At 36.2% G+C, this 144,179-nt stretch overlaps 3 protein-coding genes across 3 annotated transcripts in view; 1 reads left to right on the top strand and 2 right to left on the bottom strand.

Annotated features, from left to right (window-relative positions):
* The window catches only part of LOC140145983 (tetratricopeptide repeat protein 4-like), a 24,389-nt gene extending 14,659 nt beyond the window's left edge, over positions 1-9,730 (bottom strand). The window contains exons 1-6 of the mRNA XM_072167717.1: positions 9,528-9,730; positions 6,829-6,946; positions 3,498-3,659; positions 2,357-2,502; positions 1,356-1,412; positions 718-804 (exon numbers count right to left, since the gene is read on the bottom strand). Of these exons, the coding sequence (XP_072023818.1) occupies positions 718-804; positions 1,356-1,412; positions 2,357-2,502; positions 3,498-3,659; positions 6,829-6,946; positions 9,528-9,659 (702 nt within the window). The 5' untranslated portion in view covers positions 9,660-9,730. The remainder of the gene's footprint in view (positions 1-717; positions 805-1,355; positions 1,413-2,356; positions 2,503-3,497; positions 3,660-6,828; positions 6,947-9,527) is intronic.
* A 214-nt stretch (positions 9,731-9,944) lies between these two features.
* Positions 9,945-21,111, top strand: LOC140135608 (peroxiredoxin-like 2C). The gene is made up of 8 exons (XM_072157158.1): positions 9,945-10,068; positions 12,691-12,893; positions 14,202-14,238; positions 14,556-14,587; positions 16,263-16,316; positions 17,506-17,608; positions 18,700-18,822; positions 20,744-21,111. Exons 2-8 carry the CDS (start codon positions 12,708-12,710, stop codon positions 20,869-20,871), a joined length of 663 nt encoding a protein of 220 aa, XP_072013259.1. The 5' UTR covers positions 9,945-10,068; positions 12,691-12,707; the 3' UTR covers positions 20,872-21,111.
* A 16,294-nt stretch (positions 21,112-37,405) lies between these two features.
* On the bottom strand, positions 37,406-117,052 carry LOC140138961 (uncharacterized). Its single transcript, XM_072160744.1, has 58 exons — positions 116,754-117,052; positions 106,751-107,035; positions 104,854-105,141; positions 104,349-104,468; positions 103,567-103,683; positions 102,966-103,088; positions 101,143-101,259; positions 100,109-100,222; positions 98,779-98,892; positions 96,878-97,000; positions 94,443-94,559; positions 93,998-94,111; positions 90,860-90,973; positions 89,807-89,920; positions 89,309-89,416; positions 87,772-87,891; positions 86,763-86,888; positions 86,009-86,128; positions 84,274-84,396; positions 83,765-83,887; positions 83,341-83,463; positions 81,361-81,486; positions 78,839-78,952; positions 77,199-77,312; positions 76,883-76,996; positions 76,335-76,448; positions 75,750-75,863; positions 73,225-73,338; positions 72,632-72,745; positions 72,026-72,148; positions 69,744-69,863; positions 69,196-69,318; positions 68,495-68,614; positions 67,225-67,338; positions 66,855-66,968; positions 65,797-65,910; positions 65,339-65,449; positions 61,950-62,063; positions 61,641-61,775; positions 61,139-61,282; positions 58,887-59,036; positions 57,983-58,273; positions 57,329-57,432; positions 55,818-56,040; positions 55,273-55,378; positions 54,432-54,584; positions 53,802-53,997; positions 53,288-53,342; positions 52,685-52,875; positions 50,945-51,284; positions 49,205-49,330; positions 47,830-47,999; positions 47,367-47,483; positions 42,100-42,170; positions 41,491-41,531; positions 40,393-40,489; positions 39,560-39,659; positions 37,406-39,184 (listed from the first exon to the last, which is right to left on the bottom strand). The coding sequence occupies exons 1-58, from the start codon at positions 116,827-116,829 to the stop codon at positions 39,122-39,124; spliced, it is 7,629 nt and encodes a 2,542-aa protein (XP_072016845.1). The 5' UTR covers positions 116,830-117,052; the 3' UTR covers positions 37,406-39,121.
* Positions 117,053-144,179: the final 27,127 nt, after the last annotated feature.

The following is a 144,179-nucleotide window of genomic DNA, read 5'->3' as shown; positions in this document are numbered from 1 at the left end:
TACAAATCTGTCCAACAATTAAATACACCAACGTTCAGTAGTCTTTGTGAGACAGTTCCTCATAACTGATCTGAATAGAGATAAAATGGATGTTTTTTATGATATGGTAAATTGGGCACTCATGTTTTGAACAATTTTAGTTTCTCCTCCAAAATTCACAGCAGCAGTGCCAAATCAGTACTGATTTAGAACCACAGCACACTGCATACCTCCCACATGATGGAATGATGCAATCACCTAAAGTACGGGCCAGCGACATACCAGTGACTACTGGTAGGCGATGCACTGTATGACATATGAGAGGTCGAAACACGGGCGTACCAAACAACTTCTTTTTTGTTCATCTCCTCTGCTTTTTCATTTCATTCTTTCTTTTCCAATAGCCAAAAACAACTTGGAGGGTTAGGGTTAAGGTGGCAAAAATTTCTTCAGAAAATATGACTGAACGTCACAAATTTTTGCTTTTGCACAAAAGAGGAGAATTCTCTGTGATTCTAAATCAAAAATGCATCAAAAATATTAATACTACACACATTGATTTGGGAGGCAATTATTTGAATCGGTCTGCCACCAAAATTAAAGGCAGTATCTGATAGCATCAAACAGAGCAGATCCTGTGCAGATATGGTTTAACCATGGTTTGAGCCATATTAATCCCAGTTTAAACCAGGTTAACCCTTGTTTTTTTACTTGGGAGGGCAGACATATGTAAATTACCTTTATAGCCATCATAATCTTCTCCAGTCTGGCGAGTTCTTTCTTCTCAGAAGCTTTCTTTTTCCTTCGGTCTTTCTCCAACGTTTTCTGTGTGATGAAAGAGAAAGACATAAAGAGACAAAGAAATCAGATTTTAAAATAATTTAGGTTCAACATGGATGGGATGATGATCATAATAATGATGATGTCACTAATCATATTGATACAAGGGTTCTAGGCTTTATAATGTAGCAGGGTGTTTTAACTCACTTCTGGTTCAAACAAAATTGACCTCAACCAGACTAACTGAGTAAACACCAAGTATTTCTACCTCAGCTTCGCTACATGCAGATGTCTCTTTACAGACTTGGAACTTTTGCTGTGTTATGTCTGACAGCATTATATTTCAAGGCCTATGGCCTTATTTTGCGATATGTCTCCAAATCAGTGGAAGAAACTCTATTCGAAACCTTACTAATTTAACTTTTCATGCCAACAATGCATAGCTAGCCCCCTCTACTTTACTGGATCTAACCTTGCCATTTACTCTTGCATTGTTAATGATAATGATACTAATGATAATGATGATGATGACATTGACAATGACTATTATGACAATGATGATGAGTTTACTATTGGAGACAGCTGCTAATACCAACCTTTTCTTTGACTGCTTGTGCTCTGACATCCAGGAACTTCTTATCATTGGAATCTATGTGTCAGGCATTAAGGAAAAACAAAATTTACAAAACAGACTAGCAATTGAATTCTGTACACCCCTCTATGGAAGACATGACCTTAATCTTCTACACACAGAATGTGAATTTCAAATAGCTTACCTGAATGGGGCGACTTCATTTGAAATCAACACCCCCTGTGTGGTAGATTAAGGTTGTATGTCTTCTATAGAAGGTGTATGGATTTCAACTGGAACAGCCAAATATGTCTTTATCAACTTAATATTAATTTATGCTTCAGTGTAAATACTGTACAGTGTAACATTTTACCAATATTAGGGCAATCAGGTTTTGTCTTAGGAAACTAGCATATAGCTTTTAAATCTTGCCTTTCGTGTTCACACAAAAGTGACCCAAAATAAAACAAGGAGGTTGTCAATCAATAGTCTCACCTGCTTTTATGACCACTTGCTTTTGATAACAGAAGTAAAACAAAGGGGATTCTCTAACTACAAAGCTGCACCCTGGGGCTTTGAGACACAAATTCAAACTTACCCCCATGCAAAAGAAAATCTGATAAGGTCGAGAACCTCTGGGTGTGCTACTCCCAACCAAGTTATGTCACTGTAACCCAGTACTGATCTCCAGGTAATCTGTTCACAAGGTTATTTTCCTTGATATACATAATTATGCAAATAACCTACTTAATTATCATATTTGGCACTCAAAATCTAAATAACCTCTGGTAATGCTACCCCCCACCAAGTTTTCTTCCCATAGCCCTTACAATTCTCAAGATACCTTGTTCACAAGTTTTCAACACAAACACCCTGGACACACAACTCAGTATAGATGGACACCCTATTTGAACATATAGTTCAGGTGATACATAACTCTGCATTTTGCTTCACCATTTTCGAATTTATAATAAGGTGAAAGGAAGTGTATGAATCAACTGACTACACATACAAGTAAAAGGATATTTGCAAGCCTTTATCACACCATTGTATACATTGTGTGTATTCCTGTAGCTTCAGACAGCATTGTGCAGCACGTAATAAAGCCTTCACGTGAGATGGTTTGAGTTGTATAGCTTCTGTTGCATCATTTAAAGAAGACCGATGATTGCCTGCAGAGAAAAACAAGATGGTATGAAATTAAGTTTGTTATTTTTCCCCTATTTAAAGTATTTAATTGTCCAATTGTCAGAGTTCCAAATATGATCACCAGATCATCGGGCATGTACAAATTCTCTGCCCATTAAACTTGCTCGATCATCAATGGGTCACCCGTCTTGTTGATAATTTTTGAGTAAAACAAGTGTTATTCTGTATTAAGCACTGGACCATTCCAATTTAAATCTACACCCCAATGGAAGATGTGACGAAGACATGACCTTAATCTTCCACACATGGAGTGTGAATTTCAAATGGGTTTACCTGAATGGATGACTCCATTTGAAATCTACACCTCCTGTGTGGGAGATTAAGATCATGTCTTCCATTTAGGGTGTATGGATCTCAACTGACTTGTTTCATTCGCCACAAGGGATAGTACTTTTTAAATAGAAAATTTCTTCTCTACTTTTCTGACATTACAGTACATCATGCAGTCAAGCAAAGTGTGTATTATACAGTGCATAAATACATTGTAAACAGTGTATACATAAAAAATAAATGAAAAAAAAACACATTCTATGGGCTGCGGATCTTACAAGTAAGATCGGTCAGGCATTTTTTTTTCTGGAGGCTAAATTACCCAAAATATCACCAAAAATCTGAAAAAAGATTTTTTGTAAACATATTTTCTAGAAATATTCAGCCAAAAATAATAAAACGGGGGATTCTGGATCAGCCGGGCCCGTAGAATAGGCTATTTTTTGACGGCTTATAGACAGTTGTCACTTGAAAAATTCTGCATGGGTTGCATCATGCCATGAAAAAATTAGGTGAAAACAAAAAAATAAGCTCATTCTCAGGAAATCTGGAGGGAAATTTTACTTCTCTTATTAATATAGAAATATGTAAGAAATGTTGGAAATTTAAATTGTTTCCGTTGCAGGAAAATATTTAATAGGGATACTGATGCTGTACCCATATTTCTGTGCATAATGTCTCAACTTACCTAAGTGAAAGTTTGCTGCAGCCCTATTTGTATACAACACTGTGTTAAGATCCACATTGTCACATTTCTGTTGTAAACCCTCTGTGTAGGCCATGATTGCTCTCTTGTAGAGTTTTCTTTTGAAGTGTGCATTACCATCATCCTTGTGGGATGAGGCGAGTTCTGAAGATGAAGTTGCAAAGCAGTGCAAAATTAAATGTTAAAGATTATTTTGCAAAAATAATTACTGGTTGGTTTGTGAAGGTTGTCATTCATCCAGGTATAATCAAATATAAAATTAAACTTGTTAAATCTATTCAACTGGACTCACGGTTTTGAGAGGCAACGGTTTCACACCTTATCCTAGGTGCAACTTCAGGCCGTCTGTTGGTCTGTCGGCAATTGGTCACTGACCAGTGGCGAGATGGTGTTGCCAGAGGTCGTAGATTTAGAGCCAAACTTCTTGGGAATGTTCTTGATAACGGAATTGTAGGCCCCCGCCAAGTTGTGACGCAGGCCGCCTCCCCTGTTGAGTGAAGGCTGTTCTTTCTTGACATAGATCGCTTCTTTTACTCCTCTTTCGTACCACCTGCGCTCCCTGTCTAAGATTACAACGTCCTTGTTGTCAAAGGAGTGATTCGTGCTGTCCAAATGCGTATATACTGCAGAATCCCCACAACTGGTGCTGGCACGTCTGTGTTGGTACATACGCTTAGCCAAGGTCCGTTTTGTTTCACCGATGTACAAGTCCTGGCAATTGTTGACCTTGCATTCAATAGCATAGACAATATTGCTCTGTTTGTCTTTGGGTGGCTTGTCTTTTGGGTGAACCAGCTTTTGTCTCAAAGTGTTTGTAGGTTTGAAAGAGACGGGGATCTGATGTTTGCTGAAGATCCTACGAAGTTTCTCCGATAGATCTGACACGTATGGGATGGTAATGTTCTTGCGCTGAACCGGCGTGTCGTCGTTTGGCGTGTCGCGAGTGTCAGCGTCATTGGAAGCACGTTTCTTAGTGGGAAGCGCTTTGTGAAAAGTCCATTGGCGATATCCACACACACCCAAGGCTGATTTACGGTGTTTATGCTCCTCCTCTTTCACGATTTCATTAGAAGAGATGGTATCGGCTCTATGGAACAGAGTTCTGATGACCCCAAGCTTGTGTATTAAGGGGTGATGTGAATCGAACAGTAAATATTGGTCAGTGTGTGTGTCCTTGCGATATACTGACATTTCGCAATCCAAAAAAGCAAGTTTTCCTTCCTTGATGGGCTCTTGGGTGAATTTGATGTGTTCATTCACTTGGTTAATGTGATCAAAGAAGGGGGACAGCTGGTCTTTGTTTAACTTCACCCAGGTATCGTCAACGTAACGATACCAGTGCGTCGGTGGCGTACCGGTGAATGAATCTAAGGCTGTGCGTTCAAATTGTTCCATAAACAGATTCACCACGATTGGAGATACTGGCGAACCCATCGCGCAACCATCGCGCTGTCTATAAAATTTGCCATCATAGACAAAATAGGTAGTGTTCAAGCACAGTTCCAGTAATCCGCACACTTGCGATGCACTAAGTTCAGTCCTATCCTTCCAGGTGTTATCCTTCGTTAACCGATCGCGTACTACGTCTACCGCTTCCTTAGGTGGTACACAGGTGCCGACACATCATATGAAGTTATAGTTTCCTCGTCATTTAACTGTATGTCCTGAATTTTATTGACAAAATCCTGCAAATTGATGATATGATGCTCAGACTTCCCAACCAGAGGGCCGATTACATAGGCGACATGTTTGGCTACATTATATGTAACAGAATCCACACTACTAACAATCGGTCTCAGTGGAGCATGTACTAGTTGTGGGGATTCTGCAGTATATACGCATTTGGACAGCACGAATCACTCCTTTGACAACAAGGACGTTGTAATCTTAGACAGGGAGCGCAGGTGGTACGAAAGAGGAGTAAAAGAAGCGATCTATGTCAAGAAAGAACAGCCTTCACTCAACAGGGGAGGCGGCCTGCGTCACACCTTGGCGGGGGCCTACAATTCTGTTATCAAGAACATTCCCAAGAAGTTTGGCTCTAAATCTACGACCTCTGGCAACACCATCTCGCCACTGGTCAGTGACCAATTGCCGACAGACCAACAGACGGCCTGAAGATGCACCTAGGATAAGGTGTGAAACCGTTGCCTCTCAAAACCGTGAGTCGAGTTGAATAGATTTAACAAGTTTAATTTTAAATTACTGGTTGGCTAATTTCTGTAGAAATATCTTTTGGTCTGTCATCATCTGCATCTATATCTGTTGAGAGCCTAAACAGCTTGGAAATCTGATGTCATTGACGGTTATGTTTAGGAGATAGTGTTACCAAGACAAGATTATGCATGCCTTGCCATTTGAGGGCGAGCGATCACTCTCGCTCGCCACTGGCCCAAATTCAATTTCTAGCGAGCGATTTTCCACTCGCCATATACACTAAATATCACTCCCTGGGAATCGCCCAAAATTGAATCCAATAATAGTTTACGAACAAGTTTCAGCACTTTCAATGTAGGCCTATTCGATGTAGGGCCTACATGTATAGTAATAAATTATTCTTGATCCCTGAATACGAAAAAGAGGGTGTCAACAGTGTGTAATTGTTTCATCTTGGTATGAATGATCTTTCAGACCTATAGAGATTGATTCGATTGTAAAAAATCTGGAAGTTACTCAGAGACAATTCAAACAACGACTGGGGTTAAGAGGCCCACACCTTAATTTAAATTAAGCTTGGGGGATGGGAATTGTGTTTGTGAAGGTTAGGACAATATATTTTTTTTGAAAAAATATAATTTTGTTGTTTTTGTTTTTATTTTGTTTTAGGAAAATGTTTTGTATTGTATCACTTGGAACCAGAAGTAAGTCTAATTATAATGGCAAAATAAAGCTCTGAGAATTAGGAGTGAGCTTTATGTGTGTGTCAAAAATGCATTTTTGGTTGTTCCTCTAAATTGTTAACAGTTTTTTTCTGTTCCACTTGACCTATCTCAACATGAAATGACAAAATTTTTGGATATAGACAGAACAAAAAAGTGTGCAGCGCCCTCAAGCATCACCATACTTTATCTAGTGAATTGAATGAATTATGGTGCACTTGAGGGCGCTGCACACTTTTTTGTTGGGTCTATATCCAAATATTCTGTCATTTCATGGTGAGATTGGCCAAATGGAATACAAAAAAACTGTTAACAGAGCAAAACTAAATTAGACGCCTGCAATGTATATATATAGCTCACTCCTAATGTAATGAAATTGAAAACTGAATTTTGATTTTGATCGCAATCAGATACTTGATTGCGTATATGCCTACCTTCTGGTGTGTCATCTTCTGCAAACTTGAGAGCTTGTAGAGCTTGAAGATCTGGTGATGCTGCAATGTCTTCTTCTGTTGGAGGTTTGGTCATAAAAATTGGGATCTTCTCTATCTCCTGTAAAATATTTTAAAAAATATGTAATTCAAAATTTTGTGATGAAACAAAAATTGTGATCCATTCCAACAAAACCTGGAACAAGTTGCCAGACATGTTTTTGAGTTGAAGGACTCTAAAGATGACATTCAAATAAAAAAATTTCAAATTTCTAAATTTGTAATTTCATGGTACTTTAACTGTGGGACTAAGTGACATTTTAATCCTTGAAAGTAATTATTGAAAAGTGGATTATATTTCATCAATAGTTGAATTAGGATAATCCCTAATGATTCAATCTTGTGTAAAGTGGAAAACTAACTGGCACATTTCTCATTCCCATAGCAGTAAAGGCAAGGTATCAAATTATCCATATCTTGAAATTTTCTGACTTTCAATGCTTATAATTTTCCCCATAGAGCTGAAAATTGAAATCTAGGCTTACTCTAAAGTTGTCATATTTTCAGAATCTAATGTCAAATTTGAGCTAGTTATCTCCTTTAGGCCAAAAAAAAAAATTGTTGTGTTGCCCTCAACCGTCCTACCCTAAATCCTGAAAAATCAGGGTCGCAATTTTTTTTTTTTTTTTTTTTTTGAATGATGATTTTTACAGATTTGTTCAAAAACTCAATGTTTTTCACTTAAAATTAATATTTTATCATAAGACTAGTCTTTAATTGTTGTCTAACAGGTATCCAGAAGTCAAAATTGACAAATGTCCCCTAATTGAACAAGCATTATAATATTTGAGGGGATTTTTAAAAACTGAAGGTTTAAAAATAATAATAATAATAATCCGACCGTCCTACCCAAATTTCCCATTTTTCCACTTGAGGGCAACACAACAATTTTTTTTTTTTGCCTTACGGTTAATGCTATGGGCACCCAAATTAGCTGTTTTGTTCAACCGAACCAGGTTTCAATTGTCAACACAGTGAGTCACTCATGAGATGGAGAAAATATCAGAAAATATCACTGTCACGACTCGTGATTGTCAAAGAGGGGGGCCCAGGGGTCACGGTCCATTTCTCGGAAACAACGTGGAGTATAAGGCTAGTTTTTTTAAGCATACTGCTTGCCGTCCAGCACATATTATTTTGCACAATGTAGGTATGCCAGGCAAACCTTTGTTAACAGGGGACCAAACACAATACATATTTACATAGAAATTTAATTTTTTTTCAAGAACAGGTCGGTCAAGGAAACCTACATAAATATGTTTTCTATACTTCACTTTTTTTTTACCCAAATATATGATTTTTTATGGTGATGAGACACTCACATATGGAATTTTAGAGGGATTTTGATAGCAGTTCCATTAAAAAAAGGTGCTATCATCATGAGACTAAGATCTAGAAACACCCCCGTAATGCTGTTTTGGGGGAATTTTACTAGCAGAATCTTTTTGATGAAAGTCGATCTTTGATAAGATGTAACTTTGCCACGGAAAGTGCTACATGTATGACAAAAAGGTTTTCAGTTTTGACTTTCTTTACTCAAGGGCTTTAATTTGATATATAAAATGATGCAGTTTGATGGCAAATTTAAATTCACCTGGCATACCTAGTACAAGGAACTTATACGATGTCCTCATTCACAAACTGATACTATCTGTCCATCGTATAAGACTGATTACCTTACGGCAGCGTGCTGAAGGAATATTACACAGTCAAGAATAAGCTCCATCATTTTTTTGTTCGGATCCCTCACAGTCTCCCAAAACATCAAAAGCGTTGCATGTATAGGCCTACTTACTTAAGACTGTTCTTTTAAACATAATGCAGACAAAGTAGGGCCAACTTGTAAGTAGATCTAGGCTTTCACGACGGGATTCCATAACAATTGATTTTTATTATTCGGGTGCGCCGTCGGATATCACATTACCGGTGCAGCCGGTCAATGTGTGAAAACTACATACTGGTGCAACCAGTAGGCCTACTGTAGTTTCACACAGTGACTGGTTGCACCAGTACTGTAGTTTTCACACATTGACCGGCTGCACCGGTAATGTGATATCCGACGGCGCACCCGAATAATAAAAATCAATTGTTAGGGCCAACTTGTCTAGAAATGGTCAAAATTTGGCAAGAAATATCTCAGTGTGTATCCTATGTAAGTCATCACATCGTAATATCGGTGATCATGGTTTTTTTTCTGAAGTTTGGCTGGTACCCACCACACAGAATAATTGACGGGAAATCGGGGATCATTAAAACGTCAACAAATTTCAAAACATAGAAATCAGTCAACTTAATGGCGAGCGGTCCGAATTTTGAGCCATACAAGTTTATGTGGTGAACTTAACTATGGCATACCTACAGTACAAACAATGCAATGTCCAATGCACATGCTTGACGTCGCGCGCAGGATAATACGCGATGGTTAACGCCGCCAAAGGGACCTTGGAAAAAATTATATGAACATTGGCTGGAGGACAACCCACCAACCAATTCATGAGTTTGTTGATTGTGGCAACATCATCAGATTCATGACATGGGCAAGTGCAAGCCAAGGCTGCTGAATTTTGTTCCCATGCAATGTAAGCTTACATTACGAAGAAAATCACTTCCAATTACAATGCGAAGATGCAGACACCACCTACCTCTCTCCAATTATCAGGATCTAGACCACCTTTGTACGGTTTCCTTGGTAACGAGTCAATATGTTTATCTATCTTTTCGTCCAGTTCCTTCGCAAGGTCCGAAACATCTTTCTCGATTTGCCGTTCTGCCATTTTCGGGGATGCCCATGTGGATTTGGTTGTTTGCACATGTAGCCAAAAACTCCAGTAAGGGATTTCCCATGTTAAATTGTAAACAATCATCAAAAGTATCAAGTTTTCTCGAATTTTATGTGTGATACATTGCTTTTTCTAGTTGAGTATGCCCTTAGTACAAAAAAATATTATAATACTATCATAATGATCATAATTATATTTAAAGTTTTTGACATTATGATGATCCAATCAATTATAAATGACCTTTGACCCAGCATCAACAACAAACAAAGTCTCTGCAGTGCACTGATCTGATGATGGCTACTCATGTCGTTTCAAGAAAGTGATTCATGATTTGCCATTTCAACAGTATTTACATGTATAGTGAACTTAAAGTTGAAGTAGTAATTGGTGATTGAGTGTAAAGGTAAATAATTATTATTACAGAGTCAGTGTAACAATAAAATTTATACAATTGCATTTTAACTTCTCAGGAAAAAACTAAAAGACTGAGGGGTGGTGCAATAATTATGTGTACCCCTGGGGGTGAATTTTCAAAATGGTCTGCCAAAACGCGCTTGCCCAGCAAAAAATTTTTGCCCCCCCTTTCGGCGTGCCAAAAAACCTTTGCCCCCCCTTGCCCCCCCCCCCTTATACATGCAAGATTTTTGGGAACCCAAATATAAAACCTTAAATTGTCTTATCATATAATGCGAGAGCAACGAGCAGGAAATTTTGCATATTTGAAGGTGTTCCTAACGTTTTTCTACGCCTTTTTAGGGCGTAATATAAAACAGTACCCAAAATATCTGTGCCAAAAATTGCTTGCCCCCCCTTTCGACCTGCCAAAAATCGCTTGACCCCCCCTTTTGACCTGCCAAAAAATGCTTGCCCCCCCTTCTGGCCTGCCAAAAAATCTTTGCCCCCCCCTATAATTCACCCCCGGGGTACACATAATTATTGCACCACCCCTGAAGAGTTATGTCACAAATGTTATGCAATTACAATCAGTAGTTTAGTTGTTTTCTTTACCAGCTTGGGTTCCAAAGGAAATTTCCTATTAATTAAAGAAAACGTGTTGCAGTTGGGCCACTTTTGCCATGTTTTCGCATATCAAGTTTGAACCGCGTAGATATGTTTATCGTGCATTACATGTAAACATCAAAGAACTGACACAAAAAGTGGTGTTCTTCTTATATTTAACATAAACTTCATAATAATTATGATATTTCTTTCAATTAATCTTATAAATAAAGTTATTTCTCATAACCCTGAGATATCATTGGTAAAACTGAGAACAGTTTTGCATCCATAATAAGTACAAAACAATAACATTTTAAACTTAGTTCTGCTGGGCTAGCTTCTGGCTGTTCTAGGGCGACCACTATTGCCAGCATTTCTGTTAATAAATTCTACATACTTCTCATAGTTATATGTAATTGTATGTCTTGATGGAAGACGTAAGACGTTTGGAAAATGAGCTTTAAACAATCGCATGGTTTCTGGTTGACTCCACATGCTACGGAATGTCACAACCATAAAAATACGCTCTTCCAACTTGAATTGGGGTTGAAGTTGTTGAGCTGCAGCCACAATTTCTAGTAAATGAGGTTGTTATGTCAGTATAGTTGTGACTTTCAAAAACTGAAAGAGATATTCTATAATGTAATCATTTCTACCACTTCGAATACCCCATTGTTTAAAACTACATATAAGAGCACTGTCCAACTGGTCCATGGTTCAACTCTATTCAGTCACTTTTGTAACACTTAGACAAAAGTGGCCCAAGCGATTTTAAGACTAGGTTACCGGTACATAATTGGCCATATCTTCACAATCACATGTATTCCATCGATTTTATTGGAACAAAGCTAATATCTGATGGCCAAAAAAATTATCTTGATAGACATGATAGATATGTAAATATCAAACCAAAACATAAGCGGCATACTTGTGTCATTCTATTTTCAAAATTTTATACATTTTATTGTTACACCCTGTACATGTATAACTTCCAAAAATTCTGGTAAAAATTAAAAATGTCTAGTTTACTCACTGCAATAAATGATATTGGAATAATATCATCATGCTTGTGCTTAAGGCTGCGATCACATAGAAGGATACGGCAGGTATTCGCTATACGAAATACGCTCATGCGATCAGGCTGAGTTCACAAGTATACTACGACATGTGTGAACTCAGCCTGATCGAATGAGCGTATTTCGTATCTAGCGAATAGTCCGAATACCTAATACCGTATACTTCTATGTGATCGCAGCCTTAGGCAGCACAGTTTTAACTTGACAACAAATTTCGAACGTTTGAGGACTTTTTCTCAAGTTGTAAAACCTCACCTCCGGGACAGTGTCTCCCGGGGTCCATTAAAAAACTTTTAACCGTTCGTATAAACTCAAGTGTTTGTATGAAAAGTTACGAATACCCCGACAAATAGGCCTACCCAATACTAGATGTACCTTTACGAATGATTCCTGTGTATATATAGTACCGGTAAATCCTTATTTTTATATTAACAAATTTATAAAAGAAATTTGTTTTAAAAACTGTAGCATAATATTACATTACTTTAACATATAAAGCATGTTTAGAGCAATTTTTGAATGTTTTGAGTTCCTAAATATCTTTACAATTATGTATTAGGAGGGGTTCATTCATATATTTTCATGACTAAATTAGGGGTTCATTCATATAATACATTACTAAATGGTTGTTTATGCTTGAGGGGCTGCTTGCGGCCCGAAGGGATAAACAACCGTTTTTTTCATTATGAATGAACTCCGTTCATACATACCAGAACATTTTGTGATTCTTATTTCCCTACTCTGCGATCTCACATTTGGGACTCCGGGCATAAACGCTGCTGCTGGTTACGACCTACCGACCCTCCAAATTTCTGTCTTGGAAGAGCAACCAAACTATTAATTTTTTTGGCCAAAAGTAAACTTTGAGATTTTGATTTGTATGAGCTGAAAGGTTTAAAATGCAATCGAGACACTCTATAATATTAAATCATCATTTTATTTTTTTGCAGTAATACATACTTGCCTGATGGCATCAATGGACAGAGGTCTGCATGGACCACTTGAACCTCAACCAGATGTTTACATTCCTAGTCCAGACCAAGGCTTTGATTTTGATGCAGTCAAAGATCTTGTAATATGGGATCAATTTGGTAACAGGAAAAGGTTTCACACTTTATATCAAGAAACTAAGACAATCATTATATTTGTTAGGGTGAGTTTGTATGTTTTGTCAGTAAAATTCCTCATCTTGACTACAGTGAAACCTCCTTCAGAGATGAAATGGTGGTGTATTCTTCTCAAAAAGCTGGTCCCACAAAAAAAAATTAGAGTAAAAAAACTCTAGGAAAAAAACAACTGGTTTCCGCATTAGGTTTTTAATTGGGAAAGAGCTTTGAGAGAAACTATTAAATTAAGATGGCCGTTTTTAGCAATTATTATTAGCCTTAAATTAGCAGTGAATTTTAACCTGTATTTACCAGTCAAAATAAGCTTATAAATTATCATTACTTAACCTGAAAAAAAAAAAAACAGCCCAAAAGATAACCATTCATTATTATTAAACTGTTAAAAATTAATTAAAGTTTATAGCCTTTGTCACATGGATGCAATTTTGAAACGTGCACTTTGGTCTAGATAATATGCTCTCGCAAAGAATGTAAGTTTGTCAACAATTAACTTTTTGATTTATTTGAAACTTTGAACATGTGAACCCTTTACATGCTGTATCAAAATGACTAATTGGTACTATAGTTTATGACTTGTTAATGTTATACAATAAATCTACAGATTGTTTGGATCTTATGTTAATTCTATTAATTCTGTCAGACTCATCCATTTTCAATGAAAACTGATGGGTACCGGGGGTACTCAAGTTTGGTTTTGATAGGGGTGTGCCGCTGAGAATTTTAAAGTGGACCGATAACTATACCAAAATTTTTCAAGAAATTTGGACCCATTGATATACCAAAAGTCAACATTTTTGGCCAAATTTAACCAAAATTGTCTTAGTTTATACAAATTTTCCCAAAAATTTCAAAAATGTTGGCTAGATTGAGGCAAAATTGGGCTATTTTCTGAAAAAAAATTGAGAAAATTTGAAAAAGGACCCATTCATATACCAAAATTGGCCTAGAAAAAGGGGTCATTGATATACCAAAAGGCTGAAAATGCTACCCATATTTGCGTGCGTCCCTGTATGGTCGTTTGCACTGAGTCCCCCCCCCCCCTGGGTGGGTACCAATCATTTTGATACAGCTTGTATGATCTGAGGCATTTCAAATTGAATGTTTTTTCCTTCCTGGGCATGGTTCTTTGAAGTTTTTGTTTGAGGTAGAGTCAGATGGATCTAATTTTTAACCTTACCAAATGTGATCTAGATGTGCTATGATAGGCCAGCTAGTACTCATAATTTTTATTGCTTTGATATCAAAGTCTTAAAATATTTCTCATTTTTGGCATTGATCAGTCTCCATTTTGGTCATCAATAACAGTGAGTTTTTATCTTCATTTTTATCCACAGCATTTTCTGTGCTATGTCTGCAAGGAATATGTTGAAGGTATAAGATGCATTTTGTTTATTTTGTCAGCAACTTGTGTCCCTGGAGCACAGTACACTACTATGTAATCCAATTGTTTTTTGGTGTTTTTCTTCCCTAAATACTCAGTGCAATTATCAAGAGAGTGCTTGCATTTTGCAAGTTTGCTATCAAAGAACTAGCTATTAAAGAGGGCACTGTAATTGTTCATACTATGATACTTATCAAGAGAGGACTCTCTTTACATGTATGTTACTGTAAGATTTTTAAAAGTTGTGGCAATGCTTCCCAATGTAAATTTTAATAGTTCAACCTTTTCCTCCTAATTTTCCCCTCAGATCTTGCCAAGATACCTAGAGATTACCTCCAGGTAAGCTAGCTGCATTGGATCCCTGGGGGCCACTCATGTATAAAATTTGTAAGCATCCACATGAATTGACTTTAAAAAATGACCCTAAGCGAGGATGTCAAAATTTTGTCAACCTAAACGAGGATTTACTCAAATAAAAAAACACCCTACGTGAGGAATTGGCTTGAAATTTGTCCCTAAACAAGGATAGACATTGCGTGTGTCGGTATGAGTGTCATTCAGTGATGATGATCGGCTATTCAAGGTGCTGTTAAAGTCGGCTCCGAATTGTTTTAAATCGTTTGGAAACCACACTTTTGTGCTGAATAACTTGATAAATATGTCACCACTAATGGCCGTTAATTGAGTAATTAAAAAAAATACCCTAAGTGAGGGTCGTTCTTTAATAAAACACCCCTTCTTCCAATAAAATGAGTGTTTTGAGACCCTAATCGCGGATCCGTGTGGATCCTCGTTTTGCTTTTCAAAACCACCCTAAATCCATGTTTTCTTTCACGCGGATGCTTACCAGTATAATTCTGAGTGGCTCCCCCGGGCAATGGAGTGTTCCATTTGATATACACACTCCCTATGTGGAAGAACTAGCTTTTAGCTTATAAGGAATTTTCAACATTTCACATATGTGATGCGATCAAGCCAAATCAGTTGAGAACTTGGAAATATTGATTTTGAGATATAGCCAAACAAAGGAAGTATTTCTTTTTGTTTCCTCTTGTTTTGGAAACTCTTTAATTGCTCATATCTTTAGAACTGGTTTTTCAATTTCAATACAGATTTTTGCAAAATCCAGCTTTGTAAATGCTTTTTACTATCCTATAAGAAACTGAACATTTTATATAACCGAGTTCCGACTGATTTTGCTTGATCACATCACATATATTAGGGAGGGAGGGGCCCAGCAAAAACAAAAACGTTTTAAAAACGTTTATAATAAGTTATATTTTGGCTTTTTGTTTACATAAAAACGTTTTAGTAACATTAAAATGTCGGGTTATAGAAAGGTCATGAAAACGTTTTAAAACGTTTTGTATGAAAACACACTACAACAATATTTTTAAATGTTTTCAAAAATGTTATTATAAACTATTTTTGCAAACATTTTTTGCTAAATATATTGTCAACACTTTTAACATTATGTTAAAATATTTGCACCCAGCAAACACAGAAATGTTCTTAAAATGTTTTTGTTTTTTTCAAAACGTTTTAAGGTCATGAAAACGTTTTTAAAACGTTATTGCAAATATTTTGGGCAAACATTTTTCGCAAAATATTTTTTCAACCCAAAAATAACATTCTGTTTAGTATCAAGTTTTCAAAAATGTTTTTGGAATGCTATTAAAACGTTTTTATACCCTTTATATAGCCCGACATTTAAACGTTTTTTTTGTAAAACATTTTTTTGTTTGCTGAGCAGTAGATTATCAAAAAATGATTTTTAATGTTATGAAAACGTTTTATACCCTTAATATACCCTTTATTTAACTTCGACATTTAAACGTTTTCTGACAACCTTTTATAACCTTTTGCGAATGATGTCAAAAACGTTTTGTGTTTGCTGGGGGAGGTTAGCCTCTTACATTTATAGGATGTCATTGAAAGTTTGCATTGCTCCCCTTTGCAACATGAATGATCTAAAATGTGTTTATGGTATCTATGTCATTTATCTCCTTGACAGGAAGCAAAGGTCAGACTAGTAGTTATTGGATGTGCACCACACACATACATCAGAGTAAGTTTGGTACCAGATGTCTAATGCTGGTTTCATTTGATTCTTTACTACCGCTTTCCGCTTTGCCGCTCTGACAACGATTTTGCTTCACTCTTGAGTCGCACCAGGATATATCAATCACTCCACTGTTTTGCCTAAAGCGGTTAACCGCTTGGAGTTAACTCGAGAGCTTTGCTTTGACGTATGAGAACAGGATATGATTTTTGGCCAATGAGCATGTAGAGCAGTGCTGGTGAGCGGCAACATTGGTTTTCAGAGTCATGCCGCTGTTGCTCAGCGATGTTGCATGATGAAGCATCACTCCACTCAATGGCAAGCGGCAGAAAGTATGAAACCAGCATAAGACTAAATATTAATGTGCCTAATACAAAATGTGCATGAGGAATGTTGATCGATGCAAATTATCATCATTGTTGTATACTCATCATCATGTTTGTTGCAACCATACTGGCTGGCACTCTTTAATATGATGATGATAGTATGATGATATATGATGTTAATGATGATGATGATAATGACATCAACAATGACAATGATTATTTAAATGACAATGACATTATATCTGTGATGATAACAACTATATTGATGCTACATGTATATTGACAGTGGTAATTATATTGCTGATATTGACAATGATGAGTTTGATATAGGTGATGATAACAGTGATATTGATTATAACAGTGATGATGATGACAGTGGCGGTGGTGATGATGACGTGATGATAACGGTTGGGTTGAATGGAAATACCTCAATAGGTTAAGGTCTGGTGTAGGAAGATGTAAAGTCAACCTCAGCAAATGGGGATATCAAAAGAATACAGATGTATCCTGCGATTGTGGAACAGAACCACAAACAATGGATCACCTGCTGTGTTACCCTCAACTGGAACAAACATGCACAACTGCTAACTTGGCAGTTTACAAAATATGAGAATGCCGAAAAGTGTGTTCAGCACTGGCTGAAACACATTTAATCTTGTGCCATGGACACGCTATAAGAAGAATATATTGAGGCTTTTGATGCTGCTGATTTTGACGATGATGATAATGATGGTGGTGGTGGTAGTGGTAACTTTAAAGATGATGATGATGACAAGGACAACAACATTGATACCGGTGATGATGAGAATTATTTACTTAATTTAATGATAATAACATCAAGCATAATATCTCTTTATTTCCTTTGGCAGGAATTTCGTCAAGAAACCTGCTTTCCTCATGAATTTTATTGTGATCCAGACAGGGATTTGCATAAAGCACTTGGTCTAAGGTTGGACGGAACACATGGGAAAGGTTAGTGTAATGATTGTGTAACCCTATCAGTGGCACACAATAATCACTCCCAGAACCATATTAAGGGGGTACTACACCCCTGGCCAATTTTATGCATATTTTTGCATTTTTCTCAAAAATTATAGCACATTGGTGACAAATGAGATATGTATATCATAGGGGCAAGGACTACAACTACTGTACTGAAAATTCAGCAACTCAAGGCAAGTAGTTATTGATTTATTGATCAAATAGTGGTTTTCCCTCATTTTTGACTGTAACCCCACAACTGTTGTCTGTGCTGAAATAAAATTTACAGTGCAGTAGTTGTAGTCCTTGCCCCTATAATATACCTATCTTACTTGTCCCCAATATATTATCATTTTTAATGAAAAATGCAAAAAAAGGCACAAATTTGGGCAGGGGTGTAGTACCCCCTTTTAAAATATACTGTCATAATCATGTTCTGGGTCTGAACCGGTTTGCTTTGAAAACTTGATGGCAAACTGGGAAAAAGAAGCACATGTTAACACTACACACAGCTTTTTAGTCCCTTGTTCGTGCTGCGTGAATCATTGTATTGTGGACCATCCTTCTGATACTTGAGTGTTTGGACAACTGGAACACTTACAGTTTTGACAGGTCTTTTGTCTACCTCTCTGTCTTTAAACAGACAAGGATGACAAAATTGTAATCTTTGCAAAATATGAAAGTACCAGGGACTGTAAACCCACTAGCATGCATATTGCCTCTTGGATAAAAAGGAACATCTATAAAACCAAAATTCACCTTGATTATGGGCCAAAATAGCACTTTATTGAATGGGTCCACTTTCAAATTATCAGTGCCAAATCTCTACCCAAACCAAATGTATGAGTAACCCCTGGGCCCAAGCCATCCACAACTAAGGGCCCATATACCTATTTATGTACCAGTGCGTAGCCTTCCCCAGCCAAGCTTCAACACACTGCTGTCACAATGCTCACATTGCCAAGCTGGGAAAAGCTAGTCTGCGCATCAGTTTTTAGGTATGGGTCTTTTTTTAAACAAGTTTTGCCTGTGTTATGTATCTTCTAATAATGCTTTTGAATTTTGTCTTCTGGATTTTACAGCCAGCCCACATGTGAAGTCATCCGTTATATCTGGTGTGTTACAAAGCACATGGCGAGCTGTTAAAAGTATGCATTATCAAGGCGATATGATGCAGCAAGGAGGACAGTTTATTGTAGGCCCAGGTAAGATGATGTAGACTCTATAGTTACATGTCTTTGGTCAGGTCAGTATGATACAGACTATAACATGGCATGCCCTTAAAATTAGTATACATTACCAAGGCAATATGGTGCAACAAGGAGGACAGTTTATTGTAGGCCCATGTAATAAGCTATATAACTGAAGAGGTTCATCGATCGGGTCTGTTGATTAATCAGTTAAAGTTCTTTGTCAAGACCAAAGGAATGACTTATGATTTCTGCTAATAGTTTTGTCTGAAACCTCTGGCTTTCTCAAAGTGATTGATGTTGTTATTGATCCATCTGCTTGAATTGAGGATTCGAGGAAGAAAACCGCCTGGCAAGATGGGTCAAGGAATCAGTATGGATTCGCAAGACAGGAGTCAACACCATAAACAGAAACAAGGGGACAGTCTGTCTAAATCACATCCTCTACTCAAGAACAAAGTTGGAGATAGGATTACTTCTGATAAAACAATAACATTTGGTCAGGATTCAATCCCTTTCAAAGTAGATGGATGAATAGAGAGTTTTGGGTTACCCGCCATCTTGGAGGGAAACCTAAACTCCGTTTACAATTTTCAGAATACCAACACTCGCGCAATAATTAGCAAATGTTATTTTGTAGAATGTAGCACCAATAGGGTCATTGACCAAATCAAAGGAATGAGGAATACGGCGGTTCGAATCACGTTATAAACACTATTGTAGTCCGTTCCGCTTGAAAACACGGGAACTCTCTATAACAATATTACTTGCTTTGAGAAAGCCAGAATGTTTCTGGCGAAACAGTCAGCAGAAAATCTTTGGTCTTGACAATAAATATAGCTAAGCTACATGTAGGTCCTTGGTCAGGTCAGTATGATATACAGATTATAGCATTGTGTGCTGTATTCATTACCAAGGCGATATGATGCAAAAAAAGAGGACAGTTTATTTGCTTTTATTGAAAGCCCAATGAAGGAAAGATGGTATAGACTGTCATAATATGTAGCCTCTTGGTCATGTTAGTGTAATACAGACTATAGCTGGGGTCCCTTTATGGTAATAACTAATATATAGCTAGATCCTTGCTCATGTCTGTGGGTTGCACACTATATAGGCTGGTAGCATTCACAGTGTTTTTGTTCCACACAGGTTTTCAAAAGCACATTTTGGAACTATTTTTCGTTCTCTGAGGTCTTTATAAGGAACTACAATTTAGCTTGAGAATTGATCCCCTTAAAAAACTGATGCATGTTTTAAGGTTAATAAATGTGTATCACTTCTAAGGGGGACCATCCCCGGTTCTGATATCTGCAATCAATTCTAGGTTCCAGGATCGTGCATAGGTAAAAAACTGTGCACGTTAAGCCTGTGCGACAATACTCAATTTGAGGTATGCACGTATATAGGAAGAAGAAGAAGAAGAAGAAGAGTGAAATTGTAGAAAATAATGCACACATGCTGAGATGTTGATGCGTCTAATGCATGAACCCCACATCTAATGTATGTGTTCTGAAAGGGGGAGTGCATTAAACGCATCAACATCTTGATAGAAGTGCATTACTTGGGGCAATATCTCGAGCAACAAGTGATATGCATTTATTAACCTAATTCATACACAAGAAAAAAAACATGATTTTTGCTGTTTTTGTAACAAAATTATCACTAAAAATGTTGAAAAATAGAACCAAATATAAATGCAGCAACCGGCCCCAACAAGAAATCCTCAGTGTTTCCCATAGTAGGTGTTTAGAATTTTTTACACTGTAGAAGCTACATGTAATGCACCACCCAGTGCATTCAAAATTACAAATTGCAACTGGTGGTGTAATTGCACATGTTTTTTATGCCAATAGCCCATATCTATGAGTTGGGGACTGAAGTATGAAGTATCTATCCGTGCATGTTCTTTATTACTCTTTCTATATATTGATTTCAGGTAAGAAACTCCACTATGCATGGAGGGATAGAAATAGTCAGGACCATACCTCAGTCAATCAGCTGCTAGCAGAAGCTGGTGTTCAACAGATTAATCTTCCAAATGATCCCAGGATTATCCAAGTATGATGTTCCTAATGTGATGAAAGGGGTTCTATAAGAGACTTTATTTTGCATGGAGAGATGGGAAAAGTCAGGGCCACACATCAGTCAACCACTGAGTTGCTAGCAGAAGGTGGTGTCCAACAGATTAATCTACCAAGTCGCATATCCCAGGATTATCCAAGTATGATCAGGGCCTTGACAGCCGCTTCAGAAGTACTTTACAGCGTGGCAAGCGGTCATTGATCCTGTCATTGAGTATCCCGGAACTACCGATCACATACGGCGCGAGAATGTGCACTAGCTATATATCGGCGCTGCTAACCGTGTAATACGCTAGTGCAGGCCACAAGTTACCAGCGTCTGTTAGCACCCCATTAGTACCCCATGGCAATGCCCATACATGTGTCAAATTTGTGATTTGCTGCACTTTATTGTCAGACTCCGTAGCGTTCAAATTTGGCTGGTCCAACCCATATCAAAAAAATAAGGTAGCGGGTGCCTACCCGGTGCTGATCCGCAAGGTATCCGATACCTTGTGGATGTCATTTTTAAAGACATCCAATGGCACCCGCTAGCGGATTAGTTTTCGGATGCCTCAAAGTCAGAGTTGGGAGCTACCGGGTCATGCGGGTAGGTATCCGGTGCCTTAACAAGTTATCCAAAAAGGCACCCGCTAACTTAGTCAATAAAAGGGAGGCATCCGAAAGGGCACCCGCTAACTTAGTCAAGAAAAGGAGGCATCCGAAGGTATCCACTAACTTAGTCAATAAAAGGAGGCATCCAAAAGGTATCCACTAACTTAGTCAATAAAAGGAGGCATCCAAAAGGTATCCACTAAGGTCACATGATCACCAACTGCCATTTCAAATTTGCTGTTGGATTCATGCAACAAGCTGTTCTCTTGATGGTGGTGTTTTGGTCTCTTCACACAAATCATTCATTCTTTATGGAGAATTTTATACTGCAGATGACTACAATGACTATATATATGCACATGTAGATGCACAGGTAAATTAAAGATTTGCAGAGTTGCATTTCAAGCAGTAAATGTTATAAGCTTATCAACTGCATGTACATAATGTGTGCAAAGGCTGCTGAATTTTGCAGTATGCACTTGCAAGTATCCAAAATTAGTTTTCTGTGATAACCTTGCTTCTAGCCACTGCAAATTGGATTTATATCATTGGCTATTACTGATACATGTCTAAAAGGTTGGAGATCGGAGGTATTATTGTACAATGCCGCAAAGTATAGCATGTGGTGTACCCGGGGGGTAGACTATGCCATAGTCGATTTTTGATAAATAAAAATACGTTATTAATCATGATGAACGCATTCAGTTGAACTTGAATTTATACTGATATTTATTACATCAAAATACTAGTATAAAATGGTTATGAAAAAGTTTATATAATTATATTTGTGACAGTAAAAGTAAAGTATCGTGAGGCTTATATTATTGAATGCAACATATCATAATGGCATAACTGTAATGGCACTCCAATACTGAACAATTCTAATTTTAGAATCTGCCAGTTTATTACGATTTAAAATCGACTATGGACTTTCACTTTTAAGCAGTTCTTTACCCGGGACTCACACACTGTCAATCTTACTTGTTTATCAATAAAATCTAACCACAAGACTAAGCATGGTGGTACAATACGCGCTAGATGCATACGTTCATCCACCAGCACAAAAGCGCCGCTTTCCCTAGATAGTTGTGTACCATGTATAGTTATAATGGTACCCGTACGCGTCGGGAGGATTTAAACAATAACGAGATCTGGGCGACCAATCACAAGCCAGATTCATTTTAAAGATGCATTACATCATCACCAATTTTAGTTAGGCCAGAAATTGGCCTAACTCTCAAGGCAAAGTCAGTAGTCCACTTGGGAAGCTAACATACAGAGGGAGTACGGTGACTGAAAAGATGATCAGTTGTGAAAATCTATCAATTGTGCACAAATTATTTAAATCGGAGTTTTAAGCTTAAATGCAATATCCAAAGTATGCACATTCATGACAATGGGCAAGTGGACTACGGAGTAGTCTACCGGGGGCACATCAAAAATTTTGGTGGGTATGCTCCCCGAATTTTGAGGTGGTGGGTCTTTGGGAGCTGACGGCGTGCACCGGTAAAAGGGGTCTTCGAGCTGCGAACCGGGCTGTGAACAAGTAAAATGGGGTCTTTTGGAGCTGCGAAAAGTCAAAATCAAGGGTATTTCTTGGCTTTTTGGTTGAAAATCGCTTGAAAAAACAAGAAATATGAGGAATAAGCAAGGGTCTTTCAGAGCTTTATTTTGGTCAAATAACTGGGTCTTTCGAGCTGCTGAAACCCAAAAAGGGGGGGGTCTTTCCGGGGGAGCATACCCATATGGTCATTTGTGTTGAGTGCCCCCCCCCCCCCGGGTGGTGTACCTCTGGGCCCGGGTTGGCACTTATAGGAGTCTGAAACCTTTAAAAGAAAATTGTCCAGCCTAATTGGATTTTAGTTTTGCATTTTACTTTGTGTTATCATGTCATTATGTAGGCCTCTAAATGCTTGGGACTCAAAATCATTTAGTGTTCAGGAATTCATTGTGTTTTACAGATTTTGTGTTAAAGTAAATTCCAATGTACCGTCGTATTACAGTAAAAACTGCACATGATAATAAAGCTCACATGTTCGCCGGTTTGTTGTATCCATGTTATACTCAATCAATGTATTGCCTCATTTACATGAACTTCCACAAGAATGTTGCCTAAGGGGCTGTGCAAAATTGTGGGGGCCAAGAAATTTTTAGCGAGCGAAGGGGGGGACAAGCAATTTTTGCCATCCGGGAGGGGGGAAAAGCGATTTTGGCACACATTCACGGGCACCTTTTAAAGAAAACGCTCTAAAACGGCTTAGGAAAACAGTACAGAAACGCTTAAATATGCAAATTTTCCTGCTCGCAGTGCTCGCAACATGTATCTAGACCATTTAAGGTTTGTAAATTGGGATCACAAAATTTGGTATGCACGGGGCAACTGAATATTTAGTGGACCGAGAGGGGGGGCAAGCGATTTTTGGCGAGCCGTTCGGGGCTCATAATTATTGCACAGCCCTAAATATATGCCGACCAAGTGCGGTTTGTTGAAAACCATTGATGCCAATTGAAATGTGCCAAATGACATCGGGTACTTATCCGGTGGTCTCCAAAAAGCCATCGGATAGTTATCCGATAAGCGTACACTAACGGTTCTCAAAAGTTTTCCACAAAAGGCACCCGAAAGGCACCCGGTACTGACTCCTTAGTGGACCGAGAGGGGGGGGAAGCGATTTTTGGCGAGCCGTTCGGGGCTCATAATTATTGCACAGCCCCTAAATATATGCCGACCAAGTGCGGTTTGTTGAAAACCATTGATGCCAATTGAAATGTGCCAAATGACATCGGGTACTTATCCGGTGGTCTCCAAAAAAGCCATCGGATAGTTATCCGGTAAGCGTACACTAACGGTTCTCAAAAGTTTTCCACAAAAGGCACCGAAAGGCACCGGTACTTATCCCATTGCTATTCACAATACCATGGAGGCACCCGATAGGCACCGGTACTTATCCGGTACTTACCAGATGGCTATTCACAATACCATGTAGGCACCCGATAGGCACCGATACTTATCTGGTACTTACCCGATGGCTATCCACAAGTGACCAGATACCATGGAGGCATCCACTAAAAGGTATCGGTGCTTACCAGGTATCTACCTAATTTGCATGTCATTTCAGCGGTGCTTACCGGTGAGTAGCGGATAGGTATCCGCAAAGTTGTGTTTTTTCGATATGGGAAGTTTTACAGTGGGGGGGGGGGGGGAGCTGGTATGATGTGCATATTATGGTGAAAGGGTGGATCTATTCCACATTATGCATGCAGAGATAGTAATAGTCAAGACAAAGTTCACCTGTATTGAAATACTGTAGAGAGTCCACAGTGTTTATCTCCCAAGCAAGGAATTTTGCGTACACGCAATCAAAATTGCAAAAGGGCTTATTGTAATACCAAAATATAGTTTGATGGCAATCTTGCAGAGACTAAAATGTAATATGTGCAATATTTTATTATGCGGTTTGTAATAATAGGTGATCAGGTGCAAAATTATCTTAGTTACAAAGTTTAATATAATTTTGTTTATGAAACCCAATGTGCCTATTTCGTAAGTGCCTTAAATATTCTATGAACCATTGAAATGGATTCAATGCCTCTATGCACTTTTTTGATAAAATCTGACCATCTACTTTTACACCCGACCATGCATGTAAAGCATTGTATAGACTTTACAGCACACTTGTTGCATGATAAGAGTAATCCTTCAAGAAGCACCTCAGCTATTTTTTGGAGGGGGGGGGGGAGCTTGGCGAAGCTGAGCAGCGAGGCCAAAGGCTGATTCACTTCGGCTCACTATATAGAGTTTAATCTCAGCCGAGAGTCATTCTTGAAGGACTAGATAAGAGCTATGTATTCATTTTTCTAACTGTAAGATACTGAATATTTTAATATATCATTATTTAAAAGCTTTGTGTAAAACTTATACAGGCCCTGTTTTATGTACTTTTGCACTGTGAAACTTCTGTAATGGCATATGCCATCAATCATTACTTACTCTACACTAGAGAACAATATTTTTGGGGCAAAAAAAAATTGGTTTCATAATTTTGACCCGGTATTAACGGTGGAATACATATGATTTTTTTTCACAGAATTAGAGAAGGAAAACGGGGACTCGACCGCCATCCTGATAGAGCAAAAATTGGGGGTATTTGGTTTCCCTTGGAATGCGCTTGAGGCAATCGTAATTCTCACGCAAGTGCGACATGGCCGGATGATGGGTGCATTTGAGACACACACTTGATGCGTCTTAAAGATGACACGCAGAATTGTTTTCGTTCATCTCCGTGCACCATTGGCAAGGACCTGAATACCTCCAATTTTCTCCCCATAGCTGAGACAACAGCGCAATTGTATGTGGCGGTATAGGGAATCCCGGTTCTTCTTCTCTAATTCTGTGGGTGTTTTTAGAGAGATTGTATAATGTAAAGTATTTGAGCTTCCAGAAAAGAGCTTTATTGGGACAATGTATGCATGTAGCACACACAAGCATTTTATATTTTACAATATTTTGGCTCATGATCGGGGTTGATTTTGGTGGCAAACAGGCTCTTTAGCCCTTTTCTTTTCCTTTGCCTTCCTTATTTTCTCTTTAATTTTTTGTTAGGGGATACTTTTCTCTTTCATTTTTTGCAGGGGGAAAGGGGCACTCTCTCAGGCCAGACATGTGTTGCAAATCTTGGCAATAAGGCCTAAAAAAATTGTTTTATTGGCGTAACCCAACTTACCCTAAAATAAAGCCCAACCCTAGACTTTTTATTGCAAAAAAAAAAAAAATAAATAAAAAATAAAAATTTAAAATTAAATTTAAAAAAAAAAGAATTTACAGCTTTAAAAGTTAAAAAATCCCTACCTACCTACCTACCTAATTTTTTAATGTTACACCAATCAAACAAAGATTTTTAGGCCTAATTAGAAACTGTCTTTTTAAAGCCTGAAAAGCTTGAAAGGGTCGCTTAAAGTTGCCAAATGCACGGTCATCTCAAAAGCCTTCTGGCGCATTGCTGGAAAAGCGTGAGAAATAAAAATGCACTTTTTACACATGCATTTGCAGGGAGAACCTCGTTTTGGTAGCAAGATGGCGAATCCGACTAGGTCGAATTCTGTAAATGAGTATTAATACCTGTGTATAGTATGCCTAGATGTTATTGATCTATGCAAAAGGAACCAGTGCAGTATTCAGAATAAATTATTCATGTATTGTTTTGATAAGGGGTTTGCTGTACATAGAAAGTCAATAATTATTTACAGTGATGAACCAATGGCTATATTTATAATTAACATTAAAGGAAGTCTCAGTGGTTTGCTAAAATAGAAAAATCCAAAAGATCATCATAATTTTATTATTTTAATTGTCTTATAAAGAATAATGATAACAATGTGCAAATTAGTAATAAGGTCAAAAGAGACTTAAATTTGACATTTTAGATGATAATTGTAAAAATGCCAAAAAATCCCAAACAACTTTATTTTTAAAATTTGGAGTTGTATCCTCCCAAATAAAAATGCCAAAAAAAAAAGTTTTTGAAAAGTGTTTTGAAAAGTTCTTTGTTCAAACTGAAAACTTCCTAAATTCTTTGTATGATTTGGTATATACAATCATCATTTGATGCCTTGAGCTACCAGTTGAAGATAAGTCTACTTTAGTAGACCCTTTCTGTAGGTGTTTTTAGAGATCGAGATTGTATAATGTAAAGTAAACACCTCAAAAGAAATAAGTCCCCCTCTGAACATGTCGTCATAACATCGTAAGGTTTCGTTTTGTACCAACAAAACTAACTTTGAAATAGTTATATGACTGTTTACTAAGTGCTGTGTGAAAATGAGAGATTTCCATGACTTCAGGGCTGAATGAGCCTAAATTAAAGACAAAAAGTGCCCTTTCCAAAAGTCACAAAGTAGGCCTATGCTTGTTAACTGCAAGGCGTATTGGGACAAGGAATGGAACTGCGCCATCATGTTGGTTCCCTTCCCAGGTGGATGGGCTTAGTTTAGGTTTTGGGCTACGAGCTCAGTTTACCACTTCATTCTTCCTTGCCAACTCATGGCTGTTATCATACAATAAATGTGTTTCACTTATCGACATAAGCTCAGTGTTTGGTTGTTATCCTTCTTCCTTAGTGGCGTGGCGGCATCGTTGAGAAACGATTCCATAGTCATAACTCTGTTCTACAAGTACAGTGCAGTGCTATAACTTTGCTTGCCTTTAAGCTTACTGTAGGTAAGCTTATAAACACATGCTACAAGAACACTCACATTCAATTTGTGGACAACCAGCCAGCTAGTACAGAGCTGTTTAATGACACTGACTTATAGTTTCTCGTGAGTGTAAACCTGACATCATGGCTACAACAAATCGTGCGCCAAAGCAATGGTGCCTTAGCAAGACTGAAACTGTGAATTCATTTGAAAACTGGAAGCAAAACTTGCAATACACCCTTTCACTAGACCAAAACTTTGCTCCCTTCTTAGTAGAAGGTTACGAGTGGGGCAAAAAGTCCAAGACATCTCCTCAACGTGGATTGACAAATGACGGTGCAGACGTTCCAGAAGCCAAAAGACTGACTGCCATCCAGAAGAGCACTATGCTCGACCTGATGCTAGGACAAATTGCAAATTATTGTCCCATTATTTCACGTAGCACCATCGTCAAAACCTCAAAGTCCCTGAACGATATTTGGCAGACTATCAGACTCCACTACGGATTTCAAAGTACTGGGCGTCACTTCATTGACTTTGCCAACATACACCTCAACCCAGATGAGCGCCCGGAAGACCTATACCAACGATTAATGGCGTTCGTAGAGGACAACCTGTTGGTTCAGGGTGGAGGAATCACACACCATGGTCAAGCAGTCACAGAAGACGAAGAACTCTCCCCTTCCCTAGAGAACTTTGTAGTCCTCACCTGGTTACGCTTGCTTCATTCTGATCTACCCCGACTCGTCAAACAACGTTATGGAACAGAGCTCCGGTCGCGAACACTCACTTCCATCAAGCCAGAAATATCACAGGCGCTGGACTCGCTTCTGGATGAACTACAGTCATCAGAAAATGCACGTTCCATGCGAACCACTATGCCCCAAGCACAACAGTATCACCGCCAAGCCCCACCAGCCGGTAAGCCTCGCATGACCCTAGCAAGATCCAAACCCGCCAAATCATGTCCCTTATGCAAACAAGTCGGTCGCACAGACTTCCACCACTTTCTCAGTGAGTGTACATTTCTTCCAGATAGGGACAGAAAGTACATATTACGCAGCACGCCAAGTTGCAAACATTTTTGATGAGCAAGAGGAGCCTGATCCTGATGACATGACATGCGCATTTGTGGAACAGTTTCCAGATGACCAACAACATACAGATGCACCAGCCACACATCGCGTTCAAACCCGCCAGTCTCCGTGCTTTGGCGCATTTTACAATCACCATACTACTAGGATCACGATAGACAGTGGAGCCGAAGGCAACTTAATTCGCGAAAGCGCTGCCAAGTCCATGAACGCCGTTATTCACAAAAGTTCACAGTCGGCCCATCAAGCAGATGGTTCCTCTCCATTAACTGTGACTGGTGAGACAACCCTCACATTCACTCGTCAGGGAAAATCCTTCCTGTTTGAAGGTTTAGTTGTTCAAAACTTGGACGTTGACGTCCTTGCAGGAATCCCATTCATGGAGGTGAATGATATCACCATCCGACCTGCAAAGCGCCAGATCAGTCTCAGTGATGGAACCGTGTTCTTCTATGGAAGTAAACCCTCACGTTCCAATCACCACACTGTGCGACGTGCCCATGTTTTACGCGCACCCACCCGCACAACAACCATCTGGCCTGATGAATTTATCGAGATTGACCTCCTCCAGATATTTCAGAAACACGACTGTACCTTTGCTCTTGAACCCCGCACGGATGCCTGCATTGCCAAGACCCTCAGTCCAAGCCAGTTGTGGCCTCAGCCAAGTCTTGTGCACAGCGTGGCTGGTAAGATCCGTATCCCCAACCTTACTCATGACCCATTGATCCTGAAACGCCATGAACAATTTGGCCAAATACGTGCTATTTTCATACCCCAGACTATGAATACAAGCCCAGTAACACAACATGCCCCCGCAAATGTGCACCCATCAACCACATTCTCTGCCTCTGTTTCCATTGATCAAGGCAATACGCTTTGTCCTGATGATCAGTCAAAGTTCCGCAGTCTCCTCGAAGAATACTGACGAAGTGTTTGATCCAACCTTTCCTGGCTACAATGGTGCCGCAGGCCCGTTTGAGGCAGTTGTCAATATGGGTCCCGTACAGCCACCGCAACGTAAGGGGCGTCTTCCCCAATATGCTCATGATAAACTTCAGGATCTGCAACAAAAGTTCGATGAACTTGAAGCACAAGGCGTATTCGCTCGCCCTGAAGATCTTGGACTTACAGTTGAGTATTTGAATCCATCCTTTTTGATCAAGAAACCAAAGGGTGGTTTCCGCCTTGTTACAGCATTTGCTGATGTTGGCAGATATAGCAAACCACAACCATCACTCATGCCAGATGTTGATTCAACCCTCCGTACCATCGCTAAATGGAAGCATCTCATTGCCACAGACCTTACAAGTGCCTTTTACCAGATCCCACTGTCCCGTAAATCCATGAAATATTGTGGTGTTGCAACTCCTTTTCCTGGAGTCCGCGTCTACACAAGATCAGCCATGGGCATGCCTGGCTCTGAGACTGCCTTGGAGGAGCTCATGTGTCGCGTTCTGGGTGACCTCCTGGAAAAAGGTGTTGTCGCTAAGATCGCTGATGATCTTTACTGTGGTGGAAACACAGTGCAAGAACTTCTCCATAATTGGAGATTAGTTCTTCAAGCCCTATACAAATGTAAACTACGTCTCTCTGCATCTAAGACTGTAATATGTCCAAAGAGCGCCATGATCTTAGGATGGATCTGGTCTGATGGAACTCTTCAGGCAAGTCCACATCGGGTGGCCACCCTCAGCACATGTTCTCCCCCAGAGAAGGTTCGTGGCCTAAGATCATTCATTGGTGCATTCAAGTTCCTAGCCCGGGTTATTCCCAATTGTGCCAAGCTGCTCAGCCCGCTAGATGAAGCAGTTGCTGGACTCCAGTCAAAAGACAAGATAGCATGGTCTGATGACCTTCGCTCAGACTTCCAAACTGCTCAAGCAGCACTCGCTTCCCCACATACCATCACTCTTCCACAACCAAATGACCAATTGTGGATTGTCACTGATGGCTCTGTCAAGAAGCACAGTATTGGTTCCACCCTCTATATTACTCGTGATGGTAAACCACATCTGGCTGGATTTTTAGTGCCAAATTACGGGCTCGACAAACCCACATGGCTACCCTGTGAGGTCGAAGCTCTGTCCATTGCTGCCTCGACAAAACATTTTAGTCCATACATTATCCAGTCACGTCATCATGCCTGTATTCTGACGGACAGCAAACCCTCGCGTTCAAGCATTTGAGAAACTTTGTCGCGGAGAGTTCTCGGCTAGTCCTCGTGTATCTACATTTCTCTCTACAGTCAGCCGTTATCAAGCCTCTGTCCGCCACCTTGCTGGTTCCGCTAATATTCCCTCTGACTTTGCCAGCCGCAATGCCCCAGACTGCACTGATTCAACTTGCCAAATCTGCAGCTTTGTGAAACGGGAGGAAGAAGCTACAGTTCTCCGCATATCAGCCCATGACATTCTGTCCGGCAATGCAAAACTCCCGTTCACCAGCAGAACAGCTTGGTCCTCTATCCAGCAAGAATGCTCTGACTTGAGGCGAAGCCATGCCCACCTAATCCAAGGCACACGCCCTTCCAAGAAAGCAACTAATGTCAAAGAGACATCAAGCGGTACCTTCATGTTGCTGTAATCGCCAAAGATGGACTTCTTGTTGTCCATCGTGACCAACCGCTGTCTCCCACACGCGAGTGCATCATTGTGCCCGCCAAGTTCTTAATGGTCTTCTGACGGCACTTCACATCCAATTAGACCATCCATCCCGTCATCAACTTGCTTCTGTTATGCAGCGTTACTTCTATGCATTAGACATGGACAAAGCCATAGACCAAGTTACGTCTGGATGCCACCAGTGCGCTTCTCTTCGTGCCGCTCCCCATACCCTCCTGACCCAATCCACAGGCGACCCCCCAGAAGCAGTAGGCATATCGTTTGCTGCAGATGTCATCAGACGCAATCGCCAGTTCATTCTTGTTCTACGCGAAACCACCACTTCCTACACGTCTTCATGCATTATTGATAATGAGCGCCATGATACCCTTCAGCGATGCATTGATCCGCTTATGTATTGAGCTTCATTCCGCTAGATGGTCCACCGCAGTTATCCGCACTGACCCTGCCCCGGGCTTTGCATGCCTTGCCCAGGATAAGCTTCTCAAGTACCATCGCCTGACTATTGAAATAGGTCGCATCAAGAACATTAATATAATAAGAACCCAGTTGCAGAGAAAGCAGTTCGTGAGCTAGAAGATGAACTTGTTCGTCTCGACCCAATAGGAGGTCCTGCAACACAACTGTCGCTCTCACTCGCCACAGCCAACTTGAACTCTCGCATTAGGTCACGTGGGCTGTCAGCACGAGAAATGTGGTTCCAGCGTGATCAGTTCACCAATAAACAGATTCCAATCCACGACCAACAGATGATCCAGTCGCAGCACAAGCTTCGCAAATCCAACCACCCTTCTAGTGAGCACTCAAAGGTACCATCTGGACAGTTAGCCCCCATGACACAAGTTGACATTGGCGATTTAGTGTACCTTTACTCAGATCGCGACAAGTCGCATGCCAGAAACCGGTATTTGATTACGTCTGTCGACGACAAGTGGTGCAACGTTCGCAAGTTTGTGGGATCCCAATTAAGAAATGCTTCCTATCGCATTAAGAGGTCCGAGTGCTACAAGGTCCCAACTCAGCAGCGTACTCCGCATGAGACTAGATTTAGACCAACTGTAGACTACGCAAGCGACGAAGACACGGCCATAGAGCGGTTACCAGAACCACCTGTCCCACCCCTCATCCCACTGGAACTGTCAACCCCAGCTATAGACTCAGCCAATGATAGCTCTGATCTTCACAGTGATGGTGCAAGTGACATTAACTTTGTACACCCTCCTCCGAATGAGGCTCCATGCACCTCCCCAATCACCAACCCCGTTGGTCCAACTACCAGTGGCATTGAGGACGGTTCTGACCCATCTCCAATCCCATGTACCCCTAGACGCTCAGGGCGCCAACGCAACATACCATCTCATCTTAAGGATTTTGTGATGGAGTTCTAGTCCATCAAATAACTTTTGTATACTCTTGTTGGACAGAAAACCCCGCTAATTTGCGGTGGTAAATCAGTGTTTTTGTAAATATGTTTGCATGCAGCGTAAGTTGGATTGTCGCGACTGTTTTGCCGAAAGTTCAGTCGGCTTTTCAACCCAGGACTCAAGCCAATAAGTACTGTTTTGAACTTTCTTCCCACGTTTGAACTTATAAGATCAAGAAAGAGAAAAAAAAGTGGTTACGCCATCATGTTGGTTCCCTTCCCAGGTGGATGGGCTTAGTTTAGGTTTTGGGCTACGAGCTCAGTTTACCACTTCATTCTTCCTTGCCAACTCATGGCTGTTATCATACAATAAATGTGTTTCACTTATCGACATAAGCTCAGTGTTTGGTTGTTATCCTTCTTCCTTAGTGGCGCTGACCATCTTACAACTCACTGTGCTGAACTCTGCACCAAGGGGATTTGCATGGCTGAATGATCAAGAATCGATACACATTACAGTAAATGTTCACTTGGTGAGGATTTTAAACTGCACTCAAACACATGGAGTTTTCCATTAGTAACAAGCCATGAATCAACTTTTGTGACAAGCATAGGCCTACTTTGTGACTTTTGAAAAGGGCAGTTTTTGCCTTCAATTTAGGCTCATTCAGCCCTAAAGTCATGGAAATCTCTCATTTTCACACAGCACTTAGTAAACAGTCATATAATTATTTCAAAGTTAGTTTTGTTAGTACAAAATGAAACCTTACGATGTTATGACGACATGTTCAGAGGGGGACTTATTTCTTTTGAGGTGTTTATTTGAGCTTCCAGAAAAGAGCTTCATTGGGACAATGTATGCATGTAGCACACACAAGCATTTTAAATTTTACAATATTTTGGCTCATGATCGGGGTTAATTTTGGTGGCAAACAGGCTCTTCAGCCCTTTTCTTTTCCTTTGCCTTCCTGATTTTCTCTTTAATTTTTTGTTAGGGGGATACTTTTCTCTTTCATTTTTGCAGGGGGGCACTCTCTCAGGCCAAATCTTGGCAATAAGGCCTAAAAAATTGTTTTATTGGCGTAACCCGACTTACCCTAAAATAAAGCCCAACCCTAGACTTTTTTTGCAAAAAAAAATAAATAAATAAAAAACTAAATAAAAAATTAAAGTAAAAAAAAGAAGAATTTACAGCTTTAAAAGTAAAAAAAAAAATCCCTACTTACCTAATGTTACGCCAGTCAAACACAATTTTTTAGGCCTAATTAGAAACTGTCTTTTTAAAGCCTGAAAAGCTTAGAAGGGGCGCTCGGCTTAAATTTGCCAAATGCACGGTCATCTCAAAACGAAGTTCTACACACAAAGTGCATGTTGCGTGTACTTACTTATGTCAAATGCATGCTTTAACTGCTGCATATGCTTTGCAAAAGCCTTCTGGCGCATTGCTGGAAAAGCGTGAGAAACAAAAATGCACTTTTTACACATGCATTTGCGGGGAGAACCTCGTTTTGGTAGCAAGATGGCGAATCCGACAAGGTCGAATTCTATAAATGAGTATTAATACCTGTGTATAGTATGTCTAGATGTTATTGATCTATGCAAAAGGAACCAGTGCAGTATTCAGAATAAATTATTCATGTATTGTTTTGATAATGAACTACCAAAACAAGCTAAAATACAATGAATTTGAATTGAAATTAGTCAAGAAATTTGTTATTACTGTAGAATGGGAATATAACTAAGATTTACTTAATTTCCTAGCTTTACTCATAAAGTATGACCATCCTTTGCAATGGAGCAAACACCATCATACAAATCACAGGGTGCTGTTTGCGGTGGGAGGGGTGGAATGTCATGTTTTCACAGTAACACATACTCATTTTTCATGTTCATAAAGTTAACAGTGTATACATGCAAAAACATCTGACAATGGGGGGGGGGGGGTGGTCTCAGCAGTGACAGATTTCTGAATGTTTCCTCAAGTTCATTTTAGCAAATAGCAGTCATAAGTTGCTCATTGGGATATTCCAAGTGAAATCCATACACCCCCCTATGGAAGACACAACCTTAATCTCCCACACAGGGGGTGTAAATTTCAAATGGAGTCACCCATTCAGGTGACCACCATTTGTAATTCATTCTCTCAGTGTGGAAGAGTAAAGTCATATCTGTCAGGGGGTGTGTGGATTTCAACTGGAACAACCAATTGTTATAGTTGTATTCAACCATGTACAAACAAGCAAGAAACATCAGTACCAACTATTATCATTGCTGCAATATATTTCTTTATTAAATCTGCATAAAAATGAAATTCATATAATTGGTTATAATAAACCATGCCTGCATGGTATTTCAGTTGTATATGATGAAAGACAATAAAATGTATAAAATCAAAGCAGTTTGCTGTACATAGAAAGTCAATAATTATTTACAGTGATGAACCAATGGATATATTTATAATTAACATTAAAGGAAGTCTCAGTGGTTTGCTAAAATAGAACAAATCCAAAAGATCATCATAATTTTAATATTTTAATTGTCTTATAAAGAATAATGATAATAATGTGCAAATTAGTAATAAGGTCAAAAGAGGCTTAAATTTGACATTTTAGATGATAATTGTAAAAATGCCAAAAAATCCCAAACAACTTTATTTTCAAAATTTGGAGTTGTACCCATATCCTCCCAAATAAAAATGCCCAAAAATAAGTTCTATTTTGAAAAGTTCTTTGTTCAAACTGAAAGCTTCCTAAATTCTTTGTATGATTTGGTATATACAATCATCATTTGATGCCTTGAAAATTAGTCTACTTTAGTAGACCCTTCTTAATTTATCATCAATATTGTCTGGCGTTTCCTCTCTGTCCATAGGAAACGGAATCTAACCTATTCTGATCCAACAGCTATTAATCTTCAACATTGGTGGCCCACTCTGAAAATTGCTTCCCGCCAAGTGAGCCATCAACGTTGATGATTTAGCTGTTGGATCAGAACAGGATAGATGGCACTTTCATAGTTTCCATGGTCAGAGGGGAAAGGTCAGATAACAGTGATGATAAATAAGGTCTACTAGAGTAGTCTATGTAGTGCACCCCTATGGAAGGCATGACATTAATCTTCCACAAAGGGAGTATGAATTTAAAACTTCCACACCCTGTGTGGGAGATTAAGCTTGTGTCTTCCATAGCGGGGGTATGGATTTCAACTGGAATAGCACATAACTGCACCTTTATCATTATTTTTTAGTGTGATCACCTGAACTAACTTTAGCATGATTTAAGTCAAAAAAAGACCCTTTTTTTTAAATAATTGATGATTTGGACACCCTTAACATGAATAAAGTACACTATACATTTGTACTGTGTATACTGTGTGTGAAATCTAAGTACCCTATACATTGTACAGTGCTAAAAAGTTATTTGGCTGTCCTTGACCGACCGGCCCTAATCTTGGAAATCTGCGAAAAAGTTTTGCTGTACAAAGGAATACCCAACTTTTCGAAAATTTCTCATCCTGAAAACATTTTGTTTCTTTACACTTCTAAATTGTTTTAAAACATGAATGAAGTGATGATACATGCAGTGATGAATTAATTTAGTCTTACGTATAAAATAGGCCTACATGTTTTGGTTATGACCTAATTTTAAAAAATGTCACCAACTGACCTGCCTTCTACAGGGTGGTCGAGGACAACCAGTTTGGGGTGTTTTTTTTCCTTAATAATCATCATCCACAATCAAATCTAAAACACTAAAATAAAATCTTTCAAATTAATTTCTTCAAAAATTTTTTCTGTACAAACTTCCATTTTGAAGTTTTCAGAACAACATTTTCCGGAAAAAAACAAATTTTTAAAGATTTTAATTTAGTGTTTTGGATTTTATTTATAACCACAGTAAATCCATCACTTTTTTTTCTTTTCACAGGTTTTGAACTTTTCAAACTGTTCAAATGTATGTGAAATTTATGCAACCAAATTTTGTGTAACTTTAGGGGGGATATTTTTACACAGGGTAGAGATAGTGAGCATGATAAAATCACCATCTATAATGAGTAATACAAAAGCAGTACCGGCAGCGTAGCAAAAACTCTTTCATAGGAAGGGGGTAAAGGTGTATTTTCGGAATTGGATGATGACTATTCCAGGGACTTAAACCCCGCTAAAGGTTCGATACCACATGCAAGCCCTCCTCCACCTGTCCAAGGACCAGATGGATTTTTAGGAAATGGCTATGTTGTTGCCCACCCTTGCCATATACATCCCTGCACCACTGAACAAAAGGAATGGTTTATACCTGGGGCTCATCATGAGAATAGAAAAAAAGTGACAACATGTATTACCCATTTCATTTGAATTTAAGATACATGTATGTACAAAATATTATAGTACTCTTTAATATCATGATATTCAATAATATTTAACATCTATAATTAAACAATATTGCATTCAAGATTTCTGCAGCTCAAAAAATTAGAAACATCAACTGAATTTATTTCTTACTTGCTATTATATATCAAGCAAACCCAAAAATGCTATCTTACAAGTTATAAATATGTTTAAAATTTGTTTTAGGCAAAAGGTTTTAATGACGGAAATGTTGGGTTATATAGATAAGTTGTAAAAACATTTATTAAAACATTTTTATAAAAAAAGACACTGTAACAACATTTTAAAAATGTCAAAATGTTATTGTAAAATATTTTTAGCAATGCATTTATGCAAAATATTTTGTCAACATTATTGATAACATTATGTTATTTTCCATCATGTTTTCAAAGATGATTTCTCAATGTTAAAATGTTTTATACCCTTTGAAGAACCTGACATTTAAACTATTTCTGTAAAAGTTTTTTTTTTTTGCTGGCGAGGAGTATATGTATGACCAACCCAGCAAACACACATTTTACAGAAATAATGTTAATGTGGTGGTGTTGCAAAACCTTCCCACAAAATGTTGTATAGCTGTTGAAAATATTTTACAATCATGTTTTAAAAACGTATTCATGACCTTTATATAACCAGACATGTAAATTTTATTAAAACATTTTAAGAACATTTTTGTGTTTCATAGGAATCAGCTGCCTTGTTTTTACTGTTTTGAGAAGATCTGCCCATTTCATGGGTCAAATCCTCATCACTTGTCTGTAGCATTGGAGTGATGTCTATTTCTGTGGTGCCGTAATCAACTATGTATAAGATTCAAGATTCAACCTTTTTTATAGGGTTGTAAAACTTTAAAAGGTCATGTCTTCCGTAGGGTGTGTATGGATTTCAATGTTACCTTTATAATGAGTGTGCACAAGTTTGCAATTTTTATGATAAGATGGCTCAGGGGAACTTGCTGCACTGCCTGGACATTCGATCCAAAATGTTTGGTTACCCCCATTAAAAACTACATGGAAAATAGGTTATTCCAATTGAAATCCATATGCCTCCTGGAAGACATGACCTTAATCATGTTAATCTCACACACAGGGGTGTTGATCTCAAATGGCATCACCAATTAGGTAACCTCATTTGAGATTCACACTCCCTGTGTGAAAGATTAAGGACATGTACAAATGTATACAAGAAAATATTAACATCTCTGGAGTAATAAAAAATATTTTTCTTAGGTATAGCTACATGTTTATAACATGAGTTATAATAAAATACATAAAAATGTGTCTCTAAAAAAGCACCATTTTGTGGTGGTGAATCCTCTTAAAGATATGTTACAAGAAAAGCTTTTAAAATGGTAATCCCCCACACACACTTAGTTGCCCCGCCACCTAATGCTCAAAGCGAAAAATCATGAAAAAGTGTGTATGTGGTGGGGTGAGGAGTAATTGTTACACATGCACTCCCAGTCAAAATAATAATCTTTAGGTACAAGTCAGTTTTAGGCAAAATGTCAGCCGATTCACTATACAGCCATTCCTGGTGCTATTCAGGTTGATATCCATATACCCCCTATGAAAGATAGAGATCTCAATAACCCCATTTAAGACTTGCACTTCCTGTGTGGAAGATTAAAGTCATATCTTCCAGGGGGTGTATGTATTTTAATGTAATGGCCCAATTCTAATTTACAGCATCTGTATTTTGTCATTTTAAGCTTGAAGGGTTCAGATGCAAGAAAAGATATATACATTTTCTCTTATTTCAGATGTTGGTAAATATAACTGGTTAAATATGAAGAAAATTATGTGCTACTTTTGATCATATTTTCAAAAAATATTAATTTAAGGTATAAAGCCAGCATTATAGGGCACAAGTTGGTGGCAATATCCCAATTCTGTTAAAAGTGCACATATCTTTTTTTTTTTGCATCTGAATTAGTCTTCACTTGTACTACCAAGTTTAGTTCTTGATGATTCCATTTATTCTAGCTCAACGATTGGTTCAAAGGTGAATCCCACGTTTGGTATTGTGCTCAGGTATGTCTGTAGAATTAAAGAATGAAGAAAATATTGGTTACAAAAACTTACTGTGATTTACAGCTATTTTTCACTATAATACTCTGACTGTAATTGACAGGAGTTATATGAGTTAATGTTTTTTTGCTGTTTCAGTATGCACTCATCATTGATGGTTTGGTGAACTGTCATGTAACATGGATGCAAAGCGTGATCCTAAAAATGCCTTTCACGGTGACCCAAACTAATTACAAGACCTCTTCTACATTGAGGCTGGCTTTCTATTTAAATTTTATTCACTATTATACTCTGACTATAACAGTTTGGTCAATTTTGAGTGATCTTATATTTTCCCCATGTGAGATAGGGCTTCCTGAACTCTTCCTCAGTGAATAGACTTACTTCTTCATCCTCTAGCATTCTGTAGAGCTTGGGAGTGAGTTCATCAAATGGCGGTCTCTCTTCAGGGTCTTTATGCCAGCACTGTGTCATGATTGCATACCTGGGAAATACAAGAAATAGAAGCATTATTTTATAGATGAAACAAAAATACATCCTGGCAAACACAAAACGTTTTTATAACATTTTTGATTGTTTAGATTTTTAAAATTACTATTTTGATTGTTTAAATTATTTATGATGGGTTATGCAAGCCACAAATGCCACCATAATATTAAGAAACTAGTAAATAGACAATTTAGTAAATGCACGCCATCTATATCCAGGTTATTATGTGAAATCGGAAGGTTTTTGTACATTCTGTATTCATTGTATTCAGATCTCAGTAATCAAATGTCTAATGGATATGTACATTGGACATCATCTACCCAGGAAACACAAAAATGTTTTTAAAACCATGTTTTAAACACGTTTTGGTCAGAACATTTTAATTTTTTTTCTTTGACTTTCAATGTTGGATTATATAAAGGTCATGATAACGTTTTTAACACATTTCATTCGGACAGACATCCTGTATCCAGATATCAGTAATGGAATTATGTCAGGCATTTGACTTAGATATCCTGTATCCTGATCTCAGTAATGGAACCATGGGTGTAGCCGGGAGGAATACCCCACATTTTTTCAGGGAGAAAATGAGGACAGCAAAGAGTAGTGTGTCCTTAAAATGACTAAAACTTGGACAAAAAAAATAATGGGACGAACATTTTGCTTTGCCCCTCACACTAATATCCTGGCTACGCTACAGAATGGGATCATGTCTATTGCATACTTACATTTCATTTAGACAGTTGTTTGGCTTAGACATCCTGTATCCAGATCTCAGTAATGGAATCATGTACTTCGGGTCTTCATTCGGATATGGAGTACCACCTATTAAATAGGACCCATTGATAAGATTAATAACCACAAGATTAAAAGGGCGTTTTGTGATCCACAGCATCATCCCCCCCACTTTTCTTTAAAAAAGTTGAGATTTTTATATCACTGGAAACCTCTGGCTACATAATGTTTAAATGTACAAAAAATTTCTGCAGATTAATTCGTTCAGCAAAGATATTGTGAAATTTGAATCAGAACGAAATTACAACACATTGTCTATGGAGCAGTGTAATACACATAATCATGCATAACCCGCAAACGCAAAATCGGAATCAACTGAAATTTTGGGAATAAGCTTTTTTGTGGATATCTACTGAAAAATGTCATAAAAAGCCTGAACACTTACATCACTGTATTGGTATAACTTGGAAAATAAAGTGGCATCGTGCCAAGTTAGGTATCACTTGCACAATATGCAGAACAAAATTCTGCATCATTGACTAATTCTTTTTTGTAAATTAGGTCAGTGTCTTTAAGATATTGCTTTTGTTTATTTTTGTGCACAGTATAGTGACTTTAAACATGTTAAAACTGGACTGTTCTGTCCTCTCGATCTCCTCCTTGTAGTCCTCTTTATTCTCCTCCACCACTACTTCTTTTTGTTCTGCTTCTCTTCTTCTACCTTTGCATCTTCTTACTCTCATACTCTGCCTCCTCTTCTTTTTCTTCAACAATTTGTGTCCATCTGTCAGGGCACAGGTTTTTTTTTTTGTCTTTCATTTTCTTCTTGTTCTTTTCTTTCGAGTTCTTGTTCTTCTTGTTCTTTTTCTTCATCTCCACAATTTTTGCCTATAACTCAGGGTAGTTCTTTACCCTTAATGTTTGTACATTCACATAACAAAAGTTTGATATGTCAGGTTCAAAAATTCATACTCAGGGCTCAATCTACAGAATTGCACAACTTGAGGTCAAAGTTTGAAATATGATTGTCAAGTGAAGGTCAATGAATTGTTCCATTGGAGATGAGATTTTGTTTGGCTCATAATACTTACCCAGTGTGGCTATTTCCCACAACAAGATACCAAAAGACCATCTATACAAGAAGGAAACAAGACTGGTGTTATTTGAGCTTAGAATAGGCTATTATTTGAAATCCTTACACCCCTGTGGCTTGGCTTTGAAAATATTTGGGACCACTGCATGTCATCATGCTGACAATAAAAGGGGTGATAATAGGGCCTATATCCAGAAGAATTTTCATTATTGACAATCGTCAAATCTCAAGATCCGACGTCTGCAAGTTATCAACAAAGCAATACATCAATAAGGTCCACGCCCGGGGTCCACATATTAAGTTCAGAGACCACGTTATGGGTCGTTTATTACTGTCAATTACATATTATCATATTGGTAACTTTAATACCATTACAAAATGAAGTTATATTAATCCACCCTATCATTGTTATCTTGTGCTCAATTATTGCTTCTTCTTTTTTTATTTCATGGTAAATAATTGTGATCTTAAGTTTATCTCTAATATTTTTAATGACTAGCCTTTGTCGACAATTAGTCCATGTTTATTGAAAAGTTGCTTTGTCAACAATGTTGTCCCAAGATGATAATGGAATCGTATATGATGATAAATTTGAAATATTTCTTACACGTCAGATTTTGTAGTGTAGACTTTCCGTTCCAATGATTCTGGGGCCATCCATCGAACTGGAACCCGCGCCTGCAAGAAATTAAGAAATTTTATATCAGGCGGCCACTGTCCTTCAACTACAATAAGTGTGTATGAACTAGCTTCTTATGACTGAATGAATAAACTTCATTGACCACAAATTCAGGTCAACTTTTGGCTGTGTCATTGTCAATTTAGGTGTATTCTTAATACATTTGGGTATGTTTCAAATACATTTCGGTGTATTCCTAATACATTTGGGTGTATTCCTAATACATTTTGGTGTATTCCTAATACATTTGGGTGTATTCCTAATACATTTGGGTGTATTTGTAATTAAGTTTTTGTGTATTCCTAATGCATCTGAGTATTGGTAATACATGTGGGTCATTGGGTGTATTCCCATTACATTTGGACGTATTCCTAATAACTCATGTGGATGTATTCCCATTACATTACCAATACATTTGCAGGTAGTAAATAAGGCTATTGTCATATTGGTCCACCTTTATTGACACTTTTGTTATTTAATATGTTGCTCCTACGATAAGCAATAAGTTCCTCGTACTACTGTTTTATTACGAATTTCTTGGCCAACCTGGAACACTTCTATTGCGTCCATGTAGCGTACTAAGCGTCTATACACTGTACGGCGCAGTGACCTCGATCATTGATGACCTTAACCCTGCCGTTATGTGATTGGTTAGTTGACAGAGGTCATCACGTACATCGCCGTACTTTAAAATACAGGCCGATATACGGCTGGCGTACAGTACAGAGACATGTGGAAGATGTAAATAATTTTACCGCGATGTTGGCGAAATTTAATGGATCATTTACAATATTTGCACCAATTCATGGATCATATTATATGTTTCTGCTTCTATGAGCACTCGATGATGATTGGGATTACTATCATAACGTGTATGTGCTATGATATGCTGTAAAATCCGAGAAAACGAAGCAGTTGACCGGATCTGAGTGAGTGAGCTAGCTCAAGAATCATGAGAATGCAGTTCAAACATGCCTCGTCGAGTTGATTTTTTGTTTGTTGTTTACTTCGTGACTTGCAAGTGTCACTCGCGTATTTACGCGAGTGACACTTGCAAGTCACAAAGTAAACAACAAACTGATTTGATAAACCTTGGATCGATTGCATATTGTGTATTTGTGAGCAGCTCAACTTGCACTTGCAGTGCAGAAGAAATGACTGCTTTTTGCAGGTAGGATTATTTATGCGACACGTACTCGACTGGTCAGCAGGTCGAGGATTTGCACTATTCAAAATCAATGAAGTAAATCATGAAAAACATTGTGTACAAGCGCACTACCCTATGATGATCATGTGCATGCATGTTGAATTTCATGTAATTGTAAGGACAATTTGTAAATTATAATCTGACTTACCTGTTTACACTTCACTCAAACTCCAAGCGGGGAACTCTGGTGCACTGGCATAGGCATCGTCATCTTCAGAGTCCGAGTCGGACTCTTCGCTGCTGCTATCGTCGACTTCAATTTGGAATCTGAAGCTGTTCAATTGGTCCTCCGGTAGTGTTGTGTCAATTCTGACTTCATTATTGTACATTTCTTCTTCAAGTTTGATGACATGCTGCTCGGCTTTAGCCCAATTTTCAGGCGTTACATTTGCTAGTGCATTTTCAAGGTGCTTTTTAACGTCTACCATCTTGAACGTTGAGTTTTTTGTTGCAACGTCACCTTTGACTTGCCCCCAAATCAGTTCGATAGGATTCAACTCACAATGGTAAGGGGGCAGTCGCAGAATATAGTGACCATGGGATCTTGCCAGTTCGTCAATGACCATCTTCGTACACCTTGGTTTGTGCATCTGAATAAGTGCATAAAGCTGCACCTTGATCATGGTTGGACACCAATCTACATTTTGAGCTGTTAGCCACTCTTGCATTTCGGCTTTCTTTGTGTTCATCGTCGGTATTCGTTCCTCCTGAACTGAATGATAAGGTGCATTGTCCATGACGATGACAGTGTGTTGGGGTATATTTGGCAGAAATTGATGGGTAAACCATTCCAGAAAAACGTTGCCATTCATTTCATCGTGGTAATCACTAGATCCCGTCTTGGATTGAAATGAAAGGAGAGCATCTTCAACAAATCCTTCTTTTGACCCAGCGTGCAAAATAATTAACCTGCTTCCCTTTCCGGTTGGAATAAGAAATCCTCCTGATCCAGCAATTACCCAGCATTTGGACTTTGTATGATTCTGGTGGAGGAATGTTTCGTCTAAATACACGACAGGGCAGTTGGTAAGCTGTCTAATTTGTTTCATTTTACTCAGGTAGTCGTGTCTTTTGGCAACAATGTCTGGCCTTTCTTTAACAAGTCTTTCCGGCCTCTTGCTATATTTGTAGCCCATGTCTTTTAAAATTGTTCTTAGTGATGACTTGCTACCTTGGAAGTTGATTGCAATCTTGACCTCATCATATATTGAGTTAATTGTTGGCCACTTCTTCTCTATGTACATATTGCTAATTAGCCGCCTGATAACACCTCGATCAAAATCATCTACGCTGTCGACTATCCGCTTCCTTTTGGGTCCTCTTTTCACTGGAGATTTAGGTCCATGTTTTCTAATCTTGTAGAGGGTTGACCTAGATTTAATCCCGGTTGCTTCCATAGTGTTCTGGATAGCACTCTTATCTTTCGGAAGTCCAAAGCTTCGCTGCTCCGTTTCCTTTGTTAAGAAATAATCCCATACATTGGATATGATTTGCTGTGCTTGCTTGCACAGTGATGCACTTGTGCCGACTGACATTTTTGGGTTGATTAATCCAAGATAAATCCTTTATTAATTGACTGAATGACTGTAAATAAAAGATGACACCATCCGTAACCAGGGGCAGTCAATGTGAATTAAATAGGGTTTTTCATAAGGCATGGGGCAGTAGGGGTCTGTTCCAGTGGGGTCTTTAAATTTAATAAATTTCATGGGGCAAGGTGAACTTGACTCATTGTGATGATTGAAAATGTGACAACAACAAAATATTAAGGGAAATTCCTTGTGTTTGGGGTCTGGGGTTTCATTTGAGGGGGTCAGAGTCATTTGATTGCCTGAATATGGGGGAATTGAACCTCCCACCCCCATTAAACCAAAGTGGTTTGACCTTGACCTTGTTACCACATTTGTTCAAATATACTGGTCAAAAAAGGAAAACACACAGAAAAATATGATACAAACGCAAAGTATGTTTTATTACATTTTAATACACTAGTTATTTACTAAACCATGTCTTTGTATGTTTAAAATGGTCGTTACGTCATCGTTTGGGCAGCAGACGACGTCTGTTTATTTGTTTATATTTGACGGCATGCTGCAACTTTTTCTGGTGAATGAAATGCATTGCTTATCGAAGCTGCGCAACGCGAGGCACATGACATTTGCTAGCCTGAGTCTCGGTCCCGCTCTCGAAACTAGAAAACATGGCCGAAAAAAATATCCATGCGTATCTGTGAAATAGGTAGTGAACTTAATCTAACCGTGCATGCACAGATTTAATGTACATGCACACGATCGAGGTCAAATTCGCTTGTCGATAGCGATGTACGCTCGCGTGTTTTCGTGAAGCTACAAGCGTTGCTCAGTGTTCCACCATGGCCAAGAAATACGTAATAAAATTATAGTCAATATACATTGAATTTTATGTATTTGGAATACACCCACAATGTATCAGGAAATACACTCAAATGTATTAGGAATACACCCAAATGTAATAAGCATACACCCAGATGTATTAGGAATGCACCCAAATGTAATAAGCATACACCCAGATGTATTAGGAATACACCCAAATGTAATAAGCATACACCCAGATGTATTAGGAATGCACCCAAATGTAATAAGCATACACCCAGATGTATTAGGAATGCACCCAAATGTAATAAGCATACACCCAGATGTATTAGGAATGCACCCAAATGTAATAAGCATACACCCAGATGTATTAGGAATGCACCCAAATGTAATAAGCATACACCCAGATGTATTAGGAATACACCCAAATGTAATAAGCATACACCCAGATGTATTAGGAATGCACCCAAATGTAATAAGCATACACCCAGATGTATTAGGAATGCACCCAAATGTAATAAGCATACACCCAGATGTATTAGGAATGCACCCAAATGTAATAAGCATACACCCAGATGTATTAGGAATACACCCAAATGTAATAAGCATACACCCAGATGTATTAGGAATACACCCAAATGTAATAAGCATACACCCAGATGTATTAGGAATGCACCCAAATGTAATAAGCATACACCCAGATGTATTAGGAATGCACCCAAATGTAATAAGCATACACCCAGATGTATTAGGAATACACCCAAATGTAATAAGCATACACCCAGATGTATTAGGAATACACCCAAATGTAATAAGCATACACCCAGATGTATTAGGAATACACCCAAATGTAATAAGCATACACCCAGATGTATTAGGAATACACCCAAATGTAATAAGCATACACCCAGATGTATTAGGAATACACCCAAATGTAATAAGCATACACCCAGATGTATTAGGAATACACCCAAATGTAATAAGCATACACCCAGATGTATTAGGAATACACCCAAATGTAATAAGCATACACCCAGATGTATTAGGAATACACCCAAATGTAATAAGCATACACCCAGATGTATTAGGAATACACCCAAATGTAATAAGCATACACCCAGATGTATTAGGAATACACCCAAATGTAATAAGCATACACCCAGATGTATTAGGAATACACCCAAATGTAATAAGCATACACCCAGATGTATTAGGAATACACGTCTATTAAGACTAATAATAATAATAAAATGACACTTATTAGGCGCCTTATCAAACAAGCGCCTTATCAAGCAGACTACATCCAAAACACACCCAAAATGTATTAGGAATACACCAAAATGTATTAAGCATACACCAAAATGTATTAGGAATACACCCAAATTGTATGAGGAATACACCCAAATATATTGGGAATATATCCAAATGTATTTAGAAATACACCCATATGTATTAGAAATATTGTTCTATTGATTCACTGCATATACTTTTCCATGGGGCCTCAAACAGAACAGGTGATACATTGTGTTTTTAACTGATTTAGTTTTCCAGGTTAAAGAAGAAATAAAATAAACAAACAGACTCTATTATTCCCTTCAACAAACTCTTATCTTCTTACATATCAATGGTGCTCTTACCTTTGATGTCTTCACGTAAGTATCCTCACCCTCCTTCGCCATACCAAAATCTGATATTTTAGCCCTCAATGCTTCATTTAATAAGATGTTCCTGGCTGCTAAGTCCCGGTGAATAATCTAGCAAAAGATGAACGGATTGCAGAAATTCTTTACTAATTTCCCCTGTAATATACGTTTTTTTGAAGTATTTAATATAATTAAATAGAAAAACCCAAATTAAAAAAGTGAATATAATGACCCATTTTCGGTCTATATACTTCACTAGAATACTGCAAAACCAATACCATTTCTATGTAAATTATGTTTAAGTTTTAACCACTTTATGGCTATGCAAAATGACAAAATCATTGCATATAAGGTTTCGTTATTGGACATTTTTTCCTACATAGGTTTCTTTCTTCCCAGTGACTATAGGAATAAAATCTTAGATTATAGGAATAAAAACTTTGCCACAATCCCTCACCCCTTTGCTCGCTAGATGCTCCATCCCTGCAGCTATATCTGTTGCGAATCGAAACAGTTGCTGAGATGGAATAGTAGACGAGTTCTGACCATTAAGTGAACGACGACTCTTACGTAGAAACGCCCGTAAGTTGCCATTGGCGGCTAGTTCGGTGGCTACATACATGAATCCTGAAAGTATGAAATGTTTGAAAATATTAAATAGTTTCTTTATAAAAAAATATTACAACCTCTGCTATTAAAGTTAAAAACAGGGAAAATATGACACAACATCCAATGGGGGAGTAACATAAGACATATAAACAAAATTAAAAACCCGACGTTTCGAAAAGACAAAACTTTTCTTTCTCAAAGGGATAAAATAAGAGACCTGCTCTCAGTATAGTGGAGACCAGCTCTGATCAAAAATGAAGATAAAAAGCTGCATTGATTATAACAGCAGAAAATAAAATACATCTGAATAACAGTGGAGTCTTAAGTGGGTTGGGACAGGTGTGAAAGGCCATAACAGCAGGCAATGTATGGAGAGCCAAATGTGAAAAAAGACTGGAGAAAGGCACAAAAAATATATGGTTGGCCAAGCAGGTCACAAAAAGGGGAAATCGACAAGGGTAGGGAAAATTGAAAATGACCAACATCTAATGAAAAGGGGGACCACTGACCCCACAACCCAGCACATGGAACAACATAGCTCGCCTAGGTGGGACAGCCATGCGGTACCAACGTCTATGTGCGTTGGCCCCCGCTCCCACCGAGGTGGTCCGATTTTGAACAAAAAGTGATGAGAAAAAGGTATGGGACAGTGACCTGCATGACCAAACCATAGGAAAGGAGGGGGGATTATTGATGACCCTTGATGTTGATGCTTTTCGGTGTGGTAGTCTGCAGTGTCTTAATCCATTTGGCTTCCAAAGCCAAACGATGGTAGTAGTTCTTGCTGTTAGGTCTGTCAATGGCCATGATGGTGATGTCGTCAGTGCTGTGACCTGCTGGATCGAAGTGTCTGGCAACTGGCTTGTCTCAGTTGTGTTTAGTGTCCCCACAGTGTTCAAGTAACCGGGACTTCAGGGCTCTCTTAGTTTCACCAATGTATTGTTGACCACATTTCTTACAGGTGATGAGGTAGATGACATTTGTAGACTAGCAGTTGAATGAGGCCATTTTTGAAGCTTGATGACTTTACACAATAAAAAGTGTATATGTATGTATCCCAGGTCAAATACCGGGTCAAAATGATGCAACTGGCATTTTTTCGCACCCAAAACCCCCGCACCCACCCACCAAGAAAGCTGGCTACGCCCTGATAAACAAGTCTTAAGCATTAAAAATCTTGGGTCATACTTAAATCAAATACATACAATAAATATGTGACATACCGTCATGATTGCATGTTCCGACTAGTCCTATAATATTTGGATGATAGCCTATTTTCTTCATGACTTCAAATTCTGCAATGAAGTCCTTCCTCATTGCTGCTAATGGAGCTGTATCAGCTTCAGAAACTGCAAAATATAAGAAAATAACTAAGTTTTAATTTAATGACATTGATAGCTAATACACAACTTATTGACCTTTCTTGATATCTGTGGACAAAATAAGTCTTCTTGCAAGGTAAATTGAAATAAGTCTTCTTGCCAGGTATATTGATCTTATATTTATATATGAAATAAAATTTTATCAAATATATATTGATCTTTCTGGATATTGAGGACAAAACAAACATTTGCTTTATGGACATTTATTGATCTTTCTGGATATTAAAAGACAAAACATTAGTTTTATGGACATTTATTGATCTTTCTGGACATTAAAAGACAAAACATTAGTTTTGTGGACATTTATTGACCTTTCTGGACATTAAAAGACAAAACATTTGCTTTATGGACATTTATTGATCTTTCTGGACATTAAAAGACAAAACATTAGTTTTATGGACATTTATTGACCTTTCTGGATATTAAGGACAAAACATTAGTTTTATGGACATTTATTGATCTTTCTGGATATTAAGGACAAAACATTAGTTTTATGGACATTTATTGATCTTTCTGGACATTAAAAGACAAAACATTAGTTTTATGGACATTTATTGATCTTTCTGGATATTAAGGACAAAACATTAGTTTTATGGACATTTATTGATCTTTCTGGATATTAAAGGAACAAACATTAGTTTTATAGACATTTATTGATTTTTCTGGATACTAAGGACAAAACATTTGTAGGATTTAATTTGATTAAAATTTCTAATACTTGTAATACTTTCTTTATTTCTAATAAAGAAAGTTTTAATTTAATGACATTGCTAGCTAATACACAAATTATTGACCTTTCTTGATACCTGTGGACAAAATAAGTCTTCTTGCAAGGTGAATTGAAATAAGTCTTCTTGCCAGATATACTGATCTTATATTTATATATGAAATAAAATTTTATCAAATATCTATTGATCTTTTTTGGATATTGAGGACAAAACAAACATTTGCTTTATGGACATTTATTGATCTTTCTGGATATTAAAAGACAAAACATTAGTTTTATGGACATTTATTGATCTTTCTGGATATTAAGGATAAAACATTAGTTTTATGGACATTTATTGACCTTTATGGACATTTAAGGACAAAACATTATTTTTATAGACATTTATTGATCTTTCTGGACATTAAAAGACAAAACATTAGTTTTATGGACATTTATTGATCTTTCTGGATATTAAGGATAAAACATTAGTTTTATGGACATTTATTGACCTTTATGGACATTTAAGGACAAAACATTATTTTTATAGACATTTATTGATCTTTCTGGACATTAAAAGACAAAACATTAGTTTTATGGACATTATTGATCTTAAAAAAGATATTAAAGAAAAAAGATATTAAGGACAAAACATTAGTTTTATAGACATTTATTGATCTTTCTGGACATTAAAAGACAAAACATTAGTTTTATGGACATTTTGATCTTTCTGGATATTAAGGACAATATATGCACTCCAGCAGCTAAAAACAATACCCTCATTCTCTAAATGCATTTCCATCATGGGAGTGTTACACTTGTAATTCATCACAACGGTGAATGTTGTTCTACAAAACACTTTCAAATCAACTTACTCTTCCATTTTCTCACAGCAACTTTCGACGTGTCTTTATTTTTCTTAAAGACAACTCCTTGAATAACATCACCAAACACACCAGTGCCCAACACAGTCTGGCCTAGCATAAGCTGATCCCACATGATCCGATAGTCCGTCGCTTCATCAGTAATATAAGTGTAATCCTGATCTGGATTGAATCCTTCATTAATGGTTTCCATGTGGACATCAGGTTGATATCGTACACTAGATTGAGAAATCTGACTTTGTATGCTTTGTAAACTTGCTGCTGATCTTCGTTTCTCACTGTCTTCCACACTATGTATTAATTTTGATTTGCTGCCAGTCCTGCGAATATGCTGTGTATGGAGATTTGGACAAAACAAGGACTGTGTCAGACTTTATGAAGTGGGGACCTGTGGCTTTGTCAGTCTGATTTGTGTGGGTCACTTCTTTTTCATAATAGCAGGCTCATTACGCCAACATTTAAGAGCAATATATTATACCCAGATTATTTTAAAGGGGATGATTGGAATGTCATCTTTTCCAGGGAAAGATCAGCCAGCAGGCCAGACCGTGGCCAGGCGGTAATATGAGTAGGTTTATTTTACCTTGAAGGCATGGATAGTCTTGCAAATATGGGCTAACTTTCCTTAGGCCCCCCATTATGCTACAACTAGTAGGACTACAACTGGTATCTGGTATCTACTGCTTAGTTTATACTATTATTTCCACATCTGTTTTTTATGGCGTGGCTGTAAAGCAGATGTTGAAACGAGAGTATAAACTGACTATACCAGTTCAAAAAGTTCATGGCATATTGGATGGCCTGGGAAAGTTAGCCCATATTTGCAAGAATATCCATGCCTTCATGTTAAAATAAACCTACTCATGTTACCGTCTGGCCATGGTCTGGCCTGCTCTCTGATATTTCCAAGGGGCACAGTATCAGGAAATCTTTGTATTTGAAGGGGCATTAAAGAAAATGTTTGGTACATTTCATGTTATTATTGGTTAGAATGTGCTTCAATTTGTGACGATCACAACTCGTTTTACAAACAACTTGAAAAGATAATGTTAACATGATTTATTTTATAGGGCCACATCTAAAGCTTGATTTAAGAAAAACAAAACTAGCTAGAAAATTATCAGAGCTACCATGGCTCTCTTTACGTTGATATGTGTAAGAGGATAACCATATTGATAGTATGCTGGAAATTTATTCACGCGATTGGTACCATTAGCTTATTCTGTTGCCAAAAGTTGCTGCAGTCAATTAACTTCAAGAAAATGTTCCCAACCCCATCCATGTCAAAAGGAAATCTATGTCACTGTAAAATACTGTGCATTTTGGTGTTATCATGGTTATCTGGAAAGTTCGATGTAATGGGTTATTACAGTTGAAATTCACACTACCCCTGTGAAAGATTTAGCTAAAGTCGTCCACAGAGGGAGTATGAGTTTGGAATAGAATAGAGAGTAATGACAGTTGGGTAACTTCCATTTGAAATACTCACACCAGCTGTGGAAGATATAGGTAAAGCCATAATATAGGGGGATTATGGGTTTAAAATGATTAACCCTGACCAATTACATTTGAAAAAAATACTCCCCATGTGGAAGATATTTCCAAAATCTTCCACTGGGGTAGTGTGGATTTTATCTGGAATAGCCCAATCATTGTATTCAAGCCTGACACTAAGGCAACCAAGAGTTTCTAATCCCTTCCTTATTTTGATCCCAGTTTATAGATACATACCATTTCATAATCTGGCCCCATAAGTGACGCTTGTCCACGGCTCTTAAAAGGCACATTCTTTTTTCGCCTATGTCTACAGCTGATGCACACAGCAATGAAACACACACAAAAGAGGACTGCTACAACTGCACCAACGGCTACGTAAATTACGAGTGGGTCTAAGGTACTTTGGTTTGGTTGTTGTTCAGGAGCTGAAAATTTCAAACATCCACAACATTGACAGAAATATGTGAGCATGCATATGAAGAGTACAGATGAAGAAATATGATCTAAAATAATGGCATTGCTGCATTGAGATTATTACTGACAGTTTTACTTTATATTTATATATATGTAAATGTTTCTTAGTGTATTTAGCCTGTCGAATTAGTCGCCTATTTCCCTATCTTTATTATTTTCCAATATAATCTTTTTACACAACCTGTTAAAAGAATATTTTAGACCAATACTCACATTCCCTTAACCAAGACAATAGTGATAATAAATTTCCAATATTGTCTATTGCTAACTCTGTTTCACTTTCACTGACCTGGAACGAATAACGATTAAGGCCTATAGTGGAGTTACTATTTCTTTAAAATAAAGATTAACATGAATACTTACGTTCTGCAGTTGGTATTAAGACAGGATCCATGAAGGAGCTTGACGAATACTGCACCTATTACGTGAGAGGGGATACAAAAAAATGAATGAGACTCTCATGTAAAAAGAGAAGAATGAGAAAGAAAGAAAGAAAGAAATGAATGAATGAATGAATGAATGAAGAAAAAATAGGAACAAGAGAAAGAAAGAAAAGAAGAAAGAAAGAAACAAGAAAAAGAAAGTAAAAATGAATAAATGAAGGAAAGAAGAAAAGAAAGAAAGAAAGAAAGAAAGAAAGAAAGAAAGAAAGAAAGAAAGAAAGAAAGAAAGAAAGATTGAATGAATGAATGAATGAATGAATGAATGAATGAATGAAAGAGAAAAGAAAGAAAGGAAGAAAACAGGAGACAGGCCCTTAGACATGTTAGATGTGTTAAGAGAGACATGAAAAAACATGAAACATGGCAATATGGAACTCAGTGAGAAATAAATAATAATAATAATAAAAACTTTAGATGAAAGTAAAACCATCTACCTGATTCTCATTCACCATTGCATACGCCCGTATAAACGCTGTATACGTAAGTCCTGGTGTCAAGGCTCCATTTTCAGCCATCTTCACTCCTGACTCATCTTGTCTTTTCCTTCTTGTTGTTTCTATAGCGTTCTCGTTACATCGAGATGCGCTTCCATCTCCTATGGTCACTCTTTTTGGCTCTGTAATGGATGACCTGATTAAAAGACATTATGGGTAGGTCAATATCAATAAAGAGGGGCTTTTCTATGATGTTTTTATTACTTTGAGATGCGCTTACATCTTCTATGGTCACTCTCTTTGGCACCATAATAGATGACCTGATTTAAAGACATTTGAAAACTTGCAATCGATTAATATTCATGAGGTAGAGGGGCTGAATTTCAGATGTAAAACTTCTCATCCTCGACATCCCTTGATTTCCTACATTTCTGCAGACTTAAAACAAGGCTAATGGGCTATTAATTTGCTTCATATTTTGCCATCCATTGGTATATCCTATTTTATTCTTTCATGGATTCAATAAAACTTGCACTTAGAACAATAATTTGAAAAACATCCAGGCAATTAGAAAAACTGAGCACATAGATACCACTTTGCTCATGAAGACAACCCTACAAGCACACTTACCCATCAACAATGAAGGCTCTATATGGTGATCCAGCTACTCCTCCAGACTGTGCATAAGAGTTGACACGTTCTGGCGGAAATACGTCGTCTGGGTGATTTCCAATTTTGACTCCCGATTCTGCATCATACGGAAACAGGACTACTTCGTAACACCTGAAAGAAGTTTTGGTAGCAAATGTATTTCTCATTGAAAAGACAACAGTATGGTGTGGCATTTAAAGATGTTACACATTAGTTACAATAAGCAATTAATGTACTTGTTCCATTACTAAAATCTGCATATAGCACCGGGATATAGCAATGAATATTACTGTTTTCCACTCCCGGATCCATATGCAATGTACACCACAACTATGCAAGGTGTTTTTCCACGCACAGGATCGTCACATATTACTGAACCCTTAATGACCATTTTGTATATCAATGACTCCTTTTTCTAGATCAATTTTGGTATATGGATGTATAATTTCAAAATTTTCAACTGAAGAATAATCAGATTTTCCCTAACTGTCAAAAAAATGTGTCAAACATTTTGGGAAAAGTTGTTACAGTTTTGGCAATTGGCAATCTCACCGGCACATCTCTACCCAAAGTAAACTTGAGTCCCCCATACTGAACACAATTTTGATATTCATAGTCTGTTTTGCAGGATATGCGTATAAGTGTGGTCTTGCTTTTTAGTATGGAGAGGGATGTGGCGTGTGTTTGTGTGCAAGCATGTATAGCTTGTAAAAGATCCTGAACGAATATGTATTTCTATCCATTTGTTTATGAACGAAGGTGTGTGCATATTTGTGTACAGTTTTTGTACAAGTATTGTATATATATCGATTTTACTTACGAGATGGGTCCATTCCGCTTAGATGCTGGTACTAACTCTATCATAAATGTATTTGTTGCTTTGTCAACACCTCCAACTGCCTTTGGAGTAGACACTTCAGATGGAGCTGAAAAGGTTAGAAAGCAGGTAACAGCCAAAGTGACAAGTATTCATACTACGCTCATTGCTTCATTGAATTATTGTATATATTATGAAGATTCACTTTTAAGTGAATATTCATTAATATATCATAAAATATCAAAATATATCATAAAATATTAAAACTTAATGAATATGCTAATTGTTTCATTCACTTTGGATTGGATATGCTTCATTCAATGACGTCAAATATACTCTTTCTAAACAGAGTTAGCAATGAAAAAAAAAACCTTTACTTAGAAAAACGAGAGGGGACTTATTCGTAGGCACTACTTCCACTTCGGTCCTCTACAGCTATCGGTGCCCCGATATATACTGATGGGAATATAGAGCATAATTATGAACATTTGTGTAGTGCACTCTTTTCTTATTTAAACAATAGGACCAAACTCTACGTGGTGCTTTACCTGCTGGGTTTGTCGTACAGAAAACCTCAACACAGTCGCATGTTTCTCCTTCCCCTGCCGATGTACTCGCACTAACAGAAAACACGTATCTTGAATATGGTACCATGTCACTTTTTGTAAAGTTATAGCTCAAGCCATTGGCATTGCTTATAACAACCTGTGACGTTGTCTTGTCGTTAGGATTCACACCATCGGGAGTACGGGCGAGAATCGAAAAGTATAACTAGAAGAAGCAAAGTACAGTTTGATCAGCTCGTAATCGGCGGGCCTCGTAACATCGCGTATTAATATCAATATATTCTATTTCAAGAATAGCCTTGTGACATATCTCGCCAGAAACATGACAAATTATTCATTCAAGTACTATACTTTTTCTACTTTCTTCAACACACACATTGACACCCACATAATAGACTGTACAGATTAACTATATCACTTTTAGCGTGGGTCTATTTTTCGGCGTAGGTGGTAAAAACCTTATAATTCCCGGCGATTATGAGCTGATCAAACTATAGTTTGATCAGCTCTTAATAGGCGGGAAATGTTAGGCTTTTACCACTACGCCGAAAAGTAGACCCACGTTAAGAGTGCTATTAGCTGACCTGTCTGGTCCATATTTTGTGTATTTAGCAAGTAAACAAAGTATAGGAATGAATTAATAATTCGTGATGCTTCTGGCCAGATGTCTTAAGACAATTCACAAAATAAAATATTTTGATATTAATCCGCGATGTTATAAGGCCCGCCGATTAAGCGCTGATCAAAGTATATAGTACGTAATTTAAAAACATATATTTATATCAAGGTCGCAACCAGGGGTTTACCTGGGGTTAATATCTGCTTTACATTGTTGGAAATTAATGATATATCATCTTGATAATCTTATCTGGTATAAGTTTCAGATCAGCAGAAATATATAACTGCAAAATCACCTAATAACACTTATAAAAACTTAGGAGGCGTTGCATAATAAACTATATAACACATGTTATAGATGTATTTATTATTGATGGTATACCGTAAAACCTCGTCTACAAGCATATACGAAACAGCCGTAAATATGCCGATACAATAATTTGGTCTTACAAAAGTACTAGTTTGTATATGCCTGTATCGGTAATATATTCGCTCAAACTCCACAATGTTATAATTTTGTCGATGGATGGCACTTGGATTAATTTAGCTTTCATAAAAAGCACACTATATGCGTGTAGACGAGGTTTTGCGGTAATTTATTTACATTTTCAGTGATATGAACGCATTGGTCTAGCTTGGTTTATATTCTTATCACAAAAATCCCCTATAAATGTGTTATAGTATTAATGGCATGCAACGCCTCCTATACTTTCACGTGTTGAGTATAAAAATTGAAGTGTTTATCAAAATATTATTACAATGAGGATATTTTGATATTGGAAAACAATTATAGCCATAAAAACAACGACATTTTTAATACTGAAAAGCAGAATTATAACAAATATATTTTAATATATTATTATTTGATATCATACCGTATATGACGTAATAACCCCATTGTGCTCTAGTGGTGAATCCCACGATATCTCACAGGTGGATGGCAGATCATTTGAAACAACATTAATAGGTTTGGACGGTGCTGAAAAATAAAAGCGCCTCCTTATATAAATAACTGATTACAATAATAAAAATAATAACAAAATCAACAACAATATCAACAACAACAACAATAACAACAATAATAATAATAATCACTATGATAGCACCTCATCAAGCTCATATTCACAACATAAATAATTTACTTTGGTCAAAATACATTTACTTCAAAATGTTAATCTTTTTTTTTGTCTCTTTTTTTTTTGTTGAAAATAATTGACTAACCCCTGCATTACCCAACCAAATTACGCCATACTGTAGATCTGTATGTATATTGACTATTTAATTATGGATTACTGGCATTCAACCAACCAACCAACCAACCGACCCACAAATCAATCAACCCTATACTATATCAATGGCTAATTCATCGATCACTCGATTTTCTATCATTAAATTAAAAAATGCATTTAATAGTGAATGTATAAATAAATACACAAAATAATAGCCAATAAATCAAACAAGTAAACAAGTAAAACGAGCAACATATAAATCAAGAAAGTATTAGCAATATATCAATCAATCATACTTACGGGCTTCTTTGGTTTGAACTGGTCCTGCTATATTAGGGATATCCCCAAATTGCGATGTGCAAATTAACTGTATGTAATAATCTGTGTTTGGCTCCAGTCCTGTTACAGTGTATCTAAGTACTTCCGGGTCAATGTCAGCCGAGGATTTGAACCAAGGACCTGTTCGTTGAGTCCCATACAGCATCTGGCAATTGTCGAATGGTATTTGCTCATCATACGGTAGCGTCCAAATCACGACGATAGATGTAGGGTCTGGAGATTCTATGTTAGTAATCTCTAGTGCTGGTCGATCTGTACAACAAAGACGATCGCAAATTCTTGAATAAGTGAACATTGCCAAGTTGTGGTGTAGTTGCTAGTTCATTTATCAAATTGACCCACTTCTAAGTTCCACTCGTTCATACATAATATAGTATAAGGTTTGAATTAAAATTCTAAAATTTGAGAAAAAAGTTAATAGTGTTGTGTCTTTAGAACATATTAATACTTTCAGTATGCAGTTCTCATCGATTTGGATATTTTAGGTAAGTTGTTTGATGGAAAATCAAATTTGGCACTTTTCTTAAAGACTTATTTTTTTAGATATCTACTGTGCTATTTATATAATTTGGGAAGGGGTTGTGTTTTTTGTCTTTTTTTTTTATAAATTTAAAAATCGAAAGGTGGGATGGTCCTAGAGGTAATTTTCCACCTGTTTGTCCCATTATTTTCGCTGGCATTTTATTCTATTTACTTTGACTTGATTAGTATGTGGAATATTCATATATAATATATTTGTCTTTGTAATTGTATATGAGCTAGTGATGAAGCATAATAAATAAATAAATAAACACCAAATAAATCTTTATTTTTGGTTGAAAATACTTGATTAACCCTTTCTTTACACAAACAAGTTACGTCTTACCATAAATTTGAATATTGATGCTGTCAGTTCGCGTTATGCGGTTATCAGGTGTTAGTTGAGTTTCCGCTTTACACCGATATCTACCGTTGTCGCTAGATGATACATCGTCTAAGACCATTGAATAAGAAAATCCGTCAGTGAGGTCACTTTCTGTAAAAAAACGGTTAATACTATAGGTAAGACACATGTCTAATGTAGTCGTATAGCGGTATCTGTGACATGATAAGTACCGATGGCTCTTTCTATTATACCCTGTGAACCGACACTACCGTTTTATCGCTAGAAGATACATTTTCTAGGAGCATTGAATAAATTAACCCATCTGCTTGGACGCTACTCTTTACAAAAACATGAATGTAAAATGTATTAGGAATCCACCCAAATGTATTAGGAATACTGAGTACACTCAGATGTACAGACTTGACAATATTATGGAATATTATTTCGTAAAATTCCAAGACTAGTCTGGAAGGAGTCTGCATAAACTGCAGGGGCAAAATATTAATTGGCGTGTGTCGGGAGGTGGTGTAAAATAATTGTTTGATAGAAAATTTGCTTTTCATGAGTTTACATTATGGTGCTCATAATGTAGTGAATTGGCTTAAAATGGCGGATTTAAGGAGACTGAATTTGAGTTATGTGGGGGTACAATTTCCTAAGTTTAGCAAGATTATTGTGATATTGTCAAATTTATCGAGGTTTGAGGTGATATTTTCTGAATCCTAATACCAATAAGTGTTCGTAAGAACTGACATGCACTTACAATCTACCAGTTTTGAAAGTGGGAGGAGCTTTAAAAATATGTCTCTTAAAGATGGTACGCACTCAGAAAGTTTCAATGACTGTATACAAAGAAATAGTGTGAGTTCATTGGACAACCAGAAATCCGCGCAGTTGTATTTGTACCGCAAGTTTATCGCATTTGACCCCAGGGGCTCTTCAAACTTTCTGAGTACGTATCATGTTTAAGCTCCTCCCATTTTCTAAAAATTGGTATATTGAAAGTGTATTTCAGCTGTGACGAATGCCAATTGCTGACAAAGTCTACAAAATATCACTTCAATCCCCCATAAATTTGATAATAACAAAAAATGTTGCATGACGTCTGAAATTGTGTTTCCCATAAAGCTCAAATGTAGCCTCCCTAAAACCGCCATTTTAGATAAATTATGAGCACCATAAAGTAAACTCATGAAAAGCACATTTTCTATCAAACAATTATTTTGCCCCATCTCCCGACACGCCCCAATTAATATTTAGCCCATGCGGTTTATGCAGACCCCTTCCAAACCAGTCATGGCATTTTGCGAAAAAATATTCCATACTTAATGTCAAGTCCGTATTAGGTGTTCAAAATGCCCCTTCCCTTGTCATGCTTGTAGTCAATATGTAGAAATGTTAAAAGCCTGAACATTGTCGTCAAATTACCAAAAATGACGTGTTGAATATTATTCCTATTCACAAACTATGGAGAAACTAAATACGTCCAAGTTAATATAAGTACACTTGTTTCTCCTGTGATATATTTGAATGAGTTATTAACCCTTTTCCAGTTAAAGGAGGATTTCGTGGTCCTAGCATCCTCCTTTTATGACATTTTTCAGACAGTAGATATCCACGATAAAAGCCTATTCCCAAAATTTCAGTTGATTCCGATTTGGCGTTTGCGAGTTATGAATGATTATGTGTATTGCACTGCTCCATAGACATTGTGTTGTAATTTCGTTCTGGTATACCAGAACGTAATTCAAATTTCACGATATCTTTGCTTAACGAATTCATCTGCAAGAAATTTTTTGTATATAAACATTATGTAGCCAGAGGTTTCCAGTGATATAAAATTCCCAACTTTTTTTGAGAAAAGTGAGGTGATGAGGTTGTTTATCACGAAATGCCCGTTTAACACGGATTTGTTCAAGGATCCAATACTGTTATATAGTAATGGCATTTGACGTTTAAACAGGGTAAAATGAAATAATGGGTGAAAGAGGATAACACACTTATTTTATGTTTTTACCAAACAAAAGGGGCATGAAAATTTGAAAACAAAGACATGACCTATGGAAGACAGTGTGGATTTGCGTGGATTTCTAATATATGTTGGGATGTATTCCCAACATATTTGGGTGAATTCCTACTACTTCTTGGTATATTCCTTATATGTTCGGGTGAATGTATTTCTAATACAGCTGGGTGTATTCCTAATACATTTAGGTGTATTCCAACAGGGTAAACTAAACAATCTATCGTACCTATTTCAACTCCATTCGGCGCAGTCCATATAACCTTACTATTCACAAGATCTTCTGCTGGCACATTCACCCTACAGGTTAGCTCCAATGTATCACCGGTAACAATTGCACCACTAGGCTCATCAATTGCTACATCCAGGTTACCTAATAAACGAGAAGTAATCATACTATCAGCAAAAAGGTTTGCCTACTATATAGCTATAGGCCTAGGCTTAGATAGGACTGTATCTTACAAAGAGCACAAAATAATTGCCTCATTGTCTGTGTCAGAGTTCACAAATCGTTTATTTCACAATAAAGATATATTCAAAAAGCTATGTTCTATACATTGTTCTTACAAGTGGCCATTCTTGAGCACGAGAAAGCAGACTTTCTTGCCCAAAAGTGTGCGGGGTGTGGTAGGGGTGAGGATGTAATGTGGGGGCTGTTTGGGTGTGTACATGTGGTGGGGGATGTTAGAATATCTTCCAGAAATTGTTAATATTCCAAATAGTTTTCTTACGTTTATCACATACAACTTCAGCTGGCAATGTTGCGCATGTACAGAGTCCTGTGACAGGATGACAGGAGCTTCCCAAACCCGATACACACGTGCACATATCAGTACACATGTCCCCATAATGCTGTGCATCACATTCTGAAGGGAAAAAAACAGGTAAATAATATGTTTCACGGTGATATATACTAATTGGTGAAAAATAAAGCAATAATTACAGTCATTTATGCACACAACTACGCGAAAAACGTTTCTTTAGCATTTTTATCTTTCCCTCTCTTAATTTTCTCTCTTGCAATTCTCTAAGTTGCTTACCTTGATCGCAGTTTGCTCCTATAAACCCACTGAGACATGTGCATCTATAGCTGTTCACCATGTCTTGACAACGCCCACCATTTTGGCATGGGGAATTGGCACACTCATCGATATCTAGCAAAAGTAGCATTATTTAAAAAAATCATATTAGATATAAAATAATGTATACATACAATAATAAAACAATTTCCTGCTAAGACACATTCAGAGAGTAAGAAATGATATCTTCTCGAGATTAACCGAGTACCAAATTTAACTCACCCAGCAAACGCGTTTTTTTTTTTTAACATTGTAAATGTGTCAAAACGTTTTCATAATATTTAAATAACTGTTATATAAAGGTCATGAAAACTTTTTTGCTAAACATTTTGTCAAAACTCAATAAATTATGTTAGAATGGTTTGTCTCAAGTTTTCAAAAATGTCTTCTAAATGCTATTGTTACTGTAAACGAATGTTAAAGGTAGTGCCATTGTGTAACTCTCGGTAGGCCATTCTGTGGTGTGGTTCAATTTCCCGCCGAATCCTGATTTTGCCGCTCGAACATTTTATTATATCACTTTATTCATTATTCGAGTGTAAAGATGTGAAATATCGACACCAGTGCATGTGTTGGAGAGCATACTTTCCAACAGAAATGTTACATACAAAATAATAGACAAATACAAAAATTGGACTTTTCCAGCTGAAATCGTATCATCCTCTATGTAAGCATGGTAAGACATGTAATTAAACTCCCACATAGTGTGTGTATCTACCAAAAAACGTTGACAACGTAAAGAAATCAGCAAGTTTAAAAAACCCACCTCGGCTCACTTTTTGAAACTTGGTCCCATTTGTAAAAGGTACTGATTTAAACGTAATCATATTTATATAAATTTAAAACATTTCCACAAGTGTTATGTATCTTTAATGTGCAAATGCGATATTAATTTGTAAGCTTTCTGAAACGACCTGAAACGTTATTATCTTGTTCTTGCATGGTAAACCAGTTTCCTATTGTGTTTTGTTTTATAATAATCATGATTAATGATTGAATTAAACGAATAACAAGTAGGCTTGTAATCTTGTTGGAAACGCTGTATTCTGTTGAAATGAAATAAAAACACTGATTTGCTGTTGGTGTTCAAAATGGGACCAAGTTTCAAAAAGTGAGCCGAGGTGGGTTGTTTTAAACTTGCTGATTTCTTTACGTTGTCAACGTTTTTTTGGTAGATATCTTTTCTTTTTATGAATGTAGCCAATCAGCTCAAAGCTTGGAAAGTCATCAGGTTACGAAGTGCTCCATAAAACGAATAAAACGAAAAATAGATGTTTGAGATTGCTATTCTTGATTCATGACAATAAAAAATAAATTAAACAAAACTTTATCAGTCGTTTATTTTAAAACTTGCTCGTCACGCGTGACTGTAATGTTAATATACATTTTAATACACTTTAATTATTCAAGGCAACGTAAATATGTAAAGAAAATGTAAATATGAACAACACACATCCAATGTTGACAATGCCAGAGAGACACAGAGATTAAGTCCGATTTAGGCCTACTTCAAGTCGGAACTGGTAAATGCGCATAAGCGTCTAAATGCCCCGACTAGGCAAGATAATCGTGTTATAATGTTTGTGGTTCTTTGTAGCCCTGCGGGCAATTTACTTGGCTATCCGAATTTCGCGGTTTGTGGTTCTTTGTATAGCCCTTCGGGGCAGCCTAGTTGGACATTCCTATTAAGCGGCGGTTATCGGCGATCTTTTGTGGTTTGTGGTTTTAATTTACCTCATCAAGCCCTGCCCTCTTTCGGGAGCTAATTTATAGTTTAAGCTTGTTGGATATCCATATTTCGTGGTTTGTGGTTCTTTGAAGCCCTGTGGGGCAATAGTTGCATATCCAAATTTCGCGGTTTGTGGTTCTTTATAGCCCTGCGGGGCAATATAGTTGGATATCAATATTGAGCGGCAGTTGTTGGCGATCTTTCGCTGTTTGTGGCCCTAATTTGTTGGATATCCAAATTTCGCGGTTTGTGGTTCTTTGTAGCCCTGCGGGGCAATCTAGCTGGATATCCCTATTAAAAGGCGGTTGTCGGCGATCTTTCGCGGTTTGTGATTTGAATTTCCCTTATCAAGCCATGCCCTCTATCGGGAGCTAAGTTATAATTTAAGCTTGTTGGATATATTCATATTTCGTGGTGTGTGATTCTTTGTAGCCCTGCACGGTTCGTGGTCTTAATTTGTTGGATACCCATATTTCACGGCTTGTGGTTCTTTATAATCGATAGGCCTGCGGGCAATCTCGTTGGATATCCAAATTTCGCGGTTTGTGGTTAAGGCCATAGACTTCTATTCCATTGATGATTTTTTGCTCCAGTTCGAAACTTCCCACCACTTTTTTTTCAATGTTTTATTAAGCAAAAAATCATCAATGGAATAGAAGTCCATGGCCTTAACCGCTTCGCCACGGGGACGTCTTGATATAACGACGTGTAAAAGTGGAGTATTTATTAATATGAATGTATGCTGTGGTTCGGAAAGAATAAAAGAATTGTGAAAAACTTGATTTTTTGGCGAATGGGATCCAGAATTTGTATGGAGGGTATCCAGGAAAATGCTAGGGTATATTTGGAAGTGAATCTCAAAAAGTAGTGCGACAGTGACAGCCATGTATGGCTGTAGCAGTGTCGAAAGATTCTGAATATCAGTATGATTAGCTATGATTTGCCACTAATTTTGGCTATAAAATACCGCATGAAATGAAGCAAGAATGTTTGTTTATTATCAAACAATCGGATTGACTGTAAGATTGGTGTAACTTTTTGAATTAATGAGTTATTAAAATATTACACTTTGGACAGTAAATAAGATTTAGCATGGTTTTAGATATATTTTGTACCCAGCGAAAAATATCATAGAACAATAGCGTTTTGTTTCGTGTAAATATAGTCCCGCGGTGCATCTGTTTATTCTTCTTTATCAGTCGTTTTTTTTTTTAAACTTGCTGGTCATGCTACCGCGTGACTCTAATATTTCAGAATATGGAGTCCCCCATTTAGGAAATCCTATTTGAAATTCACACTCCCTGTATGGAAGACTTAGGTATGGATATCATTTGGAATGGCCTATTGGGCTATTACAGTTGAAATCCACATTACCCCTGTGGAAGATTTTGGAAATATCTTCCACGGGGTAGGGGGGTGCATTTTGAATGGAAATAACACATTAGCAGTTCCATTTGAAACTCACACTCCCTCGGGGGAAGAGTTGGGTTGATTCTATCTCAGAGGGTATATGAAATTCAAATAGAGCTGCCTTATGTTCTCATTCCATTTGAAATTCATACTCCAGCTGTGGAAGATATTTCCAGAATCTTTTAAATGGAATACCCCATTACAGACTCACCCTGATCACAAAGTGTTCCTTCATATCCAGCAGAGCATATACATCGGTATCCATCAATCTGGTCTTCACACTGACCATTGTGACAAGGTGAATTTTCACAGTCGTCTATATCTATATCAACAAGAGTATATTAAATACAAACCAGTTGATCAAAAGTGTAATCTTAACAAGAGTTATCATTGCGGATGTTAGATTTAACAATAAAACCTTACTTCGTATAGGAGACTAAGATTTGCGATCGTTCCGACATATTATCATAATCTGAAAAAGTATGATAATATGTCGGACCAACAGAAAATCATCCCGTTTTACTACAAATAGGACGAATTTGACAGTTAGCTCATATATATTAGTTGGAACATGTGTAAGTATTACAAATATGCCAAAAAATCGGTTTCGAAAAAATAAAGGTATAGGCCTATTCTAGGAAAAGATCGTACATTAAAGCTTTAACTTACTTGTTTGGCAGTGATCTCCAGAGAAACCCGCTCGACATGTACATGTAAATTCATTCACCAGATTGTTACACGTGCCTTGATTTAAACAAGGGGAACTTCTGCATTCGTTTACATCTGTAAAACAAAGCATCAAAATGGTGTTCAATGTGGACAGTAAGGGTTACTATAAAAGATCTAAAAATGACATGATAGGCATGTCACACACAATATCTCATTTGATCTAACAAAATACGGAGATACATAAAACACTCCCTAGAAACACACCCCACACACACCCCATACACCACAAAAACACCCTACATACACCCTCGCGTCCCCCATACATCCCTACCACCTACACACCCCACCAATATTGCACCAATATTTTTCAAAATTCTGTTTGTAATGTACTTTATTAAACTAAGATACCCTGCGAAAATCAACACTCTAGGGGTGGTACTTTTTTCAAAATCCGAGATTTTGAATAAAACGAACCTTCGTTTAACACGCATATTGCATTGTGGGAAGGAATTTCGGCACAAATTGACTTCCGGTAGAGAAACCCTAAATCCGCGTATTATTAGTCGAGCACGTACGCGATGTTCAAACATAGTACGTACACGGCGTGTGGGATGAACGATGATGCACACATATCAAAGAATCGTATGCTTTAGCAGGATCGACGGCGGAGTGACACGTATTGGCGTAATTTGCGCTAGTAGTAAATTCCAATTTTCTTTGCTTTGCCTCAGTTGTTCGGCTCAAAATTAAAACAGGACATATCTGACAGTAGAAATACTTTCTAATCTATTTTTATAAAAATGTTACAATATGGTTACTTGTGGCGCTAAAGATACAGGGAACGGAGAGAGCAGCGAGGCGAAGAAGGCAGGGGATCCAAAAAGCATACTTCAACATCTTCATAGTGCAGGGACGGTGAGAAAAAATGGACATTTGTATGCCTCGATTTGCTCTCATTTTCTCTAAACAAGAGTAGCAGATATGCATAGGTAAAATAAACGGAGCCATAGAAAAGTTTCATATACTAGTTACTTGTGATTTTAGTATACAACACATACCAATTTCGCAGTTTGATCCTGTGTATCCAGGTGAACAAAGACAATCGTATCTACCCACATCTTCATCGCATGTTCCCCCATTTACGCAAGGGTTAGAATCACACTCATTGATTTCTGGAAGAAGTTAGAAAATATCTCAAGGTCACAATAATGCTGCTTTGAAGAAATCAAAACGATTTTTAACTATGTTCCAAGGTTGTTTATTCTCATCCACTAAATGTTTTGTGAAGTTTATGGTTATATTCGTGGCTATAGATTAAACTTAAAGCTGGTTTTCTATATTGAAGATTTTTGTCTCTAATTATTATTGCTTGGTGTAGGCTCTTTGAGAATTAAATCTATCAAAATATGGCAATGTTTATTAACTAACCTTGTTCGCAGTTTGTTCCATTATATCCAGCCAGACATTGACACGTGTACCCATTTATATTTTCTAAACAGGCTGCTCCATTGAAACAAGGCAGGCTTCTACACTCTTTTGTTTCTATGACAATTGATTAATATAAAGCATAAATAAAATAAATGGTATATCATGATGAAATGATAACATATCATGTTTTGAAAAAAGTGTACGGTGTGCCGAGCTTGTGAATCAACGTCTAGGCGTTATTGTGCCTTTTTAAATATTCAGGCAGAGCCAAGCACGATTACCCGGTTGATTAAGTTATTGTTAACTTGAAACGCATGGATTGATAAAAATAATGTGTTACCGCTGTATGAAAGTGGATGATGCGATCTATTTTACCAGCAGTCGTTTCGTGCTATTTCGTGGTCACGCTCTTCGATTCACCTCTACAGCTCTGCGTGCTCTTATTTAATTGGGAACTTTTACAAATGTAACAAATTTCATTATACATGGTATCGATCTTTGTCAATTCAGAGCTTTTGGTAGCAAATGTGGTAACAAAATAGAACAAGATGCAGCATTGTGTCAAATTGTTAAAGCATTTGACATAACATACCGTAAAAACTCGATAGTTAGCACCCAGAGCATATGTGCTTACTATCGAGCGCTTTTGAAAACATGAAATTATACCAAAGTCCGGCGCTTTACCAACTGAGCTAATGGGGTTGAAACACACATTTGCAGATTTACTTGTTCGTATATAACTATGTATTTCAATGATTTGCTCAAAACCCTTAATACACTTTTGTGGACGGGCTCTTCATGTTTGCATGTTTTAAAAGCGCTCGATATAGTTTTTACGGTATGACGGATTATGTAAGTAAGTGAGGACATTCTTTTTGTGTTATGTTAATTTTACTCAGGATGTATCTGTTATAATGTGCATTTTTGGGTTTGACAAATATTTTTCTTATTCTTGTCCTTATTTTTTTCCAAGATAAAGTGGTAGTAGGCCTATGGGGCACACACATTGATACAAAGCGTTTTATGTGTGGAGTAATAAATGATTGCATTTAATACATTATTAAAACATCATATCTTCATTATTGTCTACAAACAATGACCTTTATTGCTTTAAATTACTGTAGCATTTATCTATTTTGCATGCACGTTTCTTCTTCTTTCTATACAATCGCTGCTTTTCTTTCCTCTTTGTGCCTAGTTTTTAGTGCTTTATTGATTGATATTTCCATAATTATGTAGGAAGTGATATGATTAGAATAAATTTACATACCGTCGCATATAATACCCGTTCCAGTATATCCCTCATTGCAAAAACAGGCGTAGCTTCCAACATTGTTTATACAGTAGGCATTGATGTTGCAATTGTTGACTGATTCACACTCATTGATATCTAGTGTAAGAAGTATCAAAATGATGATATACATCCAAAAAATTAAACATAAACATGTGATTGAAGTGTTATTGCACAAAATAATTGCCATCGCTATAGTTGATCGATCACACTGGCATGTTTTATGACGAATTCTGATGCAAAAAGGATGTATCCATTATTTTTTCAGATTTAGCCAAATATATCGTCCCTTTGTTTTAGACCATGGGTACATATTTTCATTTTTACCTTGGGTCCCTTATAAGTGTACCTCTTTGACAATAATGTTGGTCAATTGTGCGTCGCTGCAGGTCTGCTTGTTTGTTGCGTCAAATCTGTGAGCTATTCGTACTGAACTTGTGTGTCCATGGTCATGATTGACATACTTACAGACATCCCTATTCATCTTCAATCCATCAACTAACATCATGGAACTGGTAAGCGCAATATATTATGTACTTGTATTTTATTTTATGAACTTGTAGCCGTGCATTTACTTAGGCCTACATTTACTCGAAGAAACACACACCCGAACATCACAAAACACACACCTTCACACCCCCCCTCCCAAACACCCGCATCCACATCCCACACACGCTTACCATTGCAATAAGTTCCATCCCCTGTAAATCCAAGTTTACATGAGCATGTGTAGCTCCCACGTGTATTATCACAATTTGCATTCAGGTGACAGGCATGCTGATTAGTTGAGCATTCGTCGATGTCTAAATCACAGTGTGATGTGAAAATGTTAAAATCATTCAAATACTACCAACGGAGATGCTGTACAAATTAATATAACTTGCAACAACATTAGTCTACTTGATTTCAATATAACATGATAATAACCCTCCGGGGGAGGGGCATTTGGATTTGAAATACTGGCAAAACTAATGATAAATATAAGATAAGAAGCATTTAAAACCAATATATTGAACTTCACAATCACCTTGCTACGCCTTCTCATTTTCTTCTTCTTGCTGTTGCTTCTTATTTTTCTATTTCTTCTTCCTCCTCTTCGTCTTCTTCTTCTTCTACATACATTTTTTGTATTTGCTGGGTATGATGCAAGAACAAAAAGAGATATCCACCTTTCGATTAACCTGACTACCCATATTTTATAAGATGATGTGAAATGGGGCCACCTTACCAATACATATATCAACATCTTTTGTAAACCCATTGTTGCAGATGCATTCATAACTTCCTAGTAGATTATTACATCTAGCATTGGGATCACAAGCTCCCACAAGATCGCACTCATCTATATCTGAAATTCAAGAAAAAGCTTAGGCCACTGCATCAATTGTTATTGAACAAGAACGCGTTCTTTTTAGGCAGTGGCTAGACTATTGTATAGTTTCTGAGCTGAATAGTAATGTAGGAGTAGTTATTAGTTTGGAATTGTATTGCGCTTTGATGTTTCTGAGAAGACTCTTCAAACCATCAAATTGCCTTGTTTATGTACATGTTCAAAAAAGTAGTTATTTCCGATATTGTACATTGTAAAACGACCTGCCTTGATCACATAGCGTCCCTGCTTATCCTGTTGGACACCGGTATATACAATTCATTGATACTATCTACACAGGTACCTCCGTTGTTACACGAAGTGGAAGCACATTCGTCTCTAAGTTATAAAGTCTTCTATTTTGATTTTCCTCTATATGCTTAAAATAAGGTTTTGAATAATAATAATTAAAAAAATCTAGGAAACACTTTTTGATTTTGGTGAAATTAGATCAACGTTTCAATAAGAGCAAAATTGTTGATATTTGGGACTATAAATCAGGCTTTTATATGATTTTTTTATTTCTCTCAACGTTTACTAGATATATAGTTTTCATCAGATAACTGCAGCGGTCTGCCAATTTGGCTCAGTTTGTGGCGTATACGGAGAAGCGGAAGTGTAGTTCTAATTGGCTAATTGAAATACGTCGGCATCGGCATCTCATTCGCTGGTCAAGCTGTGTAGCAACGCGTGACCTAGATATTTTTACGCGATAATCAGACAGAAAAAATCGTTTTGGATGACTTCCTCCAAAACTGAGCACTTGACCCAAATTTAACATCACAGGTGGATTTGAAAGTCTTTGCTATTATTATGTAAACTACAGTAAAATTAAATATTTCTTGTCCAAACTGGAACATGCGCGTTGCGTCCATATAGCGTACTAAGCGTGTATGCTTTCTTTTGTACCGCGCTATGTGTGCGTGTGTTTATCGCGGAGCCACTAGCGTTCATAGTGTTCCAGCTTGGCCAAGAAATATTTCATTTACCTGTATTATATACTAGTACTTTAGGCCAACAATTTAGCGTCCACAATTCCAGGGTAAACAGAATAAATAAAAACCTTTTTGTAGCCGCCTTAACTTTTTAGATTAAAGGCAAAACAAACAGGTTTGCCATGACTAACAGATATCGTCAGATGTGCTTCTAATTCGTGCAGCAACGGAGGTACCAGCGAAGATAGTATCAATGGATTTGTATATCGGTGTCCAGATTGGATATAAAGGAACACGCGCGCGTGTTCATGTGATCAAGGTAGGTCATCTTTAAATCTAGAATACCGGAAACAACTATTTGAAGAATACTTGGTACATAAACATATCCTACTTACGGACACCCCCGTGGTGGGGGCGTATTCAAGTTTGGTAGGTAGGGTGTACCACTAGGAATTTGAAAGGGACCCATCAATATACCAATTTTTAAAGAAATTTGGACCCATCGATAGTACAAATTGCCAAAATTCTCGGCCAAATTTAACTCAGATTGTCTTTGTTTTTAACAATTTTCCCCCGAATTTGGGGGAAATTTCAAAAATTTTAGCTATATTGGGGCAAAATTGGGCTAGATTGAGTGAAAATTGGACTATTTCCGAAAAAATCTGAGAACATTTGGAAAGAATACCCATCCATATACCAAAATTGGCCTACAAAAAGGGGTCATTGATATACTAACAGACAAAGAGTTATATGGGAGGGCGAGTTAGCGCAGCGGTAGTTCCCTCGCCTTGCACCACTGAGGTCCCGGGTTCAAGACCAGGCGCGGCCCAAGGACTCATGTGCACTTGGTTTATCCCGATTCCATGCTCGCTCTCACAGGTTTTCTCCGGGATCTCCGGTTTCCTCATGTATCGCAAAAATCGGTGATTAGTTGTTTGTCAAAAACTTCCTTCACCCAATGGAATTTGGGGAGCTGCACAGATAATTGGTGGATGTTACAATCTAAATGCGGAGAGGTGTGCGCCGTTCGGCAGCAACTGGCCTAGTTGATGCGACCTGATTGTGATGATTCACAATTACAGCGAAATTACAGCGCTTTGAGTCCTCTAAGATCTGGGGAAAGGCGCTTTATAAATCCAAAATTAATTTTTATTTTTATTCTCATTATTTTACTATTATTTATAAAGACATCCCACACACGCTTACCATTACAATAAGTTCCATCTCCCGTAAACCCTGGTCTACATGAGCATGTATAGCTGCCAAATGTATTATCACAAGTAGCATACTGGTGACAGGCATGCCGATCAGTTGAGCATTCATCAGTGTCTAAATTATAGTGAGTAAAATGTTAAAATCATTAAACTGATACCAAAAGTCAGATGCTGTAACAAAAATATACAACATTCTACAAAATTAGTTACCGAAACTTTATCAATAAACAATAACCCTGATTCGTCCAGGGGATGGGCAGTTTTGGATTTGAAACACTTGCAAAATCAAGGATAAATATCAGATAAGGAGTATTTTAAACCAATATAACTTCTTTTTCTTCTTCAACTTTACCAAAAATGGTTGACATTTTTGGATAAAATTTCTCAAAGTTCGTCAAGTCTTTGCAATATTATACCGTCATATACTTTAGACGATATAATTTAGAAGTTATGAGGGCCACTATAAGTTTCAATAATACCATGGTTAAGACATACGCGGGTCTTAATTTGATCAGTACATGTTTATAATCAGTCAGGTATTGCCATATCATGTAAGACACCGATAAACATATTCCTCGACTATAGTCATTAGACCTACCGTGATTACAAAATTGCCCTGCATATCCTTCCAGACACTGACATACAAATCTGTTCGTGCCATCATAACAGGCCCCTCCGTTCGTACATGGATCACTGGCACATTCGTCGGTATCTGGATAATTGGATTATAAGAATGGTTATGATGTCAGAATCATGAGCTCATTGAAATGATCTCTTATCAAAAAAAGGTGTTTACAGAATGTTTCTCATTCAATCTGCTTGACAAACACCCACTTGTAGAATTGATCACTGAAAGTATATAAAATATATATGGACTGTATAATAGAGTGCCTGGCAAGCAACTTTATGCTCGTCTTGTGGGAGCTGATCATTGTGAGTTAAAGCTTTCTTGCTCTCAACCCTCAATGTTTTGTTTACTAATAAAGAGATATAAATTCGTTGGGCTATTCCAGTTGAAATCCATATACCCTATATGCAAGACATACCCTTTATCTTCCACACAGAGAGTGTGAATTTCATATGAGGTTACCTGCATGGGTGACTCCATAAGGGACATTAAGGTCCACTCTTGCATAGAGGGTGTATGGATTTCAACTAGAACAGCCCACTGCCTATGGTCATAAGACCTACCTTGTTCACAGTGTGTCCCTTCATATCCTGCCGGACACCGACAGGCAAATCCAGCAATATCATCATCGCATGAACCTCCGTTAATACATGGATCACTAGCGCATTCATCGATATCTAGATACATTATTGAACAATAAAAAATGAATGACAGCTAATTAAAGGAATGCTGTGCTTATACCCTTTGACTTCTAATGTTCACACTGGCTACATAGTGAATCCACTTCAGACACTGTACATTGCCCTTTACTACAGTGCCTGTAATTGGATAATTACCTGGTTCATCTTAGTCATGTTAGTAGCCAATAAAAATAGAACTTTTCCCGCTGATATCTGCATAAAATCTTTATGAAGAGCTTAGTTTCAAAACCCCTTACATCCACTTGAGCAATTTAAAATTACTGATATAAGGGGGTTTTCAACAAAAACCGTTTTTAGCGGGATGCTTATCCTACCCAAGCATCCCGCCAAAAACTGCTTTTGTTGAAAACCCCCTTATATCAGTAATTTTAAATTGCTCAAGTGGATGTAAGGGGTTTTGAAACTAAGCTCTTCATATGTTTAGGTGGACATAATTGTTGGCCCCCACAACGTGCTGGCATTAATAATAATAATAATAATAATAAAATAAATAAGTATTTATAATGCGCCATTTATCTAGAAAATTAAATCTAAACCAAAGCGAAAAAAACAAGATACACATACAAGTAAACATGAAAACAGAGTTAACAAAAAGTATAGCTGATTAAAACAAATCAGCTATCCAAATTGTTAGCTCAATATAGTTTCATACAAAATACAATCAACACGAAACCAACTAATCCTTAATACATGTGAAACAAAAATACCGAGCAGTATAAAAGCATGATAAATCAAACACTGACATTATACGCAGCATTGAATAAGAAAGTCTTGAGTCCAGATTTGAACTGATCAACAGAAATTGATTGTCTCAGATTATAGGGAAGCGAGTTCCAAAGTTTTGGTGCAACAGTAGAAAAAGCACGGTCTCCCAGAGAATAATAAGATCGTGGAATTTTTAATAGACATTTGTCTGACGATCTTAGAGTGCGTGCAGGTGTGTATGGAACAAGAAGGTCCGTGATGTAAGAAGGTGCAATGTTGTTCAATCCTTTTCCATTTGAGAAGAAGAGTTTTAAATACAATTCTTTCACGTACGGGGAAGCCAGTGCAGATTCATAATGGGTGTGATATGATCATATTTGCGAGTGTTTGTCAAAACGCGTGCGGCAGAGTTCTGTATAAGTTGAAGTTTTCTAAGCTGTTGTTCAGTAATTCCATTTAGTAGAACATTTCCATTGTCTAAGCGCGAGGTAATGAAGGCGTGGAGCAGATGGCGGCAGTCTGTGCGACTCATCTGGTTCGTTCGCTGGCTTGGTGGAAGCAAAATCATTAATCCACTGTGCAGCTTAAACGCATTAACGGCTCAACTTAGTATGGGTCCGGTGATATGATATGGTGGCTTGGTGTACTGCATTGTTTGTGTCGTTTTGCACATTCATGACTATAAAAACGAGCTTATTTTCATAGGCCTAATTTGCTAAATTTTCAATTATCCACTATGCAGCTTAAACGCAATGACCGATCAACTTGGTATGGTGATAGGATATTGTGGCCTAATGTGCTGTATAGTTTTGTGTCACATGACCTTAATTACGAACGGTATAAATTCTAGTTGCACTTTGAACTCGAATGCTTACACCGGTTACAAAGGGTTAGGCATTTGCCCGCTCAGTGTATCCACTTCACGTAGTAGACACTGCTGTCTTTCTTACAGTGCAGCTGATTGATTAATTGTATGATATAATCATCTGAGTAAGCAATCAAAGTACAGATTTTAGATCTTTTGGCACTTACAGGCCTCTTTGTAACCAACTTTGACCTGTAGTGTGCATTAGGTTACTGAAACTCGTAATTGCGCATGTATTTCGGAGCGTGTACGCGCCGTTCACATTCAGGATTGCTCTGTGTCTTAATGAGTAGTTTACGTCTATCGTGCAAAAATAATTTGCTAGCTGCACATTCATTGTGCGTAACAATAACAGATGTATAAAATAAATAAATTAAGAGTTCACTCAGTAAACAAATATGAACTGTCTAATTTATGTGTTAGTACTTTAAATGGATGACCATATAACAAAAACTACGTGTAAAAGTATATAGAATGGGCTATTCCATTTAAAATCTACTATACCCCTGCAGAAGTCTTCCACAGAAGTATGTTTTAGAAATTCCAGCCGGGTAAATCAGAAAGATGATTTAAACCCGGCTGGCACCTTTGTCTAAAAATGATGCACGGAAACCCCAAACTAGAGCAGATAGACCGATGCGGCCTCAGTACCACTAGGGTTAAATATTTTGAGACTCCACATGTATATTGCTTCTAAAACTGGCTGTAGTTTAGATGGACGTTACACAAAATCTATTCTATTCGTAACCCTTTCCCTGTAAGGAAGGCTTTATATTTATAAATCAACCACCGGGAATAACACAATAGAAGCACCTACTTTGTTCACATAATACTCCTGTGAAACCTGGTAAGCAAACACATTCATAACTATTGGTCTTATCTACACATACAGCTCCGTTTTGGCAGAAATGATTCAAACATTCGTCTATATCTACAACAATACAAGAAACATTATAATGCAAAATTACTTATATTTCAACATTAGGATTTGCTTTTTAGAAGAAGGGAGTTTAAACTTGTATTATCTATGTGACTTGTGGATATTGCAATATTTGCAATAATTCAATAATATTGTGCCTTAGTGGAAGGTAAAAGGGTGGGGTAAGAAATTCTTGGTTGGTCAAAGGGGTGGGGTGACAAGCCTTTTTCAATCCGGGCAAATTACCAGATTAGGAAATGTGACAAATCTGGTAATACATTTCCTGATCTGGAAATACGTCCTTGTGCATGTCCGTAGAATTCGACAACCTTAGGTAGGCCTTATTTTCTTTGATGGAAAGCGCCCACGGGGTTAAGAAGCCATTCAACTTTCATATTATATTTGGGTTAGGTGCACAGATATTTCATCTTCATACGTTCACTATTTAAATGTATGGTTGGGTTGATAATGCATATTTCTTACTTGTTTCACATAAGGATCCCGTAAAACCTAGCAGACAGTAACATATGAACGTGTTCTGGCCATCAATACATGCAGCTCCATTCAAACATGGTGATATTGCACATTCGTTGATATCTAAAACAGATTAGAAGTATTTGTCAGATACCGAACCCGTAGCCAGGGGGTGCGTGGGGCGACGCCCCTCCACCTCCACCCCCTCCATGCCAATAATAAAACGTCAACTTTTTTCTGTAAAACTTCACCAAAGGTCCACTTTTTCGGATTTGTTTTTTAAAATTTGCCCTTTATATGGATGAAAAATTCGCATAAGGTCCCCGTTTGATCCCGCTGATTGCGGTTGATATCAATAATGTTTTATTCATAAACAACTCGAGTATCGAATCAAGTAAATTTTCTTTAAAATATGTTAGAATTTCTTAATAATGCAAAAAGCTAAAACAAAGTTTAAAAAAAATGGATTTGTCGTTTCAACTGACATGCACACGCTAAGAAAAAGCGAAGAAAAAAACGCCGGCTTTAAGCCAATTTTTTTACTCTAATATACGTACTGATTTCACACTGGACACCGGTAAATCCTGAAGGGCAGACGCAGCGGAAACCATTGGCATCATCAATACACGTACCACCGTTGTGACATGGTAGGCTCTGGCATTCATCGATATCTATTAGAGGCAAATAATTTATTATAATAGTAGAGGGAGGTAGATGATGATGCCATAACCATGATGTGAAATAAAGCCAATAGTGTAAGAAAGTCATAATTATGAATGATTTGATATTTTTACCAAAAATCGTTTTGTGTGTCATCTCATGTCAATATTATAAATAGCAAGAGTTTAAGAAGTTCCATTTTTAGATGCTTACTTTGATTACATGTAGGTCCTTCAAAACCATCTTTACAGTCACAATAGTACATGTTGATAGAATCACGACATGTTCCACCATTCTCACAGGGGTTATTTGAACACTCATCCACATCTATTTCGGTTTAAACAGAAATTGAAGATTTAAAGTTACAGTCTCAATCACATGTCTTCGCATTATGTGTAAAAGTCTTTGGTACAGAGCGACAGTACGAGCTGTCAGTCCGAAAATTCAATTAGGGTTAGTAACCATTATCCTTGCCCCCAACCCTTACTCCAAATCACACTCTATCCCTAACTATAACTTATTTCCTAACCCTAGACCTAACTCACACATAACCATAATCCTAACCTCAATCGAAATGACTATTGCAGTTGAAACCCATACACCTGCTTTGGAAGACATGACCTTAAACTTCCACAAAGGGAATGGACACTTCAAATGGTGTATCTGAATGGTTGAATGTCTTCCATAGGGGATACATTGATTTATAGCCCAATGATATTTTAATACGAGTCTTACTTGACTCAGGGCCAAAATTACATTTTACCCGAACTCACACGAATGCACAACACAAATACACTGTTTGATTAAGCTAACAAAATATAAGTCTTTAATTAAAAACAAAGTATGATTGGTACATATAGCATTGCATATAATAAAATCACACAATCACAGTTTTATTCTATCAGTACTTAACCAGCGGTTTTCTTGTTGGTGATCCTAGAGTTCTTGTAATGTTTTGGATGACTGAATGTAATATATCCTTATACACTTGTCCTGCGAAAATCAGCGAAGTCCAGTGTACACTTGTGTTTATAAATATCCTTGCGTATGAAATCCTCACACGAAAATGACGTTGCTTTCTCCAATCACTTTTGCGCTGCTTTCTCCAAAATATATCTCCTTGCGCTGCTTTCTCCTATTACTTATCTTCTTTACGCTGCTTTCTCCAAAAATGGTGTTTCTTTCACCAATCACTCTTTCTCCAGGGAACAGGCTTCTTTAACACTGCTCCGCTGTATTTTGACAGATTGACAGATGCGTGGCCTTCACAAACCCAGCAAACTCCAGCAATTCTACAGAAGAACTTTAATCCTTTGATGAGGAAGAGCACATTTGCATGCCCGCAATCTCCTTCGTTGTGCTGTATTAAAATAGCTCAGTTATTGGCAACATAAACTGGTTAAAATGTACCTCTTCTTTGAAGCACGAAGACCATCACACACATTTGGAGTTTACAATCTCCCATGACATTCTGTCAAGTCAAACTCAGGTCTCCAACTTTTATACCAGTACTCATAGTCTATTAATAGACCATTCTGTCATATTTACTTCCCGGGGGGACTTTCCAAAATGATCTCCATTTCACAATCCAAGGGATTTTCCCCTGATGGTGCTACTATGCACAGAATATTGAGTAATATGGAAAATCCCATATGACATTAATAACTCTGATTCACTTTGTTTACAGCATTTAAGGTTTTCCCCCTAAAACATGTCGTAACACACTTGCATGATCACTTCCAAGGTGCTTCCCTTGGTCTCATATTTCTCATGACATACTTTCAGCTTGTAAACAAAGCTAAATACTTAAATTAAATTACTAAGGGCACGTCACAGTATATTCCATATCTTACTTGTTTCGCAATGTATCCCTATAAATCCAGGTACGCATGTGCATTGATACCTGTTAACTTGATCACTGCAAGTCCCATCATTTAGACAAGGTAAACTAGAACAGTCGTTGATTTCTATTAGAGAATCAAAAACAAGTCGAAATATAGTCAACGTATAGTTAGCATTATGATATTGTTATTTTAGGGAATATGCACACAAACATCACAGTGTCTAATAATTAGGCCGTATAAATTAATGTTTTGGTTCTCGTCAAGAGGATTTTCATGATTTGGCGAGAGGAGGAGTGAGTTTTTATTTTTTTTTCTTTCCTTCAATGTAAAATTTGCATTATCGGTAGTTTTGGACCTTTTCCTACATTGCTTGAGAAAGTAAGGGGCCTTATGTCTTGGAAAGCGATCCTTGTTTTCTAATAAACTTATTTATATGTATGAAGTTTTCCAAAATCATTCTTAAGTCCAAATAATATTGAAAAATCTATCCAAAAAAAAAAAAAAAAAAAAAAGAGATAGAAAAGGTCTCAGATATTGAGCGGGAAAAGGGATGAGAACTAAAAACTTATGTTCTCGGGCTCATGAATGTATAGTATTTCAAAGCAACAAGCAAACAAAGTTACACAGAGTCATATCTGATAAGACATCGCTCTTAGGCAATGATCCCATGAAGAATATAACTGCAAAAAACAGTGCAGTTTCAAGTTGTCAGATTTGCCACATGGATTAATTATTCTTCCAGGTGCATGGATTTCAACTGGAATAGCTCATTATAGCTCATTGTTTTGGAATTAAATCTAATACTGCAACTTACTTTTTGCAACTTTTGCTACTTTGTGTCTAGCCACCAGACGTAATCAGGAAACTGACTCGCTGGGCTGGTCACGTGATAGACGGCTAGGTATCGACCCGATGGCCCGGTCCCATGCATGAGATAAGTTAAAGCGGAGACCAGCCCAGCGGGTCAGTTGCCTGATGAAGTCTGGTGGTTCCAGACGCAACGTAGCAAAAGTTGCAAAAAGTAAGTTCCAGTATAAGATTTCGTTTTGGATTTCATGCTGATGTAAGATATATTTTGTGTTTTGTTGTTGCCAATTTCTTTGTAGCATGTATGTAATTCAGCCTTTTGGCTGCCATATGCATTGTTGTAATAAACCTTGAATAATAATAATTTAATTCCAAAACTCTGTTTGAAACTACTGGGTGACTAAGAACATTCATTTGTCATTATGACATTCTTACGCAAAATGCAACATGGTATAAGACTAAAGTAGTAACAGGTTCATTAGGCGGAGGCGCCCTATTTAAAGTTAGCTTAGGATATTTAATTACTTTATTGATTTTTCACCCAGGTAAGTCGGGTGGAAAATAAATAAAATAATTAAATATCCAAAGCTAACGCTAAAATATTGCGCCTTTGCTTAATCTTACGGCTAGTATTTAGCCTATAAACTTATAAATAATATATTTATGAATACTCTCAATCATGCAGGTAAATGAATATAATGAATATTAAATCTGTTCATGTAGATAAGAATATCAGTTTTACGAGGAATATTACTATTTCGTATATCGCAGGAGTTTCGGAGAAACTTATATCGTACTTTCAGGAAATACAACGTTCCCGTCTCCTTGAAAACTGGTAATAGTCTGAATAAGACACTGGTGCATCCTAAAGACAACGCCCTCAATAAACAAAATAACATTGTTAATGCCATCCAAAGACTCTTGACTATAAGGGAGACTAAGCAACCTTTACACCACACCAACGTACCCGTAGGCCTAGTTCTTCAGGTTTGAATGACTCATCACTATATACGCATCTCAAATGACTACGTACATTTGAGGATACGGATTTTTTAGGGGCTCGACACTCGATAGAGAACATATTCAGTGGTTTGAAAGAGAGGTCAAGGAGGCCATTTAATGTCTGGTCGGAGGAAGCCCCGCTCAATTGAGGTGGGGGGGGGGGGCTTCGCAACAATCTTTAGTGGACCTACGACGCAGCAATCAGGAAAATACCTCGACGACTCTCCTGTGACGTCATACCATCAACTATGTCACAGGTCAATAGTTCAGTGTCTGATCACTCAGTCTGACGATGCGTCTTGGATAAGACGCGATACTGTCACTTTCAAAAATAGTTATCTCAGATGAACAGATTTAGTATTCGTTTTATTACATCATATAGATAATGGTAAACTGCAGAAAAAAGTGCAGTCTCAAGTTGTCAGATTTGCCACATGGACTGATTCTAATTTGCAATGACTAGATGTGGAACATTCTGTAATGTGAATGTTTTTGTTGATAATTTTTTTTCTATTGTTTTCAGGTTACTGGTTTAATACTTATTATATTTTCCATTCATCAAACACTGTATCAAATAAGCATACCCATTGTTACTTATGCAGGTAAAACTACCAATGGATGTATTACATGTAGCAAAAAGAAAATCATGCAACCGATATGCCCATTGCCCGTATACCCAATATTAGTACATAATCGCAACATCACACAATCATTTGACCTACCATTGCAAACGAAATGTCCATTGCCATAATACCCATTGTTACACGTGCATGTAAAACTACCAATTGTATTTGTACATGTAGAAAACGTCACGCAATTGTCTTGGTGGACTGCACATTCATCTATATCTGTATCAAAATAAATTAATGAATTGTATTTTTTTTAAAGTTTTAAGTCAAATATTTAATGAGCGAGGTAAAAACAATATGCATATGATACGCACCGGCGAAACTTGTCATGTTGTACATACAATGTCAGCCCAAATAAAAGGGTCAATAGTTATCGTGTTAACAGAGGTTGGCACTTTTTGGACGATATAAAGGTCCCAAGGTGGTAATTGTTTACTTAAACACATTCGTAATACTTTAAGATTATCATGGTGTAATTGAGAATCATAAAACTTGAAATCATGTACTTTGTTTGGTTGTTAAAAGGTTGCCAACATGGACATGCTGTCTTATCGAATCACTTTGTTTTGAGTACAATAAGAACACTCCACGCCATTTTGCTTTTGAGAAGTGTGGAAGTATTTTGCTGTTGTATGGTAAATAATCTGTTTTCCTAAACTCTAGTGTTTGTGTGTATTTCCAACAGCTTCACGGAGGTTTTCTGCGATCTCAACTGCCGCGAAACGATTGTGAAAAAATGTGGGGGTAGTAAGTGCCGGATGTAGAAAATGTAAATAATGGCCGCGAAGAGGAAGGATATGTGAGAAACTTTTGTGAAATGAAGGCCCAATTAAAGTCATTTGGTAGACCATTTTGGTACTATTTTTGTGTATTTAGTTTGTGTAATTTTAGTTTGAAAAAGCAAAAATTGGTGAAATGAAGGTCGAATTAAAGCCATATGTGATCATGTTTTCATTATTATTGTATATTATTACTTTAAACATAATAATAGTGTTGGGTGTCCAAAGCAGAAGCAAAAAGGGAGGTTTTGAGAGGGGACAAGTGAGAAACTTGTGCAAGCTGAAGGTCCGATTGAGCCATTTGGTAGACCATTTTGGCACTATTATTGCGTACAATATTAGTTTGAAAAATCCGAAAATGGCTTAAATGAAGACCCAAAATGAAGCCATTCGTGGACAAGCTGGCAACATTATTGTATAAATTATCGCTTTAAACATAGTATTGGGTGTTCAAAGCTGAAGCGAAAAGGTGGCTTTGTTTACTCATACACAGGGGTGTTGGAAAGGTTTGCAAAATGAAGGTCCAATCGAAACCATTTAGTGCATCATTTTTACACTTTCTTTCAGGGTTCATAATAGATAATACGCAATCATGGGAGTACATGGACCTTTGAGCCGGGGGGGGCAAATTTTTCAAATCGTCTCATTGACAAGGGGTGGGGCAGAGGAGGCTTAATGGCATTCCTACAATGCACTATGATTGGGAAATATAACCTAATTTTAAAGGCAAAGTCCCCATTGCCACACACACAAAATGGTCATTTTAAAACTGCAACCAACAAGCTAATAGATGAGACTTATAACTCATATTTAAATTTCTTACAGGAAACAGTCATATTGTGCCACTGCATTAATTTTATTCATAAGTCTCAATGTTTTGAATGTTAAATAAAAGGATGAAAACCCCAGATATTTGTACACAATCCCAATGCAAGGTATAGTCAACTATGCCACAAGTGTACAAAATCCAGACATACCAAGGTCAGAAACCCCATTGCGTTATGGGAATGCCTTTAAACATCCTCTGGGGGTGGGGTGGGGAGTTAGGGTAAGAGGGAGTAAACAAATCTCAAATAATATCTAATATTGAAAAAAAATCAATTGCATCTAACATTGATATTGCAATGCAATAAATTGTAAAATTGGCAAACGCTTTTCAGGTACTTAACCTTTTTGTCCCGGCATTTCAAGCCAGGGGAACTTTCTTCCCATGTGTCCACCCCTCCCCAATTGGTACGCCTCTGTTACAGATAAAAACTATGAACAAATCTATAAAGAAAAGTATTTGACTTACCAGAACACGTTACTCCATCCCCGTCAAAGCCTTCATTACACTGACATGTAAAACTTCCTTGGGTGTTCGTACACGTGGCGTGTTGACTACAATCAGATGAACCGTCTACGCACTCATCGATATCTGAACAAAATGATAGTCAGCATAATAAGTTCATCTTATAACCATATATAAAAGGAAAGCTAGAATTTAAGTAACAAGGAACAAGAGAAAAGGAAGGAAAGAAAGAAAGAAAGAAAGAAAGAAAGAAAGAAAGAAAGAAAGAAAGAAAGAAAGAAAGAAAGAAAGAAAGAAAAAGAAAGAAAGAAAGAAAGAAAGAAATGCATCGTACCATTAATGGTAATGGAACGCCTCTTACTAAGTTATACACTTTGAACAAAATAAACAAGTATTTGACCACAGATATATCTGTGATTTGACTTACCAGAACACGTTACTCCATCCCCGCCAAAGCCTTCATTACACTGACATGTAAAACTTCCTTGGGTGTTCGTACACGTGGCGTGTTGACTACAATCAGATGAACCGTCTACGCACTCATCGATATCTGAACAAAATGATAATCAGCATAATAAGTTCCTCTTATAACCATATATGAAAAAAAGCTCGAATTTAGGTAGCAAAGAAAAAAGAGAAAAGAAAGAAAGAAAGAAAGAAAGAAAGAAAGAAAGAAAGAAACAGACAGAAAGAAAGAAAGAAAGAAAGAAAGAAAGAAAGAAAGAAAGAAAGAAAGAAAGAAAAAAAAGAAAGTAATAGGAAAGAAAGAAAGAAAGAAAGAAAGAAAGAAAGAAAGAAAGAAAGAAAGAAAGAACAAAGAGGGAAAGACAAAACAAAGAATAAGATCAAAGTGAAAAAATGAAAACGGAAAGAAAGTGAAAAAAAACCATTTAAGATATACCTAATTTTAAGAAAATTTATAAATTATGCTTTTACCTTGACACTGTTGTCCATTACCCCGATATCCATCATTACATACGCAATCAAAGCTTCCAATAGTATTCTGGCATCTTGCGTTTACATCGCAACCTGCCATGCCCTGTGAGCATTCATTTGTATCTAGAGTATAAATCAAAATGATAGTAAATAATAGGCAACAATAACAAATTGTGTCAATATAATAAACTCTTAACGTTGCCAATTGCAAGACGAATATCGTCGCTGTTCTGGCAAAACTCCAATAGCTGCTATGTGTTAAATATGTACAATATAATTATAATGTATTGTACATATTTAACATAAGCAGCTATTGGAGTTACGAGGTTTTGCCAGAAACAGCGACGATAATATGAAATTTGAGATGGATAAAAAATAGTATTATCTTAGTTGTAAGTTCATGTCAGACACACACACTCAAATCACACCACACACACAAAAACACAATAACCAATTAGGTGAAACAACAACCTTGTTGATAGAGGGCGTTGTCAAGATCCTGGGTGTACTATGAAAACGATTTTACAAGATACAATGATTACACACGCACAACATACACTCCCAAACACACCCCCTACACTCATTCATTCATTCATTCATATTCATTCATATTTTATTTCCATAAAAATCAAAGACATTACAAAAAAATATATAAAAACACGGTACATATGGAGGAAAAGGCTGGAAGACCAAAAAGGTCTGAAAGTTAGCCTTTCCCTGAAATCAAATGAAATTAACAAAATAAATCAACATTACATAACATAACCAAAAGACAAGGGAAGGGGAGAGGGGGGGGTGCTCACGAAAAAGATTAATTATATTTAGAGATCAGTTTTGTTTTGAATTGATTACGGAAATGTTTAACAGATTTTGAAGCTTTCAGATTTTTATCTAAAGAATTCCAAAGAATGGGACCTCTTGTACGTATAGCATGATCAGAAAAGACTTTCTTATTTTTGGTTAGATTTAGGTCATTTACATATCGTGTCTTGTAGTTATGTATGTCAGAACGTTTGGTAAAATAATTATCAAATGAACAGGGCAGCTCATTTATAGAGTGCCTGTACATGAATGTACCTAATTCCAGTGTGTACATATCTTCAACTTTTAATATGTTATAATTAGCAAACAATGGCACTGTGTGGTCTCTATAGTGAACGTTTGCCACCGTTCTAATAGCCCATTTTTGAATTTTTACAATTTTATTTAAGTAAGTTTTACATGTATTTCCCCATAAAAGTACTCCATAATTCAAATAAGGCAATATTAACGTACAATAAAGTGTAAATAAAATACGACTTGGAACAAAATGTTTCAATTTATTCATGACACCGACATTTCTTGAAATTGTTCTAGATACGCAATCTATGTGACATTTCCAAGTGAGACATTCGTCTATTAGTACACCAAGGAATTTAGTTTGATGCACTCTTTCTAAAGCCGTGTGATCTAGTGTGATTTGCAGGTCTTGATTCATCGATGTCATTTTGGGTGTGCCAAGTATCATGTAATTTGTTTTGGTAGCATTAATTGACAATTTATTAGCTTTAAACCAATTGCTTACTTCCTTTAACTCTTCATTAACAAGGTTTGTCTGGCGTTCTACGTTTTTATGGGAGTATAAAATGGTGGTATCGTCTGCAAAAAGGACGAATTCGAGTACTTTAGATGCATTAGTTATATCATTAACATAGAGTATAAATAGAAGAATACACACCAAACTTAACCGACCTACCTTCACATGATACGATCCCATCCCCATACCAGCCTTCCATACATGAGCATACATAGGTTCCCTCAGTGTTGACACATGTGGCATATGCATGGCATGGATCAGCTGAACATTCATCAGAATCTGCAATTCAAAATTCAAAGCTAAAAAGTATAATATGTTGCAGACGACTCTTTCATGACATTATACTCTGTATGTTAGAACATAATTATTTAGGCCTATGACATGAATGGAAAGAGTGATACGTAACTCGAGATGTGCTAAGTTAAAGCCGTATTATAACATTTGCTGATGACGCCCTCAATATTTTTCAAAATTCTGTTTTTACACGATTGTTACGTACTTTAGTAAACATATCCTGCAAAAATCAAGACTTTAGGTACTGTAGTCTGGTAGTTTTGTCGAAATTTGAGAGTTTGAATAAACCACAGGAACCGTCGTTTTTTATTACGATAGAAGTATTAGACGAACGCGTTACGCGTACACGATGTGCATAACACAGTACGTACATGGCGTGCGGGCAGTCGTACTCGTGACATATTAAAAGAGAGTCGACATGACTCACGTCCGAATGAATGAGGGGCTCGCATAGGTGACCATATGCGCTGGTATTAATTAGCGCTTTTTCTTTGTATTGCCTCGTCTGTTTGTGCCAAATTTAAAAGAGGACATAATCTGATAGTGAAAACTAAAATTGTATGCCAAAAAAAAAAAAAGTAACGTTTAATATAGCTTTAAGTACTGAAGAAGTCCTTACCTTGACATGTGTTGACGCCGTCTCCAGACAAACCTTCAGTACAGGTGCATTCAAAACTCCCTGGTGTGTTGGTACATTCTGCATTTGGATGACAGTTGTGGCTTCCGATGAGGCATTCATTGTTATCTATAAAATAAAGAAACATATTTTATCGGTCAATACAACAACGAAATATTATTGTAATACACCCAAATGTATTAGAAATACACCCAAATGTATTAGGAATAGACTCAAATGTATAAGAAATACACCCAATTGTATTAAGAATAAAGACACACTAATATATTAAGAATACACTCAGATGTATGAGAAATACAAACTACACCCAAATGTATTACGAATATACCCTTTATTATTACGTGACACGTCTTTTAGTTCCAATTACAACCACAAACAATTATTGTAATTTTGTATGACCCAAATGAGGATCATGCAGGGCTGTCAAGTTTTTGGCGTGAGACAGAGGCGTACCGAGATTTGCCGACTCCAATGTTCATTCTGAGCCATGATTATTTGAGCCACGGCGCTCGAGAATGTGAAAAGGAGGGGGGGGTGGTAGGAACAACAAATTATTCATGATGATGCGTGAGATTTTGCTCCTTTTCCAGCTTTTTGTGCGAGATTTACTACCTAGGCGTGAGATTATACTACCTTGGCGTGAGACCGTGAGAAAGTGACCCAATGCGTGAGACTCACGGCCAATGCGTCAGAGTTGACAGCCTCATGCCCTTGCTCAGACTTGCTGGGTGTATTCCTAATACATTTGAGCTATTCTTAATATGTTTGAGTGTAATATTACTCGACTAGGTGTATTTCTAATACATTGGGTGTATTTCTGATACATTTAGATGAATTCCTATTTAATTTGGGTGCATATCAATCAATACATTAAAAATCAGAGTTTCCTTCCACAAAAAGAAATATTTCCCAAATGGGGTGATAGCAATAGCATGATAATAATTGCTACTTTTTTTTTTATAGTGGATACATTATATCAAATCCATCTTACCATAACATGCATTTCCAACCCCAGCAAATCCACTTCTACATATACACGTGTAACTTCCATATGTATTCGCACAATCAGCATAAGCTTGACAATTATATGAGGAGAGGCACTCGTTCACATCTGAAATGTCAATAAATACAAAGAAAAAGTGAAGCAATAAACACCTGTTTTAGGTATAATTTATCGATGTAGGCCTATAGTATTTAACAAGGTAGGTTAACACATGAGTATTATTTCTTCAATTATTATAAATCAAATGACACATATCTAAAGTGAATCCACCTTCTGTCTTATTATTTGATCATGTTAATAATTAAATAATTATGACACTCAACAAAATGATTGAAGAGAAAAAACACAATGCAGACTATAGAATGGAGAAGGTAAGATGACATGCCCATAGCTTCGCCTGAGTATCGGTGTAACAATCAACACATTCCGAAAACAGTTTAAAAGTTCAGATTGGAGTTAGTAATCAGTCTTTATGCATTTGATAATGTAAACTGTATACATTATGAATTAATATAAAATTAATGTGCATGTAAGGTGAATAAGATGGTAGTTTTTAGCCAATTAAGTAAAAACTGCAGTGTGTTTCTAAATATTAATAATAAGCTAAGGGTAAAAGGCAGAAAAGACAATTTGGAGTAATGGATTATAGTTATAGGAGTTAATGTTCAGTTTGCATGTTCTTATCATTGATGGTTTGGTGGACTGTCATGATGATGTAAGCGTGATTCTAAAAATGCCTTCCACCCAAACTAATTAGAAGACCTCTTGTACCCTTTAAAGGGAATTTTTATTTAACATTTTAAACGACCAGATGCACCTAAGCATTATGCAATTAAATACATGAATTCAAAACCCATCCTAGTGATTTTTAGAAAAAAAACACTGTGTACCATTTTAATTCCTTCAGTTAGATTTACCTGGTCAATATGGTATAAAGTTTTACGCGCTAATGAGTGGGTTAAACTGTATTATATAGGTATAACGATTAGCATTTCAGGGACTTCGTGGGGGTTCATTTTAAATGCTGGACTTGGGTGGTTTTTTGAATCATATACAAAGACAACAATGTTGGAATGAGATTACCACTAGTTAGATAATACAAAATAAAGCACATAGGCATGTATAATGTTGATAAGCATACTGCCATGTAATATATACCACATACTTTCTTTGATTAAACCCATTTTTTTTTTTTCAAAAGTCACTCGCCAGCAATGAATGTGTTACAAGTGGACTTTTATACATACTGGATTTAATCACTGTGTTACCAGACTCAAATCATGGATTTAGGTGGTTCTTTCATGATACATGCTATTTTTCACATGCTCAATAGACACAGAGGATGAATTTGAGGTGTCCTTTCATACATATGACAGGTCTATGTATAGCAACACTTTCCCATGCTTAACTCAATTTGGCCAAAGTATGGACTTGGGTGGGTTTTGTATTCATATATTCAATTGTTATGGTTTGTATTATGAGACAGGTGACACCCTTTGGTAGCAAATATTACGTTGTTACTAACCTTCTTCGCACCGAGTTCCAGCACGGCCATCTGGGCACACACAATGAAATCCGACATCATGTGGATAACACGTACCACCAAAATAACATGGCGATGACGAACAGGCATCTGCCAAAAGGGGAGCAAAGCATTAACTTAAAAAGGGTTTTTTGAAATGACAATCATGGAATATTCTTTATTTCACCCATCCACTGATTTTAATCTATATATATGCCTCTCCAAATAAATAATGACAATGTAAGACATATAAAGAAATAAAGAAATGAAGACATTTAATAAATAAAAGAGGAAAGAAACAAAAGGAATGCAAATTAAAAAACAAAAAGAAGAAGGACAGAGAAAGAAACATCATGCATCCGATTTTTACAATTGAATCTGCAAGAAAGGGCATATACACAAATAGTATTTAGTCGCAATTTTCTGAACTTTTTGGAGTAACTTGTGGAAGATGTGGCTGCAGATTACGAAATACGCTTTTAAATGACCTTTCACTATTACCTTGTTCACAATTGGCTCCTGAGTAGACACCCGGACAGTTACATCTATATCCGTTTAAATTATCGACACAGGTACCCCCACGCAAACATGGGTTACTAGCACACTCGTTGATATCTGAAATTTGAGATGGATAAAAACTATTGTGTATTTGGCTTCCTCGTGACAGCAACGTCCGGATGTGATACACGTGTGATCAAAAGCGGTGTAGGGCGCAGTCACTCAGCGCCGCATTACAATTGCACTGTCTTTGATCGCCCGTGTACGACACGCGGACCTTCCTATCTTGAGGAAGCAAAAAAGACTCATGATGCAGTCATGTCTACAGTAGAATTCACCACGACCTTTGCAGGACATAAACCCCATTAAAAGCTATTAAACCAAGATAACACTCATTGAAAACAGTTCAACTATGTTAAATCAGATCTTCTCTGGTTAAATCCACACTACATATGTTTCTGTTTTACCGGTGCAATGAGCAATGAGCTGGTATGAGCGATATTGGGGTCCAGCATTCGAGTCATCAGCACCCAAACGCAAATACCGCGCCGACGCGCGCGATCAACTTTGCGCCACACTAGGCGCCCTGCGCGGAATTGCCAGCTCGCAGTACGCGTTTAGTTCGCCACGGTGTAAAAAGTAAACAAAAAAGTGAAACAAAACAAAGATTAATTTTCAAATAGCATGGCAGTTTTCCGTATCTTTTGTATTTTGTGGTATCAAAACAAGCTGAAACAAAGGTAACCAGTATACAGTGCCCTTTAAAAATTTGTTTATGGAAGCTAATGTGAAAGATGACAAAACAGAGGAGAAAATACGCAGTATTTGATGTTTTCACACTGTGGGCATGTGGGAAACGCACGTGTTGTTTGTTTACATCTGAGACCCCAATATCGATTAGGTGACGTCATCAGAAAAAGGTCTATATTACCATTATGCATATCTTGTGGGGAAATTGTTTTGGAAAGCTGTGAGAGGTAAAGGCTGGCTGGCTGGGATGTGTGTGTGTGTGGGAGGGGGGTCCGGTCTGCGGGGTGCGCATGTTATAATACCTACTCTGTTCACAGTCGTCTCCAGTATAACCTTGTACACAGATGCAGTAATATGAATTGATGAATTGAAGACAGGTCGCTGCATTCTGACATGGGGTACTGGCACACTCGTCAATATCTGAAAAACAAATGGGTGTTACTTTGTTGGTTCATAATGCAGTCATGTCTACAGTAGAATTCACCACGATCTTTGCAGGACTTAAACCCCATTAAAAGCTATTAAACCAAGATAACACTCATTGAAAACAGCTCAACTATGTTAAATCAGATCTTCTCTGGTTAAATCCACACTACACATGTTTCTGTTTTACCTGTGCGGTATTGCAATGAGCTGGTATTATAGTTTCAGTTGGGTAACCGATTATAAAGCAAACGAAAGGTAACAATACGAAATGGGACAATAGTCTGCGTATTGTCTGCGTATTGTTAACCAGCATTCTTGAAAATGAGAAACATAATGGTTGTAGACTTAACACGGTTTGAAAATAATTTCTTCATATTTTTTGGTGTTATCTGTCGTTTACATATCCTTCCTAAAACACCAAAGTGCGAATATTTCCAAACACCTAAATTAGCTTAAAATTTAGGACATGTTACAAAACTATATTTACTAGAATTTCAGAGAATACTTTAAATATTGGCCGGCTATTTTTCACACAGTGACGTTAACTAGGCAATGGCCTATTACCTATAACATACACTAAAACACCAAAGTGCGAATATTTCCAAACATCTGAATTAGCTAAAAATTTGTTACAAAAATTGTTACAAAACTGTACTTTCTAGAATTTCAGAGAATACTTTAAATATTGGCCGGTTATTTTTCACACAGTGACGTTAACTAGGCAATGGCCTATACTTCTAACATACACTATTTGTAGAGGTCACGCGTCAATGGTGAGAGCACTGTGTATTTTGTATAGGAAAACGGACAGTAACTGCAGCATGTTCGGTTTCTCCCGAAAAAAAAACACGTTGATAGCCCAATTTAACATTTAACAATAATTATAATTACTTAATGTAAAAGAGTGACAAGCTCAATCTCCAAAATAGTGAGAAGATTAAAAACAATCCTGCATTTGGTATACAAGATACATGACTCCTTTTTTGAAAGAACTATTTTCACTCCCTTTCGAGTGATTTGCACTCTTCACATTCTTTTAGCGAGTGAGTTTGTAACTCTTACAATAACAGACAAGAGTAGAGTAATGTTCAGATATAATGAAGATGAAAAAGAAGTAGTAAAAGATGTAGAAAAAGAAGGAGAAGAAGAAGAAGAAGAATTATAAGGAGCAAGTGGAGGATGAAGGAAAGGAGGATGAGGGTGGGCAAATTATGGTGATGATAAAGGAGAGGAAGAAAAGATGAAGTAAGAGAGGATGAATACGGTAACATGAATAAAATGAAGACCACGGTGAGGGTGATGATGATAATAATGATTGATAACGATGATGTTGAAGATGCTTGTGATGATAACTTGATGATGATGATGATGATAATGACGACAATGACAGCTATAGACAAAAATGATAATATCTGAAAAAAAAAATACAAAACGCATGCCCTAACGCGAAGAAGAAGAGGAATAGGGAAACAAGTGAGACAGAAGAAGATGAAAAACAGTCGAAGAAGGAAATCTCCAAAATAGTGAGAAGATTGAAAATCACACCAAAGGGAGTAATAAAAATTCCTTTAAAAGGAATAGGGCGGGCAAATGAAAAATTGTCAAGAGAAATGAAAAGTCAAGTTCACAATTAAAAACAGGGAAAATATGACACAACATCGATTTCCAATGGGGGAATAACACAAAACGTATAAACAAAGTTAAAAGAGTTTTAACTTTATACGTTTATACGTTTGTTATTCCCCATTGGAGGTTATGTCATATTTTCCTTGATTTTAATCTTATCTATTGCTTATCCTTTGTTCTCTGCTGGTCAGTTGGAACAGATTTTCCCTGTTTTTATATTAACCCTTCACATCATAACAGAAGACGTTTTATGTTAACATTTTATATAAAACATTGTTATAAAACTTTTGTAGATAATAGTTATTTAAAACATTTTCGTAATCATACCTAGAGTTTTTTTATCATCAGATAGAAAGACTTCTGCTCATCTTCTCTGGTGAGACAACAGGGCTGGGGTATCTTTCCATATCAAAGTTTAAAATCTGTCATATCAATTTCCTCAATATGTTGTTTTGATATAACTTATGAGGGAAAAAGTTTGATTTTACAATATTTCGATATTATTTTTAACTTTGTAACTTTATTATGATTAACATAACTGTATTTCAAAGCGTTAAACTATATCATTATTTTGTCCCAACAAAAATAATCCAGGGAATAAAATATTCATTCATATGTTTATTTATTTTATTCAACCTGGGCCATTTCTACTGGTGCACATGCATTCTAATAATTTGTCTCTAATACCTTATACAAGCAAGCACTATTTGTCACAAGATTTGAAAAGTAAATAGCCTATGTACACACTGAACACAATGCACATACAAGCTGTATTTAAGTACATGCCGAAGCTATCAGTATAAAATGATATATATGACCTTCACGATGCTATTAATTTAGCCCAAAGATTAGGAAAACTAGCAAAACTGGTGAACTGGTACTGTTCAAATAAAAACATCTGCAAATCTTGCTGCAATTTCCAAATAGTATTTCTATTACTAAAATAATTATTTTTGTTATTTCTTTTAATACAAACACATTACTGCCTATGATGACTTTATCGTATTACTTACATATCAAAATCAAGTAAAAATTACAAAACTCGCCGTAAACTATCACCTCTGTGGGTGTTTGGGATATAACCGGCACGAATATTTTCTCAACACTGCGGCATGTGAGAAAGTAGGTCAATAGTCAGAGAATACAGGGCGGGTGCGGCACGCCGCACCCGCCCAAAAATCACTCCTATTGAAAAAAAAAAACTGCTGCATTTGGTATACAATGTTTATACATTTGGTATACAAGGAATTATGGTGATGATAAAGGAGATGAAGAAAAGTTGAAGTAAGAGAAGACGAATAACATGAAGAAAACGACGAGGGTGATGATGAGACAATGATGATTCATGATGATGATGATGATGATGATGATGACAAGCTGGTAAAACATTACCTATTTCACAATTTATTCCGTTGTAGCCGTCACTGCAACGGCACACATAACCATTTTCACCATCAACACAGCTACCCCCATTCATACACGGAGCACTGTCACACTCGTTTATATCTGAAACATTTAAGAAACAGCGATAAGAAATAAAGAACTGTGTGTAACGTATATATGGGGGTAAATGTGGGGGTAGGTGGGTGTTGTGAGCGTTTATAAAAACCTGCAACCATGGACATTGATGTGAGTTTTCACAGGGACTGCACCCCCCGTCTACGCTAAAGTTCCTGTTCCAAAAAAGGTCAACGGTTGCATTTCTTTACAAGTAGGGGGTCTGTGTGTGTGTGTGGGGGGGGGGGTGTGCGTGAGTGTGGTGATGATGGGTTGGATATATTTTAGGGAAGGTAGCTGGGGTGTGTGCGTAAGGGATCGTGTGTGTCGGAGAACCTACTCTCTTCACAATTGGTTCCAATATAACCTGATACACAGTCACAAAAATATGAGTCCATAAGTCCTTGATAACAAGTCGCTCCATTCTGACACGGGTCACTAACACACTCATTTATATCTGAAAATAAACGGAAACAATGCAACACCTGCTATTGGAATATGTTCCGATACGGTCTTAATACATGTATACTATACTATTAAGGGATCGTTCACAAACACTTGTTGGGGGACTGATGCAAAAAAAAGAGGGGGCTTAAAAGATTGGGCCCTCCTAAGGAAAATTTTCCTGGGAAATTGAGTTTGATTTTCTATGAGGTTGACCCATAATTTTCATGTCAAAGAAAAAAAGAGGGGGGCATGGCATTTTTGAGATCTAAAAAGGGGGGCGAAAATTTTTCGCAATGAAATTTTTTGCATCAGGACCCTCCTACCAAGTATTTGTGAACGGTCCCTGGCTTAATATGCGGCGACGTTAACAGCCACATTGAACCGACATATGTACAATGTTGACCCCACTTTCTTTTTCACCAAGGCCGGTCATGTACCGACGGTCTAAGATCTACCGAAAGGTCATGTTGAGCCTCCGGCTTTTCCTCTGGCGGCGCCACTGTACATTGCATTGAGGCCCATCACCAACAGTCTGATTTTTAAGTTTGAATTAAATTGATCCTGTAATATGTAGCACAAAAAGCATTTTAAAGGTATTTGGTTATATACCGGAAATACCCCCTTAATGACCTTGACCCCAAATCTGTGTACAAGCTATAGGTATTGGGTATAGCCGATGCTTATGTGCAAGTGACGTCATTGTAGGTTGTCATTTGTAGGAGAAGAAGCATTTTAGCTAAAATCACATTTTGGCCTTATTTTACCCCTTTGTGACTATTGCCCCCTTGAGTCTCATTGACATGTACTGACATGGTCAATGAATGTTGTGACCAAGTCTGGTCAAAATTGGTCAACGCATGTCTACCAGAAACCTACAGCATAACAATACCTATCTGGGGGTGTAGGTAAAGACGTGTATCATTTATTTATTAATATTATTTGAGCTTCCATCATTATACAGGGTAGCCACTTCAATAATAGGCAACGCTATCCTAAGCACCCGATTATATAGATAAATAAAATCATACACATTTAATGACAAACATTTAGAGGTACAAAGTTACTAGTTACTCTCATACAGGTTTAAATACATGTATATTTAAAGGGACAAACTTGAAATTCATAAGTACAAGACATTTTAGCTTACCATGGAAACATATATAATTACAAAGTGCAATTAACAAAGGCATTGAAATACTGATATAATCTAAGACCGAATTTAAGACTAGTTTGCGTCTGACGTCACTGTCAATCAATCGCCCCGTGGTTTTGATATTAGCAGATTGGATTATTCTAGCCAAATTGTTTCAGTTTCATTTATTTCACCATGCTTAATATACATATACAATAATTGTATTGAAGAACTTAGAATAATTAATATAATGGTGGTTTTATACTGTTATTGCAGACAAAAGGACACAATCAAGGCTTGTCATTGGCTGATACGTCATACAGCACATCGACATCGCCTGGTAAATAATTACATTGTACAGCGGGGACACTAAATCAATACCCGTCATTGATACACGTGTATCGTGTATTTCCCCCCTGGGCACTCATGGAAAACATTGTTATTAGTGGTTGGGTATCCCCAGGCTAAAGAAGATGTAATAAATAAATAAATATGTGCTATGCACGATTTGATATTCAGACGATAAATCTTTGGATACCGGGGTAGAAAATGATGAATATCTCTCGTAATTTTTGCTTTCTAAAGAAGCCAATTTTAAGACTTGCACTTGAATATATGTGTTGAAAGAACATGATAGTCGTTAGCGAGCGTATTGACAAACAATTGTGCATTTTGAAATCAAAAACCGACAAAACATTTATTTTATATGTGCAGAACAGAAAAAAATGACAGCTGCCCTCATTCGCAAACAATCGGGGTAACGAAACATATCACGTTACAACCGCAATGTGGACCACTGGTGGAGGCAGTCTAATGCAGATGACGTACCAGGCTCACTGAGGTCTATTGTCAATAGCCTTAGTCGGATGTCCCTCGGCCCACTATGCGTCTCAAAGCTATTAAACAAAATGCGTGGCTATTGAAGAACAAGCGGATTCGATCTACCATCATGGTGATTTCTGCCATGAGGATATCTGGGCGATGACACTGTGTACCGCTTGCTGAAGTGGCAAGTGGCAAGTCTGTCAGGGGCATAAGAGTGAAGGAACCATTTCGCCAAACAAGACTATAATAAGCAAAATGAGGTAAGCAGTCCTGGAATTGAGATTTTTTTCTTGGAGCTCACTTTTCAATTTGGGGTGCAATTAAGTTTCACTAGGTGCAATTTTCCAGAGTAGAATTATTGTAATAGCTACCTGTACATGTAAAACCATCTCCCGAATAACCCTGTATACATGTGCAGTCATATCCTCCATTTGTATTAGTACAATAAGCATTTATGTCACATGCATGATCCCCAGTATTGCACTCGTGGATATCTGTAGGAAAAAAGAACATGATTAAATTAAGAGTTATCCAAAAGTGCTTCATGTTTACTGATTTTGAACGGCTGAAGAAAAATAACTAGACATGAGGTTGTCCGGTGACCAAGAAGACAGTCGTTCGTTGTAGTCGACTGGTGGCGACCCCTTAATGACCTTTGACCTTAAATTTGTGAACATCCTAAAGACACGGGCTAATATTAATTCATGTGTGCAATTAGCGTCACTCGGCTATGTTGTTTGTGGCATATGCAGTTTGAAGGTATTTCGTCTCCGACCTGAAGTGACCCCTTAGTGAACTTTCACCCCAAATAAAAGATACCACATATACACTGTGTAACAACAATTCATGTCTGAAAAAACGGCTTTCTGATATGTTTTTCCTGGCTAATAAAAAGTCTTGACGGTATTTGGTATTAGACCGCAATTAACCCCTTAATGACCTCTGACCCAAATAAAAAAAATGTCATATTTACACTTTATAACAACAATTTGGGTGTGAATTTAGTATTTGGCTTCTGACGGGAAGGAAACCCTCAATGAACTCTGACCCCAACAAATACCACATATATATACACTGGGTAACCACAACTCGGGTTCTCTGTTATGTTTTCCTTGTTAATAATATTGTTGACGGTATTTGGTTTAAACCGAAAGTAAACCCTTAATGACCTTTGACCTCAAATAAAAAATACCACATATACAATAATTGGTCACAGCAATTCAAGTGTGAACATACCGTTACTGTGGTATGTTTTTCTTGGCTAATAAAAATTGTTGGAAGTATTTGGTTTTAGACAGAAAGTGACCCCTTGATGACCTTTAACCCCGAATCTGTGAACACCCTATAGACATTGGAGTCCCTCTGCTGTCGTTTGTGGCAGAAGTATTTTGAAGATTTTTTGTATTGGACCGGATGTGACCCCTTAATGACCTTTTATCCCAAATTTGTTAACAGCTAATAGACATTGACTAATAACAATGCTTTTGTGCAAGTGTCGTCATTGTAATGTGTAACTTTAGACAGAATTTTTTTTTTAAATTTATTTTTTATTTCAGACCGGAAATGACTCTTTTAATCAATCATCTTTATTTCATTCAAAATACAACAATACAATAACAGCAAAACATACACATTTGAATGAGGAGATGCTCAGAAGGCCAAAAGGCCTGAACAAACACCCCCTTAACCTAATAACCTAAGTTTCATAATTTATCTAATAAAAAAAAATAATTACATACATACAAACACATACCCCCCCCCACACCACCACCACCACCACCTCTTTCATACCATTCATGTAGAGCTAAGCAGAAAAAAAAGATGAATAAAGAACATGCAGAATATAAGTGTAAGACAAATTAAGATTTCAAAACATATGCTCACGTATATCGCACAAGTTTAATGAAATTTGACCCCAAATCTGAAGAAGAATTCGTTTTGTTTGACACAAAAGAATGATTGTAACGATTTTCATTAGAAAACTATTTCCAAAATTGAATACACCACATTTTCTAAGTTCTGCTTTTTCCACGCCCCTTTTACTTAAAACTGGTATGCTTTGTAATGTACCACTTTTCGCCCTGATGTGACACTGACGCAGATGTTTAGCATGTTTAGCGCGCACATCTGCGTATCGTCTTTAAGCGAGTGCGAGTTTACGCAAGAGCGAACGCTAGCGATTTGGAGTTGGCCCAATGAAATACGCACTGACGTCACTGCCAAATCAGATTGAAAAATTGTTTTTAATACTTTAGTACGCAAGCTTACGTACCATGCTCGCAGTTACGTCCATTGAATCCATTGGCACATGTGCATTGGTAGTCGCCAACTAAATCATTACAAGTTCCTTGATTTTGACATGGGTTCGGGTTGCAATCGTTTATATCTACAACAAGATAATGTTAGTCAATATTCATTTGCACAATGTAATTAATGCAACAACACAATCTCACCGTGACACTTAAAGATAGCAGTACACACACAAAATAGAACAGTGTTGGACATGATTCGAACAGTTAATACTGTTGTCGTTCTGAATGCTTTCAGCTGATATCTCTATGCTAGCTGTTATTTCAATTATTATATCCGTTCATGATGGTATATTGCAAATGGTTTAACAAATGTGCACTGGAATTCAGTACACTGTTAAGATTGTGAAAGGACATAAAACGTTTACATAAAACGTTTAAACGTTGGGTTATAGGGTATAAAACGCTTAAAAACATTTAGAAAACATTTCTGAAAACTTACTGCAAAACATTGTAACATAATATTAGTTAAGTGTTGGTAAAATATTTTGCAATAACATTTACTAACAATGTTTTGCAATAACATTTGATAACATTTTTCAAATATTGTTCTACTATTTCTTCATGTAAAACGTTTTCATCACCTTTAAATCACCGAATTTAAATGTTATTTCATTAAAATGCGTTTTGACCAAAACCAAGTCGCGTTTATAACACGTTTACAACGTTTTAAAAACACAATTGTGTTTGCTTGCTGGGATATCATTTCAACTCACTTGTTTCACAAATAGGGCCGGTATATCCAGGTAAACACGTGCACCCGTAGCCGTTGACAGCATCAACACAAGTACCCCCGTTCGTGCAAGGGGTACTTTCACACTCACTTATATCTTAAATAAGTAAACAGACAAGATATCATCACAGCACCTGCTGAAGACGCTAGACTAACTAGTGAAAACGTTCCAGGTGAACGAAAAATAGTAGAGTGTTGAAGTTAAATTCTTTAATCATTTATTCCATGGTTTGGCAACAAAGTTTAATGCCACATTAAAATTCGGCTTACGCAATCATGTTAATGGATATTACAATTCACGATTAAAATTTAAAACCATTGGTTTATAATTATTATAAAATAACAAATCAACAATAGTGATATTCCCCTGATTAGAACTATTTATTTTTGATCGCATATATCACTGTACAGAAAGGCCTCATATACATGATATAGGCTATTGTATACTTGCCACGAGAATATAACTTAATCAATAGCGTATTATTTTTATGAGGAACGTAAGTAAAAAATTGGTTCAAGCTTACTCTAGATGTGATGAAAAATGTGTTTAATTATCTTACCAGTTTCGCAACGAACACCTTCAAATCCGTCCATACAGTCACATCTATATCCATTGACTAAGTCCACACAAATACCAGAGTTTTGACAAGGCTGACTTGAGCATTCACTGGTATCTGTCAAATAGGTGAAAATAAGAGAACTTGAATAATGACTTAATGTCACTGTTTTTTTAAAAATTAATTATGAATGCTAATGCCTGTTCTCCAAAACCAATATCTACGGAAAGCAACTGAGAACTATTGTTGAAACTATCAATGAAAGTATGTTAGATCTTAAGTTTTAAGACATTAGATTTTCCCTTCTTTTTGTAATTAAGAGTCACGATTTCATGAAGGATTACTGGTCCATTTTTAACAAGTAAGTAATACATAAAAGAAAGTAAACTGACTGTTTTTGTATAATATAAAATCGCAATACTCTTAAAATACAATACTGTAAAGATTCGCCTAATGGCGCACCTGGGCTCCTTTGCCTTGAGGTATATTTCACGTGCAAATAGAGAGCTCCTTCCTCTGAAATTCCACCAAGGTGTAAGGTTACTTGCCCTTATTTGCTGGTGGGAATTTTACGAGGGGGCACTTTTAGGTTGTGCCTAAAATTCCATTTATGTCAAGGGAACTCATAGCGCCATTAGGCGAACCTTTACGGTATCTATTTTTTTTACAAATGCTGTATATGCTGTATTGGTTTACTTGTAGATACTACATTTGTCTTTGGGAGTAGACTGGTTCAAAACCCTCCAAGTTAAATGCAGCATTTGTGTACTTTTTGTCGAATATCGGTATCTAAGAACTATTTTGACTATTATGCACTTATTGAGCCAATCAGAGATATGGTAAGAATTGTCAGTAGACTGAAATGGATTAAGCTTAAAATTATAAATCTAACATGTCTATAAAAGCTTTCTTTTTATTGGTTACTCAGATGTGTATGCGATGTAATTAACCATTTATAGGCACTGTAAGAAAGTCGGTAGTGTACATAGGATGATTATTTGCAGATACTGCGATTTTGCATGGGAGGTTAGACCTACCTGTACAACTAGATCCATTCCATGTGTATCCAGTATCGCATGTACACGTATAACTGTTTATATTGTCGGTACATACGGAATTCGAACCACAGGGACTGCTGACACATTCGTTAATATCTAAAAGCAAAAACCGATATTAAGTAGTCTTATACCCAAATATATCCCAAATACACCAAAATGTCTCCCATGTACACCCAAATATCTAACAGGTACATCCAAATTATCCCAAATATACCCAAATTTTATCCCAAGTATACACCCGAATATCCAAATGTGTCCCAAATGTATGTTCTATCAGTCACTATCATTAATAATATTACAATGATGTGTGGATCATTGATGGCAGAGGTTCAAGTTGAAATCCATACACCCTCTATGGCAAACATGGCCTTAATCTTATGCACAGGGAGTGTGAATATGAAATGGAGCTACCTGAATGGGAGACTCCAATTTAAATCTACACCCCTGTGCCATGTGTAAGGAAGATTAAGATCATAATTTCAAATGGAATAGTCCAATACATAACAAGTTCCCCCGTTTCCACTGTACCCTGCTCTACAGGTACACGAAAATTCGAACAATCTGCGTTCACGTCGCAATTGTGCGTTCCCTCCGTACATTCATTAATATCTGCAGGAACATTTATAAATTGAAAATAGTGTTAACTACTCCTGAGCAACATAAAGGATGACAAAACGGATTTACACCACGAGTTGGAAATGACAAATAGACATGATAGAGAGGACATTGGACATAATTAAGCTTCCATTTTTTATTCTGGACGAAGATAATCTTTCCATAATTTTCGATCTCCTTCTATAATGAACTATTCCAGCTGAAATCAATACACCTCCTATGGAAGGCATGGATTGAATATTCCACACACAGGCAAGAGTAAATTTCACCTTTTTAAAATTCTACACCCCTTTGTGGGAGATTATGGGCATGCATTTCTTTTATACGGGGGTACGGAACCCACCCCCGCAACTCAACACAAAAATTGACAACCATGAGAGTTACCAAATAGCGCGGAGAAGGGGTAATTTTTTTACCAGTATCGAAATTGGGAAAATAGGGGGTATTTAATTTGGACTGTACGCGAAATTTGACCGTGAAATCAGCAAAATAGGGGGTACTTAATTTGCACTGTCCGCGAAATTTGGATAAAAGGGGGACTTGGGAAAATCCGGTAATTTTATGTCAATATTTAGAGTCACTGAAAAGAGGTGTTGGAAATTCTAGTTATTGAAAAGGGGTGTTGGAAATTCTAGTCATTGAAAACCACAAAAAAGGGGTTGTTTTTGGCCAAATTTTGTCCTCGATTTTGCATGAAAAAGGGGGTAAATTTGATGAAAAATCATTGCAAAGGGGGTCTTTAAAAGGTTTGGTAGCTCTCATGGTTGCCAACTTTTGTGTTGAGTTGGGGGGGGGGGCGGGGTATGGAATAGCCTAATGAATGTGATCAAGCTTTTCCCAAATTGTCATTTGACGCTAACATATATGCCCAATAGTATTCTAAAAACATTGTATTTTGATTGTTCACAGCAAAACTCAATGACCGTATCTTTGGAACAACAAGTCAAATTATTTGTGATGGAATTTTCAACAACAAAATTGTAAAATGCATGTATATAGATAACAACCCATCATCCCATTTCTACACAACCTTATTATAAACAATGCAGAGCACACAACCAATCAAAATCACGTACTATCAAATTCCTCCTGTGCGGCACAATCACGCGCCACACACCCAACCCAACCAAGCCAACACACCCCACACCTCCATGCACACGTACATGTACAAACATACAGGATCTTACCATCACACGTCAACCCATCGCCAGAAAACCCATCATTGCATGCACATAAATAGCTTCCATCCGTATTAGTACATCCTGCATTTGGATCACAGCTATGCAGATTCATATCGCATTCGTTGATATCTAATAAACAGAGATGATGAAAAAACTATGATCTTATCAGGTGTTGCAGATAAAGATGTAGTTTATCAATTTGAAGACCTGAGCGCAAGAAGACCGTAAGTCCACTTGGCCCCTCAACATGTTTACACTAAAGCTGCGTATAGTTTCTTATAGTTTGATAATGTTTAATACATGTTCAGGGGCCAAAACAAATCTTTCACAACCTTTCATGATGTTTTCACCCTGTAACATGTATTAAACATGATAAAACCCTAAGAAACTATACGTAACTTTAGTGTATACATGTTGAGGGGCCAAGTGGACTTACGGTCTTCTTGCGCTCCGGTCTTCATTTGAAGATATATCTATGCTGCTATGTGGTGCAAATGAAAATTTTATTGAAATCTTGAAAATGATGTATCCAAACCGATAGGCATCAAAAGAGGTGTTATACAGGGTGATACAATATCTCCAAATCTCTCTAACTCCAAATACATACCTTTACATTTTCTTCCACCAAACCCTGCTCTACACGTACACGTAAAGCTGCCATCTTGATTAGCACACTCTTCGTTGTCGTCGCAATCATGCGTTCCATCCGTACATTCATTAATATCTATACATCAAAATACAGACCGCAAAAGAATTAAGGTACTAGTTATGTTCACCCCTGTATATCCCAAATAAAAACACATCAAAATTAATCAATTGATAATTAAAGAAACGGTGATCCAAATCCCAAGGAAGGAATAAAATCAAAGTTGCATGTTCTAATCAGCATGATCAGTGGAGTGCAGTTCTTTTGTTCGAGGACGCTTTGTGTACAAATCAACGAAGCATCCAATGGGGGCAAACAGCAACTTTTCAATTTGCATCTTTCTTAGGATTTCAGATATTCGTATTTCAACGAATTAGGTCTTAAATCCGAGCTAAAAACATTGGTTGAAATCGGTCAAGAAATAAAGACACGGTGAACCGAATTCCCAAGGAAGATTCAAATTCAAAACTTTCAGAATACTCCATTGGATGTTCTGTTGAATTGTACAAAGACGTTTAGAACATGTAAATGCAACTTTTGATTTCTTTCTTTTTGTGGGGTCTTTAATCACCGTTTCATTTACTCTAAACCGATTTCAATAAATGAGGTTCATTGTATTTTGTCTTTGTTTATGATATATTAATTACACATGGGTGAATATAACTGGTATCGTAATTGTTTTGCTGTCTGTTTCATATGCTTGTTTTTACACTTGTCATTTTGAAGCCTAAAGAGGGTCATACCTGTCTCACAATTAGTACCCTCATAACCATCTTCACATTGGCATTGATAGCTATCTGTTTGGTCCATACACGTACCCCCGTTTTGACACGGGGAACTGGAACATTCATCAACTTCGGCATCTAAATCAAAATATGAAAACAATTAATACAGAAAAAACAATCTTCAATTGCAAACTAAAACCGCGATATTCTAATCTAATGTTCCAAATTATTTCTAAATAAAACGCAACTATTATAAATACCAGAGTGGACATTTCAAGTCATCCCCAAATCACATATTTAGGAATGGTCTCTGTATTAATAAGCCATGTGACTTGGAAATGATTTGAAGTGATCTCCACTTGAAATGACTCTCTTATTTATTCGTTGCATGCTATTAATGTAAAAAGAAACACAACAAGCAGCCGAAAAGTGCATCCTTTTGATATGGATGTACACAAATGGGGTACACAAACGCCATTGAAATGCTCTTGATGCGCCCTTAACTTTGTATAATTATACTCACCACATTCAACGCCAGATTTCTTATTACCACTACAAGATGAACCATAATTCAACTGGCAGTCAATAAGCACATTCTCAGACCCCAAGCATTGCAAACCACTCGCCACAATCTGCCCACGCCCGTTACTCTTTCTACCCAGGAGTTGAACCCGGGTCTCGTCGGTGAATCCGAGTTGTCGACAGATGACAATCGCATCGTTTAGATCCCATTCGTTATCATGACAAAGAAACCCCCATTGGTTGTTAGCATAAAATTCTAGGTATCCCTCTGAATCCTGTCGTATTGCACCTATTGTAATGATAAGCAGTTGTTAGCGTAAAATTATAGGTATCCAATTGAGTCATGTCGCGTGTGTAGTGCACTAAGGGCAAAAATACTCCCAATATTCGACGTAGAATATTCGTTCAATAAGTATTCGTTATTCAGTCTATTTCAATTTATTTCCATCTTCTAATGTATGTTTGTTGACGGCAAAACATGGAAAAAAATAATTATGTGTGATGTCGAATATCCTGTGAAAATAACAATCGATCTTACGTCATGAAACATTCGTAAATATAATGGTAAAAGATTATGACAAAGACGTGTTGCAACGAATATTCTACGTCGAATAAAAAGTATGCAATTGGCCTATGACTATTAGCGGTAGTCACGACTTTCGACTATGACTTGATTGACGATAGCGACTATTTATTGTGTCTCCATAAAGCATAAATACAGAACGCTAACTTTATACTATATGTTTATACTACATCAACAAAAACCAATTTTAGGCGTAAATAGCTAAAAGCGGTAACATGTTTATGTATACAGATGCTTTTTAGTAATTTTCAACTTTAATTTCCCCTTATTTACAACATTATTCAGTTTCACAGCAATTTTTAATGCTTTTTCTGATATAAAATGAATCTATTTATGACAAGATTGGTGGCGCTATTTAGTTACTGGAAATTACTCTTTCAAGCTTTTAATACAAATAATTCCTTTTATTTTTTAATGAAATATGTTTTTAAAATTTCTTTGTTGCTTGCTACACCTATTCCATCTGTTTTAATGGCAGTATTGATTACCTACCCCTTGCAAATACGATTTACGATGAATAGCGCCACCTATTGTTTGCATTTTCTTAATAATGAAGCCAATTCTATATACATCAAACAACCGTGACTAAAATTGCTTTGCATCGTTGTATAATTTGGTTGAAATTGGTCTACTTAAAATGTGGTGTTTTCCTTAAATCAGCCGCCAAAGAAAATTTCAACCCAACCCTCTCCATAGTGTAAAATAAAATTTAACATTTGCCCGGTAAACACACAATTTCATGAGGGGAAATAGTGCAACAGTCAAAAAAAGCCTGGTAAACATAATTTCACATTAGCATTAGGCTAAAAATAGTGCAACGTTGAAAATTGGCCTGCTAAACACAACATTTCATGTAGATACCTTGCATATCCGTTGACGCACGAAGATCCGTGCTATACGTCCCCATGTTTTAGCATAATCTAACAGTATTTTGTGGTTTTATGTGTTTCTTTACATGTTGCTTGCACTGCACCATCCGTTGTTTACCATTGTCACTTAGTTACCACGAGTTTTTAATTGTCCTTTTCGGTAAATCTCATAAGCCTTTGCGAGAAGACTTGAAATGTTGTCATTTGACGTCACGTCGCCGCGCCGATGCGTACATATCGTTATTACGCACTTCACGGCTTTGAAATGCGCAATACCGATGTTCACTAAACGATGTGCGCATCATGTCAAAAGACGACATCTTAGGTCTACTCGCACAGGCTTATGGGATTTACCGAAAAGGTCAATAGATTTCGACCTCCAAATAGTCGTCGTAGTCTTGACTATTTGGTGCCGGTAGTCGACTACTAACAAAGCTGAAATATACCTTGCATATCCGTTGACGCCCGTAGATCCGTGCTATACGTCCCCACGCCAATCATGGTCACACCTGCCACGCGAAACCTGTATTCCATACCAGGTATCAGCTGATCAATTACAATCGAGGTTCTTGGTTCGGACCCAGATGTAACAAGGCCATTAGAGTCATACAGTTGGTAAGAGTAGCTAGTAATTCGACCCTTCCGATCTCCGCATGATATTGGTGACCATTGGAATGTTAGACTGGTGCTTGCTGTCAAGATTTGTACTCCCAACGGTGACGCAGATGGCTCTATGGGTGCAATACAAATACACTGCTCAAATAGTATCGTTACATTTAAAGTCAGCATGATTTAAAATTCAAACGAGTATTGATCAAATCAATAAACACTAGTGGAAATATATAATGAGATTTTTTTTTAAAGCGATGAGAATATTGGACAAAACGATTAGAATTGAGAATTGTCTCATATATGAAACTTTAAGGTGGTACTACACCCCTTGATAAATTTGTGACTATTTTTGCATTTTTCTCAAAAACTAATAAAACACTGGTAACAAAAGTTATGTATATTATAGTGGCAAGGAATCAAGTTACTACACTGATATTTCAGTGACTCAAGACAAGTAGTTATTGATTTATTGATCAAATATTGGTTTCCCTCATTTTTGACTGTAACTCCACAACTGTTGTCTGTGCTGAAATAAAATGTTCAGTGCAGTAGTTTTAGTCCTTGCCCCTATAATATACATATCTTACTTGTCACCAATGTGCTTTAATTTTTGAGAAAAATACAAAAATAGGCAAAAAATTGGCCAGGGGTGTAGTACCACCTAAACCATGTGGGACTGATCATGGGGGTTGTGTATCTTTTATACATTGTACATTATTTAATATTTATATTGATTACTATGAGTTATTGTTGTTATTGTTTGAAATAGCGTCTGTTCAAATAAATAAATAAATAAATAAATAAATGATCAGAGCAGGTTTTCTCATCCAAATTGATAAGAAATGCTAATTATTATGTAAACAACCTGTCACATTGTCTCAAATTTAAATAACAACACTATAATATACCCGAAACATACCCGATCAGTCCCACAGCGTATAAAGTTTCATAGAAATGAAACCATTTTCAATTCTCATCGTTTTCTCAAATTCTCATCGCTTTTTGAAAGAATTCTCATTTTAAATTTCTCATTTTAGTGAAATTCGCCGAATGCAGCATTTCATATTGCGAGTTTTGTTGAAATCATTTACTAGCATTGCAATGGTAAAGGGTCAGAAATGTTGCAGAAGTCCCTATACAAAGATTACTGGATGAGTATCAATGCGGTTAACAAAGCTCAAATTCTAGGCAAATTCGCTACATTATGACTTATGAGAACCATAATGCAAACTCATGGAAAGCACATTTTCTGTCAAACAATTACTTTACACCATCTCCCGACACACCCCAATTAATATTTACCCCGTGCGGTTTATGCAGACCCCTTCCAGACCAGTCTTGGAATTTTGCAATAATAATAATAATAATAATAATAATAATAATAATAATAATAATAATAATAATAATAATAATAATAATATTAATAACACTAATACTACTACTACTACTACTACTACTAATAATAATAATAATAATATTAATATAAATAATAATAATAATAATAATAATAATAATAATAATAATAATAATAATAATAATAATAACACTTATATACTAATGATAATAATTATTATGATGATGATGTTAAATTGAATAATAATAATAAAAAGAAGAAAAAGATGAAGAAAATATTAATACAAAAAAGAATTAATGATTTAAAAGGTCAAATTCATTTGAATTGATGAATTCATTTTAAGGGGGTAATTTGTGACTATTTTTGCATTTGCTCAAAAATAATAACACACTGGTAACAAAAGTTATGTATATTATTGGGGCAAGGAATCCAATTACTACACTGAAATTTCAGTGATTCAAGACAAGCGGTTCAGTATATATGATAGGAAATGGGTACATCTTAGCGGTACCTTATTTCTTATCATTAATAAGGAACCGCTTGTCGTGGATCACTGAAATTCAAGTGTAGTAATTGGATTCCTTGCCCCTATAATATACATACATTTTGTTACCATTGTGTCATTAGTTTTTGAGAAAAATGTAAAAATAGACACAAATTTATCGAGGGGTGTTAGTACCCCCTTAAAGTGTTGCAATTGCAATTTACATGTGCAGTATTAAAACTTGCATTGAAAGCATAAAATATTATGATTTTCTCAATCGTTATTGTTCTCAATCCTATGTGGGCATGTTTACTTGCCAGTTCATTTGTTATCGTTCATAAGGGTCGACTGAATATCACGGTCTATCAAGTTATAACTAAAGTAACACGTAGAGATTATTTTGAGAATATTATGTGCATTTTACATGAAAGTGTGTCGATTTGACATTTTCTTCAAACAATTTAGAATTGTACATTGCCAAGACCATAATTATTTGGATTCATCATGAAATATGCATCAAGTACAAACAAGCATGTTATTAATTCAGTGGCTCGTGAGATAGCTCCTGATATTTTAAAGTAAAACAATCACAAAACTTGGGACTCTATATGTTGAAGGCTATAGCCAGCATGCTGAGCATTAACAAGTGTGTATGTACAAAATGATGTAGGGCTAAAAAATATTATGATTGTCATTTCTAAAGATCTAAACTACTGTGAATAATGTTACAATTTGTATTTGTTAAAAATTTAAGTTTGGTCTGTGACTGCGACTTTGTGCTCAGTACAATAGTAATAATAATAATGATAAACAAAGATTTAATATAGCGCCCTATGCAACAAAGCCTCAGGGCGCTTTACAGAGAAAACATGCAAAGCTAAACCTATAAATATACCTTAAACTTACACATGAAAGTCAACATAATAACATAAACAAGTATTTAATATTATTACTACAACATGGTAAAATAAAAAGCAAATAATAGAGGCAGAATTTAAAAATCAGTACAAGAAGGAAGTATAATTATTACAATGTACCAAGTAAAATACAAATTAAGTTTTAAAAAATATCATAAAAACACATTGGTGATGTGACCGGAACATAAACATAAAAATGCGTGATAACCCAGGAGAGGAGAGGTTGCCAGCACTTAAACACTCTCAGCGAAGATCAACAGCATCTTGCTCCCATTGAATGTAATGTTGGGCTGGGTGATAAATGCACATTAATAATTTTGTAATACAGATGAACGGTATGCTTTATCATAAACTCATTAAATTTAGTTATGTAAAGCATATCAGGAACAAAAAAAAAAAAAAAAAGACAATAAATTGCTTTTTGAACTAAAAATATGACCGATAAATACGCCTATAGCTTCAGAACTATTAATCATGTCCACACTATTTTATTTAAAGAAAAAAAAAAGGAATTTAAAAGTTGCAGTTATTTCTATTGGTTTGAATCAGCGCGAAGATAAATGGCGGGTGTTTGCTTGTTTTTGCAACAATGTTTGCTTAATATTCCACTGATTGCTGTAAACTGCAACTTTTAACTTCAGGTAGTTTTCTTTTAAAAAAAAACCATTACTTTCTTGACACATATGGGCCTTAATGTTGACCTTCGACCTTTTGCTATTAAACAGCTATTGGTAAGTAATCCCCCCTTAATGAATGACCACTGTTCCAAAACGGTTGCTCGTATACCTTATGTTGGATAATGCATTCGAAGCAATATATATTTCTGCGCACTATGACACCTCATTTGTTGGAATGGTCCCAATATTGATTTGTTGTCGATGTCGCAGCATACATTTAAAAAAGTAATTACCCCTTTAAATAATGGCCATTGTTCTTAAACCGTTTATTGTATGCCATTTGGAATATGTAAAATGTGTAGCCGAAGCAGAATTTATATCTGCGCATTATGACACCTTACTTGTTCCAATGGTCCCAATATTGATGTCGGAGCGTACATTTTAATAAAAGTAACCCAAGAGTTGAAAGTTGCAGCAAAATCCTATTTACTGGTACACACCGACATCGCCTGGCTAATAATTATTTGATACAGCAGAGATATTCAAATAAATACACGGGATCGATACACGTGAATTGCTATGCACGATTTTGATATCAGACGAAAATCTTCGGATACCGGGTTGGAAAATGATGAATATCTCCCGTAAATGATTTTTTCTCAAGAAACCAGATGTGGTCTCATACACTTGAAAATACGTGTTGAACAGATATGATAGTCGTTAGTTTGCGCTTTGAGAGAGTAGCTTGCGTCTTGAGCTGAAAAAGTGACCAAAATTCAAGATTTTAAATAGCGCAGCGTAGAACCTCGTGGAGGTAGTCTCAGGCCAGACTATATGTGGCTACCACGAACATACAGGATCGACGAGTGTCAGACCGACTGACACAAACTGGCTGTGTAGGAGACTATCGTAGAGACAGTCTATAAGCATATGACAATGGCGAATGTATGCTCGCTGACCGTACAGAGGTCAGTCACAGGCTAATGTCATATATTAGCCTTAGTCGGATGTCCTTCAGCCTACTATGCATTTAAAAACTATTAAACAGGTGGGAATACAATGGCCATCCGTGGCTGTGGATTCAACCTACCATGGCATTTTCTGCCATGAAGATATCGGCCGATGACACTGTGTGAGGAAATCTTTCAGTGGTAAAGTTAGATTCAAATTTTACTGATTGGGAGGTGTTCACAACAGACTGATGTAACCCTTGATCTTCTATTTCTTGTGACCTTCTTGGTCACAGAAAACATTGAATTTGTCATGTTTTAATAATTTATGGGATTAAGTAAACAATGACCACTGATGTGAATAATTTCCTCAAGAAAACTAATTCTATGAGAGCAGAAATATTTTCTTCTATGGACATTGAATACAAGGCAATAGGACTTAGCTACAACTTTCAAATCTTGAGTTAATTTCATTTAAATGTACGCTGCGACTGTAGTATTGGGACCATCGCAACAAATGAGGCATCATAATTATCATAATTATAATTTGTACTGCATATTCCAAATTCGACATACAATCCACCGTTTAGAAATAATGACCATTATCTAAAGGGGTAATTACTTTTTGGCAGATGTTTAACTCAAGCAACTCAAATTCCTATTGCCTTCAGTATCCATGGAAGGAAATGTTTTTGGCTCTGATTGGATTATTCTTCTTGTTTCATGAATTTGCAGGAGGTCAAAACATGTGATAGTAAAAAAATGTCATTTTTCACACCAATGGTCATTGTTTATTTAATTCCGTATTAAAACATGACAAATTCAATGTTTTCGAGGACCAAGAAGATCATAAGAAGTGGAAGACCAATAGAATTACATATGTTTGTAAAACCTTCCAATCCCGAAATTTTAGTTGAAACTTACAATTATAGGTTGTAAGTACCTTGCTGGTCTAAAATCATATTGAAATCTTCATGTTTCAATTTAAAATTACCTGAATAATGATCAATGATGTCCTTGGAAAGTGATTTTGAGAAATCTAATTTTTTAATTCCTTCAGTAAGATTTACCTTGTGAATAGGGCAAGTTTTACATGCAAATGAGTTGGTTAAAATATTAGGTATGATGATTAACATTTCGGTGACTTTGTGAGGGCAATTTTATATGCCAGAAATGGGTTGTTTTTTGAATCACAATGTTGGAATAGGAATACCACTAGTAAGATAATATAAAATAAAGCACAGAGGTATGTATGTTGATAAGCACATTGCCATATAATATAAACCACACATTTTCCTTGATTAACCCCATTTTATTTTCAAAGGTCACTCTCCAGCAATGAAGGTGTTACAAGTAATGGACTTGGTTTGTTCTTTCATAATGGATCTCAATGATATGTGTTACAAGTCTGAAGTCCTGGGATTGGGTTGTCCTTTCATACATGCTGTATTTCACTCAATAGACGCATGTTGAGGTTGGATTTTAGTTGTTCTTTATAATTATACATGTGATATTTCCATGCTTAACTCAATTTGGACGAAGTATGAACTTGGGTGGGTTTTGTATTCATGCATTCTATTGTTATTGATTATCACATGTTTTGATTCCCTCCACATTGCTAGATGAAACTGGACAACACCTACTGATAAATATTATGACCATGTCGTGCATTTTGTTGATGATGTAGCTAGCTAGGCCTATTGAAGTTGAATCCCTGTGCACGTTGTTGTTGTGATGATTATTAAAACTTGAAGTGTTGAAAGAAAAGAGATATTAAAATTGTCTCTAGAATTAAGTTATTCCCCCCGCCCACCACCTTTGCAGCAAATAGAAGATACTTTCAAAAGAAAAATTGCTTTAAAAATGGAAAATTGAAATTGAAATCGTGTCAGACACTGTCTGACTTTGTTTCAACTCACACGGAGGCAAATGGCCGGAAGTGTAATGCCACTATAGATCTTTAAAAACCTAAAATTTGAGCATAATATGCGTGCATTTTCACCCAAATATTTGTATTACATCAATTTAGGATAGTATATAAAAGTTGAAATATCCTAAGGCAGTCGGCCATGATATATCGTGCATAAACTTGGCGCATTGTTTCAATAACAAATGGTATTGTGAACGACTCGCGGCGGCGTCCTGTTTACCCCCCCCCCCCTTTAAAAAAATAAATTCTGAATTGCCTTTGTTTTGTATTTTGTTTGCTTAAATATGGATAAAGTTTGATTTCTGTTGTTAATCATGCAAATAAAATACAGATGAGAGATATCAATTAGTTTTATAAACGATTTTGACTTCTTTTTCATTAAGTGTATCGTTTTACCTCAAATTTATATCTTTGGCTTCGTGGCACAATCTGTTAGCGCGCTGTAACGTTATTTTCTTAAAGTCACGCGTATATCATATTCCGGCGCTTGTCCCAGGTTCGAACCCCACCCAAGCCTTTTCGCACGCTTTTTTTCTTTCTTTTCTGTTCTTTTCTACATTTGCCACCTTGTGTTTTTGAATCATATTAAACTGGTCAAAACCCGTATTTCATTTTTTTTTTTATGATTGGAGGATATGGGGGGGAGATTTTGCAATTTTGTCGGTTTGTTACGCCTTCATGCTCTCAGTCATTCCTAATTAGAGTTTTTAAAGCACAAAATTCAAGTTTCAAACGTTTTTCTGATTTGCTCCCGGGATTTGATATGTTGAAAAAAAACACGTACGAAAGATATAGGCCTATGTGATCCTAGATGATCATATTTTGGGAAAAAGCTTCCTTCCCAACCCCAACCCCTCCTCCATTACCAAACACCCCCCCCCCCTCATCATCACTACCCCTATTCATATATATAGCCTATACACAAGCAGTCATAGTTTAATGATGACTTGTTTTTCACCAAAAGACCGAAAACAAATCTGATCATGGACCGCGAGATTTAAATGTTAACCAGCCAACCGTCACACGCGCGAGATTTAAATATTAACCAAAGGCAAAACTGTGCGAGGAGTAAATGTTTAAAAAAGAAATATGAGGCAGTGGACAGAGGTGAAAACGGCCTATATCATTGCATCTATGTGGGGAGCAAGGAGTAATCGTTGTTCCACACGTAAAAATATTTATTGGTAGGTGTTGTCCAAGTTTCATATGCTATGTACATGATGAAATAAGACCAATTTGTCTTGTTTGTATAGTGGTAAATAAGCTCCTTTTATCGCTTCAGGAATGCAAATTGTATTATTTAACATGTTTATCTGTCTTATTCATGGAATCAAATCAAAATCTCTTTCTTTGTGAGCATTCCTTTGAGAAGATAAATAATCGCCAATGCTCTACATTGCTAGATGAAACTGGACAACACCTACTGATAAATATTATGACCATGTCGTGCATTTTGTTGATGATGTAGCTAGCTAGGCCTATTGAAGTTGAATCCCTGTGCACGTTGTTGTTGTGATGATTATTAAAACTTGAAGTGTTGAAAGAAAGAGATATTAAAATTGTCTCTAGAATTAAGTTATTCACCCCCCCGCCCACCACCTTTGCAGCAAATAGAAGATACTTTCAAAAGAAAAATTGCTTTAAAAAATGGAAAATTGAAATTGAAATCGTGTCAGACACTGTCTGACTTTGTTTCAACTCACAGGGAGGCAAATGGCCGGAAGTGTAATGCCACTATAGATCTTTAAAAAACCTAAAATTTGAGCATAATATGCGTGCATTTTCACCCAAATATTTGTATTACATCAATTTAGGATAGTATATAAAAGTTGAAATATCCTAAGGCAGTCGGCCATGATATATCGTGCATAAACTTGGCGCATTGTTTCAATAACAAATGGTATTGTGAACGACTCGCGGCGGCGTCCTGTTTACCCCCCCCCCCCTTTAAAAAAATAAATTCTGAATTGCCTTTGTTTTGTATTTTGTTTGCTTAAATATGGATAAAGTTTGATTTCTGTTGTTAATCATGCAAATAAAATACAGATGAGAGATATCAATTAGTTTTATAAACGATTTTGACTTCTTTTTCATTAAGTGTATCGTTTTACCTCAAATTTATATCTTTGGCTTCGTGGCACAATCTGTTAGCGCGCTGTAACGTTATTTTCTTAAAGTCACGCGTATATCATATGCCGGCGCTTGTCCCAGGTTCGAACCCCACCCAAGCCTTTTCGCACGCTTTTTCTTTCTTTTCTGTTCTTTTCTACATTTGCCACCTTGTGTTTTTGAATCATATTAAACTGGTCAAAAACCCGTATTTCATTTTTTTTTATGATTGGAGGATATGGGGGGGGGGGAGATTTTGCAATTTTGTCGGTTTGTTAGGCCTTCATGCTCTCAGTCATTCCTAATTAGAGTTTTTAAAGCACAAAATTCAAGTTTCAAACGTTTTTCTGATTTGCTCCCGGGATTTGCTATGTTGAGAAAAAACACGTACGAAAGATATAGGCCTATGTGATCCTAGATGATCATATTTTGGGAAAAAGCTTCCTTCCCAACCCCAACCCCTCCTCCATTACCAAACACCCCCCTCATCATCACTACCCCTATTCATATATATAGCCTATACACAAGCAGTCATAGTTTAATGATGACTTGTTTTTCACCAAAAGACCGAAAACAAATCTGATCATGGACCGCGAGATTTAAATGTTAACCAGCCAACCGTCACACGCGCGAGATTTAAATATTAACCAAAGGCAAAACTGTGCGAGGAGTAAAGGTTCAAAAAAGAAATATGAGGCAGTGGACAGAGGTGAAAACGGCCTATATCATTGCATCTATGTGGGGAGCAAGGAGTAATCGTTGTTCCACACGTAAAAATATTTATTGGTAGGTGTTGTCCAAGTTTCATATGCTATGCAAATTCATGAAACAAAAAAGAGAGTGAGCAGATTTTCTTCAATGGATGCTGAATACAAGGAAATAGGATTTCACTGCAACTTTCTTTTACCATGGTTACGTTTATCTTAATGTAAGTCAAGACAAATGTATGCTGCGGAATTAATATTGAGACCATTGCTACAAACATGACAAACGAGGTGTCATAATGCGCAGAAATTAATTTTGCTTCGACTGGGGGAATTACTTGTTGGTAGGTTTCTATTTTCTTCATCCTTATGATTGCTTACTACCTTGGGCTTAATTGATTCGCAAATCTAGGAGTTTGTTACGTAATGTTTTAGGTTCTAAAAATTAATGTTTGCGAAGTGAAAACAAGAATGTGTTCAGTCGGCTAAATACACTTTTAGTAGTGTAGAGATACTTTTGTGCGCGGTATACAATACAATAAACCAACCGGTATTTCAGACTGGCAGTTGAATATCCTATTCAAATTTTGTTTGCATGGAGAACTTTGTGCGTAATTATTAAATCATAATTAATTAATCCTCTCACACTGATGTCGACTCGTCCCAACAAAATAATTGTCTTTAAAAATTTTAGATTTGTACATTGGTATCTTGAGATTTTTATGTTGGGCATTTAAGCACATCATACAATGTCATATTCCCATAAACTTACCGGATTCATTCGTTGTTGCTGTAACATTGACTTCCAAGCTAGCACCCAAGGTATTGACAGCGTCTACGTAAAACATGTACGTGGAATATGGCAGCAGATTATCTACTGTTATAGATGTCTCTGTTGTACCGGCATAGAGGTTCTTGGGAGAGTTGTCCGTATGCAAACACTGGTCTTGTGTGATGAGTCTTGTATGGATGTTGAAGGTATCAACTCTGGCAGGTGGAGAATGCCAGGTGACATGGATTGATGTTGCAGAGAACGGTGTGGCAGATAAGTTGGTAACTTCACCTGGAACTGTAAATTACACACAATCTGGTTAAACATTTTGAAGAACAAGTCTGGCTGGAGAAGGAGGAGCATATATATGGAAAGGTTTCTATACAAAAACGATTCTCTTATAAACCATCTATGCGTAGTTTCCACCCGATACACATGAGCACACATCTTCGTCCAAGAGCTTCCAAGCAAGCAGTAAATTGTCTCTACACAGTCTTTGATTACACTACGCGGGTGAGTGCATAGCATCGTAAGAGCTGTGTGAGCTTCTAGCTCGAAAATGGGCCTCTGTGATTGGTGTTTGTCAAAACCTCAAGTGTTCCCTTCATTTTTTATATCGAATGAATTTCTCAATTGGTCAACAGATTCGCAATTCAATGTTATAATGCGAATGTGGTAAATCTGTTGAAAACGACCTATCCCAGCGAAAGTCAAAACCTCAAGTGTTCCTTGCAATATTTTTTTCAAATAATATTTTATGTCATTAAATGAAAGAGCACACGTATATTGTCCATATACTAGCCTCATTAGAATGAGCATTGATCAATTCTCTTTAAATTGCGAATCTTGTGCAAAAAGTCACTATTTTTTCTGTTTTGTCATACGGTTGTAAATTCTATGAACTATGACTTTGCTAAAGATAATGAAGAAGACTAAGAAGAGAAGAAAGAAGCCAAAGATGGATACGAAGGAAGAGGAGGAGGAGGAGACAATGCGAAGGTGATGGTGAAGAATATAAAGAAGGAGAAGAAGAAGACAGAGAAAAAGAATAAGGATATGACGATGATGATGATGAGGCCTAAAACGATTTGTATTGCCCTATGGTTGATAAATTTGAAAATTATTATAACTAACTTCATACGTACTTGTTAATATTGTTGAAACTGTGACGTCATTACTATATACTCCGACTCCTGCGCTTGTTTTAGCAGCGACGCGAAATCTGTATTCAATTCCTGCACTTAGGTTACTGATGGATCCACTACGGCCTGTAACATCGGCTGCGATTACGTCACTACTCCCATCATGCCTTAATTCATAATGATAGCCATTGATGTGGCCTCGTCTATCACCACAAACAACTTCGCTCCAACTAAAATCCAGGGATGTAGTGCCTACTGCTGCGGATTGCACTGATTGGGGAGAACCTGTGGGCACTATTGAAAATAAGGAAAGAACAAGGACTATGAACCATAATGATCTGATGTAGTTCCTACTGCTGTGGATGCACTGATTTTTTTTTTTTTTTTACCTTTTTTTACATTTTTGGCCATCCGTTAAAAAACTTTTAAAACTCATTTGAGTGGAATTTGTATTTTTGTATTTTAATACCAAACATTTTTTTTATTTAGATGGTATTCTGAAACAAACAAACAAAAAAACTCGCTGTAAAGAGTACTTGGTTATGATATGTAACTACTTATCTTGATATACCTTTAAAAAGTGCCCTAAACATTACATTTGCTTGAATAAACATGGTAACTCCTAGCTACGGTATAAACTCGTGGTACAGTCTATGCGCTTAAAAAGATGGAAACCAATTAAGTAATAAACACATTTACAAATTGTCAATATTCCTGTAGCAATTTAAAACAACAACAAAAAAATGAAATAAAACCTTAATGAAGCTGTGCAAAGAAGATCCAAAATGTAGATTTGCCTTTCATAGTTTGTAAAAACATGGTAACTAGTAGCTACGGTAACTCGTGCTACAGTTTGTCCGTCCACAAAGATGAAAATGAATTAAGTAATAAATACATTTACAATTTTAAAAAGCATCATAGAATATATGACTTTAAATATTCCGGGAAATTTTCCTGTAGCAATTGTAGGTTTTTTCTCTCAAAAATTAACAAATTTGGCCAAAATTAGTATTTTTCAAAGAAAATTCATGGTAAACATTAACCAACGTAACTGCAATACAACAGACAGTCGTCTTGGGGCATTTAAATAAAGGCACTTAATTTAATGCCCACGTTACCAGATGGGCGCTGACATTACAGCGTCTAGACAGGATGTCAAGAAAAGTGACCTTTGGCACAGCGGGTGGTCTTCCTGTGTATGTCAATTGGAAACGCGGGATGCATGTCCAAATTTTCGAGCAAATTTGTCGTTTTTTTGCAACTCAAGTAGTAGTATTATTGTAAGAATTTCCATAACTATTTCTTCCGTCGATCAAAACTTTCAAAATTTAGTTCTTGAAAACATACTAAAAGACAGAATCCCCAATGTATAATTAAGTTGCCTCTTTTAGCATTGTAGCACATCTACTGATCACTTAGTGGTCTTGGTATGCCAGCGCCCATGGGTCACGTGGGCATTAAATTTAGTGCCTTTTATTTAATACCCTAACTGACATAATTTAAATTCACCTTTTTTTCGTTTACTACTGTAGCAAGAACAACAATATACATGAAACAATAAATAACAAACAAAAAATACTACAAATTAATCCAGCTCATAAGCCAGCTCAAAGAAATGTTTCTTGAGCAAGGATTTGAATGACTTGTCACTTGATTGACAAGCAACTGCGAATAAAATTGGGCAAACTGTTCCATTATGCGTGAGGCTGCCATAGAGAAGGCACGATCACCCATGACCGAGATGATTTAGGTTGAACAAGCAGCATTTTATTTGTAAAACGAAATCGGGGCGAGAAGGGTTGTAAAAGTCAAGACGTTCATATATGGGAGAGCAGCATAAGTTTGTATTGGAGGCGGAAGGAGAGATGTGCTCAGAATGTTTTGTGCGAGTGACAGTCTTGCAGCGGTATTTTGTGTAAGTTGCAGTCTGTGATTATGATCTTTTGGAAGTCCAAACAGAATTGCATTACCCATGTCCAAGCGAGATGACACAAACGTTTGGACCAATTGTTCTGTGGTTTGTGGGCTTAGGTATCTTCGAATCTTACCAAACTTTCTGAGTTGCAAAGAGGCAGATGTTTATCATAATGGTAATGTCCCTGTTTGTTTGGAATTCCCCATTTACAGAGTGACTTTTTAATAATGTTGGTAATTAACCCTAACGCCCCAGTTGCTTTTTGGCGAGGGGAAGGACAGAAGGAGGAAAGAAAGAAAGAAAGAAAGAAAGAAGAAGAAGAGAATTATTTTTCCCGGGTGCGGTTTTGATCCCCCGACCCTTCGGGTGCCATGCCCGTGCACGGGCCTACCTTGCCACGGGGGTGTAGCTTGCCCGGTCAAGCTTTCCGTCGCCATATGACTGTTAGCATGATGACGCAATAGCATCACGTGGGATACCTGCTTATGCCTACGCTTTCTGAATTGATGTTTTTGTTGGCCACGGTACTTATTAATTGGTTGAAGTTTGTTGTTGTTTCTAACTTTCTATTTGATAGTTTATGAATAAAACAGAAAATATTGTCAAAAAATGATCAAGTTGTCATAGCAAATACCAAAATTGGTGTGTGAAGAAAGCAGAAGTTTTGTGTTGATTTTGCATGACTAAGGTAAAATCGTATTTTATTTTAGGAACTTTCTTTCTAAATTGAAAATTGGGCAAATTCGCTGGTCCTCTTACCATGCACATTGACCTTATTAGAGTATAAAGTGCAGGGGACAATAAAATACTCAGTAAATGTGTCAGTGTGTGGTCATCATGTCATAGTGCTTTTCAAGCAGGCTCAAGGTTATCTAGCAGCGATCTTAATGAAAATGTTTTGATGTCATTACACATCTATTGATTCCAGAAAACTTACACATGAAAATTAATTGGCAGTTGGTGAGAGATAGAGAATAATTGGCAGGACAATTGGTTCTACATTTCGGAGTTTCACATGATAATAATAATATGTTAGGATAGAAGAGGGTGTATGTTATGCCCTTAATCAAAAGTCTGGTATCAAAAGCTATTTGCACACATGATAAACAATTACCTTCTTTTGGATAAGTTGATTAACTTCATATATTTTTGTCTATAATATTATGATGATATACAGAAAAATCAGAAATCAGTAAAATGTAGCTTTGGTGCAGATGTAACGAATTCTGTTCCTACGTTTATATCACTAGTCTTTAACCATGCTATAAACAAAATTAATACAATAGCATTGGGTTTCAGTATGTGTAGGCCTATAATATATTTGTTGTTTATATATTCCAAAAATAATTATTCTTGATATAGTGTTTAACATTCTGTGTGTTTAAATTTTCAAACCAGATTGTTATGAATTAATCTATACTAAAAGATGCGAATGTTGTTTGCTTTTACAAATTTCATTTGTGCAATCACAATTATACTATATATAGACAGTTTTGACTATTGGGCAAAATCGCCAATGAATTGGCTTCCGAAATTCTTGAGGATGTAGAAGGGATCACATTTGGTACCAAATGTTTGGAATCTATTCCATCTTTTTTCAAATTTATGTAACAACGTAAAGACTGATGTTGAAAGAATAGCAACAAATGGAACTTGGCTCAAAATGTTCAAACAACCACAATCTTTACACTTAAAAATTATTTTTACTGTATATTTATATTTTTAAAAGAAAATACAATAAAACAAATATTTCTGGAATGTTATAAAAGGTGTAGGTGAATTGATGGCACAAACTTGGATGAGTTATTGGCAATGGGTACATTGTAAAGGAATCACTGTGATCTACTTTTTGTTATATAATCTTCACATGAAATCATTCCTGTCCCGGTACATCCCTTTTTAAAGGGTTTTTTATTTGATGTTTGATACGGTTAGGGTTCTAGTTGGGTGCCCTGATTGACAGCACCCACATTACCTTCATCTGTTGAAAGCTCATAGTTTTCTCATTAACGTATTGAAATTAGGTGTTCCACATCGGTATATTTCTGGACAAGGCATTATTCGTTGAAATCAGTCAAGAAATAAAGACACGGTAATCCAAATCTCAAGCAGGATGCAAAATCAACAGTTGCAGATTGCTCCATCCGATGACCTATTGATTTATGTACACAAAGCATTTTCGAACAAGCGAAATATAGCGCCGTGCTTTCCATTGTTTAGAGGTTCATTCTCCGATAAAGTGTTCAAGTTTTGTCTCAGAAATGACAAAATATCAACCATGAAAATTATTCTGAATCGTATAAGCTTTAATACGGTAGTTTCAGAACACGAAACGATGCATGGGCGATTTTTAAACAATACTTGGTGTTTGAGCAAAATAACCTGTCGGCCTACGTATTGAGGGTAACGTATCAGTGGTAACGTATCTGTTAATATCGTTCCCTCTCTCTCTCTCGATCATTGCTCTCCTTTCCCATAACTGGTGCTCGCGATCATATTTCAAATATGCATACAAAGAGGGCTACATCATTTATATTGAGCCAATCAGAGATGGGGTAAGACGCTACTATATTGGACATGACCCTGAATAGTGCTACGTGATTGGATATTCAGTGGGAATGTAGCATGGTAGCCCCAATTGATTGTCGAAAGATTCAATGTATTCATAGGCAGAACCTTATAATTTTCAACCCTTATAATTAATAATTATAGCTTACCATCAGCTCTTGTCGTTCCCTTTTTCGACCGCTCCTCTCCTCTCACATGGCTACTGCTGCTCGTGGTCACAAACACATTATATTTCGAAAACGCTTGAAGACCACTGATAGTAACTTCGGTGACAGTGTCAGGGTAGGCCCCAATGCCTCGGCGTACAAAATCAGTGCTGTAACAACCGTCTTCTTCAAGTGGGATATAATCCACGATATAATTATGTACTGCGGTCTGGGGTGCGGTCCATGTAACTTTGAGTTCAGAGGAAGATATGCCTCGTACCACCTGCAGATTACTGACAGGTCCTGGCTGAGAGTGCACTGCAATTAAACATACGAAATGCAAATGATGAAACAAGACAACAATCATAAACAATACGAACAAAAATATATAATTTCGTGCAAGGCTCTTTTACCCAATATTAGCCATATAAGAATAATTCGGTATGGGCAACAAGATGCAATTTAAACAGTTCTGGATGTGTAATTTCTGTATTAAAACTTAATGTTCATCCTAAAATCCTCACACGGTTTACCAATTAAACTGTTAATTAAATTTGATTTTGTACACCAGAAAAACAATGATTATAAGTGAAGAGATGTTCTCAACTGGCAACACTAGCTAAACCAGTTCTGCAGCCAAAAAAAAAACATCACCAAAAAGGTAAAATATGTACTCAGTCGCGTTTAAATCCTTATAGTCCTGGCCCTAGCTAGAACCCGGCCTACACCGGATAGGGTAGAGATTTTGACACTTGATTTGGGTTATTGGACCTTTGAGGTTAACGAATCACAGAGGTGCTTTTGCGAAAGCGGCTGCGAATTCGAGAAATCAAGATGGCCGCCGGCGGCCATTTTGAAAATTTTAAATTTTAGTTTTCACTCAATATTCATGTGTAATACATCATTCTATAGGTTTTTGCATACAAGGAATCAATTTCTGACCTTATTTTTATGATTGAAGGTCAGTATAACATGTTTACATTCAAAATGGCCGCCAAATGGTTGCCAAAAGATGGGGTTTTCATTAAAATGTATTTAGAATTCAATATTTTAACTTATTTGATGTTAAAAATAACCATGGGTTGCTGATATTATGGTCAGTTGTCTATGTCATTTCTATCATCTCCTGGATATGTTTAAAATCAAAATGGCTGCCAAAATGGCCGCCAAAATCGTCTTTTTTTCATTAAAATGTGTTACAGGAGTATTATGAAGTACCAGATTTACAATGAAATGGTGCCAAACATTGTGTTCTTTTGTATTCAAAGTATCTCTCTGGTAAAGGGGTAACAATATGACATCAGCATCAATTAATATGATCTCATGGGCATGTAAACATTCAAAATGGCCGCCAAAATGGCTGCAAAAACATGATTTTTTCATTAAAATGATATTTAAAACAGCATTTTAATAGATGTTGTGTTAAATATTTTCATTGAACGCTGATATAATGTTAAAGGAGTATTTCTATCCAAATTTCTTCCTGCTCATGTGTTTTTACATTCATGAAAGAAACCTAAACCCAAATTTTCATGCAAATCGGACATTCAGTTGGCGAATTATGGGCTATAACATATATTTCAATGGTCCATAGGATTGTGTGTGATACTTTCGTTGTCGACAGAATGAAATTCAAAATCGAACATTCGGCCCGTTTCTCTAGATATAAATTATAAATTTATAAGATAAATTTGCAAGATTCCTTTGCACATGATCATTATGCACCTAGTAAGGGAGACCGGGGCAGGTTGGCCCCTTTTTCCCACTTATCTGGAGAGCTCAGTTTGTGGGTTAGGAGGCTCTCAATTTGATACTTGAGAGCTGTTTACTCTAGGTAAATGCTAACAAATTTATATGGCTCTGTGACTTATACAAAAGTTATAGTAGTTGTAGGAGAGAGCGAAAAGAAAATTAACCAGGCCGGGGCAGGTTGGCCCACCAAACGGGGCAGGTTGGCCTCTATGCACAACCGTGTGTTATTGCCATATTTCTTTCCAATAAAACATTCTAAAGTTACAACTGCGGTAAGATATCACCTATCATAGTTCCAAGATAATCAAAAATAAAATTAATTTTGCGCCATCATGGGTCATTCTTGAGGAAATAGCTAAAATCAAGGAAATAACGTTAACCAATCATCTTATAAAACCCATAACGAAAAACTGAAAGGCTGTGGATAACAATTGTAATTGACTTTTTTGTTCATTATTAACTATTCTGAGTGATGAATTACTTTTTATGTACAAATTCCCAATTATAAAGAAATATGATATTGAAATATTGCTATTTCCAGTCAAAAAGTGCTCAAATAGGACAACAATATAGATTTTTTTGTACTATACTCCGCCTTTGAACAATTTTATCCATGGAACTGACTAGTGTTGGTGTGTAAATTGTATTTTGCTTCATTTGACACAAAATGGGTGAAAATGGAGAAAGTATGCATAACTCTTGCCCATAAACACAATGGGGGAAACCTGCCCCAGCACAAGTGGGCCAACCTGCCCCATAGTCTATTTTTTGTTTTCCATCAAATTCCGCAAAACAGAAACAGGATGGAAAGCTTTCAACTATATGGCATTTTAAGCAAGACCCATACCTTCCATCAACTTACAATTTACATAATGTATTATGTGCAACAATAGTGCTTTCTTTCCTTTCTTTTTTTCTCCAAAATGACCATGCAAGTAGTTTTTAAATTGATAATATTATGTCTCAACAACAACATGTAATTTATCTGATTTTTTAAGGAAATGGTGCCACATGAGTGCTTTCTTCGAGATCCAAAAATATCTTTGTGGCAGAAGGGTAACGTAAAATATGTCATTCAAAATTATCCCATGGGTAAGTTCAAAGAAATAAAAGTGACTCCCAAAATGGCCACCAAAATATTATTTTTCATCAAAATCTGTTACAGCGACACTAGGTATCTGGTTTTCAAGGGATGGTGCCATAAAAGGAGAGTATTTTCCCACATAATCATTATAGCATAGCAGTAATAGGAAAACAGCATGGACTTATGGGTAATTGGGCATGTTTAAAATTCAACTTGGCCACCAAAATAATATTTTGGATGTTGGTGTAACAGTCATTTAAAAGAGTATATTATATTCTTTTAAATGACTGTTACACCAACTTTCAAGATACCAGTTTTTACAGGAGATGTCATTTTTCAGCTTCATGGCATATGGTTAACATTCTGTCGTAAAATGATTCTGCCGGCATGCTCATACCAACGGGACCCCTTATATACTAGGTGCATAATGATCATGTGCAAGAGGAATGTTGCAAATATATTCCCTTTCCAGAGAAACCGGCCAACATGTTCGATTTTGAATTTTATTCTGTCGCCAACGAAAGTATAACACACAATCCTATGGACCATTGAAATATACGGTATGTTATAGTCCATAATTCGCCAACGGAATGTCCGATTTGCATGAAATTTAGGATTTAAGATTCTTTTATGAATGTAAAAACACATGAGCAGGAAGAAATTGGGATAGAAATATCCCTTTAACATTATATCAGCGTTCCATGGAAATATTTAACACAACATCTATTAAAATGCTGTTTTAAATACCATTTTAATGAAAAAATCATGTTTTGCAGCCATTTTGGCGGCCATTTTGAATGTTTACATGCCTATATGAGATAATATTAATTGATGCCGATGTCATATTGTTACCCCTTTACCAGAGGGATACTTTGAATACAAAAGAACACAATGTTTGGCACCATTTCATTGTAAATCTGGTACTTTATAATACTCCTGTAACACATTTTAATGAAAAAAGACTATTTTGGCGGCCATTTTGGCAGCCATTTTGATTTTTAAACATATCCAGGAGATGATAGAAATGACATAGACGACTTATGCTTTGTTGTCACCATAATATCAGCATCCCATGGTTATTTTTAACATCAAATAAGTTAAAATATTGAATTCTAAATGCATTTTAATGAAAACCCCATCTTTTGGCAAACATTCGGCGGCCATTTTGAATGTAAACATGTTATACTGACCTTCAATCATAAAAAATAATGTCAGAAATTGATTCCTTGTATGCAAAAACCTATAGAATGATGTATTACACATGAATATTGAGTGAAAACTAAAATTTAAAATTTTCAAAATGGCCGCCGGCGGCCATCTTGAACTCTCGAATTCGCAGCCGCTTTCGCAAAAGCACCTCCGTGATTCTTTAACCTCAAAGGTCCAATAACCCAAATCAAGTGTCAAAATCTCTACCCTATCCGGTGTAGGCCGGGTTCTAGCTAGGGCCTGGACTATTATTCCATTTCACTAACAGAACACTCCGCCCCCACAGACCCCTCCTGACAGGGATATACATAATTATACTACATATACTAGGTATTAAACTAGGTATTGCAACAAAAAATATTATGACAAATATTTGCCATGCATTGTTTTGTTTTATTATGGTTTAAAAATCTACTTCTGTTGTTTTACATTGTATTATGAGAACTGAAAATAAGCATCTGAAAAAACTATTCTTAACTTTGACTTTGTTTTATAAGTGTTTGAATATCTATCTTTTGTTTTACATTGTATTATGAGGGAAATTATGAGAATTGAAAATAAGCATTCAGAAAAAAGTTATTCTTATGTTTTAACATTGTATAATGAGGGAAATTATGAGATTTGAAAATAACCATTTAGATACGAAACTATTCCTTTATTTTATTAGGGTTTGAATATCCATTTCTTCTTTTTTACATTGTATTATGCGGTAAATTAAAAATAAGGATCTAGAAAAAAGTTTTAAAATATATCTTTGTTTTACATTGTTACGAGGAAAACTATAAGAATTAAAAATAAGCATATAAAATAACTTAGTGTTATGTTTGACTTGAATGAGGGTTTTTTAATTCTATTTGTTTGTTTTACATTGTATTATGAAGGAAATTGTGAGAATTGAAAATAAGCAACTAAAAATATTTTTATGTTTGACTTTGTTTTATGAGGGCTTGAATTTATTTCTTGTGTTTTACATTGTATTATGACGGAAATTGTGAGAAAATTGTGAGAATTGAAAATAAGCAACTAAAAATATTTTTATGTTTGACTTTGTTTTATGAGGGCTTGAATTTATTTCTTGTGTTTTACATTGTATTATGACGGAAATTGTGAGAAGTGAGAATAAGGATCTAGAAACAAAATTATTCTTATGTTTGACTCTATTTCATGAGAGTTTGCATATTATCTATTTCTTTTATTTTACATTGCATCATGCGGGAAATTGTGAGAATTGAAAATATGGATCTAGAACAAAGTTCTTTTGTTTGACTTTATTTTATCAGTGTTTGAATTTATTTATTTTGTTTTATATTGTAAGGAAAATTATAATAATTGAAAATAAGCATCTAAAAATACTTTTGCTATGCTTGACTTTGTTTTATGAGGGTTTTAAAATCTGGGTTTTGTTTGTTTGTTTGTTTGTTTTTTACTTTGTATTATTATGGAAATAATGAGAATAGAAAATAAGGATTTAAAAACAGTTATTCGTATGCTTAACTTTGTTTTATGAAGGTGTTTAAAAACTATTTCTTTTGTTTTACATTGTATTAACAGGAAACTTATGAGAATTGAAAATTCTAAAAATGTTTTACTTTGTTTTATGAGGGTTTTAAAATCTATTTGTTTGATTTACATTGTATTGATAATTATATAAAGAAAATTATGAGAATTGAAAATAAGGATCAAGACAAAAATTATTCTGATGTTTGACATTGTTTTAGGTGTGATTGAAAATATTTTTCTTTTGTTTTACATTGTATTATGAGGGAAATTATGAGAATTTAAAAAACAAGGATGACGGAGAAAAAGTTATCTTTATGTTTGACTTTGTTTTATTCGAATTTAAAATCTATTTCTTTTATTTTACAATGTATTATGACGGAAATTAAGAGAATTGAACAAAAGGATCATAAAAAGAGGTCATCATATGTGTCACGTTGATTTATGAGGATTTTTAAAATCATTTTTTTTATATATATTATATTATGATAAAAAAATAGTGCGAATTGAAAAAAAAACACATCTCAAATAATTATTATAATTTGTAGACAGAAAGTTGACGAAACACACATACTTTAACTGGATCTCTAAAGATGCACTCCCGTGAAATATATAACATAAAATAAAACAAACGAAGACGGGAAACAGTTGTACAGCAAATTTTCGGTACTGGGCGTACCTTCTTCAGGCTTTATTACATATGAAATGACACAAGAAAACAATCTAAAAACAAGCAAGAAAGATGGCTGAAGACTTGCTTTGTTTTAAGATTGCTTCTTATGTTTGATATATCTTCTAAACACGGGGCCGACTTTACGGCTAATTCGTGGTGTCCAGTCACAAATATATAATGAGGACAATTATGAAATAATTATTCTTATCTTTTTTAATTTGTTTAAAATGGATTTGAATCGCTAATTCTTTTGTTTTATATTTTATTATGGTGGAAATTATGATAATTGAAAATAAGCATTTAGAAAAAAAACCATTCTTATGTTTTAATTAGGATTTCATAATCTATTGCTTTTGTTTTATGTTGTATTATGAGGGAAATTATGAGACTTGAAAATAAGGATCTAGAAAAAAGTTACTCTTATGTTTAACTTTTTTAACTTTTGCTCTATGAATGTGTTTAAAAACTATTTCTCTTGTTTTACATTATATTATGGGGAAAGTTATGCGAATTGAAAATAAGCATCTGGAAAAATTATTCTTATGTTTGACTGTGTTTTATTAGGGTTTGAATAGCTATTTCTTTTGTTTTGCATTGTAATATGACGGAAATTATGAGAATTGAAAATAAGCATTTTAAAAAATATCCTTATGTTTGACTTTGTTTTATGAGGGTTTCATAACCTATTTCTTTTGTTTAATATTGCATTATAAGGGAAATTATGAGAATTGAAAATAAGCATCTAATAAAATTATTCTTATGTTTGACTTTGTTTTATGAGGGTTTCAAAATCTATTTCTTTTATTTTACATTGTATTATGAGGGAAATTGTGAGAAGTGAAAGTAAGTGTCTAGTCACAAAATTATTTTTATGTTTGACTTTTATTAGGGTTTTAATATTCATTTCTTCTGTTTTACATTGTATCATGAGGGAAATTGCGAGAATTGAAAATATGAACCTAGAAAAAATTTCTTCTCATGTTTGACTTTATTTTATGAGAGTTTTCTTTTGTTTTACATTGTATTATGAGGACATTTTTAAGAGTTCAGAATAAGCATCTAAAAAACTTATTCTTATGTTTGACTTGTTTTAAGATGGTTTGAAATCTGTTAGGTTTACGGTGTATTATGAGAAATATAAGAATTAAAGATAAGGATCTAGAAAAAAAGTTTGACTTTAATTTATGAGGGTTTTGAAATGTATTTTCTTTTGTTTTACATTGTCTCATGATATTATGATAATTATGGGAATTATGATAATTGAAAATAAGTATCAAGAAAAAAAGCAAATCTTATGTTTGACTTTAATTTATGAGAGCTTTAAAATCTATCTCTTTTCTTTTACATTGTATTATGATGAAAATTAAGGGAATTCAAAATAATCATCTAAAAAAACTTATTGTTGGTATTTAAAAATCTGTTTCTTTTGGTTTACGTGAGAGATTATTATAAGAAAAAATATGAGAATTAAATTTTAAAGGTTTTAAAATCTATTTCTTTTGTTTTACATTGTATTATGAGGGAAATTCTGAGGAATTAACGTTAGCATTTAAAAAAGTTTGTTTTATGTTGTATTATGAGAAAAATTATGAGAATTGAAAATAAGGATTTTCAAAAAAAGTTGTTCTTATGTTTAACATTGTTTAATGAAGGTGTTTAAAAACGGGGTTTTTTTTTGTTTTACTTTGAATTATGAGGAAAATTATAAGAATTGAAAAGAGAGGTCTGGAAAAAACGTTATTCTTATATTTGACTTTGATGAGAGGTTCAACAAGTATTTTAAAAAGTTATTCATACGTTAGACGTTGCTTTATTAGTGTTTGAAAATCTACCTCTTTTGTTTTATATTGCATTGTGAGGAAAATTATAAGAATTGAAAATAACCAACTAAAAATATCGTTTGCTGGACAGTGTTTTATTAGTGTTTGAATGACTATTTTTTTGTTTTACATTGTATTGTGACAGAAATTATGAGAATTGAAGATATTAGCATTAAAAAAAGAGTTATTCTCATGTTCGAGCTTGTTTTATGAGGGTTTCAAAATATATTTAATTTGTTTTACATTGCATTTACATTGCATTATAAGGGATCTTATGAGCATTGGAAATAAACATGTAGAACAAAGTTATTCGTATTTTTGACTCTGTTTTATGAGGGTTTCAAACACTATTTTTTCTGTTTTACATTGTATTATGTGGGAAAATATAGGAAAAACTTTGTTTTCTGTAATTTTAAAAATCGGGTTTTTAAATTACGAGGGAAATTATGAGGAGTTGAAGAAAGCAACTCAAGAGAATTTTAGTTTCAATTTGTTTTACAATGTTTTCAAAAGGTAGCCTTTCAAATCTTATATTATTATGTTTTGTGTATTGTGTAATATTATTCTCCTGCATTATAGTCTAGTCTATATTGTTTAATGTCTCAAATGATTATAAGGCAATAGAGGTGTGTTTTTGTTTGTTTTTTGGTTGGGAGGGAGGTGGGAGGTGTAATTACAGTAACTTCTTCTTACCTTGTATTGCCACTGACAAAATCAGACTGACTACAAACGACAACCTTATCCGCCATCTTACCATGGTTGTTTGCACTGAAATAAACAACATAAGATACAATCTAGGTATGAAAAAAATTTGGAATCCTTTTAATACGATGCTTTTTTTTCTCCAACATTTTTTCGTATTCAAAAACAAAAGGGGTTTTAAGGTAACAATTTCTTTAAATGCAGGGGGTGTGGGCATCTTTTGAATTTGTTCATGGTACATTTGTGTATAATTTGTAATTTTTTCATTGTGATGTTATGTTATGTGATGTGATGTGATGTGATGTTATGTTATGTTATGTTATGCTATTTTATGATATGTATTGTTATGATATATGTTATGTTATGTTATGTTATGTTATGTTATGTTATGTTATGTTATGTTATGTTATGTTATGTTATGTTAATGTTATGTTATATGTTATGTTATTGACATGTTTAATGCAAATGTTTAAAGTTACCCGGAAGTGTTAACATTTTAATAATTATGTTGTACACGTTACAAAATAGTGTACAAGTAACAGTTCACAGTACGTGTTAATAAGACTGTTAACTTTTAATGACAGAATTGTGTTAAAAGGGCATTTCGTGATCCACAGCCTCATCCCCTCCACTTTTCTCAAAAAAAGTTGAGATTTTTATATCACCGGAATGCTCTGGCTACATAATGTTTATGTACAAAATATTTCTTGCAGATTAATTCGTTTAGCAAAGATATCGCGAAATTTGGATTTCGTTCTGGTGCACCAGAACGAAATTACAACGTATTGTCTATGGAACAGTGTAATACACATAATCATGCATAACTCGCAAACGCAAAATCGGAATCAACTGAAATTTTGGGAATATGCTTTTTTCGTGGATATGTACTGAAAAATGTCATAAAAAGAGGATGCTAGGATCACGAAATGCTCCTTTAATAAAGGTGTTAAGTGTTTGAACAGTGTTGCCCAATTTAAGTGTTTTATATTAACACTTATTATTTTGTGCAGTATATGTCCTATGGCTATATAAATTATATCCTCACATGTTAGCACTAAAAGATGTCGTCATGATATGAATATACACATAAGACCTACGGCCTACGATGTACACATGAGCATGTCCTCGCTTTGGTATGTATTTAGGTCTATACCAAGTATAGGCATATCCATGTAGGGGGTGTGTGAGCCTATGTGATCATGTTATAGGGTATGTAGGTAGTGTGTTTAGTTTGTAAGAATCTGTATTTTGTAATCATGGTAATTGGGTGTCTTGTGGTGTCTTTATGGACAGGACGCCGTAATGTTGATGATGTTATTTTGCATTACGAGTTCATTATTCATATACCGTATAGATTATAGGACAATAATAATAACAATAAGGGTCTTTTTATCTTTTCAGTTTCCGTAACTCTATTGTTCAGATACGAAAACGCAAGGGATTCAGTAAGTTTACTGTAATCTGACTTCATTGTTAACTCTGAAGTACCAATCAGCTTATTTCAATAGAGGTAATTGCCTGTGTCAATAAAGCCCATAAAGGCTGGAGATAAATGAACACCGGTGTACGACTGCTGTTTTAATGGTCTAGCGCCCTCTCGTGTTTGACAGTGATAAATTGATTCACATAATTATAACAAAATGCAAATCCGAATGAAAAGGTCCACTTTTTTCTGTAAAAACGTTGAAAATAAGCCCTTCAGTCACAAAAGGTCCGCTTATGAGCCTGTCGCGCCCCATTGCACTTGTGCAGGGCCACAGTGTCGCCCTTCCCTCGTATCAATGTCTATCTCCTATTTTGCTTCCTCCTGCCCCCCCCCCCATGATCAGGCTCCCCACTCCCTCCCCGGTCCCTACTCTCTCCTCTCGAGCTTTCTCTTTCTAGCCTTTCCGTCTCTCCCTCTCCTCTCTTTCTTCCTCACCCCTCCCACTCTCGCTTGTTTAGTCTCAACTTAAGTATCTCCTCCTCCCTCCCTCCCCCTCGCGAAATTTATCAGTATGATCCATGACTAAAAATAAGCTCTGCAAAAATAAACATTTAAAATAAACCCGAGTCTTGCATATATAGGCCCAACCAATTATCAGATTAGCTTGCCATGAATAGAATACATTATCTTTGCTCCAATGCAAATTCTTTTGTATTGCATTTCAATATAAAACATGATTACCAAATCACCACTTGTACGCGCCACATTGGGAGATATTTGACTATTTTAGACGCTCGTTTCATCGCCAATATGAAAGACTCATTGCTTATAACTTGGCAACATGGTCAGTATATATTTCAATGCAAGACTTTTTTTACTATCCACTTACGTCTAGGCGTAAGTACATATACACCAAACACAAGTCAATTGAAGCCGTACAATTTACCGCGAATTTAGGACCGTAAAATTTAGACTCTTCTTTTGTCTAGATTGGCACCCAACCGCACATCTCAAGGTTTTATGTAAAAAATCAATATAACTTACCAAAACGAAAACTGAAATTCACGAGCTTCAAATTTTCAGTAACTAACAAAAGGCTAGAATAAAAGATTGGTCATACCTGGGAGACTACCACTTCAGAATAACAATGACTTACAAAAACTATTACGGATACGGAAACAGAAACTGAAAAGATAAAACGACGGTAAGTATCACAACTCACCTGGTAGGCATACGTTTTCTTTCCTAAGTTTTATATTTATCCAACAACTTCAGTAAATAGTTTTCGTTAATTCCAATAAACAGAACATTCCCGTTATTAAATATATCCCCTGATATTCCTTAGCAATAATTAAGCGACCATGTTGATTTGATTTCATACACTTGAACTTAACCACTACAATGCATGGGCGTCTGATGTAAGTATTACCAATACCAAGTACAATTACCAAGTTTAAAGCAAGTACTTTTCATTATTAATAGCTGCCGTGTATAAAGTTAAGTGAACGTAGCTAGTGAAAGCGACAATCTCGTGTTATACGACTTGCGACGTCATACAATCTGTACACTAACGTATAAACAGTTGTGTTTATTCCTAAACCTGCAGCCTACGTCACTGGTGGTTTAAGACGATATTGCAACTGTTTGCGCTAATAGTACATACACTTTTAAACCATTGTTTTACACCAACTTGGTCAACAGTTAGACCACAAGAATGTAATTTGCGCACCTTTTTGACCACAAAATGGGTAAAATTATTAACTTCTTTTGTTATTCGTTACAAACATTACAGCAGTGCCTCGGGCCGGATCAAGAATTATCCAGTTTAGTTTTATAGATTTTATAATCATCAGATAAGTCTACAGTTTCAATCATAAGCTTTCTTTACAGTTATGGATAATATTTCTTGTTATAGTATTATGTATGACATACATTTCAATGAGTAATAAAATTATATTAAACTACATTTCTTTAAAAAATACTGATCAGTAAGTTTTTTTTACCGGAAATCTCTATTGTTTTTCTTTTATCCTCAATTGCTGCATGGTGCCTTTAATTATTAGGCTAATTATTTTGATAGTGCAGTGTGGCAAATGGGTTATTTCAGGTGAAGTTACCCCCGCACACACCCCTAGAAGACATGACTTTAATCCCCACACTGAGTGTGTATGCATGGAGTCCCCCATTTAGGTAATCCCATTTGGAATTCACACTCCCTGTTTAGAAGATTAAGGTACGTCGTAGGCATGATAGGGGTAATATATTTACTTTTTTTAGTGTTTGTGCCAAATGATTGTGGGGAAATTAGCCGTAGGCCCCCGGTTCCGGCATTCCGTGTATTGGCGGGTACTCATGCTCGGTGAATTTTAAGAATACCCCCTTGTTCGCCCATCAACAATGCCCTTTTTTTCGCTAAAACACGAACGATATTTCTAATAACATACCCCTTTCCGACTAACACGTATATAATAATCAATAGATGTGATGTGATGTGATGTGATGTGATGTGATGTGATGTGATGTGATGTGATGTGATGTGATATGCGCCTAACGGAATGATGAAACTGATATGGCTTGTACATGGGATTCGTAAATGAAAATATAAAAACTACGATGACATGTAAAATAAAAGCACCGTTTTTCAGCTTGATGAACTAGTGATATAAAAATGACCCTTTCTGTGTTTCGCGAATCACGTTTCTTTATCTAAAAATACCCCCTAATTTCGCTATATTTCCGACAAGCATGGGTACCCGCGGATACACGAAGTGCCAGAACCAGGCGTAAGCAGCGAAGGTACAATTCTCGCCCGGCAAAACAGGAATCACCCAGAAACAAAATATGGGGATGTGATTCAGGGGCGTATCCAGCTTTCTTGGTCGGGGGGGGGGGGGGCAAAATAAAATTTTGGGGGCACAGGCGAAAAAAATTGCAGTTGCATCACACAATACATAGAGACTGTATGTCTTCGAACTTCCCGAAAAAGGCCTTATTGGGATGATATGCGCGCGCAAAAATGGTATTTTACATTATTTTCGCCCATTATCCGGCTGAAAAGGGCTATATTGCTACAATGTGCGCGCATAGCGCGGAAAAATTTTGTATTTTACACTATTTTGGCCCTGAATTTTGCTAGAAAAAGGCTCCTTGCCCTTTTTCTTTTCCTTTGCCCTCCTGATTTTCTCTTTCATTTTTTTTCAAAAGGGCACTTTTTTCTTTCATTTTTTTTGCCCCCCCCCCCTGTTTTGTATCAGATAATGAAAATCGATTTTTTTTTTGTGGCTGCTTCGACCAACAATACCTCGTCTATCCTTAAGATAAAATCAAGAGGAATCAGGAAATGTTATAATCACGTAACCAAATTTTTGTTTCTGCGCCATTCATGCCATTCCTTGCGGGCCGAGCATTGAACTTTTACTGCTTATAGGCCTAATGCATACAGTTCACTTCACCACAACCCCTGACACAAACATTGAACATGCATTAAATATAACTACGGTGTTTGGTATTATGTTATTACTTAGCCGATCTACAATCCCGGTCATAATAGTTCGAACACTTTAACACGGGTACCTCAAATATGCCCCCCATTCCCCCTGATCAATGTTGTTGGTTTTTTTTTTGGTCATGAACCCCTAGAAACATCCAACATTGATTGGTGGGGCAGGGGAGGGTTGTAGTAGGAGGAAATGGTTCAGACTTCACGTCAAAGAAAGCGAAATTTTATATCAGAAATACGATCTCAAACAGTCCTACTTTGACACAAGTGTTCGAACGACTTATGTCCGGGATTGTAGTTTAGGCACAAGGATTTAGTTGATTTATATTTATTGCAAAATTGCATTTTAAATAATAAATATTGAATTGCATTAAAAAAAAATAAACTTGATAGTCCTGAAAGAATAACGCTTTTACATGCTAGGATTTTTATGTATTCCAATTTTTTGCATCGATGATATTTCTTATTTCAATTCCACTCTATAGCTTGAGAAATATTAAAACTGGATTTCTGTCAGACAGGTAACAACTAATTAAAAAAATAAAACTACGGAAAATACAACGGCATTGTGGTACCTAATTTGCAAATTGAACAATTAATATAATCACAGATTTTGTTACATTTAAATATAATTTTTTATCTAAAAAACGTGTTGGGTCTAACAATATGAGATCTTTTCTTTGACTATTCTTTCATAATATCGTCAAAATCATTTTCAAATTAACAATTAAACCTTTTAGCCAAAGTTAATTTAACACCAGATGATGGTGGATGCGATATCGCTATTTTTGACGTCGCCATTGGATTAACACATAATCATGAAATCTTCACAAACAATTCTAAATTTGTTATGGGGTGTCAAAGCAAAATTATCTTACTCTAAAACCGTTGGGGTTCTGCAAAGTACCCCACTGCAAGTATGTTAATTGTCCATTTATAATCGCTAACCGTGTATTGTGAATGGGGCTGTCAGCCCTGTATCTTCGCCAGCCTCGTACGTCCGTGTTGCGTGTCCTATGCCGCCTGTTTAACACATTTCTCCTGAAAGCAGCTATGAATTCACTACACTTATTCTTTCACTAAAAATGTATTTATGCTAAATCGCCTTTTCAGAAAATCGAATCGCTCACACGCTCAGTGTGTAAAAACGACGCTATTGTTTACATACTGAGCATGCGTGCGATTCGTTTTTCGACAAAAGCGATCGAGTATGAATTCAGCTTTATTCATATTATAGGGAGGTCATAGAATGCCAATTATTGAATACAACTAAACGTAGGATGTGTTTGTGGTTACGGTTCAAGAAATTTATTGAAAAGTTTTAAAAATTTTCACTTAGTTGAGTTTCTTTTCTTTACCTTAGGCTATGTCGACCCCATTGGGTGCTGTGACGTAAGATAATGACTTAATTAGAAAAATATTTAAAATTTGCGCCCTCTCATTTAATATATCACACCGCTTGCCATATCCCTTTTTTCGGTTGCGTGATTTTTTTTCATGCAAAAATTTGATTCTTGCGAGTACTACATTTTAAGCATTTTTTCAACCTTAGGCCTGAACAAAATACAAGTTCTGGACTTCTAATAATTGAGGTTTACTGGGTGGTGGCTTTTTTTTTATTATTGTGATTATTTTATTTCAGAGTAAATCTGGGTATTAACAGGGTTATTATTATTATTATTATTATTATTATTATTATTATTATTATTATTATTATTATTATTATTATTATTATTAATTTATTAATTAATTAATTAATTAATTAATTAATTAATTAATTAATTAATTAATTAATTAATTATATTAAAGCATTTTATTTCCAGGTTTGACGACATGTTCCGGGTTTGTTGGAAAAGGGGCACATGCTCGATTATATACCTATATAACATGCACTGTTTGTTAATTGATCCAAGCCACCCTAAATGCAAACACGGTATATAAAGTATGTGACTTTATTCAACAAACTATATATTATTTGTTATTAATTGTATTCGCAAATCCAACAAAATGAATTGTAGCATGTTTTATTAAACCTGTTAACTGTGTCAGAATGTGCTCTGTGCGTGCATTTAATAGTTTCAAATCCCTTGGTTTCAAATTTAAATTGGTGCTAGACATGCTCTGTGTAATGTTAAATGCTTTTTCTGATACTGGTAGCCTATTATATACGGTAGTTTATATCAACATTATGTTGTATTTTTAAGGTGTTTTTGTAAAGCGCATTGAAAGGTTTCGGTTGCTGTTTAATGCCCTTTAAAGTACGTTGTTATTATTATATTAATATTATTAAATATAACCATTATAATTATTATTAATATATTAAATAAGTTATTAATATGACTTTCGTGGGCGATACTGTTTTAACAACATTTATGATTGAAACTGCTATTTTATTTATTTCATTTATAATGTATTGTTTTTAAATGTACATGTATGTTGTGCAATAATGTTATCTTTTGTTATTAATTCGAATTCAATCAATCAATCAATCAATCAATCAATTAATCAATCAATCAATCAATCAATCAATCAATCAATCAATCAATCAAGCAATCAATCAATCGGTATTATTCTATGACTATTTTGATTTATTTTATCAGGGAAGTGCCACTGGTCTTATATTTTCTTTCATGAGTTTACCTATTCAATACTGAACTGCTGGTCCCCATTTAATACAGTTGCTTTTCATAACTGTGACCATATTCACAATATCCAGACAATATAAATAGTATTATAAACACAATAGTACAATATAGGATGTAAATATTTATATAACATTATAACAGAGTGGCATTTAAGCTTAAATGCTACACTCGGCATTTTATATTTATGTATTAAAATGAACTTTGTGTTCCATTGGTTAATATAAAACTGGTTTAACTATGGCACTGTTTACATACTGCAATAAGCACACACTGCCAGAGTTCATGCATAGGTAAGGTAAGGTGTTGCCTGAGTAGTTGGTAACCTGCCTATGTCGCTTACGATCTGAATCAGATTTTTTTTTCAAAAGTCGTTATTAAAATCAGACCTGGGTATTCTTTGTGATAATGTAAAGGAGGAGCGCGACAGATTTGGGTGCATTTTCAGAAAATCGGTTTACATGTTCAGAGATATGATGTTTTTCCCATCAATCCCATCATTTTTCTTATCAAATCTGAAAAAAGGTGCAGATTCGTCATTCTTTTTTCTTTTAATCCAGAATATGGCAAAATTGACAGAAAAAGCAACAGAAATAATAGAAAATGTGTATATTTTTTGTTTTCGTTCTGTCTTTCGTCAAATTTGGCATATTTTGGGATATGTTTTTGGAATCCCAGCCACATGATACCCTCCAAAATCAAGAATCTTTCAACCATTGTGTTGTTCTCCTGATAATTGGTTGAAATGATTTGGATAACACCAGAATTTTTAACCAATTGTTGTTTATCACGGGCCAGGTGAATTGAGTGTTAAATTACGTTTACGGATTTAACTAGCATATCGGTTAATCTTGATTAAATTGGACCGTCGTTGAGTTCCATTTGATGCATTTTGTTTCCTTATGACTCAACCTGAGTAATTTTCACTATTTCTTTATTTTGAGCGTAAAGCGTTATTTAAAGTTTGCCAGTGTTTTCAAGTTAGAGTGTGCAAACGGTTTATAGTATTTCTGTTTTTCTCAAAACAGTTTAATAACTTTCAAATTTCGGATTATATAAAGGTCATGGGGTTTTATAAAATATGAACAAAAAATCCAGTAAAGCAACATTTAAAAAAATGTTGTCAAAATTGCTTCAGTAAAAAAGGTTTTTAATGTTATTAAAAAAATAAAACGCTTAATACCCTTTAAATATGTTTAATATACCCCTTAGATATCCCGACATTTATACGTTTTCTGCTGTAAAACATTTTGTATTTTTTGGGATTGTAGTACTTCGCATTTCGATTTTCATTATTTAAATCAATAATTATTTTTGAAAAATAACACTTTGATGTTTTGCAAAAGTTCATTCTACAAATCGTATACTTTGAAAACTTGCTTGATTTATTGTTATGAATAAGTTAAGTATTTTTTACAACATTGTTGTTGTTTCAGCCCTCTTTGCAACATAACTCTAAAACCACAGGACCTGCAAAAGTGTATCTTTGATATTTCAATTCTTCTACACACTCGCTATGAAATGATCAATGCAATGTTTGTCAAAGCTCACTACCAAATCGCAACCCCGGGATCGCAACAGTTTAAAATAGTCACTAACCTTAAAAACCGGTATTCGTTCCTGACATTGGGTGCCTCTTTGTTGTCGAGCCTCGCATCTTTTCGACAAGCAACTGCTGGCAACACTGGATTATCATGTTGATTACTGGCATGCTGGAATAAAGACGAACCGTGATAGACTTTGGTATATCCTGACTGGTTTTGGTGATGTGAAATATCCAGCTTATACAATATGGTTTACATATAAATGTACAATAATCTACATGAATAAGGTCAGTATTGATATTTTATTTTGCAGAGATTATGGAGAGAAATAATTTATGCTTTTTATTGCTTTTATCAAAACGCGTACACCTTAATGTTTTAGTCTTGTTTTTAGAACCTTTTGCAAATACTTCTGGCCTGCATTTAGGCCTAACATTCTACATAAATGACTTTTTAGGTTCTACTTTGACCTTTTTTATAGGACTAGGAGTGTAAAAAGTGTTTATTGTTTAATTTCAACCATGATTATCATGTATTTAAGACTTTAGTGCCACTATCCGGCTTGAAATATTGGCCTGAGTGGGGGGGGGGGGGCATGAATTGTCAGATAGTGGCTGAAAAGAACAAAAAATGGGTGTGGGGGGGGGGGGGTCACGTCCCCTGATCATGAACACGATCATGAACAATTATGTAATAGGCCTAATCAAAACTTTTTAAAGCAACTCCAAGTGTGTGTAAATATTGGATCCCAAACATAATAATGGTCAAATAGGATGCTTTATGCCTGATTTTAGTATTGGTCTCGCTTAGATTTTTAAAATATTGGACGAGACGTAACTCATAGCTCGACTAATAAGTATGGGCTCAATCGATCCAATTTTATATCAACTTAGGCGCAGACGTTTGTAAAATTCGATTGATTATATTTACGTCAAAATGTTCGTTTCTCAAATATTTTAAAAATTAAATCGTCAAAATATTATTGTTTTACACCAGCATACATGTACAGATTGCTTTCCATACAGTAATCATCTTAATTTAACATGATTAAATTAAAGTATAGTGGTATATTAAACATTATAATGACTTTTTTCATATGTTAATAATGTAGGCCTAGGCCTAATTCTAACTTTCAGCTGGTGATTAATCCTTTGAGCCGTATTATAGGAATATGAACTGCCTCATTTCATATTTATTTTTCCTCACATAATTATACATGTTGAATAGAAATATAATTGTCAATCCATCAATGACAATAATGACTTAAAAATAATTTGATAAAAAACATGAGAGTGCTATTAATCATTTACATAGAATACATGTACTTTACTCTTAAAGTTAACTCCTTACAAAGGAATATAATCTATTCAAACTTGACAAGTATGACTATTCGGAGCTGGGGGAATAACATATTTCTCTTTAAAATTAACAGATTTCTCTCCAATATGAATCGGGGGAAGGCAGATATTTCAAAAGCACCAAAAACGGGTGAAGAACTGTCAAGTGAATGGAGAAAAAAAAAACCTTCCTCGCTTTTCTAAAAACGTTTCGCAAATTGAAGTAAGTTATTCATTAGCAAATTGTGAAAACCCCTAAAATTGACTTTGCATGCCTAAGTGTGCTTGGACATGGTGGAGTCGCCTCTACTTCTAAAATGTTTTGATATTAAATTTATTTGAAGCTTACATTAGCAAAATAATTTGAATGTGATATACATGCATCTGGTAACGTTGTTTGTATGCATGTATGAAATTATAAATGCGGATTTGCATACCAGTAAAATGAACGAGGTCTATTGAAAACAGTGCAGTATAATCACTATAAAACGTCAAAAATAGAAACGATAAAAGATGTATTCTTTGTTAATATGTTTTCATTCAAAACAGAATAATGACTATAATACAGGCTGTAACACTGGGATGATGAATTATTTTAGAAAAATGGTTATGAAACTTACTTAAGGGAGAGCGTGGCGCAATGGTTAGGGTACTTGCCTTTAGTGCATGAGGTCCCGGGTTCGATTCCCGGCAGTGGCGATTTGCTGGGATATTGACTTGGAAAAAAAGTCTGAAATTAATTGGCAATTTTGTAGATTAAATTCAGACTTCCGCTCTCCCCATGGTTCATTTAGAATTGGGTAAATGAATCATGAAAGTACTCCGTCCTTCGGAGGGGACGTTAAGCCGTCGGTCCCGTGTACAGAGAGCCGTACCTGTACATGTATCTCACAGCCAGTTTCGAAAAGAGTAGGGTGTAAACCCCTGACTGTTCCCAACCCGTCCCGGTGTTCAAATGGACCCCAATGGAAATAAGCTTCAAAAGAGGCTTTCTTGGGTTATCCAGGATTGTCAAAACCCGAACAAATCAAATCAAATCAAGGTATTTTAAAAATTTATTTCAAACAGGAATAACCAAGCTTTAATATAAATTTTATTTTCGGTGGCATAGAACAAAAATTTAAATTATTATGATAGAGCTTCATCCATAACTTTTTATCAAATTGGTCAAAAATCGACATCAGAAGATTTAAGCCAAAATATTTTAATACATCAAAAGTGTGCTTATATTTAAATTTCTAGACTAATATTCTAGAAAAATACATGCAGCAATTTTAATTAAGGCATTTCTGAAAATGCACAGTCCCAATGATTATTGACCCCTTTGTTTGCTGAAGTATAATCTTTAAACCTGCATCGTGATCATAGCATCCTCTTTTTATGACATTTTCAGTAGATATCCACGAAAAAGCTTAGTCCCACAATTTCAGTTGATTTTGCGTTTGCGAGTATGCGTACTGCTCCATAGGCTACTGTGTTGAATTACGTTCCTAGAATTAAACGAATTAATCTGCAAGAATTTGTTTTGTAGGCCTACATAAACTTTATGTAGCCAGTAGTATACAAATCTCAACTTTTTTTAGAAAAGTGGGGATGCGGCTGTGGATCACGAAATACCCTTTTACTGGAGTTTTAAAAATACCCTATTGTTTCACGGCTTTTCATCCGAGTGCTCCGATCTTTTTAGACAATCTGTAGTCCTTACAGTACCATTGGTATATGTAAAGTGAATAAGATACTAGTATATCGAAAACAGTATAGTATAGAACAAGAATAGCAACGACAAAAGATGAGATTTTCTTTGTTTCAATTTCAAACAAAATAATGACTATCAAAATATACGGCAGGCTTTAGCATGCAGCAGGTGACACGCGCGGAGTACAGTTTACTGCAGACAGATGAGTTAATAACACGCCCGGCTTTAGGATGACCGAATTTACCCTGTTAGAATAAACTCCTTTGTAGATTTCTAAAAGCGAACGGAAGAAAATAGTGCTACTATCATTACTTTTTTCTAGAACTTAGAAGAGACAGGTAAAATGAAAATCACAATAATTTCCCGTTCAGCTGTTTATCATGTTGGGCTATTTCAACTTCATTTTGTTGATTGGTTTAATAGTTATACAATAATCAGGACAGACAGATGGGATGCTATAAAGAACATTAGGCGAAGGCGCCCTATTTAGTGTTATCTTTGGATATTTACTTTCTTCGTCTTTCACCCGACTTATCCGTGTAAAAAATCAATTAAATAATTAAATGTCCAAATTTGGGCGCCTCAGCCTATTAATGAATAAGGATAAAGGAAAAAAAACAGAAAGAAAAATCTAAATGAACATATTTTAATTCTTTTGAACAAGACAGTCATATTCTATTCTGATGATGAAAAACAAGAACAAAATAGAAAGAAAGAAAGAACAAAAGAAAGAAAGAAAAACTAAGAAAGAAAGAAAGAAAGAAAGAAAGAAAG

The sequence above is a fragment of the Amphiura filiformis genome, chromosome 2 (assembly GCF_039555335.1).
Source record: "Amphiura filiformis chromosome 2, Afil_fr2py, whole genome shotgun sequence".
NCBI lineage: Eukaryota > Metazoa > Echinodermata > Ophiuroidea > Amphilepidida > Amphiuridae > Amphiura > Amphiura filiformis.
This window is presented reverse-complemented; position numbering and strand designations above follow the sequence as displayed.

What these genes read in the sequence shown, in the direction of transcription:
- LOC140135608 (XM_072157158.1), top strand. Translation starts at nt 12,708, where the DNA reads ATGGCATCAATGGACAGAGGTCTGCATGGACCACTTGAACCTCAACCA. An exon ending in CAATCATTATATTTGTTAGG is followed by an intron (nt 12,894 to 14,201) that starts GTGAGTTTGTAT and finishes TTTTATCCACAG; the next exon opens with CATTTTCTGTGCTATGTCTG. An exon ending in TACCTAGAGATTACCTCCAG is followed by an intron (nt 14,588 to 16,262) that starts GTAAGCTAGCTG and finishes TCTCCTTGACAG; the next exon opens with GAAGCAAAGGTCAGACTAGT.
- LOC140138961 (XM_072160744.1), bottom strand. Translation starts at nt 116,829, where the DNA reads ATGTTTTACGTAGACGCTGTCAATACCTTGGGTGCTAGCTTGGAAGTC. An exon ending in TGCTGTGAGAAAATGGAAGA is followed by an intron (nt 49,331 to 50,944) that starts GTAAGTTGATTT and finishes TATATTTTGCAG; the next exon opens with TTTCTGAAGCTGATACAGCT. An exon ending in TACACTACAAAATCTGACGT is followed by an intron (nt 41,532 to 42,099) that starts GTAAGAAATATT and finishes CTTCTTGTATAG; the next exon opens with ATGGTCTTTTGGTATCTTGT.